Here is a 144,179-nt window from a genome sequence, read left to right as displayed (position 1 = left end):
CAAAACCTAAAGGGAGAACAGTTAAGTCCCAGCTTGAGTGAAAACAGTTTATACCTGATGGCATCTCAAAGGTCTTTGTCAGGAACAAATGGGATTGGCCTCTCACAGCTTTTCAAAATTTAAATATGGACTCTGATCCTTTACTTATGACAAAGGCATTCAATCCAGTGGGCACAAACTCTTGTATCCTTGACTCACGGTGGCTGAGGGCTAGGATTTCATTCCTTTTATTAAGCTAAGAAGTACCAATTTCCACCAAAAGAGTTGTGCTAAAAGAAAAAAATCAACCAGCCTTTCTTTTTTTTAGTAGAATTAGATTAAATAAAAGGGTACCTAACAGTTGTGCTAAATGAAAACAACCAGTCAGCTTGTTTTTAAAAGTAGAATTCGATTTTTAAAAAATGACACAATGATATTAAAGTGAGATATCTGCAGTTTATCCTACCTATTGTTTAGTCAGAAAATTTGTTGCTTTTCTGCTTTGTTATTCCATTTAGCCCATTTACAGAAATTAAGGTAAAGCCTCTGCCTGTGTCCTGTGACTTTGATCTATTTAGTTATGAGGGACTGGTGTAAACACAATAATATCAGACTGAGTTAACCAAACCTCCCTAGAGTCAGTGGTTTGCTCAGTGACTGGTGTGTGGTGTCTAGAATGATGAATTTAGAGAGTCTACAAATTATTCTTCATAAATTAGAATAAAGACTATAAATAGTTTGGCTGAGGAGAATTATAAGAAGAACCAAAATTGAGATTCCACATCTTATTAAATTTGTGATTTCTATATGCTTAAAAGACTTTATAATGGCTCAAGAAGGCATTCTTTGCATGAGGAAGGGAAAGATAATTTTCTTCTCTTTAGTAAGTATTATAGGGTGCTGCTCCAGTGTGAATGGGAATTCCCCACCGTATTTTAGGATGGAGGTAGATAAGGTAATATTCATACTAAAATACAGCCTTATTATTTTTTCCCCTATTGAAGTGTTATAGTTAAAGCTTCGTCCCAGTGTTTCATGAACTGACTTCAAGACCACTCACGTATAATCGAATCAAGCCTTTATTGAACACACGGGTGGCGGCTGACCAGAACATAAAGCTGTTCCCCTGATCAGCCCTGAACAATTACAAGGGCACTCCTTATAAGCCTGAAAACCACAAAAGGGATGTTGGGGGGGGGGGGGTCTAGTCAATGCAAGCAAGCCAGGTTACAGAAGTGGGACAGTGCAGTCAAGTGGAGGGAAGCCTAACCAATCACAGTTAGCCCAGTCACCCCTGTTACAGAAACAGAGCCCGGTTACCCTAGTTACAGAAATAATACCCCATTAGGTAGTTTTGTGTTCTTAAAGGTTTCTATAGCAAAAGGAAAAGAACTTCTTGCCCCAGTCATGACTCTTCTACTTGGCATGGTTGTTTTACAGGATGAAGTCATAAAACAAAATGGAGTCACATTTGCTCCTACTATCACAGAAGGATTTTAAATTTATTAGATTTTTTTTTCACTTGGAAATGAAGAAGGTATATCACACTGAAGTCAAATATGTAAATAACAGAATTGATCAAAATAACAGGCAGGAATAAAATAAAATCTTAAGACAAAAAAAAATTGTTTCCAAGAGTACCAACTAAAATAAGGGAGATTTTAGTGTTGTTCAAGTGATAGTCATCTGATTTTACTGAGAGTAAGATTCCATAAATTCTTCCTTTTTATAATACTCCATTTTATGAAATTAGTGAGCACTACACAGCCATCTATGATTTTTAAATTTTTTATTATATCCAAGAACTTATGTAATAAAAATTTATCAAAACCGATTATAGCTGATGATTCTATGCTCACAGCTACCTCTGAAGTAGCTGAAAAATATGAGAGGGACTAGGAAGTAAAGAAAAAAATTTTGTTGGAAGACTCCAGGATTAAGAGTATTTAGTTGGGGGTGCAGAGTCATCTGCCAGATCTCCATAGAGCAGAGAATTTTTCAGAGGTGACCCTTCCCTTCACAGTGGCAGAAAAAGGCTCTCTGAGCTCAATCTCTGGACATTAATGAGCTTTGTGTCTTCTCTAATATGAAATCTATTATGTACTCTAATGACAATGTAATTTTAATGGTTTAGTGCCAAAAGAATGACATTCGTGTTTACAAACCAAGTAAATGAGCTCATTTAATTACAAGAAGGAATTTTATAATTATGGAAGCAACAAAGAAAAAAATACTGCAGACAATGTCACACTATAAATTGAAGTTGGCAATAATTAAATCACTTGTACAGTGTTTACCTTAAATGAAAGAATGCATAATCCCCTCTCCCAACTCATGTAACCCTGCATGGAACACTTAAGCCAGGTACAGATTGATGGTAACACCAATCCCTTATTGTGAGGAATTAATTAAACTTTAGTAAATCACTCTAAAATCTTATAAAAGCAAACACCAAAAGAACAAACACTGTAAAAGAAGGGCAGGGTTCTTCTTGGGGTTGGTTTAAAAACTGTCATAATTTAATTAGAAGACAGAATGGAAATTTTAGCTACTTTCCTATTCGGTATTAGAAAAATCTCCTGGGACCTGTCCCTCCTGTCTAAGGAAGTAAAAAATACACAATGAGATGATGTAAGGTAGTATATTCAATGGATCTGCCTTATTATTAAATTAAGAACTGTTTGCTTGTTAATAGGTTTTAAAGAATATTAAATAAATTAATGTAATTTTAAAATATGAATTTATAGATTTAAAATATTCACTGTTTGAGTAAACTGATGCTAGAGACTGCTAAATGCTTAGAATTCATCAAGCAAAGTAGAGATGGGGCACTGGAATAAAATAGTGAAGTCAAATAAGAAAAAGACATGTTGCCATTACATTGATCCAATTTCTAATCTCTGCTTGAGAAAACTTCTAGCCGTGGCCATAACCTCACAGTATATTATCCAGCCTCACACTCACACTCCATATTTACTCCCATTTCATTCCTGTATTGAAGAAATATTATTATGCAGTAGAAGATTTGAGTTTTATGACGGAAAACATAACCTATATTGTTGAAGAAAATAACATTAGTGTTGTGGAGGAAAAACTTAAGGGAATTTAGAATTAAAAACAAAGGAGATACATGGAATTAAAATAAAAATGATAAGAAAGAAAATAATAAATATGTCTGGTGTGACAACCACAAGAAAGAGAAGTATGTATAACGACACAATGGAAGAAAAAACATCAAAAGACAAACCAGACTAAGACAAAAGGGCTCAGAAGGAGACTTTTGCCTCAGTAGTAAATGAGACTTTTGCCTCACTTCACAGAAAGCAGCTTAAAAGTCAATGCAATGCAAACACCATGTGCATAGAACGACTGGAGAGCTGATGAAGCAAGGAGAACTAGTAGGACTGATTCCAGAAGGAGGTGACCTTTTCCATTGGCCTTCTCTCCATGTACCTTCTGATTCTGGGGACAGGCAAAAGCTGAAAATGTGAGGTTGAATGAGCAGAAGGCAGAAACAAAAATTTCTCTTATGTAGATAGTCTTGCAAAGCAAAACTTGGAGACTTCAGGGGCCTCATACCCATGGCTTTTTCCTTTTCAATTCACCTTTTAAATGCTGAAATTATATACGTGGGAGCCCAAAGACACACATGGCAATCTTCTGTATTAGTTTCCTATTGCTGCTATAAAAAATACTACCACCAACTTTGTGACTTAAAATCACACAAATTTATTATTTTACACTTACAGAGATAAAATCCTGCAATGGGTGTCACTCAGCTAAAATCAGGATGCCAGAGGGCCCTGTAACTTTCTTAAAGTTTTAAAGGAGAATCTTCTTCCTCCTTTTCTTCCCCTCCCCCCTCCTCCTCTTCTTTCTTCTACTTCCAGCTTCTAGAAGTTGTCTACATTTCTCAACTCATATATTTCTGTCTTCAATTCCACCAATGGCTGGCTGAGGCTTTCTCTCAATGCTGTTACTCTGATTCTTATTCTTCTGCCTTCCTTTTTTCCAAATATGGACTCCTTTGATTATACTGTGCCCATCTGGATAATCCAGAATAAACTCCTTAGCTTAAACTCCATTTATCAGCAATCTCAATTACATCTTCAAATTTAATTCCTTGCCATATATTATAACACATTAATGGATTCTGGTGTGTAGGATGTGACCATATTTGGGGGTCTGCTACTCTATTATAGACTCCAAAAATCAGAGCAAAGTTTTCTCTTGAGAAAACAAATATTAAATTCAGCACCTTCCATGAGAACAGGTCATGTGGAATACTCCAAGCTTACCATTGAAAACCTGAAAAAGTAGAGTGTATCTTAAAAACAGAGGCCAACCGGAGGTTGACTGATTCTAAAACTCAACCAATACCAATCAGCCTTAGGTTTGAGGTACTCAGCTTCCACTCTGTTTAGGAGAGAAAATGGAGAAACTTCTCTAGAAGAAAGTAACATTTTCTTGATCATCTGTAATCTTTAGACACTTCTTGCATTCATTCAAAAATTACTAAACATGTTTAAACAAGAGTGTCATATGTCCAAAAATCAAAAAGGAAAAAAAAATGGAATCACAGATGATCTAGAAATTAGCATTAGCAGACAAAAACTTTAAAACGACTATGAAAAATTGCCTGATTAAATAGTTACAAGGGTAAGACTATCAGCACAGGATTATTATTTTTTAAATTAAATAGAATTCTAAAAAGAAGTAAAAATACAATGTCTCACACTGAGGATTTGTAGATGAGGTAGTATAGAAGACAAGACTCTAACTCATCTATAGGTTGATAGAAAAATATCTAAATTGTCTAAGCATGTAGAAGAGACAATATCCTCTAAAATAAAGACTTATATAGACATATAAAAACTGAATGATTTCTTTATCATCAGACCTATACTGGAAGAAATATTAGAAGGAGCTGTTATGGCAGGTTAAAAAGGCAGAATACAGGAAGGAGTTAAAAGAGAAAAAGAAGTGTATGAAAAACATAAATCATGTTATAATATATTATAAAATAGAAATAAACATTTTAATAAAATAGTGAAATAAAAAGAATAAGACAAAGAAACACAAAGAATATTAATAAAGATCATTTTAAACATTGCAACCATTAGACAAATGAAAACAAAGCTATCTTTGAGGAAAATATTTAACATCATTTATTATTATAAAATGACCATTTTCATTTAATCAGCAAAAAATTGAAGAAAAATTAACGTTAAAACATGAAAATACTTATTATTTGCAAGTTCCAGCCATAATTAAGCTAAATGAACATTAATCATACACATCAAGCCAAAATTGTAAAAAACTCATATGTTCTTAAAATATAATAGCATTAAACACATTTTAGCATAACAAATTTAATCTAGAAAATAGATAATAAAAGTAAAATGCTTATGCTGTCTTTTTACTGAAACAACTGTGCTAAAACATAGGGTATCAATAATAATGAATGTTATGTTCAAAGCTTTTTTTGGAAAGCTTATCAATACTAGAAATATTATAATGTTTTTCACAATATAGATTATTCAGAGCATAAAGTCCTATAGTAATAAAAGTGGGGAAAATAGAGCTGTAACTAAAGTGAAATAAAAAGCAAGGTACAGACAATATTTGTACTATTCAATATGCTTATGTTCACTTTCTGGAAGGATATACAGGAACTATTGAAAGTATTTGTCTTTTAGTGAGATGAACTGAGAAGAAGAAATTTTACCCTTTCTATAAATGTAAAATTTAAACCCAACTTTTCTACTCCTTGATATTTATTTAAAAGAACCGTATTATAGAAACACATACATTCCAATGTATACAGGTATTATTCAATAGGCAAATGGATGAAGAAAATGTAGTATGTATACCCCAAAGAATTCTACTCACCTATAAAGAAGAATGAAATTATGTCATTTTGCTGGTAAAAGGATGGAGCTGGAGATCATCTTGTTGAGTGAAAAAAGCCAGACTCAGAAAGATAAGGGTCAAATGTTTTCTCTCCTATTCAAAAGCCAGAGAGAAAAAAGGAATTTTTAAAAAATCTTATGAAAATAAAAAGGAGACCAACAGAGTAGAGGTAAGAAATCAATGGGGAGGGAGGAACAAAGGAAATGGGGAACTGGAGAATAAAATTGACCAAATTATGCTATACACGTGTATGACTATATCACAATGAATCCTACTTTTATGTATAATTCTAATGCACCAATGGAAATATATATACATATATATATGTAAATAGTCTATTTACATATATGTAAATAGACAAAATAGACAAAAAACCTAGAAGAGGGGAAAGAGATAATGGGAGGAAGAGAGGGAAAGGGGAATGAAGTAGAGCAAATAATGTTATATGTATATATAAGTATGTCCCAAAGAACCCCACCATTATGTTTAATTTATTTACTAATAAAATAATTTATTCACTAATGTAGAATTTAAATTTTATTCATCTTAATGCTTTTGTATACTTGTTTGTTTGTTTGGGGTACTGAGGAATAAACTGAGAGACACTTCACAACTGATTGACATCCCAGTCCTTTTATTCTTACTTGAGACAGAGTTCTCAAGTTACTGAGAGTCTCACCAAGTTGCTGAGGCAGGCCTTCAAAGTGCAACTCCTCCTGAGTTGCTGGTATCATAGGCATGCACCCAGCTTTTGGATACTTTTAAAACATATTACTTCAGAAATACCAATTTCAATAAAAACAAATATAAGTGAAAAATTGCAAAGTGTAGATTAAATTTTATGTCATGTTTGAGATTTTAGCTGGACAATTTGATAAGGAATATTACAAGATATTCTCAGTGGTTATGCAGTATGAAGTGGATGCAGCTAAAATGGCATTTCACCTGTCAGTGTGGTTTATGCCAGAGAAATGGGATGGATCATAGTGAGCTGGTCTGAAATTTAGTAATTTAGAAATTTAGTAAATTTAGAAATAATTTAGTAAATTTAGAAATTTAGTAGCCCATGAAGTTAGGTCAGTTTTTTGGGACAAAATTGGTGGTGGTCAAGAAGATGTTAAATAGGATTTTCTTTTATTTGATCCATGGTTTTAGTGTTACACAGAGGGGAAAAAAAAAGATGTCAGGGGACAATTTGTCATATATCTATGACAATGTACTTCCTCTTTCACATTTCAGAAATAGAAAGGAAAGAAAAGGTCACTATTGAAAATTTAATAGAAAATTAAATTAAAACTACTTTCAAGCCAGTTTCAAAAATTTTGGAATCTTTTTGGGACTATTTTTCTTCAGAAATATTGTTAACTTTAAAAAAATTAAAAATAAAAAGAAACAGTATGCCATCAAATTTTTTCAATATGAATGAAAACAAAACAAAACAAAACAAACCCAAAATCTTTGTGTTCTATGGCTTGAAGAGAATTACCACCCGGAGAACTACAAACATAACAAAATATGATACTTTTGAGCTCCAAACTACTGAGTATTTAAATGCCAATGGGAAAGGTCAGAAGAAAATGGGATGCCATTCTACTTTGTTGATGTAGAAACTTGGATGCCTTCTGCTCCTCTTCATTAGAAGCTATCATTTTTAGATTAGTGATAAGACCCTGACCAAGAAGAAAAATGTAAGCAAAAATTTAAATAAAATTATTGATAATCAAAAGCACATAATTTGGGGGATATTTTGTGATGAGCTTTTGAATTTAGATAATTTCTTTCATTTGCCCCATGTTCAAGGACATATCTTTATGTTTCAAGATGAAGAGACATTTTTCATTTTCTTAAAAGTTAGTACTATCCTGTTCACCTAATTGTGAAAGTGATGAAGGTAGAAAAATATAAATGAATTTATATGCATATAAAAAAAATTTTCCCTAGGAATAAATTTCTCCTGCAACCCAAGTCTCTATCCTCCACAAAGAGGCCATTTCTGTTGACAGAATGTAGAGTGAGATATCAAATTCAATAGGTATTCTTAAGAGGCCATCAGTGCTCCCTGATGAAATGACAATGGACCAGCCTTTCCTTTGTTGAGTGGAGAAGGTAATGTGAGGACAAACAGTGATTTTTGTATTGAGAAATGATTTATACTCCATATAAGGAAGGAGGAATGGAAGAGAAGCAGGTGAACTTGGGACAAAGGTACATAATCCTCATATTAAGAGCATAACTATGAACTTTGTAATTTTTGAACAACCAATAAAAAAATAAAAATAAAGAACATAATTATGAACATATTAAGTTTTGCTCTGGGGTACATGGCGAAATCCTGCTATTTATTTTCAATAACAACAAAAAATCTCATGTAAATATTACTCTTTGCTAGGGTATTGTGGTTTTGAATAAATTTTAAGGGTACTGAGTAGAGTATCCAGGTGATTTGGGATAAAGTTGATACATAAGGGAGTGCTGTCTCTTTTTACTAATGCAGGAACAGAAGCTCTGTCCAGTAGAACAGAAAGCAATGCTCTCCATCTTCTCCTCATCTCAGACACAGAGTGGTCTTGCTCCACCCTACCTTCTTGTGAAAGTTCCTCTGAAGAATATATTTGATATGGATCAGAAACAGCATAGTATGAATTAAATATATAGAGCACTATTTAAGGTTGTGTTACTAAAAATGTTACTTGAATAGAATAATAAAAAAAGTATTCCTACCTAGGTTATGTGGTTCTATATATCAATGCAATAATTTTTTTGTATAGAATTACCTATTTAGGATTAGAAACCAGTAAACTTTATCTATTCTAGCTCTTAAAATGTATTTCCATTAGGTTGCTATTAAGGTTATCCAATGTAATCTCAATGATATTAACCAAAATGTATATTAACCAACATCCAACACATAACACCCACCCACACACACACACACACACACACACACACACACACACACACATATATATATATATATATATATATATATATATATATATATATTATATAATTATTATTATATTGGCTAATAGCCAATATAGTCTATCAGGACATTAACAATGAAAAGATGAAAAGGGACACTGTTTGGTAAGATGAATTTTGACTTCCAGAGCAGTCCTCAGTCTGAGAGCCCAATGTGAGCTTCATCAGAATTCACTAGTGAGGCCTTCCCCATAGAATGTGGTAGATTTTCAGTGGGAATGCCAATCATTCTGCAACCTTCAAATGCATTTCAAACCCACAGTGTATCCTTTCCAGAGCAATACACAGTGGATAATGCTAGAATTTTTGAATTCCTAACCCTGTTTCCCTCCCAATATCATTTCTGGATGACTCAAGTCTGTGTGGTATTGACTCTTTTGAAAGGAAGTTTAGTTACTTCTCTTTTTTCCCTTTGAGAAATTCTTTTATTCTTAGGAAAAGGAGAAGGGAAAATGAACAATTCTCCTATACATAGGTATTTATAAATCAAACATCTAAGACACATGTATTCATTGTTAAAAAAATGTTACAACTGCAAAGTTTTTCTTCCTGCCTTTGAAACAGAGAAGATAAAGAGGTATATTACTTAATTTTCATAAACTAAATGTTCATCCTGACTTGACCATCATTGTGCCCTGAGTAATTTTTCCATTTTTTCTCTATAGATTAATTAAAGCCAAAAGGAAAATTGAATTCTTTATTTTGATAAAGCCAAATCTTATTACTAAAGCTGTTATCATCCTCAAGGTGAAACAAATGGCAAAAAGTGAAATTAAGAACAAAATGGCTTTTAGTCAAACAGATGGCAAAATTATTTACAAACACCACTTAAAGCTTGTTATTTATTCTCAAAATGTTGAATTAGATTATTTAGATAATCTATTTTATGCTTTTGTAAATCTTATCAATGTTAATTTTGAGAGGATTTTTAATTATATCTATTATGCAAGTACTCCTAGGCTCTCTTGTATACCTAATTTTATGAATAGCTTAACTGTCTTTAATTTTTTTTAAAGCTGAACATCAAAAAAAAAAAACAGCTAAATTAGCTTTCAAATAGAAACATTTCTAAGACTCTGTAAAGCTTCTTGAGAGAAAGATCCAAAATGAAACTGGGCCAAAGTTTGATGAGTAAAATGAAAGCTCTGTTGGCATTTAGAAATTACTGGAAACTACAGAGAAATATGTTTGAACTGCATAACACAGAATAATATGCCAAAAGCATTAGCAGTTGTACTGATCTTCCACAAATAATTTTGAAAATTTGATGATAAAGGAAATCAAGAAATGTAAAATGTTAAGCCAGCATAAAATAAAATATCTTATATTGATAATTACACCAGAAATGTTTCAATATTTTGGACTTGAGATTAATTTTAACAAGTACCTTCTGGTCTTTTAGGGAATACCTACCAATCAGCAGGAATTACATGTTGTATCATGTGTTTGACAAAAGAGTGTGTTCAATTTTTTCACTAATTTCCTTTGCTAATTTTTTAAAGTTTCTTGAAATAAATTCATAAATTGATTTATTTACAGCACATATTTTTAAAACATATCAAAACATGTGTCTATTTGTGACATATAATTAGTTAACATTATCTGGAAGTTAATTTTATTTCCATGATGTATTTATAAATTGGATTATAATTTTTATGTTAAAACATCTAGTTTCATTAAGTTTGATGATTCCCTCACTTGGCGCAGTGTTATGAAAATCTTTATGGTCCCTATTTCAAAACATTGATATCATTTTGCACTGAACCAATAGTTCTTCCACCTCACAGTACTTTATACTCTTAGATTTGTTTCAGAGTGTAAAAAGGTACCTTTCTTAATTGTCTGAAATATGCCCTTTATAGAGCTACTTAAAAATAGCACTGGATGGGCTGGGGCTGTAGCTCAGTGGCAGAGCACTTGTCTTGCACATGTGAGGCACTGGGTTTGATCCCTTTAATAAACAAATATAATAAAGGCATGCTGTCCATCTACAACTACAAAAAAAGCACTGGATTTATTTTGGCTTCTTTAGCCAGAAAAGAAGTATAAGTAAATGAATACACATATGTATACATTTATACCTGCACTGATTGGTCTATCATTTTATTTAATTATCATACATGTTAAGCACAAATTTTCTTTTGACCTTGGTTTAAATTGAGGTGTTTCAAGGCACACAGATGCTGCAGAAATCTTCAAGTGTTTCCCAGTTGTTGGGAAAAAAAGCTGCATAATATTTAAACTAAAAAGTTTATTGAAATATTGAAACAAAATTAAAGTTTTCCCTTAAATGTAGGTCTTCAAATACTTCCTGTGTGAGATTCAAAAAATACCTATATTTTTCTGATTCCACTCCAAGGATAACTTATTAATGAATTTTACCAAGGCTTTTCTGACCCAAATCACTACTTCTGTTCCTATATCGTTATCATTCCAAAAGAACAAAGAAAAATCTGAAATGTAGTTCTATCTCTTCTTCTTTTATGTACATGAGAACAAGGATTTTGTCTACCTCAATGAATTTGCTGTCAAAGGTTAAAATGTCATAATTTGAGTTTGCATTTTCCCTTAATTGCTTAAGGATTTGTATTGAAATAAATGTCAAATAAATATATACATATTAAATACACACTTTCAAAATAATTTCCAAATTGTTTTCATTATGGAAAATGCTGAAACTTATATAATAAAGTTTACCTTTGCCTTAATATATACTTCAAAGTGTTCAAGAATAAAATAAAATCCATCGTGCATATAATTTCATGTCTCTTTGACAGATTAATTTTAAAACTTGAGAGAGTCATCTTCCATCTTATCAGAAACTCTCACTCTTTTCAAGGACATTACATTGAAACATAACTTTTATTATATCAAGTATATATTGACATCATTAAATGAAAGAGTTCTTCAGATATTTTTAACAGAAATTAGAGATATCAAATATCTGTGAATCACATTGATTGTAAAGTTATTTTGATTAACATCAATGAGATGACTCCTTAAAAAATGTTTCATGAAGTTGAAATTTAAAGTTTCAGGATCAGAGATATTGATGGGGTTCACTGCTTGCTATTCTGAAGCCAAGAGACAGTAAGTAGCTTCTGAAAGGTCAGGGGGGAAAAGAATGGAAGTTCTGAAAATAGAATCAGAGTTGTTCACCTTACAATCAGGTGCCCTTTTTTAACACATGAATTATTTTAATTCATAAATTTTACTAAGTGCAACAACTAATAAGTAATGTGGTCAATTAATACAGACCCATTTATCATTCCTATGCCTTTTATGTTTTTCAACACTGTCTTTGTGTGTGTGTGTGTGTGTTGTGTGTGTGTATTTTAATCATCATGGCCTCAAAGAAAAGGAAAGAGAATTTATCAGTGTTCTTTCCATCTGCTTGCTCATAAAGCTAACTTACATTTTTTAATATACAGATTCCTACATTACTTTCCCAGACCCCTGCCCACCCCCAACTAGACCTACTGAATATGGCTCTCCAGGGAAATACCTTTTTTTCTCTTGTATTTTTCCCCTTTTTACTTTTATCTTTTACTTTATTGCTAGTTCACATTGGCAAAAAAGAGAAAAAGATTGATATTGCCCATCTATTCTGGCCATACTCAAGCCAGGAGACACTTAGTCTTGGAGGGAGGATAATACAGTCATGGCATTAACCCAATAAATTCTTTTAATGAAGAACATTCAAACCAGGATGAAATCCTGTCATTTTTGCTTTTCTTAGACAGCATCCTTCTCCATCTGTTCTGAGTTTAGAGCCAAAGCCTGCTCAAGATAAATTTAGTAACTGTGGAGATGGATGTGGAGGAGTTCAAAGACTGGCCTCCTGGTCGGGTTGTCAAAGACAAAGATACAGAAAATCTTCTTTTGAAATTCACCAAAAAGGAAAACTAAACAAAATAAGAACATCAAAACCTTGTCTGGGAACACCACATGTGGCTTTACAAAGTACACTACCACTCCAGGACCCAATCATCTTGTCTTCCTCATTTCTTGGAGTAAGCTTAAAATACTCAACCTCTTTTTATTCTTCAGAAATGAGATCATCCATTTCCCCCCAAATGCACCTAGGAGAACGGCTGCACTGTCTCCCATCTTGCGCCAGCTCTTTTTATTGTTTCTCCAGAAGACAAAGTCATAGATTACTTTCAGTTTAAGGAACTTTCCTAAAAATCTCTTTAGGGAAATAGAAAATTTAAAAAAAAAAAGTGTAATGGCTCTTGATCTATAGTTGCTTACTTTTTCCAAGACCTTAACAGAAGCCTGAAATGATCTTTTACCCACTACCACTTTTATCCTTCTGAGGCAGATTCTTGACAAATGATTCTTTCCATACATGTTTCTTTTATATTACTCTTTTTCCCATTCTAAAAATGAAATCATAACTTGAAATTTTTTCTTATATTATTTTTATTTTATAATACACAATTATTTTTAAACTTCCAGACTATGTAATAAAGTGGTCATTGTTTTTGCTCTGCTCAAAAAAGTGCATTTTAATACAAAATATTTTCTAATTACAAGTCACTACAAGGAAACATTAAATACAGCACAAAAACTTAAGCCATATTTATGATTAAATAAGAAAGGGAAATTATAAAAAATGAAGAAAAAACAGGCAAAATAAAATTAAGACATTAATAGTAATAATGCAAAATTGTCCATTCATAACTTTATATTTCTTTTAATCTGAGTCTTCTTTGCAAGAGAAAATATACCACTAGAGCTAATTTAAGTAACATACAAATTAACATGAAGATATATATTAACTGGAAAATTGTTAGAAATTGAGATCACCCTAAGCACTGCTACTTTGTACTGGTCATAACATACCTTTCTACTTTCTCATGTCTTTTTTTTTGTTGACACTGTGATTGTTGTTTTACTAAGAAATTCTGTTTTCTCTCCATAATTCCTCTGTTTAGTTATAGTTGTTGCTATCCCATTACTGTTGTTACATAGACTCTCCACCTGAGGTCACTCTGATAAAATTTTTTGGCTTATCCTGCCCCTTCATCTCCCACCATGCTGCTAGTGTAATAGATTCTTTAGAAAGAGGCTTGTGTTGTACAGGCATCACTACTTATATAGCATCATTTACTTCTGTTGGATCCTATTTTACATAGATAAAGATATCTGTACTTTGCAACATTATCCAACAGATGTCCAAATATATAAACTTTTAACTCATCTCCCATAAAGTCTCACAGTCATGTCAAGCTATTTCAGTCTGAGCAATACCATTAAACCATTTTATTTTATTTCTTAATTTTTGAAACGTGAGGTTAATATAAAAGAATATTTGTACCCTTATTTAAAATATAAGTAAAAACCAATGCATAAAAAGTAAATGTCTATTTCCAGTTATTCTTTGACTTTCCACTTTATAGTTCTTTCTGATCAATATCACTTTTACATTTTAACATCAAAAGTTTTGAGTTTGCTCTGTATTTAATGTGAAGTTATGAAACTAATCTTTTCATACTAGAGCTAATAAATGTATAGACACAGGTCACAAAATCTTTCAAAACATTGTTTTTCTGTACATCAAAAATGGAAAATATGAAAAGGAAGTTTATTAAACAAATCATTTTATATAATGAATAAAATACCCAAGAATAAATTTATCTAAGAAGATTAAAGACTTGTTTACTGATAAACACAAAATATTGCTGGAAGAAGTTAAAGACACATATAATTGGCAAAATTCCACATTCATAAATTGGAAGACAGTATCATGCAGATATCAATACTATCCAAACATGAGTATATGCAAAAAAAGAAAAAAAAAAAGATTTTATAATAAAAAGCATGTTTCATGTATAATAAAAACTTTCTGAAAAAATAAATTTAGGTAATAATAAGAAACTTCCCCAATTTCATAAAGATCTTCCACAATAAAACTTAAGGCTGATATCATAGAGTAAAATATTGAACATTTTCTATTCAAAATATCTAAGGAAGTTCTAGTGAATACAGCAATGCAAGAAAACAAAAGAAAAAGTATGTAGACTAAAAATTAATATGCAAAACTATATTTGTAGGTGACATGATTATTTACATAGAGCATCTGAAGGAATTTGTAAAACAATCCTAGAAGTAATAAATGAGTTCAGCAAGGTCACAAGATACATACACACAAATACAAAAATAAATTTTATTTCTATACACTAGCAATTATTCTGTGAAAACCAAAATTTAAAATCCAATATTATCTTCATGAGCAAAAAAGAAAAAGAAAAAACTATTTAGCATTAAGTAACATGGATAGATTATTTTTTAAACTGAAAAACACTGATGAAAGATATCAAAGAATATCCAAATAAACAGAGACATACCATGTTCATGGATTGAAAGACTTGACATAATAAAAAATTTACTTTTCTTAAATTAAAAAAGTTCAACAAAATTGCTATCAAAATTTCACAAGACTTGTAGATAAATTAAAATCAGTTTTTTTTTCCACAAAGGTACAGAAGGAATACAAGCAATTCAGTGGAGAAAAAATCACATTTCCAACACATAGAACTGGGAAAATTGGACATACATAGGCAAAATGAAGGAAGCAAAGATGGAAGAAAAGTGGGGGAAGCTTTTACCTAATATACAACAGTTAATACAAAATAGATCATAAGCTTAAACATAAAATGTACAGTCATACAAATTTTAGTAAAACAAACAAACACAAAAAAATACAGGTGAAAATCTTGGGGATACAGGGACTGTTTAGAGTGTTTAAAACTTTACACCAAAAGCATTATATATAAAAGGAAAAAGAATTATTATTTAGTAGACTTCATCAATGTTTTTAGAAATTAGCTCTGTGAAAGATCCAGTAAAGATGACAAGAAAAAACTACATATAATGAGAAAATATACACAAATAACCTTAAAAAATTCTTAATATCCAGAATATCTAAAAATTAAACTATAAAACAGCAATACAAGGTATCTTATTCAGATATGGACCAATGATATGAAAAAAAATTCCACAGAAACAGAAATAAAGGTGGAAAACAGATGCATGAAAGATGTTGCATATCATTTGACAATAGGAAATGAAAATTAAAAGAGTAGTAATATATCACTACAGAATTTTTAAAAATAGCTACAATAAAAATAATGACAATACAAACTACTAAAGAATATGTGGAGAAAATGTAAACATCATTTATTCCTAGGGGGAGTATAAAATGGAACACTCTGAAAAATATTTTGGCAGTTTCTTATTAAAGCTGAATATTCAGTTATCGTATTACACAAAGAAGTGAAAACTTATGCTTATAAAAGCTTACCCAAGAATGTTTTATCATCTTTATTCATAATAGTCCAAAACTGAAAACAGCTCAGATATCCTTCAATGAGCTAATGATTTATGCCATGCAATGGTATATCCATGCAATGATAAATTACTCAGCAATTAAAAAACACAACAACCTACTGACATATGTAATCATGGGGATGATTTTGTAAAGAGCAAAGCTGAGGGGAAAAAAAGGCTAATCACAAAAGGTTGCATACTATTTGGACCCACTTATATAACACCCTTAAGTGACAAAAGTATAAGCATGCAGAATATATTATTGGTTGCCAGAGGTTAAGGAGTGTTTGGGGATTGAAAAAATAATAGTGAATATGCTTATAAAAGGACACCATAGGGGATCCTTGTAGTGATGAAAATATTCTCTGTCTTGATTGCAACAACATCAATATCCTAGTTATAATGCTGATGTATACTTTTTCAAGATATACAGGGCAATTGGGGAACCTGGGTAAAAGGTACAATGTAAACTCTATGGTTCCTTAAAAAAATATGTCAATGTACAATTATCTTAAAATAAAATGTCTAATTAGAAATATATGCATGCTTTGTTTGATTAGTATCATATTGAATTAAAAAGTCAGTATGGATGTAGTCACATCTTTACAATATTGAGTCTCCCAATAGTCTTTCCACATGGAGGTTTGAAGATGTTTATGTAACAGTTTTTTCTATAGCTTTAAATTTTTCAATATAATTAATCACATTTGCTTGATTCTTATGCCTGATAATCCTTTATAATCTTGATAGAAGTCATGATGAGCCACTTACTTTGTTAAGTAAGAAAATACTTTCATTATTCAAAATTATTATTAAACATGATACTGTGAGATTTTTGTATATTTAAAAAATATAGTAAAAATTGTCACCTATTTGCTTGAAGAAGTCACTTTTCATTCCCAAACTATTAACAACTTTTGTTTTAATCTAAAACTTCATCAAAACTGTTGGGTATTTAATGAAAATGTTGTGTGACTTTTCTTCTTTCATTCTCTAACCTAAATAATTCCATTGTGAATTTCTATTGTAAGGACAAATATATCATTTTGAAACAAACCCAACTTAGTCATATGCATTACCTATTTTTAATCATAGCTAGATTTATTTTCAAATATTTTGTTTGGGATTATTGCATCCAACATTGATAAGTAAAATTGACCTAAAAATGTTCTTTTTGTACAACCTCCCTAACAGGTTCTGAAATTATTCAGCATTCTGTCTTTTTATTCTCAATGAGTTCAGTAGGATTGGGATTTTTTTTCCTAAAGTTTTTGATAGAATTCACTGACTATGATATCTGTGCCTTTCATAAATATTTTCTAGTATAATTTTATAATACATATTTTAAAATTGTTAATACTTTTTCCTACTATCTCTTTTGATTAAGTATAATGTTCTCTAAATTTAGGCATTCCATTTTAGCTTTCAAATTTAATAGAATGAATTTTTTCATTTGTTGTTTAATATCTCCAACATTTGTGGTGTTACAAATGTTTTTATTTCTTTGTTTATTTGTGCATTCTATTTTCTTTTCTAATTTGTTCACAGTTTGTCAACTTAATGAGTCTCTTCAAAAATCTTATTTTTGATTTATTGATATTGCATCTTATGTTTATTTTTGTCTCACCAGTTTGTTATATATATTTAATATTTTGGTCTCTCTCCATAATTGACCTTAATTTTCAGTCATTTTTTTCCTAGATAATTATTTTAACTTTTATTCTTTTTAATACTTAAACCTAAAACTTCTCTCCTAAATTGCTTTTGTTGTATCCCAGAGTTTGATATAGTATTTTCAAAATCATTTAGTTTAAAATATTTTCTGATATACATTAAGAATTTGTGTCCTCCTATCATGCTATTTAAATGTGTTTCTTGGGGGCTGGGGATGTGGCTCAAGTGGTAGCGTGCTCACCTGGCATGTGCATGGCACTGGGTTCGATCCTCAGCACCACATACAAATAAAGATGTTGTGTCCGCCAAAAACTAAAAATAAATATTTAAAAATTCTCTCTCTCTCTCTCTCTCTCTCTCTCTCTCTTTCTTAAAAAATACTATTAAATGTGTTTCTTAATTTCCACACATATGGTATTTTTTTCTGTTTTACTATTTTTATAGCACTTGATTTCTTTGTGGTTTGGGAACGTAAGTTACCTACTACCAACTTTTGAAATTTATTGAGACTTGCTTTATAGCCCAGATGTAAATGCTAAATTTTGTGATTCAAAATAATGTGTATTTATAGATAAAGCGATGTATCCTAAACAAACTTTTTGTTATGCTCCTCAGAGTTTTGTTATCTGTAACCCGCCTTTGTGTAACTTTCTGGGCTATAAATCTGGGATGCAAGATAGCTGCAGTGCTGTCTTGTTGCTGTGGTTTTTGTTGGGAGAGACAGGCCAGCCAGTTGAAATAATAAGCTTGCTTTAATTTGATTTTAATTGGAATCAATGGTCTTTTCTTGCGTCCTGGTCTAACACTTGTACTCTGAGTTTTAACTAGTTATTAATATGAGGACCTTTGGTACTCAACTCCTTGTGTTATCTGTTTTTCTGTAACTCCATTTTCATCTCTATAACATGACTTCAAATGTTAAAGTCACCTAAATCGTGCATCACTTTAACTACATCAGATCCCCCATAAAAATATGCTAGCCCAAGAACAGTTCACAAATAACTATACATAAGAAGAATATGTAAAAATATGAACAACATAATTATAGAATAATAGCATGATGTTAATTCTAGAAAGTATTAGGTTATTTCAATTGCATATGTATTGGTTGGAAGAATACTTACTTTTGTTCTCATTTCATCTTGAGAATGTTTTAACTTCCCTTCTTGCTATATACCAGGTAAGGCCTCTAAGGAGTGAGGCTTAGCTCACTCCAATAGCTACGTAGTTTCTAGGGATAAGTAAATCTCTTTCTTAATGTAGATATAAAATTGAAGACAAGTAATACTTGTAGCAGTGAATTGATGACAGACTATTTTTATACTACTTCATGTTATTCTATTTTCTTCCATTTTACTGTGCAATATTTGATGAAATCAATCAGTTTTGCTTTTTATAGTGAAAAAACTGACAGATCTATCTGACTGCAGAAATGTTTCTGAACTGCTTCCAAAAGAGATATAGAAAAGAAAATGCTTGTCTTATATATATATATATATGTAATTTTTTCATCCCTATATAGGTTTCAGAAAATACATTTCTTGGCATAACTAACTTAAATTTTCAAGTCACGATTTTAAAAAGTAACTTTCATAATTCAAGTGTCTTTTTTCTTAACAACATGGAGAACCATTTTATTTATATACCTTAAATAAAAAGACAGTGAGCATAGATCATGAGTTAAGAAAGCATACTGTATTGTGTTTTGGAAAATGTTCTTATCCAGAGATCCAACATGGCGGCCGGCGAGCAAGCAGCATTTTCTATACCTCCGCAGTAACAGGATCAGAGAGACACATAAATACACTTGCATGGGACCTGCTGAAGATCTTCTAACAATATTCCACTGGAAGGAGACCTGCCGATAACTAGTAAGTCTGTGTGAGGGGTCAGTTTGTCCCAGGCGACTGAATCTCGGCAACGCGGATCAGGGACACAATCCCGCCGGTCACGGCGGCGGCTGATCTGGGCCCTGCAGGGCTGAGTCTGGGATCGGCCTCAGGTGGTTCAGCGCTAGGATCCACACTCCTACCACCCCACCCCCCTCCAGCCGGTTAGGAGCGACGCGGAGCAGGGACACAATCCCGCCGGTCACGGCTGCAGCTGATCTGGGCCCTGCAGGGCTGAGTCTGCGAACTGCCTCTGGTGGTTCAGCGTTAGGATCCACACTCCTACCACCCCACCACCCTCCAGCCGGTCTGGAGCAACGCGGAGCAGGGACACAATCCCGCCAGCCACGGAGGCGGCTGGACTGGGCCCCGCAGGCCTGAGTCTGTGAACGGCCTCTAGCGGTTTGGTGCTAGGACTTTGGCAGCGCTTAGGGCTGAGTTTCAGCTTTGAGACAGAGGAGAGAAGCGGTCCAGTTTGGTTCCAGACACTGGTCGGACCACAGAGGAGGACAGCAGCCGCCATTTCAGAGAGATGATGTAATCATCCCCATGTTCTACTGATCACAGCTCATTCAGTTACGGAAGAGGTGATTTCAGGCTAGTAAATTTCAAAAACACAACAGTTGCACCAAGCAGAAAGAAGCGCGTGCAGTATGAAAAGACAAGGAAAGAAAGGATCACAAGCAATGCAGGTCAACTCAACTTTAGAAGAGGTAATAGGTGCAACAGATGGAATATCAGATAAAGAGTTCAGGATATATATGCTTCAGATGATCTGGAGTCTCAAGGAAGACATGAGACAGCAAAATCAGACAATGAAAGATCACATTGACAAACAAATCCAGGAAGTAAAAGATCAATTTCACATAGAGATAGAGGTAATAAAAAACAAACAAATAGAAATACTAGAAATGCAGGAAACAATAAACCAACTTAAAAACTCAATTGAGAATACTACCAGCAGAGTGGATCACTTAGAAGATAGAACATCAGACAATGAAGACAGAGTATTTCAACTTGAAAAGAACATAGATAGCTCAGCAAGTCTACTAAGAAACCATGAGCAGAACATTCAAGAGCTATGGGATAATATCAAAAGACCAAACTTAAGAGTCATTGGGATACAGGAAGGCACAGAGCTCCAAACCAAAGGATTAAGCAATCTATTCAGTGAAATAATACAAGAAAACTTCCCAGACATGAAGAATGTGACAGAATCCCAAATCCTAGAAGCCTACAGGACGCCGATGGTGCAAAATCATAAGAGATCCACACCTAGACACATTATAATGAAGATGTCCAACATACAGAATAAGGAGAGAATTTTAAAAGCTGCAAGAGAAAGAAAGCAGATTACATTTAGGGGTAAACCAATCAGGATAACAGCTGATCTCTCAACACAGACTCTGAAAGCTAGAAGATCCTGGAATAACATATTTCAAACACTGAAAGAAAATGGGTTCCAACCAAGAATCGTGTATCCCGCGAAATTAAGCTTCAGGATAGAAGATGAATTTAAAACCTTCCATGATAAACAAAAGTTAAAAGAATTCGCAGCTAGAAAACCATCTCTTCAAAAAATCCTTGGCAAAACATTACAGGAAGAAGAAATGGAAAATAACATTGAAAACCAACAATGGGAGGTAGGACAGTAAAGGGGGGAAAGTAGTCAAAGAGGATAACAAATCAGGTTTAGTAACATCAATAAACAAATATGGCTGGAAGAACAAATCATATCTCAATAATAACCCTAAATGTTAATGGCTTAAACTCACCAATTAAGAGACACAGGCTAGTAGAATGGATCACAAAACAAGACCCAACAATATGCTGCCTACAGGAGACGCATCTGATAGGAAAAGATATTCATAGACTGAAGGTGAAAGGGTGGGAAAAATCATACCACTCATATGGACTGCGGAAACAAGCAGGAGTGTCCATACTCATATCTAATAAAATAGATTTCAAGCCAAAGTTAATCAAAAGGGATAAAGAAGGACACTTCATACTGCTCAAGGGAACCATACACCAACAAGACATAACAATCATAAATATATATGCCCCAAACAACGGTGCTGCTATGTTCATCAAGCAAACGCTTCTCAAGTTCAAGAGTCTAATAGACCACCATACAATAATCATGGGAGACTTTAATACACCTCTCTCACCACTGGACAGATCTTCCAAACAAAAGTTAAATAAGGAAACTATAGAACTCAATAACATAATTAATAACCTAGACTTAATTGACATATATAGACTATACCACCCAACATCAAGTAATTACACCTTTTTCTCAGCAGCACATGGAACCTTCTCAAAAATAGACCATATATTATGTCACAGGGCAACTCTTAGACAATATAAAGGGGTAGAGATAATACCATGCATCTTATCTGATCATAATGGAATGAAACTGAAAATCAATGATAAAAGTAGGAAGGAAAAATCAAGCATCACCTGGAGAATGAACAATAGGTTGCTTAATGATCAATGGGTTCTAGATGACATTAAGGAGGAAATTAAAAACTTCCTAGAGTCAAATGAAAACACAGACACAACATATCAGAATCTATGGGACACATTGAAAGCAGTTCTAAGAGGAAAATTCATTGCTTGGAGTTCATTCCTCAAAAAAAGAAAAAACCAACAAATAAATGATCTCATACTTCATCTCAAAATCCTAGAAAAAGAAGAGCAAAACAACAGCAAAAGAAGTAGAAGGCAAGAAATAATTAAAATTAGAGCTGAAATTAATGAAATTGAAACAAAAGAAACAATTGAAAAAATCGACAAAACTAAAAGTTGGTTTTTTGAAAAAATAAATAAAATTGACAGACCCTTAGCCATGCTAACGAAGAGAAGAAGAGAGAGAACCCAAATTACTAGCATACGGGATGAAAAAGGCAATATTACAACAGACACTTCAGAAATACAGATGATAATCAGAAATTATTTTGAATCCTTATACTCCAATAAAATAGAAGATAGTGAAGGCATAGATAAATTCCTTAAGTCTTATGATCTGCCCAGATTGAGTCAGGAGGACATAGACAACCTAAACAGACCAATATCAATTGAGGAAATAGAAGAAACCATCAAAAGACTACCAACTAAGAAAAGCCCAGGACCGGATGGGTATACAGCAGAGTTTTATAAAACCTTTAAAGAGGAACTAACACCAATACTTTTCAAGCTATTTCAGGAAATAGAAAAAGAGGGAGAACTTCCAAATTCGCTCTACGAGGCCAACATCACCCTGATTCCGAAACCAGACAAAGACACTTCAAAGAAAGAAAACTACAGACCAATATCTCTAATGAACCTTGATGCAAAAATCCTCAATAAAATTCTGGCGAATCGGATTCAAATACATATCAAAAAAATTATACACCATGATCAAGTAGGATTCATCCCTGGTATGCAAGGTTGGTTCAATATACGGAAATCAATAAATGTTATCCACCACATCAATAGACTTAAAAATAAGAACCATATGATCATCTCGATAGATGCAGAAAAAGCTTTCGACAAAGTACAGCATCCCTTTATGTTCAAAACTCTAGAAAAATTAGGGATAACTGGATCATACCTCAACATTGTAAAAGCAATCTATGATAAGCCACAGGCCAGCATCATTCTGAATGGAGAAAAATTGAAGGCATTCCCTCTAAGATCTGGTACAAGACAGGGATGCCCTCTCTCACCACTTCTGTTCAACATAGTCCTCGAAACACTGGCCAGAGCAATTAGGCAGACGAAAGAAATTAAAGGCATAAAAATAGGAAAAGAAGAACTTAAATTATCACTATTTGCAGATGATATGATTCTATACCTAGCAGACCCAAAAGGGTCTACAAAGAAGCTATTAGAGCTAATAAATGAATTCAGCAAAGTGGCAGGATATAAGATCAACACGCATAAATCAAAGGCATTCCTGTATATCAGCGACAAATCCTCTGAAACGGAAATGAGGACAACTACTCCATTCACAATATCCCCCCAAAAAATAAAATACTTGGGAATCAACCTAACAAAAGAGGTGAAAGATTTATACAATGAAAATTACAGAACCCTAAAGAAAGACATAGAAGAAGACCTTAGAAGATGGAAAAATATACCCTGCTCATGGATAGGCAGAACTAACATCATCAAAATGGCGATATTACCAAAAGTCCTATATAAGTTCAATGCAATGCCAATCAAAATCCCAACAGCATTTCTTGTAGAAATAGATAAAAGAATCATGAAATTCATATGGAATAATAAAAGACCCAGAATAGCAAAAACAATACTAAGCAGGAAGTGTGAATCAGGCAGTATAGCAATACCAGACTTCAAACTATACTACAGAGCAATAGTAACAAAAACAGCATGGTACTGGTACCAAAACAGGCGGGTGGACCAATGGTACAGAATAGAGGACACAGTAACCAATCCACAAAACTACAACTATCTTATTTTTGATAAAGGGGCTAAAAGCATGCAATGGAGGAAGGATAGCATCTTCAACAAATGGTGCTGGGAAAACTGGAAATCCATTTGCACCAAAATGAATCTGAATCCCTATCTCTCGCCGTGCACAAAAGTTAACTCAAAATGGATCAAGGAGCTTGATATTAAATCAGAGACATGGCATCTGATAGAAGAAAAAGTTGGTTATGATCTACACGCTGTGGGATCGGGCTCCAAATTCCTCAATAGGACACCCATAGCGCTAGAGTTAACAAATAGAATCAACAAATGGGACTTACTCAAACTAAAAAGTTTTTTCTCAGCAAAAGAAACAATAAGAGAGATAAACAGGGAGCCTACATCCTGGGAACAAATCTTTACTCCACACACTTCAGATAGAGCCCTAATAACCAGAATATATAAAGAACTCAAAAAATTAGACAATAAGATAACAAATAACCCAATCAATAAATGGACAAAGGACCTGAACAGACACTTCTCAGAGGAGGACATACAATCAATCAATAAGTACATGAAAAAATGCTCACCATCGCTAGCAGTCAGAGAAATGCAAATCAAAACCACCCTAAGATACAATCTCACTCCAGTAAGATTGGCAGCCATTAGGAAGTCAAACAACAATAAGTGCTGGAGAGGATGCGGGGAAAAGGGCACTCTTGTTCATTGCTGGTGGGACTGCAAATTGGTGCAGCCAATTTGGAAAGCAGTATGGAGATTTCTTGGAAAGCTTGCAATGGAACCACCATTTGACCCAGCTATTCCCCTTCTCAGTCTATTCCCTAAAGCCCTAACAAGAGCATGCTACAGGGACACTGCTACATAGATGTTCATAGCAGCACAATTCACGATAGCAAGACTGTGGAACCAGCCTAGATGCCCTTCAATAGATGAATGGATAAAAAAAATGTGGCATTTATATACTATGGAGTATTACTCTGCATTAAAAAATGACAAAATCATAGAATTTGGAGGGAAATGGATGGCATTAGAGCAGATTATGCTAAGTGAAGCTAGTCAATCTTTAAAAAACAAATACCAAATGACTCCTTTGATATAAGGGGAGTAAACAAGGACAGGGTAGGGATGAAGAGCTTGAGAAGAAGATTTACATTAAATAGGGATGAGAGGTGGGAGGGAAAGGGAGTGAGAAGGGAAATTGCATGGAAATGGAAGGCGATCCTCAGGGTTATACAAAATGTCATATAAGAGGAAAGGAGGGGCAAGACAAGATAATACAAATGGAAGAAATGATTTACAGTAGAAGGGGTAGAGAGAGAAAAGGGGAGGGGAGGGGAGGGGAGGGGAGGGGGGATAGTAGAGAATAGGACAGACAGCAGAATACATCAGACACTAGAAAGGCAATATGTCAATCAATGGAAGGGAAACTGATGTGATACAGCAATTTGTATACGGGGTAAAAGCGGGAGTTCATAATCCACGTGAATCAACCGTGTAATATGATGTATTAAGAACTATGTAATGTTATGAACGACCAATAAAAAAAAATAAATAATTAAAAAAAAAAAAAGAAAATGTTTCTTATCATCATCAACAACAACAAAGGTGTTTCTGGAATCCACCATAAGTAGAGCTAAACATAGGTCTTTTGGTATATGGAAGCATCACATGGAAGATTTTTAAAAATGTGCTGTGCATTTGTTTTGCTGACAATGGAATAGACTATCTAATTTTGAAATAAAATTGATTTATTAAAGGATGTTTGAAAGCTTACAGTAATGCAGGAAGACCTTATATAAGCTTCTTGAAATAGGGATCTACAGAGCACAGAGATCCCAGACTCTGGCTCCACCAACACCTGTAGGAAGAAATGAGATCCCACTGATTTCCCATCAAGCTCCCTTCAATTCAAACTCTTATAGAGATGAGTCTCCGTGTGAGACCTAAGTTACACATGCACACACTGTAATGCAGAAGTATTAGATAACTAGGGGAGAGGTTAAAATATGACCTCATATTTAGAAATGTGAATTTGTTTTAGTTTATCTTGAGATATATAAATGATAATGAGAGAATGTAAGGAACTATCAAAATGGGGAAGCAAAGAATATTTTTAAAGTTTTGGATAGCCACAAATGGTAAGTCAATATTACTACACAGAACCAATATGTATATATTGCATTAGCATTGCCAGATTTCATTCTTCTAAGTATGATCATTATTTATAATATATAAATTTCTGCCTGCAATTTTATGATAATTATTAACTCTGGTTTAAAGAAAATAAAATATAAATAGAGTGCTAGGTAACTGCACTAAAGGGATATCTAGAGAAGGCCTTTTCTGTTGTTAAATATTGAGGCTCATCTACAGTATAGTATTGAAATCTAAGTCTTTTAATTTAGCTACAGTATTTTCTACACTCTCTTGTCAATTAAAATGTATAAGGGGTTTCTAAACAACTTAAACCAAGTAAGATAATAAGTTCACCTAGTGCTTCTTTAAACCAATCACTTTGACAATTTCTGGTCCATCAAGAAAATATCTGTGTAAACATTGCAAGTGTTTGTTTTCTTGTGAAAGAAAAAAAAATGGACTTAACTTTTTATTGATAAATACCAAAATATCTTTACCCACCCTTTTCTCCTCTGACTTGTAATAATATTCGTTTTAAGTGAGTCCATTCAGATACAAATGCTATTTATTTTGACCAGAAGAATAATTTTAAACAATGCTAGAAAGCAAGATCCGCTGAGAAATGAGACCCACTGTTTTCAATTGTCCTCTTTGAACATTCTAGATGTTATACTTTTAGCAGAAGTATTAGATAACTATGGGAGAAGTTAAAATATGACCTCATATGAGGAAACCTGGCAAAGGGTTGCTAGGATATCTAGAGAAGGTGATAAAATGCCCTTTCTGTTGTTAAATATTGAGGCTCATCTACAGTATAGTATTGGAATCTAAGTCTTTTAATTTAGCTACATTATTTTCTACACTCTCTTGTCAAATAAAATGTATAAGGGGGGTTCTAAACAACTTAAACCAAGTAAGACAATAAGAAATGTGGAAACCTTAGTATTTGCACATAGGAAACTGTATTTGCTTCTTCCTTCAACCTTTCCTTATCATCCCTTCCAAGTCAATTCAGAAAATGACCATTGCCTTTGTTCTACTAGTCAGGTGGTGAGTAGCTTTCAATTGCTGCGCTCAAGTCATTGACAGAATTTTGTCTCCCAAACAGGTGACATGAGCCTTGACAGGATATGGAAGTACAGACGTTCACATACTAGAAGAAGAAAGTAATGGACACTATTGCTCTCATGGAGTAGGGGGTGCTTCTGCAATGGCCTGCAAGATCACTAGAAGAACAACAGTCTAAGATCATGTGTCCAATCAGTAAAATAATACCTTCCAATATATTATTCCTTCTAGGCAACAGAAGTTGGAAGACTTGATAAAGCCAGGCAGAAAGTCAACTCTTGGTGTATATGTTCATTGTTTTACATAGATTTGGACACTTCCAGCTCCTTTCTAATTATAGCAATAGGCTAAATAAACTTATTTCAACTATTTTTGAAATAAATCTTACTAGTTCGAGTATTCCATTGTCATGTTCTTGAGAATCTGAGCATCATACAGTACTCTTAAATTAAGTCCATTGGGAAAATAGTTCTGGTTTTATTGCTTAACATAGAAAAGGGGAAAATTGACAAAGAAGATGAAACTACTTAGGAAAGAGTAGTAGCTCTCTTGCCACTCTGAGAGATACCTACACAATAAGTGCTTACTGTATATATGTATCTCTCTATATGTGCCTTTGTGACAATAGATCTTCTATGTTCAAAGAGATTAATCTCTGGGACTGAGAATGGAGCTAGCCTGAAAGGGGCTCAGCCTTGAGGGTACAAGTTGATAAGGATAAGATTGTTTCATGGAAACAGGAAGGAAAAAATGGCATAGAAATCCAGAGATGACAGGAAAAAAATACATATGAAACTACCCACATTGCTTTTCATTAAGGGAAATGGGAAATCAAGCTTTGTTCTGATTACAAAATTGCAAGTAAACTTAATAGATGGGACAAAAAGAAAAGTAAACTTTGGGTGTTTTCTTTTTAGCAGATATTTCTTTCATATGTAAAAATGGCCACTCTAAAATTTACAATACTTGGTGGTCATCCTTTCTATTAAAGTCCAAACTAAAATACTTCATGTACTTATTTAATCCAGTAACCTCATAAATATTTTTGAGGAGATTCTTGAAATGCTTTGCCACCTGTCATGTGGTCAAGAGATTTATGAACAGCACAATTTCAAAGGCACTAGCATCAAAGACTGCATTGGAAATGGTATTGACTCTCCCCTCCCCCAAATTTGCATACCTATACATAGTGGTCTCCAGCTCCCATCTCACACCTCCTCAGCTTCAGTAGCATTTCTCTGAATTGCAATGCATCATCCAAACATCTTAACATCTTCAGGCTTGCTAGATGCACTTCCCATTCCAATGTGGACAGGAAACCTTCCTTTAGTCCTCTAGAACACAAACTTCAGTCTTCAAGACTGTCTGTGGCCTATGACAGCCTATGACAGCCTCATGTGAAGAGCTGGGACACATTCCTATCAAGAGTGCTGGTCATTCAGTCTTCCTTAGACTAGAGACATGCAAGAGGGCGTTGGCTTATTTATTTATGTATGTATTTGTTTGTTTGTTTACTGGGGGAGTCCTAGGGATTGAATTTGGAGCACTTGATCACTGAGCCTCATCCATAACCCTGTTTTCTATTTTATTAGAGACAGGGTCTCACTGAGTTGCTTAGCACCTTGCCATTGCAGAGACTGGCTTTGAACTTGTGATTCTCTTGCTTCAGCCTCCCAAACTACTGGGATTACAGGTGTGCGCCATCATGCCTGGCTGATTTATTTTTTTGATATGTAGTAAAAAATAAAATGTTTCATCTTAGCCATTGTTAGAGGGCAGTCCAGGGACATTAAGTATATCCACACTGTTGTGCAACTACTGCTGTCATTTAAAAAAAAAAATTTTGCTCTGAATTTAGTGGTATCAAGGGGAATACCCCTCCCCCCAGAACACACACACACACACATACACACATACACAAACACACAGAAAATGTAAAATTCCACATCAATAGCGTATCTGTTATTTCTAAAATGTTGGTGGTATTTGTTGGTTGTCTATTTTCTGTGTTGCTCAGCTTCCCGTTACTATAACAATATACCTGATACAATCAACTTAAAAAGTAGAATTTTATTTTGGCCACAGTTTTGGAGCTTTCAATCCAAAAGCACTGTTACTTTTGTGTTTCTAGTGATGCAGTATCATGGTAGGAACACATGACAGAGTAAGCCTATTCATGTGATGGCGATATGTGAAAAACAGAAAGAGGAGGACTGAGGTTTCTTTTCATTATTACCTTCAAGGGCATGCCCCAAATGTCCATAAGCTATCCCAGTAGTCCACATCTCTTCAAGGTGCTACAGTCTATCAATAGCACTACTCTAGGAACAAGCTTTTAACACCTGGACGCTTACGGGGACAATTAAGATCCAAACTATAGAAAACTTTTCAAATAAGGTTACTCCAAACTTTCAGTCCTATAGACCAAAAATAATAAATTAGCTAACAAAAAAAGTTGCAAATATTACCTATAATACAATAAATGATAGGATCGGCTTACTTCCCACAACAGTAACTGGGAAAAGTACAGGTTTTAAATTTTAAGGCTTAAAGTTTTGTGTTATGAGTCCAACATGATTCCCAAAGATATTAATAATATTAATTTATTCATAAGTCTAAGATTATTGTCAAGTCCAAACTGTGGTGTTAGACTTTAAAGTTATTAGATTGAGTTTCTAGGTAAAAACTAGCAATCCTGGTTGGCCTCACTTTACCCTGGAGGAAATTCAACAAAGTAGGTCAAAACAAGAGCATATACATAGGAACAACTTTGCTTATCTGAGTGGTCCCGATGATGAGCTTAGAATTCTGAAGAAATATTACCAGGCAACCTTTGCTAGCTCTTTGCCTTACAGATGGACAAAATAAAATCAAGAATATAGCTGCTGATAAGTTGAAATGGCAAATTTGAAAAGGTTGGGGTAGTATCTTCAATTTGTCTTTGGCTATGCCCAGATTTTAAAGTAGCCTGAATGCCAATGTCTCGGCTTGGCACTGAATCACTAGCCACTCACAGCTTTGTAGATTCAAACAGCAATTCTTTATTCCCAAACTCACACAGACTGTCTACAAACACGTTCTGCCCCAATCTCCAATATGCCGCTGCCCCAAATCACCTACTCCACGAGGCTTTTTTCCAAATCCTATTTGAATCTCATGAGAACTCAAGGGGAACAAGCAGCAGGAACACCCTAATCCCAGCAGCAATAATCTTCAACCTCCAACTTCCCTAAAACCCCTATTGTCTTAAACCGGGAATGCCTTGCATCTTCAAGGGATATTATAGCATTAACTATATACTGACTATCAGAAAATAAATTAGATACGGAATCTTTGAACATCACAAAAGCTTGTAAAACTGCATTAAGCTCTACCTTTTGAGCTGATTGTTTGGGAACTAAAAATGTAAAAGTTTGATCAGGGGTAACTACTGCTGCTGTACCATTATTAGACCCATCAGTGAATATATTTGGAGCATTCATGATAGGTGTTTTTCTTGTCATTTTAGGAAAAACTACAAGATGCTTAGACCAAAAAGACAACAAAGGATTAGAATGGTAAATGATTATCAAATGAAACATTCAATTTACACATGATTATTGCCCAAGTATTTAACTCATTAGCTAACTCATCAATTTGCTCCATAGTATATGGAGTAATAATTTTATTGGGAGAAATTCCAAACACTCCCTTTGCTGCTCTTATACCTTTGAGTATTAATTGTCCTACAGCCTCAGGATACCTAGTAAGAATAGTGTTAGGAGAATAAATAAATAATGTATCCACAATAATGGACCTTCTTGCCAAAATACTCCTGTAGGAATATTTTTTGTTGGTAGTACAATAAATAATAAAGGCAAACTTATATCAATTCTATCTAGATGCATATTTTCCATATATGTTTCAATGATTTTTAATGCCTTTCTAGCTTTAGGAGTTAACATTCGGGGTGAATTTGGATCTGATGGACCTTTTAGAATATCAAATAAAGGTCCCAACTCTCCTGTTGGTATGCTTAGATAAGGCCTTATCCAATTTATATCTCCCAACAACTTTTGAAAGTCGTTAAGTGATTTGAGTTGATCTACTCGTATTTGAATTTTAGGTGGATGGACCATGGTTGAGGATAATAGAACTCCTAAATAATTAATTGGAAAATTTAATTGTACTTTATCTACTCCTATCTCTAGATTATAATTTTTTAACAAGTTCGTAAGTATGGCATAACATTCCAGCAATGTGTTTTTATCTTTATGTGCTAATAATACATCATCCATATAGTGAAATATTTTTAGTTCAGGATTTTGATTTCTAAGTGGCTGGATTGCTTTATTAACATAGATTTGACACATAGTTGGACTGTTAGCCATTCCTTGAGGGAGTACTTTCCATTCATATCTCTCATCAGGACCTTCATGATTTAATGCAGGGATAGTAAATGCAAAACGTGGACTATCCTCGGGATGAATTGGAATCGAAAAAAAAAACAATCTTTGATATCTATAGCTAAAACATGCCACGTTTTTGGTAAAGCAGACAATTGAGGAATTCCTGATTGAGCAGGTCCCATAATAACCATCTCATTATTAATGGCTCTTAAATCTTGCAATAATCTCCATTTACCCGATTTCTTTTTGATGACAAAAATGGGAGTATTATGGGGAGATACGGAAGGTTGTAAATGTCCTTCCGCTAATTGTTGTTTGACCAGATCATGGGCTACTTGTATCTTTTCTTTAGTCAGGGGCCACTGAGGAACCCACACTGGTCTTTCTGATTTCCAAGTAATTTTGATTGTCTCAGTGGCCCTTTCTGAAAATCCAACCCATGTCTGTCTGTTCCTTGATCTATTTGAATTGGTGCTGCTATACCTTGTTCTTGTTTTCCTAATCTTTTTTCTTTCCTAACACCTTGTCTAGCCCTAGTAGTGGGCGCATTAGGATTGATGTTATTTGTTAACATCAAACCTAGTTGATCTAGGACATCTCGTCCCCATAAACTAATAGGAAAGTGATCCAAAACATATGGCTGTATAGTTCCTTCACATCCTTCAGGATCCTTCCAATCTAATACCATAGCACTTCTATGGGGATTAGTCGCCACTCCTAGGCCTCGAAGCGCTTGAGTGGCTTGTTGTAATGGCCAATGTTTTGGCCATTCTTGAAGAGATATGATGCTAAGGTCAGCACCTGTGTCCAGCAGTCCATTAAACTCATGACCCTGAATATTTAGTTTTAGCATTGGGCGAGAATCTAAATTTAAAGACAGCATAGCCCAATCTACACCTGTGGAGCCTAATCCCCTGGAACCTCTTTCTACATTATGACTAGAGAATTTATTATGTAGACTGGGTATTATTAACAACTGTGCTATTCTATCTCCAGGTGAAATTACTGATATACCTCCTGGAGAACTAGCTATAATTTTTATTTCACCTACATAATCGGGATCAATTACCCCAGGACTTATCATAAGTCCTTTTAATGTAGATGAACTACGTCCCAATAATAAGCCTACTGTTCCTTGGGGAAGAGGTCCTTTTATTCCTGTAGGAATGATTTGAACTCCCATCTCTGGAGTTAGTACTGCTCTGGCAGAGGTGCAGATGTCCAACCCTGCGCTCCCTCGGGTTTGTCTGATAAGGGATTTTGTGGACAATGTGTCCTGGGCACCACCCTGATGGTGTTGCTGGGTTCCTCCACTGCCCCGTATATTTGTGGTTGTGGGCCCCGGAGCATTGGGCCCCCCAGTCCGTTTTTTGGCAATGAAGCCTGATGCCTTTATCCACGTTATCATGGGTAAATACCTGATCCTTGTCCGTTTTTTGATAAGGGAGTACCTTCTATGGTGGTTTGAGAACGGCATCCATTAGCCCAATGTCTCCCTCTATGGCATCGTGGGCAAATACCCGGTATTCTATTCCTTTGATTTCTAGTTTTGTTAAACCCTCCTCTTATGGGGCAACTCCTTTTAAAATGTCCTGTTTGTTCACAATTATAGCATGTTTCTGGCCTGGCATCTAAAGCCTGTTGTACTGCAGCTGCCAAGACTTGCCTTTGTTCATTAATATCTCTACATAATTTAATATATGTGTTTAAATCTTCATGTCTCCATGGTCTAATAACCTCCCTGCAGCAAGGATTTGCTTGGTCATAAGCCAGTTGTTTTATTAATGGCATAATATCCCTTGAAGATGCTGGTAGGATTTCCCCTTCCTCTACTGTTTTCTCTTTGTTTTCCACTATACAAAGTCTAATCTGGGACAGAAAAGATCCATTCTTTATAGGACATATCAGGGCACATACAGGATTGCCTGGAGCCCTTAGTTTGGGCAATGATTTAGCAGATAAAAGTACACATGACGTACATATTTTTTCTACACTAGAAGAAGCTACAAATTTTCATAAAAGATTTCATGTTAATGCTAATACTTTACAAAAGCGTTTTAAAATAACTAAGGAACAAGCCAGGTATATAATAAAACAATGTCAAAATTGTGTGACCTTTTTACTGCAAGTTAATCTTGGAGTCAATCCTAGAGGACTGATACCTAACCATATTTGGCAGATGGACGTCACACACTTGCCAGATGGACGTCACACACTTGCCAGAATTTGGAAAATTAAAATATTTACATGTTACAGTTGATACTTCTTCTGGATTTTTGATGGGCTCCCTTCATGCCGGAGAAAAAACTAAAGATGTTATAGCTCATTGCTTACAAAATTTTGCCACTGTGGGTGTTCCTAAACAGTTAAAAACTGATAAGGGTCCTGGTTATACGTCTGCCTCTTTTAAACAATTTTGCTCATCATTTGGTATTACTCATATAACAGGAATCCCATACAATCCACAGGGACAAGGCATAGTTGAAAGAGCTCATCAAACTATTAAAACGTACTTATTAAAGCAAAAAGAGGGAATTGGAAAGGGGTATATATCCCCCAAAGATAAACTTAAAGTAACCCTTTTTACTCTAAACTTTCTAAATTTGGATTCATCAGGACTTAGTGCTGCAGAAAGACATATGTATCTGAAAAATGTACATAAGCCTAAGGTACTTTGGAAAGATATTCTAACAGGAAAATGGAAAGGTCCTGATTCAGTTATTGTCTGGAGTCGGGGTTCCGTTTGTGTTTTTCCACAGGAAGAACAGCAGCCGATTTGGATTCCAGAGAGATTAACTAAAGCAATTTCTAGAAAAAGAAGATGATTTGACTCAAATCCATAACAGCTGATATCCAGAGCTCCAGCTTGGCTATTCTTACATCTGCGACAGTGATTAACCAGGGTGATTTTTTCAATATCTATTTTATTATTGCATTTTTCCCACATCATAAATTTCTATTTTATTTTTTGAGCTCATGCAAACCTAGGTTAATGTTTTTCTGATCAGTTTTGTTTTTTGACTGTGTTTTATTTTTTGACTGTGGAGTTTTTAAACATTGCAATGGAGATTTCACCTAGGTAAAGCTACAAGGCCATTACTATTGTCTTATGTGTTGTATATTATGTGTGCACATTTGTGTTTTGTGTTGTATGTCTGTATGTGTGTATGTCCATATTTCATATATGAGGAGCGCTCATGAAAAAATGGATCCGAATTTTTTTTTATTCAAGTGATTTAAGTGGTTTAATTTAAATTAGGTAAACAGCTGTTAATGATTGTTTTCAAAGGTGGTTAACAGATCTGTTTGCTTACTAATTTAAATTAGGTAAACAGCTGTTAAGGATTGTTCTTAAAGGTGGTTAACAGATCTGTTTGTTTACTTTCACCTTTCCTTTTCATTATATTTAATAATTCTGTTCAGGATAATGTCTCTTTAGCATCTTTGCCAGAATTCCCATCTCCATCCCAGTGCCGGTGAAGACAGAGATAAAACCAAACTACAGCTTCTATGATAGCTATCACAGTAAACTGTATAAACTGATGCATCAATGAATATAACTCAACAAGTAATGCTCAATCAAGGACTTGATTTACTTTGGGAGGAAATGGACATATTGATAGACTCCTCCAATTTGAACTGCTTGCAGAACTTGCCTGGACTATATATCAGTTGCATGCATTGTGAACTATCCTCTGGTGCAGCGAATTGTGGTACTGCTGGCATATCTTTGCTGATGGTGTCACCAGTGATGCAATTTCCTTGCCAGCGCACCCCATGTTAATTGTGGTAATGTTGGCATCTTTGCTGATGGTGTCACCAGTGACGCAATTTTTCCAAAGGAGCTGTCAATTGGCTTGGTGTCGTGGCATTTCTGTATCCTCCTCCCTTCTACTAGTGATGGTCTAAAATTTGGGGGCCAACAGAGGTGAGGCAAGAACCTCACCCCCCCCCCCCACTGGTGCATAGGCCTATCCACAAGCATGGCTGAATGCTGGACCCGTAGTCAGTGACGGGTTGATCTGATTGCAGTGGATTCAACCTAAGACAGGAAGCTGACACCTAAAGGTCAGTTCTCCCATGACGGGTAAGAACCATATGTTGAATTGGACAACCTACCAGGCACGGTCCTTAAGCCACATTGCTTATTGTTTAATTAATCAGAAGGGGGGAGATGCTGAGGGCCATTGCCAAGTAGGAATGACGCATCGATATTTCCCTGCCAGCGTACCCCATGTTAAATGGACTTGCCTTGGACATTGCATGTATGCTTTAGTAAGGTGACCTTGCTCAAAGACCAGGGCGGATCCGGGTTTAGAGCTGATCAGATTTGAGGAAGTTTCCCGCTCCTTGAGTTTAAGGCGTTCCCGGTTTAAGACAATAGGGGTTTTTGGGAAGTTGGAGGTTGAAGATTATTGTTCCTGCTGCTTATTCCCATTGAGTTCTCTTGAGATTCAAATGGGATTTGGAAAAAAGCCTCGTGGAGTAGGTGAAGGGGGCGGGCAGATTTTGGATTTCCCCAGAACGTGTTTGTAGACAGCCGGTGTGAGTTAGGGAATAAAGAATTGCTGTTTGAATCTACAAGGTGTGTGGTGGCTCGTGATTCTGTGCCAAGCCGAGACATTGGCAGCCTGCAAGATATAGCATTATTCTAGACTCCAGATACTGTACAGAGTCTAAAGTATAAATCAATAATGGACTCTGTGTTATGAACTGAACTAGAGTAATACATTTATTTATCAATGGATAAAACATAAAATACTTCTCTTACCTCCAGGTGCTAGCCCTAAAATATTTATTGCTTCCATCAGTTTAGAAGATGATTATAAAAATATGTATACACTGTCACATTCTGATAATTGAAACGAACTCTGTGATACATACAATGAGGATCACTGTTTGCAAATGGGACAACTTTGAAATTAGCTAGGCCCACTCTAAGGAGATCTGCTTGAACATCCAATGCTTGCACTTAATCCCATCATCTAATGACTTAACCAGTGACATGAATCACGTTAATACACAATAAATGGACTTACTACATGAAAATGATAATAAAGTGTCCCTTATACCATGTGCATGACTAAATCTTTCTTGGGACTGCTGGTCATGTGGTCTGACTCCTTGACCACAGCTCATGTTCTAAAACACTCACCCCTATGGAAGAACCTGGGATGATACTCTCATACTTGGAAGGTGCTCTACTGGCCACTGACCAGGGTCATGTGTGCCTACATCTTCCAAGTACTCAAAACACCCATAATCATATATAGAATTTTCAGTATCTCAAAGGGGAGAAATCTTATTTTCTTTTTCTAAATGTCACATCATTTTTTTTCCTATCCCATCCTTTTAGTACTTCTTTTTCTGACAGATAAAACTTCTGTGTCCTGCTGAGGTCTTTCTTCTTTAACCAATTACATGCTTATAGCCTATAATATCTCTTATCAGAATTGAATGTCACAGACTGACTCCTTCTAAATATTAATGTGAATATATTTTAATATATGTATGAATTAATCACACAGATTGGAAGACACTTGAAAGGCATTCTTTTCAAAACAATTGATATAAATCCTCCAGATTAAATTCAAATTTCACATATATGTGATAATACTCTAAAATTTCATGAACATTGTTAGGAAAATGTCACACTTTGAAATTAATGTTAATAAACCCAGTTACTGTGAGGATCTACTCAAGCTTCTGAATAAGTAACATATCATAATTATGGCTGGTGGGTATTTGGATGCTTGCCAATTGTCATCAGGAAATGAGGTATATCCTCAGGAAGATAATTAAAAGAAAATTATAATTTTCTAGGACAGTAATGAACACTCACAGATAATGAATACTAAAGACAAATTGGAGATTTGTAGTTGTTTTTCCAAACAGTTTGTGTATTCAGAAGGAGAAGAAAGTTGTTGTTTTGTTTTGTTTTGTTTTGTTTTTTGGTACTGGGAATTGAACCCAGAGACAGAGGCACTTTACCACTGAGCTACATCAACCCTTTTGATTTTTGATTTTGAAACAGGGTCTTGCTAAGTTGCTTAGGGTTCCCTAAATTGTTGAGGTTCGCCTAGGACTGGTGATCCTCCTGTTCAACCTCCTACTGGGATTACCGATATATACCACTGTACCTAGCAAACTACTTTCAATAAGTAACATTGCCTATTGGTGAACTTCACCTTGACTTTGTAATCGTCACACTGTTACATATCTAACTTCATAGCACCAATATCAGGATCCAAAATAGGCTAGGATTTAACACTAGGAGATCAAAATCCCAAATCCAGAAATATCTAAAATCACTTTCACAGTCTTATGCATGAGAGTTGAAATCTCCCTGTGAGACTTTTCAGCTCTGCTATTTTTGTAACATTATGATAACTGCAAGTCAAAGCCTGATATAAACCAGCAGAGATTATCTGCAGGCTTTATTTTGGCCAATTTGGCAATTAAAATTGATCAATGGAGGCTGATACAAAGAGAATTTTGTTGTTTTCAGTCAGGATACTCAAGGAATATGATTTCCATATCTGGGAAATGTTTAATATTTTTTTTATTTTTTACAAGACTTTTAAAGTTTTAATAACTGGATTAATGGCAATTAGGAATGGTTTAAAAGAAAATGAAGGGCAGTATATATAATTTAAGAAAGTTAATTTGGTAACACTATTATCTAAAAAGTTACATAACTCTTTTCTTTGTCCATTTAAAACTAAATTAAAACTGCTGATAGTTTACATTTCTCACCCAAGTCAAAAAATATCTTTTATACTCAGCTTTATTTAACTGTTCTATCTAAATGAATTAACCTCTTTATAAAAAGGACAGACATGCTATATACATGGTTAATGTAGAAAACCTGTGTCCATAATAATTAATATTAAATGAATGAATTAATAGTAATATTAAATAATATTAAAAGGAAAACTGATTTTTCTACTCTGTGGCTTTTTAAATACAAAATTATGTCTATAATTGCATTTGCCAACTTCTTTAGTAGAGTAATACATTAAACTTGAATGAAAGTTATATATCTTTATATTTCAAAATAAATAGCAATTGAACATTTTGACTAATATAATAATTTCTTCAGAGCACTTCTTGCATTTGCTGCTTCTTTGCTCTACTCTTCACAATTGATTAAATATGGGTTTTAACATGGTGACTCCAGTTAATAATATATTCTTCAAAATTAATAAGGATAGAATTTGATTATTCTGACCATCAAAAATAATTGTTAGGTAATGTGTTAATTACTCAGTGTAGCCATTCAATGTATACATATTTCAAAACATGTTGTTTAATTGATAATACTTTCATCAATTAAAATAATCTATAAATATTTGATGTTTTTTAAAGATACAGAAAATTTGACTTTCAGTCAAATATGACCATTTCTTAACTGTAACTCTCTGGCACATCCCGTAGAAGTCTATTTTGGAAAATCAAGAAATATGAATATATATATATATATATATATATATACACTTACACAGGGAGACACAGATCAGAATATGTATGAAATAAGGGACTGGAGTTTTAGCTTAATGGCAGAGCACTTATCTCGTACACGTGAAGCACTGTGTTTGATTTCCAGCACCACATATAAATAAGCAAATAAAATAAAGGCCCATCAACAACAAAACAAACAAACAAAAAAGAATATACATGAAATAAAATTTAACATTTGAAATGCATGGATGAAATTAGAAGCATAATGTTCAATGAAAAAAGTAATTTGTACAGTAAGATGCTATTTATATTAAGTTAAACAAAAAAAAACATACAAATGCATGCCTTTCTAAGTATATGTATATAGTTGGAACTTAAAAAAATTTTAGAAGTTTACACATGAATTTCAGGATATTAGGTCCTGTAAAGGATTGGCGATAATGAGGCTCTCAACTATATTGGTGAATTACTTCTGTTAGTTCATACTCCCCCAAAATAATCTAAAGCAAAGTATGACAAAATGGTAACATTAAATCTTAGTGATAAACGATTCTTTGCCTTTAAACTCTTTATAGGTTCACAATGTTTCATTATTTTCTAAAGTAATTTAATTTATACTATATGAAAGTGGTACAGTAGGGAAGATGGTAAATTTCACTAAGGATCAAAGGTTTGGCTGCTTTGAGGAAGATTTTCAAAATAGCCTGTATAAAAGAATTGAGCTGATTGAAAAGTTATTGTCAAATGACTTTTTAAGTGTTGAAATATAGGTTAGAGCAAGGTTTCCAGTAGAGTATGCTTACAAACACAAGTTCTATTAGTATGCAAGGAGTATTATCTGAAAAGGATTTAATGGTCAAATAAATTTAGAAAACTTTGGGTAGGCAGATGTAGTACATTTTTTTATTGAAGAGATTTCAGTTGTTGATGTGCTGCAATATTGTAAATTTCCAAGAAGGAAGCAGAGCATGTAGAATTTGCACAAATAATTGATCATGAGACTCCGTTGTACGTTTGTAATCTCTATGGAATAGCTCTCCCACAGAACATATGTTGAGGTTTACAAAGCTAGATGATAACTTGTCAGGGAATAAATAGAACTGAACCAAAAGATAGATAGCTGCACTAGATGTTAGAACAAATTCAAGAAGCTATTATGCATCTATTGTGTTCAACAAACTTCACTAACTTTTAAAGAAATAAAACAAATAAGATCCATATCCTTAAGGATCTTAATGTAATAGAACAAAAGAAATTATCCCTTCCACACTGAAGATTTTCAAACAGCATTTCATCTTTATCTAAATAATTTCTTGTTGGATGAATGACCAGACAAGTGAGCAGTTGAAACAGTCACAATAATTTTTAGTATCTGAAAGACAGTGAATCTATAAAATATAATTTACTTTTAATGTTATATCATGTTTATTTTCTGTGAATTAATAGGTTTCAGAAGAAAAAATTTTCCATTTTTACCTTGCAGTAAGTAACTCAGTGCTAATAGCGACTTATATTGTAGGTAGTTCCAAATATGCCTTGAAATTTTTTAGGTTACCCAAAGACTTCTTCTAATATTATTAGTATTTTCTACGCCTTTTATTTATCCAACAACTTCACAAGTTCTATTTCAAGCTAAGTGTGTTATAAAATCCTTATTGTTATTGCTTCACAATTAATATCTAGCAAAACAGATCTCTATGTGCTAGATACAGTTCCTTCATTGTCCAGGTGATGAATTCACACATCTTCATGGTCAATTTATTTGCCTGAGTGAAAACTTCCTGTTACTATATTAATACACAAAGTAACAGTAACTATTAATGATATTATTTTGGTGAGTTTATATTTATAATAAACATACAAATTATTTTTTATTGAAAATTAAAATTTCTTAAGTTTCACAACAATGTATTTGGTACTGGTCAAAATTAAAAATATTGACTGAGGAGTTTCTGGTGATGCTAATGAAACAAACAATGACTTTTAAATGTAGTGAATAATTATTTATTTTTAATTCTATTTATTTATTTATTTATTTATTTTTGTGGTTGAGGTTCCGTTGGCTGAACTCAGAAGCATTCTATTACTGAACTTCATAACCAATATTTTTTTTGAGAAAGTGTCTGCCTAAATACCAAAAGTGGCCTCACACTTGTGATCCTCCTGTCTCTACCTCCCTACTTGCTGAGATTGCAGGCATGCACACCTATGTCCACCAAAAACAGTAAATAAATTTGAGGAAGCAATTTAAAAACATTGTAGAACACAAAGCACACTAAAATTTAAAATGTTTAAGTAAGATGAATACAATTTAATTACACAGTTTTGCTCAGTTTTCTAATAATATAAAGCTAAGTAGCAGGTAAAGAAATTTTAATTTTTTTTTAAAGAATCCAATAACTCTTAACAATTTAAAGCACAGTTTTTTTAGGTATCTCTCTACTATTTTTATTGGCATGATGAATTATGAAACAATTTAGGCAACAGTTATATTATATCATCAGCATTCCTATCTTGAAAATAAGTTTAAATACCTGTTTCTATAGGGAAATAAATTCATAAATATATAGCTGTCTCAAATAATCAGATTTCTTCTAAGTTTGCTTTGTCTTTATTTACTCTCTTTCTGTTTTTAAGAGAAAGTAGTATAAAATATTGGCAACTTTTTTGTGTGACTTACTAAGTTTAATAGAAATAAAGTCAGCATTGACATGATTAGATTACATTATTTTCTTATTTATTTTTATGACCTGGAAATGTTAGATATTTCTCTAGAAATCATATAAGCCTTGTGAAATACTTGAATTTTTTAAATGGTATCATTTAAAACCTGAATAATTTGAATTGTTTTCATAAATTTGGCAACATATTTTTTCTAGAAAACAGTTTTTAAATAATGCAGCATTCTTTCAATGTACATCTGTTCCTGATTTATATCAAAAGTGGAATTTTAGGGCACAGCAGTGATGCATGCCTGTCATTCCAGCATTTTAGGAGGCTAGAGCAGGAGGATCACAAGTTCAAAGCCAGCCTCAGCAATTTAGTGAGGCCCGAAGCAGCTTAGCAAGACCCTATCTCTAAACAAAATATCTTAAAAAAGGGCTGGGGATGTGGCTCAGTGGCTAAGTGTCCCTGGGTTCAATCCCTGGTATCAAAAACAAAACAAAACAAAAATCTGGTATTTTGGAAAACCAACTAGTATCTCCATACGTTTTCACGTTTCAGAGAAAATGGAACAATGATTCACAAAGCAAAACATGATAAGATATTCAAACTACAACAAAGTAATATATGATCACTGTACATAGATTTTAGTGGACTCTTAACCTAATGCTAACAGCAGGAGTTGACTCTGTTCATTAATTTGGTTATTATTGGTCTAATAACATTGATCATTTGATTGATCTAATGAAACAATATTGTGAACTATTCATTAATTTGTCAGAATTTATGAAGTCTTAAATCATCAAATCATTTAAGCCTTTTAAATAAACATGAGAAACTATAGGCACATATCAGACTTAATTGATGTTTACTGTTCCTTAATTTTTCATTCAATAACAAAAAGTTAATAAAAGCAAAAGTTTTATTAAAGGCAATTTCTAGTTGACCTTTATAAATAAAAATGTATAGGAAAAAAACGATGCTGTGTTTGGAGTTTTCAGTGTTTGAACTAATATGGTTAGTGTCTTGACCTCCTTAGTAGAGTCTGAGCTTCTTGGGTAAAAATCAGGTTTTTACATAAGCCAAAGTTAAGTCAAATTTACTTCTCAAAGGCAATGAAAATCACAGGAGAGCAGCCGAAGTGTCAAAGGAAATAATAAAACATCAGTTCAGTGCTACTAATTTAAGACTATTCAAGAACACAGCCATGAGTCAAGCTTCAAGTAGCTTTGAAGTTCATCTAGTGATTTCAACTGTCTTTTAAGGAATGGAACCAAATCTTAAATGAAATCCCCATATACAAAGTAGTTAAAAGTACTGAAGTTCTTCTGAGTCAGTCTATTTCACTATCTCCTCATCTCCCAACCCCAAAGAACTATTCAAATTCTGGGGCTTTGAATAGTTTTAAAAAAATCTCATCATTTTATGAAGACATTGAAGACACAAATTTAAATAAATAAAGGGTTTAGAATTAGAATTCTATTTGCCAATTTAGTTGCTCCTATGGCTTGAGGAAACAACACAGTAAAAATGCTTGAGTATGAACTTCAGAATTCAACAAATCTGAGTCCAATCCCGGCTTCACTACTAACTGTAAGTAGCAAAGTTCTTTAAACTCTAAGTGCCTTCTTCCTTGTTTGGATGAGGATTGAATGAAATGATTTATATAAAAACATTTATATATGTTCTTATGCTTGCTCTTACACATTACCTCTACATATTAATGACTCAGTAAATATTCACTATTATTATTATCACTTAAAGTTTAATAAACAGTTGTGGAGTGCTAAAATTTCAGAGTTACACAAATGTTAAAACAATGAGCCAGAACTGGGCTGGGGATGTAGCTCAATGGTAGAGTGTTTGTCTAGCATGGGGAGACCCTTCGTTCCATACCAGCACTGAAGAAAAAGAGGGGAGGGTTGAACAATTGACAAGAGACGAATAGAGCAATTAGAGTATTATAAATATTATATAGAATAAATTAAAATGAAACATCAAGTGGGAATCATCAGGGAAAAGGAAGAAAACTAAGATAAAAATCTCTAAGCCAAATCAGGGATCTTGATAATTCAAGTTCAGAATTATTTTCCTGATCAAGTCTCAGGATACTCACCATCTCGTAGTAATGGAAAGTCTTGACCTCTGCTGATTTCATTTCTGACCCTCTTTATGTGTGCTGAAACCCTTTCCCACCCTTACTCCATGTAGTTGCTAATGCTCAGGAGAGAAACATCTGTTGAATTTGGTTCTGTTTCAGGGAACCAGCTGTTTCTTGTGCAGAGCTGTTCTTTATCCATTGCCCCAATGGTGGCCATGGTATAAGACTACCATCACAGAGTGGTGCTGCCAGTTCTTCAAGGTGGTAGCTCACTCTGATGAAAGTGTTCTCTTAAAAAGGAACCAGTCTTGCAGCTGGGGTTGTGGCTCAGCGGTAGAGTGCTTGCCTTGCACATGTGAGGCACTGGGTTGGATCCTCAGCACCACATAAAAATACATAAACAAAATAAAGGTATTTTTAAAAAAGGAACCAGTCTCAGAGCCCTAAATGTCAAGATTGTTTGAGTTCTTTTATCCAGATTCAGCCTGTGATAGCTACATCCTACCCACCAAGGCCCCTGTATCACAGATTTAGCACTTACTGAATCAATAAATCCCTACACAGTTCACGAACACTGATCTTACCCAGGGTAGAAAATAAACTTGGAGGGCTGAAGGAGAACAATGAGAGGTTTCTGAGCTCTCACACGCAAATCCTAAATCACCATTCAATTCGTTTTCTCTTGTCCAATGCCATGGTTAATACATTGACTTTTTTTCCCCTTTGCATCTGTGGTTACTCATTTTTTTAGTGCTCCATGTCTTTTCCTACCACAGAGCTTTGGCTGTGACCACTCAACTCTACCACAGTGAATCACCATCATAAGAAATCGTGGGGAGATGGTGTTGGGAAAGATTGGTTATTTCTTCCCCAGAAGATTCCTAGGCAAATGCATATCTGTCCCTTTTAAATTATTAAATGATGGGTTCCTAGGCAGAGGCGTATCCTGTACATTGCCCATACCTAAGGAGACCTCCCATATTTGCTACATTATGATCCAACTCTCAATGAACATAAAATACTTGGTGATTTTAAATAAAGCACTAAATAAAACATATGGCATATAAAATGGGCAGGTTTAAAATGCATGTAGATATAAAGAAAGAATAATTGGGACGGATGTCATTGATGAGTCCAAGGGAGATGGTGATAATTAATCAGTCTTGATACTTTAGCAGGGTTTCATCAAGTAAATGATGTAATTACCATGAAAATTAAGGAATGACTGCATTTTGTTTATGGGGAACCCAACAAATGTTAATTATTTGAGAAAATCACAATACAAGCTCAAAGTATTTGCATCATTAATACAAAAAACAAAAACAAAATAAGAACCTATGTGAATCTACATGTTTCACTTGTGATTCCATAATCACTCGTGATTCTGTATGTAGGTGCAAACATTTGACTCCTTCACTCTGCCTAGTAACAAAATCTTCCCCAAACATACAGATTTTGAAATAACTATTATTTTATCATAACTTGTTGTATATAGATTTTATTACAATGAAGACATAGTACTGGTTCAGCTATATTATCTATGAATTTCATTTCAGGATAGTAAAAATTGAGAACTTATACTATTCCAAAGGACCCCAGATAAAATTGCTGTTAACAGATGTTTTCTAATTGAGAAAGTAAAGGCTTCGTGTTCATGTCTTGTTGTTCAAAAATATAAATAAATAAGTACCACAAACTGCATGATTTAAAACAATAGAAATTTAATGTCTCAAAGTTCCGAGGGATAGAAAATTCCAAAATCAAGGAGGTGGTGTGATTATGCTCCCTGAGCAGCCTTTAGAGAGAGTATTGTCTTCTGTCTCTCCACCTTCTGGGGACTCAGGTATTCCTTGATAAGTGGCAACATAATGTCAGTCTCTGCCCTGCCTTAACATAATAATCTCCCCTTTGACTCCTTTCTCTCTTCCTATAGGGTAGCCAGTCATTTTGGATTAGGACCACCTTAATGACTACATCATAATCTGTTTACATCCACAAAGACCCTGCTTCCTAGTGAGGTCACATTTACACAGTTGAGGGGTTAGGACTTCAACATATATTTTTGGAGAAACACATTCAACCCCTTATAGACTTGATGTATAAAATACAGAAAGCATAAAATATTTTCAAATGTTTCTAACAGAAAATAAAACTTGCACATGATGTTTTTTGCCAAAGTATTTTGCTATTCTTTAGAAGAGAAATAAAATGCGGGTAAATATGATTTAATGTTTAAAAATTGAATAAGCAAACTTAAGATCTTACTGTATACAGCCAAACTGCCTGGCAGAAAGTCTATGTCATTTAGGCTGATTTTCAATCCTTATGTCAAATTGTGTCCTCCAGCATTGTGTACAGCCATGGCTTGTCTACATAATAGAGTCTGTGGTTTCTACATATTCACTTATTTAGTCACAATAATAATGGAAATAACCACTAGTGCTGTGAATGACATATCATGAAAGAATAAAACAAACCAAGCAACTCCTAATTAGTAAATGGTGGAACTAATGAAATGCTTCATTATCAAAGTTTGAACAAAGCTTTTATTGGCTCCCCATTTGCTATTAAAGTTTCAAACAAGTCTAGAGAATCTTATAGACAAGGTATGCAATATTACACTGGCAAAAAATTGAAAATCATAGGAATATTTATTCATTCAATGTTAAGAATTTGGTAAAGTTATTTTCTAAATTAACATGAAAGATTTCATATCAATATTCTACTTATCTCCCTAAAGATTCCATGAATTTTATACTGATTCATCAAAGTTCTTACTCATAAAGAAGTTCTTTAAACAAACTCTTGTTGTAAGATCTTGAAAAAATCATAACACAAGCTCAAGGTGTTTGCATGGTATGTGGGGGAAAAAGAATAAGTTGAGGAGCTGGGGCTATAGTTCAGTGGTAGAGCACTTGCCTAGCATGCGTAAGGCATTGTGTTCGATTCTCAGCACCAAATACGAATAAAATAAAAGCCCATCAATGTCTAAAAAAAAAATTTAAAAAAAGAGTAAGTCAAAAGTAAACTTGGAATACTACCAATATGATTTCGTAAACACAAGAAATCACAAAAGTAGCCAAGAGAAAATATGGGGAAATAAATGTGAGATATGGCTATGATCATGACTTCATAGAAAACAGAGCTATTTATATATTTATATGAGATGTTTCTGGAGAGATGGTATGGAACCACAACAGGGTGGTTGTGGACAGGCCTTCACAGAGCAAGTGGAGGGAATAAACACTGAGGACTAAATTTCCTATGCCTTATGTAGGTAAACTAAGGAGAAGATGAATTATGTATTTATGCTACATGTTCGAAATCTGCAAAATTCTCATTATGGACAGCAAAAGCAAATAGAGAAGTTAAAGATAGGTCTTAGGTCTTAATAAACGACTCAAAGCTAGAAGTGACTTCTATATGGATCCAAGGTGATGGTTTAGCAAAGAGATAATTGTTTCTTAGGGAACTTTTTGGGTCACTCCTTTCCAAACTTGTCCCCTATGTTTCAGACTTATATGTCTAACAGCCTATTAGGTATCGTCACATGGATGTCAAAAGAATAAAATTTCTCAAATTTTCTAAAACTTAACTATTTTCATTCTCTCAGCAATCAAACTAAAATATGCTCTTTTGCCATACTTCCTGTCTTAATGAATGTTACCATCATTCATTCAGGGTAGTATCCAAGAAACTGAAACATTGTATTTGGTACCTAACTCTACCTTGTGTTTCAAGTCCTTTAACTACCTATTAAGTGATTCTTTTTTTCTTTTTCTGTTTCTTTTTTTTTTTTTTTTTTTTTTTTTGCTACCAGAGATTGAACTCAGGGTACAAGACCATTGAGCCATATTCCCAGTCCTATTTTGTATTTTATTTAGAGACAGGGTCTCACTGAGTGGCTTAGTACCTCACTGTCGCTGAGGCTGGCTTTGAACCTGTGATCCTCCTATCTCAGCCTCCTGAGCTGCTGGGATTACAGGCATGTGCCACCGTGCCTAGCTTTGAGTGACTCTTAAATCCACAATTATCTGGGCTGGGGATGTGGCTCAAGCGGTAGTGTGCTCGCCTGGCATGCATGTGGCCCGGGTTTGATCCTCAGCACCACATACAAAGATGTTGTGTCTGCCAATAACTAAAAAATAAATATTAAAATTCTCTCTCTCTCTCTCTCTTTCTCTCTCTCTCTCTCTCTCTCTCTCTCTGACTCTCTCTCTCTCTTAAAAAAAACACAATTATTTCCATATGTCTACAGCCACCATTCTCAAACAATTTATTATAATTGTTAAGGTATTATAATTTATTTCTAATACTTTCCAACTATCTACTCTTAATTCTCTCACCTCTTATCCTACCTGCACCAAACTGATCTTAGCATGGCTAGTAGAAGGATCAGTTGAACGCATGAACTTTATTAGAAATATGGCTGAGTAGTATTTCAATGTGTATATATCCCACATTTTCTTTATCTACTCATTCACTGATGAACACTTGGATTGATTTCATATCTAGTATATTGTGAGCAGTACCATAATAAAAAACAGTCACAGTAAGGTGACTATTGTTACTAATTTATTGCATATTTCAAAATAACTAGAAGTGAACTTTGAATAGTCTTGGCTCAAAGAAATGATTAAAGGACTGGGGATGTAGTTCAGTGGAAGGGAATTTGCCTAAGAGAAATTGAGTAGATCCCTAGCATTGAAAAAAAAAAGGATTAATGTTTGAGATGATGGATACTCTAATTCCTCTGATTTGATCATGACACGGTCTTGAAATATCACATTGTGCAATTATTATGTCAATTGAAATAAAATTGAAAAAACAAAAAAAATACAACTTAATATGACTATGTAAAGTATTACATAAAACTTTACATTTGCATGAAATGTTACAATGTATATCTATTACCCTTGGGGTAAAATAATAAAATAAAGTAAATGATGATTGTACACAAAACCTAAGTCTATTAGAGAGATAATGTTTTTTACTAAATAAAAAAAAATAACTAGAATATCAGTTGTGAAAAAAATTGGGAAGCAACAAGGAAGATATAATGGTTAGTTTTATGCATCATAACTTCTCATTCTTATGGTTGTACACGATGTAGAATCCCACCAGTCATGTAATTATATATGCCCGTAGGGTAATAATGTGCGATTCATTCTGCTATCCTTTCTATCCCCACCCACCCCTTCACTCCCAACTTTCGAATGTGTGAACTAAGTAAAATAGATTGTCCTTCTCAACATTAGAGGGTCTCATACAATTATTAGAAGGCTGAATAGAAAAATAAGACTGAGTAAGGGAGATTTTATTCTCTGTATGATTGTATTTGACCTGGGACTTTGGTTCACTCCTACCTTTAGTTTCAGACTTTGGCAGGAACTTACACTATCAGTTCTTTTTTTTTTTTATTGTTGGTCATTCAAAACATTACATAGTTCTTAATACATCATATTTCACAGTTTGATTCAAGTGGGTTATGAACTCCCAATTTTACCCCATATACAGATTGCTGTATCACATCAGTTACCCTTCCATTGATTGACATATTGCCTTTCTAGTGTCTGATGTATTCTGCTGTCTGTCCTATTCTCTACTATCCCCCCTCCCCTCCCCTCCCCTCCCCTCCCCTTTTCTCTCTCTACCCCTTCTACTGTAAATCATTTCTTCCATTTGTATTATCTTGTCTTACCCCTCCTTTCCTCTTATATGTCATTTTGTATAACCCTGAGGATCGCCTTCCATTACCATGTGATTTCCCTTCTCACTTCCTTTCCCTCCCACCTCTCAACCCTGTTAATGTAAATCTTCGTCTCAAGCTCTTCATCCCTACCCTGTCCTTGTTTCCTCCCCTTATATCAAAGGAGTCATTTGGTATTTGTTTTTTAAAGATTGACTAGCTTCACTTAGCATAATCTGCTCTAATGCCATCCATTTCCCTCCAAATTCTATGATTTTGTCATTTTTTAATGCAGAGTAATACTCCATTGTGTATAAATGCCACATTTTTTATCCATTCATCTATTGAAGGGCATCTAGGCTGATTCCACAATCTTGCTATCGTGAATTGTGCTGCTATGAACATCGATGTAGCAGTGTCCCTGTAGCATGCTCTTATTAGGTCTTTGGGGAATAGACCGAGAAGGGGAATAGCTGGGTCAAATGGTGGTTCCATTCCCAGCTTTCCAAGAAATCTCCATACTGCTTTCCAAATTGGCTGCACCAATTTGCAGTCCCACCAGCAATGAACAAGAGTGCCCTTTTCCCCGCATCCTCTCCAGCACTTATTGTTGTTTGACTTTCTAATGGCTGCCAATCTTACTGGGGTGAGATGGTATCTTAGGGTAGTTTTGATTTGCATTTCTCTGACTGCTAGCGATGGTGAGCATTTTTTCATGTACTTATTGATTGATTGTATGTCCTCCTCTGAGAAGTGTCTGTTCAGGTCCTTGGCCCATTTATTAATTGGGTTATTTGTTATCTTATTGTCTAATTTTTTGAGTTCTTTTTATATTCTGGTTATTAGGGCTCTATCTGAAGTGTGTGGAGTAAAGATTTGTTCCCAGGATGTAGGCTCCCTGTTTATCTCTCTTATTGTTTCTTTTGCTGAGAAAAAACTTTTTAGTTTGAGTAAGTCCCATTTGTTGATTCTAGTTGTTAACTTTTGCGCTATGGGTGTCCTATTGAGGAATTTGGAGCCCGATCCCACAGTATGTAGATCATACCCTACTTTTTCTTCTATCAGATGCCGTGTCTCTGATTTAATATCAAGCTCCTTGATCCATTTTGAGTTAACTTTTGTGCATGGCGAGAGATAGGGATTCAGATTCATTTTGATGCAGATGGATTTCCGGTTTTCCCAGCACCATTTGTTGAAGATGCTATCCTTCCTCCATTGCATGCTTTTAGCCCTTTTATCAAATATAAGATATTTGTAGTTTTGTGGATTGGTTACTGTGTCCTCTATTCTGTACCATTGGTCCACCCGCCTGTTTTGGTACCAGTACCATGCTGTTTTTGTTACTATTGCTCTGTAGTATAGTTTGAAGTCTGGTATCTCTATACCGCCTGATTCACACTTCCTGCTTAGTATTGTTTTTGCTATTCTGGGTCTTTTATTATTCCATATGAATTTCATGATTCTTTTATCTATTTCTACAAGAAATGCTGTTGGGATTTTGATTGGCATTGCATTGAACTTATATAGGACTTTTGGTAATATAGCCATTTTGATGATGTTAGTTCTGCCTATCCATGAGCAGGGTATATTTTTCCATCTTCTAAGGTCTTCTTCTATATCTTTCTTTAGGGCTCTGTAATTTTCATTGTATAAATCTTTCACCTCTTTTGTTAGGTTGATTCCCAAGTATTTTATTTTTTGGGGGGATATTGTGAATGGAGTAGTTGTCCTCATTTCCGTTTCAGAGGGTTTGTCGCTGATATACAGGAATGCCTTTGATTTATGCGTGTTGATCTTATATCCTGCCACTTTGCTGAATTCATTTATTAGCTCTAATAGCTTCTTTGTAGACCCTTTTGGGTCTGCTAGGTATAGAATCATATCATCTGCAAATAGTGATAATTTAAGTTCTTCTTTTCCTATTTTTATGCCTTTAATTTCTTTCGTCTGTCTAATTGCTCTGGCCAGTGTTTCGAGGACTATGTTGAACAGAAGTGGCGAGAGAGGGCATCCCTGTCTTGTACCAGATCTTAGAGGGAATGCCTTCAATTTTTCTCCATTCAGAATGATGCTGGCCTGTGGCTTATCATAGATTGCTTTTACAATGTTGAGGTATGATCCAGTTATCCCTAATTTTTCTAGAGTTTTGAACATAAAGGGATGCTGTACTTTGTCGAATGCTTTTTCTGCATCTATCGAGATGATCAGATGGTTCTTATTTTTAAGTCTATTGATGTGGTGAATAACATTTATTGATTTCCGTATATTGAACCAGCCTTGCATACCAGGGATGAATCCTACTTGATCATGGTGTATAATTTTTTTGATATGTATTTGAATTCGATTCGCCAGAATTTTATTGAGGATTTTTGCGTCAAGGTTCATTAGAGATATTGGTCTGTAGTTTTCTTTCTTTGAAGTGTCTTTGTCTGGTTTCGGAATCAGGGTGATGTTGGCTTCGTAGAATGAATTTGAAGTTCTCCCTCTTTTTCTATTTCCTGAAATAGCTTGAAAAGTATTGGTGTTAGTTCCTCTTTAAAGGTTTTGTAAAACTCTGCTGTATACCCATCCGGTCCTGGGCTTTTCTTAGTTGGTAATCTTTTGATGGTTTCTTCTATTTCCTCAATTGATATTGGTCTGTTTAGGTTGTCTATATCCTCCTGACTCAATCTGGGCAGATCATAAGACTTAAGGAATTTATCTATGCCTTCACTATCTTCTATTTTATTGGAGTATAAGTATTCAAAAAATTTCTGATTATCTTCTGTATTTCTGAAGTGTCTGTTGTGATATTGCCTTTTTCATCCCGTATGCTAGTAATTTGGGTTCTCTCTCTTCTTCTCTTCGTTAGCATGGCTAAGGGTCTGTCAATTTTATTTATTTTTTCAAAGAACCAACTTTTAGTTTTGTCAATTTTTTCAATTGTTTCTTTTGTTTCAATTTCATTAATTTCAGCTCTAATTTTAATTATTTCTTGCCTTCTACCTCTTTTGCTATTGTTTTGCTCTTCTTTTTCTAGGATTTTGAGATGAAGTATGAGATCATTTATTTGTTGTTTTTTTCTTTTTTTGAGGAATGAACTCCAAGCAATGAATTTTCCTCTTAGAACTGCTTTCAATGTGTCCCATAGATTCCGATATGTTGTGTCTGTGTTTTCATTTGACTCTAGGAAGTTTTTAATTTCCTCCTTGATGTCTTCTAAAACCCATTGATCATTCAGCAACCTATTGTTCATTCTCCAAGTGATTCTTGATTTTTCCTTCCTTCTTTTATCATTGATTTTCAGTTTCATTCCATTATGATCAGATAAGATGCATGGTATTATCTCTTCCCCTTTATATTGTCTAAGAGTTGCCCTGTGACATAATATATGGTCTATTGTTGAGAAGGTTCCATGTGCTGCTGAGAAAAAAGGGTAACTACTTGATGTTGGGTGGTATAGTCTATATATGTCAATTAAGTCTAGGTTGTTGATTGTGTTATTGAGTTCTATAGTTTCCTTATTTAACTTTTGTTTGGTAGATCTGTCGAGTGGTGAGAGAGGTGAGTTGAAGTCTCCCATGATTATTGTATGGTGGTCTATTAGACTCTTGAATTTGAGAAGAGTTTGCTTGATGAACACAGCTGCACCATTATTTGGGGGCATATATATTTATGATTGTTATGTCTTGTTGGTGTATGGTTCCCTTGAGCAGTATGAAGTGTCCTTCTTTATCCCTTTTGATTAACTTTGGCTTGAAATCTATTTTATTGGATATGAGTATGGACACTCTTGCTTGTTTCCGCAGTCCATATGAGTGGTATGATTTTTCCCAACCTTTCACCTTCAGTCTATGAATATCTTTTCCTATCAGATGCGTCTCCTGTAGGCAGCATATTGTTGGGTCTTGTTTTGTGATCCATTCTACTAGCCTGTGTCTCTTAATTGGTGAGTTTAAGCCATTAACATTTAGGGTTATTATTGAGATATGGTTTGTTCTTCTATCCATATTTGTTTATTGATGTTACTAAACCTGATTTGTTATCCTCTTTGACTACTTTCCCCCTTTTACTGTCCTACCTCCCATTGTTGGTTTTCAATGTTATTTTCCATTTCCTCTTCCTGTAATGTTTTGCCAAGGATTTTTTGAAGAGATGGTTTTCTAGCTGCGAATTCTTTTAACTTTTGTTTATCGTGGAAGGTTTTAATTTCATCTTCTATCCTGAAGCTTAATTTCGCCGGATACACGATTCTTGGTTGGAACCCATTTTCTTTCAGTGTTTGAAATGTGTTATTCCAGGATCTTCTAGCTTTCAGAGACTGTGTTGAGAGATCAGCTGTTATCCTGATTGGTTTACCCCTAAATGTAATCTGCTTTCTTTCTCTTGCAGCTTTTAAAATTCTCTCCTTATTCTGGATGTTGGACATTTTCATTATAATGTGTCTAGGTGTGGATCTCTTATGATTTTGCACATTCGGCGTCCTGTAGGCTTCTAGGATTTGGGATTCTGTCTCATTCTTCAAGTCTGGGAAGTTTTCTCCTATTATTTCATTGAATAGACTGTTTATTCCTTTGGTATGGAGCTCTGTGCCTTCCTGTATCCCAATGACTCTTAAATTTGGTCTTTTGATATTGTCCCATAATTCTTGGATGTTCTGCTCATGGTTTCTTAGCAGACTTGCTGAGCTGTCTATGTTCTTTTTCAGTTGAAATACTTTGTCTTCATTGTCTGATGTTCTCTCTTCTAGGTGATCTACTCTGCTGGTAGTATTCTCAATTGAGTTTTTAAGTTGGTTTATTGTTTCCTGCATTTCTAGTATTTCTATTTGTTTGTTTTTTATTACCTCTATCTCCCTGTGAAATTGATCTTTTACTTCCTGGATTTGTTTGTCAATGTGATCTTTCATTATCTGATTTTGCTGTCTCATGTCTTCCTTGAGACTCCAGATCATCTGAAGCATGTATATCCTGACCTCTCTATCTGACATTCCATCTGTTGCACCTATTACCTCTTCAAAAGTTGAGTTGACCTGCATTGCCTGTGGTCCTTTCTTTCCTTGTCTTTTCATACTGCTGGCGTTTCTTTCTGCTTGGTGAAACTGTTGTGTTTTTGAAATTTTCCCTCTATTTATTTATATTGCTCTTGTATGGTTGAAAGATCACCTTGCAGGGCAGGTAGTGGCTGTGATCCTCCTCCAATTTGTGTGATCCGTCTGTTAAGCTGGCAGGCCCTAGGTCTGCTCTGCTGGTCGGTCAAAGGTCCACCTACCCAGCAGGCACGAGGGGCACCTCTGTCACTCCGCAGGTTGCTGGGCCTAACCTCCCGATGGGTTGAAGGTTCGCTTAGCTTGCAGGCACTGGGGGAGGGGCCGGTTCCACCCCTCAGTAGGCCGCTCAGCCCGATCTGCCAGTGGTCACAGCCCCGCCTACCTTGCAGACACTGGGGGAGGGGACGGGCCTGCCCCTCAGCAAGCCGCCGGCCCTGTCCTACTTGTGGGTCCTGTCTGCATTCCCTGCAAGCTCGCGTAGCTGTTCTCTCACTCGGCAGGTTGCTGGACCTGACCCGCCCGTGGGTTGCAGGTTCGCCTAGCTTGCAGGCACTTGGGGAGGGGCCGGTTCCACCCCTCAGCAGGCCGCTGGGGCCATCTGCCGGTGGTCAGGGTCCCGCCTACCTTGCAGACACTGGGGGAGGGGATGGGCCTGCCCTTCAGCAAGCCGCCGGCCCTGTCCTACTTGTGGGTCCTGACCGCGTTCCCTGCAGATGCGTGTAGCTGTTCTCTCACTCGGCAGGTTGCTGGACCTGACCCGCCCGTGGGTTGCAGGTTCGCCTAGCTTACACTATCAGTTCTGACTGCAGCCTATTCTCTCCTGGGTGTCATCTTGACACCTTAAAATCTTGGATCTTCTCCGTCTCCATAACTATATGTGCCAATTATATAGATAACAAGATATATACTCTGTTATATATCTATCTTCACACATAATCAATTACTAATGGTTTTGAGGTTGAGAAATCTATAATGCTATGTATATGTGTGCATATAATATAACATGCATCATACATACATACAATTACATGTATATAATTGATTATGTTTCTCTACAGAACTCTGGCTAACACAGAAGGCTAGGCAGCAGAGAAGTTGGCTAAGCACAATGGTTAAGGTATCTCTGCAGCCATCCATCTCCCTGGACGCATGCTTCCAAAGCCCACTGCTAGTATCACCACCAGCATGACAGGTGCCACCATCATTCCTGCCTTTGTGACTTTTCTGTAACCACAGTGCATATGTTTAGCTGTTACAAAATTTTAATGCATTCACTTCAAATGCAAAATTTTGTGTGGAGATACACTACCTGTGCCAGAAAGTGGGGAGAGAAAATGCCCAGCCCCCTTTGTTTTCTGTAGAGGAAGGATAGACCCAACATTTCACCAAAGACTATATAGGATAAACCTTGAATTATGGAGGGAATTCTCAGGTAAGTCAGTAAAATAAATACTGCATAAATTTCTGTGAAAACCCGAGCACCTAGTAAGGTGTCATCTTCATTCCCCCAAGTTTCTCATGATACTTCTTCTCAGCTAAGTGTCTTTATATATTTTTATTCCTTTTTTTGTCTTCCTTTTATTAATGATTCATATCTCAGCTCGTTATCACTTTCTTGGGAAAGCCCCATGTACCAGGCAGGGTAAAAGATTCTCTCATTTGCTCATTTTACCATATATTCTTTTTACCTTTGGTAATGTTCATTTCAAACATATTTTGGCAATATTTGACTAACATTCATCATCCTCTTAGATATTTATATATGTTAAGTAAAGTAGTATTATAAATATATTAGTAGTGTTGTGTATATATATATATATATATATATATATATATATGCAAAGTATTTAAAATACTTGATATAAGGAAGTGTTGTAAATATATAGAAAATAAAAGTAGCAGTAAAGAAGAACATAGATTTTGAATGTGTAAAACATGGAGCTGGAATTCCAGGAAGAACAGGAAGAATTTAGTCAATTTAGAGTAAGCCCTGTCACCAGGTGTCCTATCTAAGAGAGCTGTCTCTTGGGATGTAGATTCTACTGGTCAAGCTGAAGAGAAATCTTTTCCCAATTTTTTTTTCTTAATTCCAAACCTCGAAAGGATTTGTTGTTATAATAAATACAAAGGGAAGTGAATTTTCCCTGGTCTGGTAATACACTTTTCACAACCTAGCATCAGAAAGAATTCTCTACTAGCTTTGCCAAATATACAAATTTCAGAATTAAAATTTTTCTGTCTCTGTTTCCCTATCCTATTTTAAATAATTATATTCTACTACAAGACCATATATATTCTAAGAATAAAATCATGGGTTTTATCTTCTATAAAGTGAACTGTATTGTGACTCTTTCATAAACTCTTCTCTCTATTCTTTTGGAAAACACTTTCACAGATACTATCACAATATAAAAATCAAGCATTCTTCTAATATTCAAGAAAATCAATTCCAAACAAGGTAAAAAAGAGAAAAGCAAATAACCAAAATTTGAACAAAATAAACTGATGTCTCCAGTAGATAATATCCAAAGACAGTCCTTACAGGAAATTTGAATATCATAACAAAAATGTGACACTGAGAAAATTCCAAGATTGAAAATAGAATTTTTTTTCAGTAAATGTCATAATAGACAAGTCAGAGAAGGTCCGAAGCTATTCATTTTCACACTGTTTTCAGATTGCTCAGAGAAAAGTGATCTTCTCCATTGCTAAATTCAGGATGCTCTCTATCTAAAATTTTGTCAAAAATGTTAAGAATGAAAAGCAGATTTTATAGAACAAATAATACTTAGACACTTTAAATTGTATATTTTACCCAATCAGTTAACAATATATTATTCAGTTACCTCTTGGTATCTTCAAAAGGTAAAAATGGGGAGGAGTTTTCTTTTCAAACAATTTTTCTGTTCATTCACAATCATTGTGAGCACTCTTTATGTCCTGGGACCAGTGTGAGGCTTCTGTACCTGTGCTACATCATGGAACCTGCAAAGCCTGAAGACTGCACAGAGAGCAGCTGATTGAGCCTCTTTCAGTCTGGTGGCATATCTACCATGTCCTTTCTCTTCCAATTAATTTCTCTGTTGAAGAAACAGAGAATATGTCCTTTGAAACTCTTTCTACTATTTGGATTTTGTAGAATATATAAAATTCATCCTTCACTGTAATTTTGTTTTCTTCATTTTTTTTTCCAGTGCTAGAGATAGAACTCAGGGCCCTTCATGTGCTAGGCAAGCACTTTACCACTGAGCTACACCCCAGTGTTTATTTTCTTTATTTTTTAAAGGAATCACTTCATAGGTGGTGTTAACTTCTTCTATCTGGAGATACATACCTGTTGGTTTTTCTGTTTATGATAGTATCAGTCATATGTGTGTGCATATATATGTACACCTAATGGTCTTTGTTTTTAGTTTTCACATTAGTGTATTAGTTCTCTAACATGGCCTAACAGTGACCTATTAGTTTATATTTTACTTTCTTTATGAAGTCACAAATTTAAACATACTTTGGGCAGTGCAATATATTCTTATTATCATCTTTATTGATTATCTAATTTTCCATTTGTAGTCAATGAAAGCCTCTTTGTAAGAAGTGCTTTGGTCATAACCGCTTATTCTCTGCTATGACATGCCACAATCTCTCCTTCAGATTTTCTGCCCTTGCCTTGAAATCAGCACTTTCTCCTAAGAATCCTTATTTTCTTTTATCTGAAAAATATTAGGCACATTTTGGCACTCAATGGCACTGCATTTTTAATTATAACTATTAGTGCATATTAATTTTCAAAATAATGGGTTTCATTTTGAGAATTTCATGAATGCATATACTTTGATTGTATTCATCCTACTTCCTTTTCATGACTCCATCCCAATCTCCTACCCCTTCTTTTATAGTTCCCTGTCTATAAGGGAAATATATGTTGTCCTTCTGCCCTGTTAGATTCCACATATGAGAGAAAATATGTAATATCTGTCTTCCTGAATCTTTGTTTACTTTTTTGTTGTTAAATTTTTGAAGTCTTAATATATTCTAGATATTAATCGTCTGCCAGATGAATAACTGACAAAGATTTCCTTTCCCCAACTGTGTAGGCTCAGTATTCACTGTATCGATTGCTTTTTTTGCTGTACTGAAAATTTCTGATTTGACATAATCCCATTTGTCAATTCTTTGTTATTTCCTGAGCCATTAGAGTTCTGTTCAGGAAATCATTGCCTATACCTATATCTTGAAGTGCTTCCCTTGTTTTCCTGTAGTAGTTTCAGTATTTCATGTATTACATTAAGTTATTGAATCCATTTTTAAAATTGATTTTTGTACAGGGTCAGAGAGAGGATTCTAGTTTTAATCTTCTACAGGTGGAAGTCCAATTCTCCCAGCACCATTGTTTTTAATAAATTGCAAGATGGGTGCAAATACTTTGTCAAAAATTTAAGCCAATGGAAAATTTTGACTTTACATGAAATCTCTTAGATCAGCAGCCAAGTTATTTTCAAACAAATTTCCTTGTTAGGTGCTCAGATATTACAGGAGCAAGGAACACATATAACAAAAATCATAAAAGCATTGTCAACCAAGAAATTGACTAACTCTCACAGATTTGTTTCCTTTCTGTTTTAGGTTTAGCTCTGAGAAACTGATGTGACTCCATTTTAAAAAATAAATAAAAACAGCAGCTTCTAACTCAAGGTCTGTCCTAAGGAAGGGGGCATGACCTTTGTCCTTGGAAAAACCCGCAGAGCACTCCTAGGCACATACCCACCCTACTGAGTTGTTTGTCTGTAAATAACAGGAGAGGTCTGCTGTGCCAGGTGTCCCTGACTCAGTTAGGCTAGGTGAGGACCCATAGCAACCCCCCTAGCAACCACCAATCAGCATGAGACAGGGAAAATACCTGGGATGCCAGAGGACACCTCAGTAGTTTATGGTGGTTGATAACTGTATTCAGCATGTATACCCCCCCGTGGCCTAAACCAATCAGTTCAAAGGAATCTCCCTCTTGTACTAACCAATCACCCCTACCCAACTTGTTCCCACCAGTGAATGTGCTAATCAATGTTAAGAGTTGCTGTTTGATTTTCCCGCTGAATGGAATGATTTGCTGTGTGATGTTGTGATGCATACAGTATTCCCCCAAAACCTATAAAATCTCACAGGACAAAGGACCCGGACTCACTCCCTGGGACCGCTGCATCTGAAACAGTGGTGAATCCAAGCTCAAGCTTGCAATAAAGACTCTTTTGTGATTGCATCGGATTCGGCTCCTGGAGGTCTATTGGGGTCCCACGAATCTGGCACAACAGCTCCCAAACTTATAAAAAATGATATTTAAAATTCTGGATTTTCTATATACCTTTTCAGGTACCACCATCTGCCATATCACATAGTGCTTCACTGGCCTTGGCCTCTTAGTCAAGGGCCTCTGCTTTTGTGACATACTGGATTGTATCTTGAGCAAAGAAGTGCTCCCAGTATTCCTCACCTGGAGCTGAGGAGTCTGTGAGTCATATAGTTATGCAGAAAACAGTCAGATATCTTCTCAAAAATTTTAACTTTTATGTTGAATTTTCTATTTTCAGTTCTTATAAATGACATTACTTCATAGTCCTTGATAAGTCAGGTACTCTGGGGGAGAAATTTCCACATATAGCATTCTATTACTAACCTTGACTACATTTCTAAAATCCTCATCTAACTAAAATACCTTAGATTTTGTAAAATAATAATAATAATAATAATAATAATCTTACACATGAGTTTAACTATTAGAAAATTGTGATTTAAAAAAGATTTTAATGAAAATAAAACAAAGAATATATTAAATAAATATATAATCAACATAGCATAAGTTAGCTACTTTCATTCCTTTGAGAAATATATGTATTACAAATAAATAATTAATAGCAGCTTTAATTTGTAATATGGAATTCTTACTTAAAAGAAACCTAAGAGTTTTTACTTTCCACTGTACTTCCTTCCCATGAGAACATTTTAAAAATCATTGCTTTGTTGAAGATACATAAACACCAATAATTATGTAATTGATTATATTTGTGAGATAGAGTGAAGGAGAGAGAGGGGAGAGAGAGATAAGTAAATACATTTTCAATGATTTCCTAACAGAATGAGCCAGGAGTTTTGCCTAGTTTAGCATCCAACCATCATTTTTGCATGCATGAAATCACTTGGAGCTTCAGAGAGCAAAAACCTTTGGATGACCTTGGAATGCATCAGTTAGACATGACTTCATAGGTACTCTGAAATCTATAATTTTATTCAGTGTTCCACCTACAATGACTTCATACCCCTATATACAAAACTGTGTTTGAGAACTTTGCTCTGACTTTGCCAATCTCGCTCCCACATATTATTTACTGCCCTTCTACTAGGTATACGGTATAGTACTAAGGCCTATGTTCATATTTTTCTTCAGAATCCTTAATTTAAAAAAAATATTGGTGCATATGAGTTATACTGAGTAGTGGGTTTCACTGTGGAATATTTGTACCTATCCAATGACATAATTACATCAATTTCACTCCTTCTAGATCTCCTTTTGCATTTCCCCCTGCCTCCCCCAATCCTCTTCTTCAATATTCTTCAAAATGGTTTCCCTTTTATTTTCAAGAGATCCTTTTTTTCCCTCCTTAACTTCTTCCAAGATTGTTCCACTGTTCATTCTAATTCTTCACACATTGTTTAGCTCTAGAGTGTTCTTTTAATCTAAACTTATTTTCTTCTTTTTGATTGCAACTAATGAATTATGTCTGTGAACACATTTATTATATTTGTATTTATTTAAATTGAAAAATTATATATCCTTATCACATATAAATGTTGTTTTGAAATATGTATACACTGTGGAATAGCTAAGTCAAACTCATTAATGTATGTATTACCTCATGTATATATATATTTTTTTTATGTTGAGAACACTTAAACCTACTCCTTTTCAGCAATTTTCAAGAATACAATATATTGTTATTAGCTGTAGTCACCATGTGATACAATAGATGTCTTAAGCTTATTCCTCCTGTCTAACTGAAATTTTGTATCCTTTGATCTCACCAAACACCTTGGTCTCCCTCTAGCCCCTGGGACCCAGCATTCTACTCTCTACTCTGAATTTAACTTTTTAGATTTCACAAATAAGTGAAATCATTCCACATTTGTCTTTCCGGCCCTGTCATCTTCCACTTAGCATAAGTCCTCCTAATTCATCCATGTTGTCATAAATGACAGGATTTCTTTCTTTTTAAAGTTAAATAGTATTTCATCATATTTATATACAATTTTCTGTATCCATCAGTCCACTAATTGACACTTTGGTTGATTCCATACCATGGCTACTGTGAACAATGCTGCAGTGAACACAGAAGTGAAGGTAAATCTTTGACGTGGTGATTTTTTTAATTTGGTTTTTTAATTTTAACTTTTGCAGTGATCTAAATCGAACCCTTGGTCTCACACCTGCTAGGCAAGTGCTCCATCCCTGAGAGCTACATCCCTAGGCCTGCATTTTATTTTATTTTGAAATAGCTCTCACTACATTGCCGAGGCTTGTCCTCAAACTTGCAACCCTTCTGTCCTAGCCTCTGGAGAAGATGGATTACAGACATGAACCACTGTACCTGGTTCCTTTAAAAATACCCAGTAGTAGAATTGTTACATCATATGGTAGTTGTATATTTAATTTTATTAGGAAATCCATACTGTTTTCCATATTGGCTATCACCATTTACATCCTCACCAATAGCATGCAAGGCTTCCCTTTTCTCCACATCATGTCCAACACTTATTTACTGTCTTTTTGATGATAGCCATTCTAATACTTATTACTATATAACATAATATATCATATTCTTGAAAATTGCTAAAAGGAATATGTCTTAGGTGTTCTCAATAATTGAAAAACATGTATATGGGTAATATATTAACTCTACCTCATTGTTGTTTTAATTTTCATTCCCTTGATGATTAGTAATGTTGAGTGTATTTTGGTAGGTCTTCTGGCTATTTTGTATATCTTCCTTTGAGAAATGTCTATTATGATGCTTTGCCCATTTTAAACAATTATTTTTCTTACTGTTGAATACCTTCTATATTCTGGATATTAATTCTTTATCAGATATGGGCTTGCCATTATGTTGGTTATCTCTTTACTCCATTTGTTTACTTCTCTGTGAATTTTTTTTTAGTTTTATGTGATCCTAATTATATATTTATGTTTTTGTTGCCTACACTTTGGGGTTCATATCCAAAAAGTCACTATCCAGACCAAAGTCATAGAGCTTTTCCCATTTCTTCTTTTGGTAGTTTTATAGTTTCAGATGTTAAGTCTTAAATCCATTTTGAGTTAATTTTTTAAATGTGAGGTAAAAGTCTAATTATTTTCTTTTGCAAATAGATATACCTAGTGTTTTAGTGAGCTTATTGTCTTTGTGACCAAAATACCTAGGAAGAACAACTTGGAGATGAAAAAGTTCATTTTGACTCACAGTATCAGAGTTCTCAGTTCACAGACAGTTGACTGCATTGCCCTGGGCCCAAGTGAGATAGCACATCGTGGTGGAAGGGTATAGTGAAGGAGGCTGCTCCCCTCATGGCATACAGGAAGCAGAGAGAGAGAGTTGGAGGAGAATGGGCCACAGGGAAGGTGCACTCTTCTACTGCACGCCCCCAGTGATGCAACCCCTCCAGTCATACTCCACCCATTTATTTATTATTTTAGTATTTTTTATTTGTTTTAATTAGTTATGCATGAAAATAAATGCATTTTGATACACCATATATAAATGGAGTATAACTTCTCATTTGTCTATTTATATATAATATAGAATTACACAGGTCATGTACTCATACATGCTCAAGTATAATAGTCTGATTCATTCTATTTTCATTTCTATCCCCATTCCCCCTCCTCACTCTTCACTCCCCTCTGTGTAGTCCAAAATACCCTTATTCTTCCCCACACCCTTATTGTGAGTTAGTGTCTGTATATCAGAGAAAACATTCAGTTTTTCTTTGATACCCCAACCAATTATAGTTTACACCCAGTTAGTTCATTCATATTATAATGTATGGATTAGGCTACAGTTCTCACTATCTAATCATTTCACTTCTGAATATTTCTACATTAGTAAGAGCTTGGAGAAACACCTCACTTTCAAAACATAACACCTGGTAATTCTGCATTAGGATTACCTAGTAATACCTTCTGAAGAGACTGGCCTTTCTCTATTGTGTGTTTTTGGAAACTTTGTTGAAAACCAATTTACTATGTGCATATGTGGATTTATTTCCAGGCTCTCTATCCTGTTCCATTGATCTCTCTCTGTTTTCATTTCAAGATGATGCTCTTTTTATTTCTATAGCTTTGTAGTATATTTTGAAATCAAAGAAGGTGATGTCTCCATCTGTGTTCATTTTACCCAAGATTGCTTTCCCTGTTACAGGTCTTTTATAGTTCCATACTCATTTTAATATTTCTTTCCTATTTGGACTTTAACTTGGGATTGTATTGAATAATATTAATTTTTCTAATACATGAACATAATGTATATTTCCATTTATTTGTATCTTTTCCAATATTTTTCATTGATATTTATAGTTTTAGCCATAAAGTTATTTTACTTCCTGAGTTAAACTAGTACCTTAGTATTTTATTCATTTTGATGCTATTGTAGATAATATTCTGTTCTATTTTTCAAAAGTTCATTGTTAGTATATAGAAATGATGTTTTTGTGGGGGAAGAGGGTGGATACCAGGGATTGAACTCAGGGTCACTTGACCACTGAGCCACATACCCAGCCCTATTTTGCATTTTTTTTTTTAAAGACAGGGTCTCACTGAGTTGCTTAGTGCTTTGCTTTCACTGAGGCTGGCTTTGAACTCTCAATCCTCCTGTCTCAGCCAAAATGAGTTTGAAAGTATGTCCTTCTCTTTAGTTTTTAAAAGATTTTATAAAAGATTGATGTTTAGGCATTCTTCGAATGATTGAAAGAATTCAGCAGGGATTTTGTTTTATAGGAAATATTTTATTACTGATTCAATCTCTTGTTATTAATCTGTTTGGATTTTCTCCTTTGTGATTGTACTTCTGTAGATTGTACACATTTAAAGAGTGATCTGTTTTTTCTAGGTTATCAAATTTTTTAATATACAATTGTTATCTCTTATGGTCCTTTGTATTTCTGTGGTATCTATTTAATTTCTCCTCTTTCATTTTTGATTTTCTTTTTCTTTTCTGAGATTTCTTTTCTTCTTAGTCTAGCTCAAGGTTTTAAAAGTCATTTATTTTAAAAAATCAAGTCTTGGTTTGGTTGATCTTTACAATATTTTCCATCTCTATTTCATTTATTTCTACTTTGATTTTCATTTTTTATTCACAAATTTTGGACTTAGTTTGCTCTTGTTTTTCTGTTTACTTGAAATGTAACAATAGGTTATTTATTTGGAATCTTTCTTCTTTTTGATGCAGGTATTTATAGAAATCAACTTCCCTTTAGAACTGCATCCCATAAGTTTTGGTACATTGTGTTTCCATTTTCATTCATCTCATTTTACATTTTGATTTCCTCATTGAACTCATTGGTTATTAAATTTTCATGTATTTTGAAGCTTTCTTTCTTTCTTTCTTTCTTTTGTTCTTTCTTTTTAATTATGTTTCTCTGGGTTGTTTACACTGGCCTGAATCTCCTGATATTTCTGCTTAAATCTCCCATGTAGCTCGGATTATAGTTAAGTGCCACTATGACCACCTTGTGAATGTTCCAAAAATTCTCCTGTTACTGATTTCTAGTTTTATGTCATTGTAGTTTATATATATATATATATATATATATATATATATATATATATATATATATATATTAGGTGGGGGGGATTGAACCAGGAGTACATTATCTCTGAGGCACACCCCAGTCCTTTTTAGAGATGGGATCTTGCTAAATTGCTGAGGTTCTCACTAAATTGCTGAGCATGGCTTTGAACCTGTGATCTTCTTGTCTAGCCTTTTGAGTAGCTGGGATTACAGGCATGCACCACTGATCCTAGCTTACTTGATATGATTTGAATCTTCTTATATTTTTTAAGATTTGTTTTGTCATCTAACATATATTCTATCTTGAATCTTAAACCACTATAAATATGTGATAGTTGAGGAAGAATATACAGAAGGAAATTTAATGCAGTAAGAGAAACCTGAATGCATCAATAAAATTCACTATTTGGAAGTATTATTATAATTAAAGACTGGTAAGAGGAAAGAAAAGGGACTGTGGTTGTAGCTCAGTGGTAGAGTGCTTATCTAGAACTTGTGAAGCACTGGATTTGATCCTCAGGAATACATAAAAAATAAAATAATTGTGTCTATGTACAACTAAAAGAATATATAATACAAAAGGAAAAACATTTTCTTTGCTTTACTCTGTTTTCAGGTCATATTTTCCCCCTTGGATTTAATTTCACATAATTAGGTAGCACTATAATGTAGTGTTTGAGTTTGAATTTTTTCAATCCAACTTAATATTTGGTTGCTCTTCAAATTCTGTAGTTATGTTCCAGAAGCAAATGGAATGATCTTAATAGATATTGAACCAGAAAAATAATTATTTTTAAGCTGGTAAATTCTTGTTATATATAGATTCTTTTAAAAATGGAAATTTATTTCATGACCAAATCAAGAATGGGCTATTTCAGTCTGAAATGCAGTACTTTAGTAAATCACTTGGAAATTGATATTTGTTTTAAAGTTCTAGGAATCAAATTTGAATTAGAACAACCTATCAATTTTTATGAAATTGCTATTCTCAATTTAATCTCTGCTCTACCAAGCTTTGTTTTACAGAGGCCTATGAGTTCCACTATTAATACAGATGCAAGAAGAGTAGGGAGAAGTGTGTGAACTTTCTTAGTTGATTTCATAAATTCATTGTACTGCATAAGCACCTCCCAGACAATGTCCACTAATTATTCAATGTAATAACCATTCAGTTTTATAAGTGAAGCTTTTAAAGGAATCAATTGACCTTGCAGATGTTCTTAATGGAGAATCAAATTAGGATTTATTTTTACTTGAATCATCTGAATCTAAATATGTTAATTAGGCTTGAGAAGACAAAGGAAATTGTTAACAAAAGGGATAGGATCCAAGAGATTTAGCCAAGAACCAAACATTAGTATGTTGAGGTGCTGGTTGAGACTGAAGGGAGGTCAGTAGAGAGGAAAAGATAACTAGAAGTGAATTCTTTTTTTTCATAAAGATGAGGGAGAACGATAACTCAAAATACATCAGCTCAGGATCTTGAAGGCAACTAATGGAGCAATAAGTGGGCTAGACAGATCCTAATGTTAGCAGCAGAGAGAGTCTTGTGGGAAGGGACCTATATTGTTATCTGACAGAAAAAAGAGCATTGCTTGTGGACAGCTTTTATAGTGTTTCACTTTGCTGCTTTAATTGAGTATTTCACTGATTCTTTGGAAAGATATTTTAAATCATAGTTTTAAATGTTATCAGTATATAAGTTCTAAAAATTTTTAAAAGTGACCATTTGTGAAGAATGTGATCCAGGGAAGCTATACATACTTGCCCTCATCCTATATGGCCCAGCTAATTTTTTTCTGCCAACTATTAAAATAGTATATCAAATATGAATGGGTTTCCCAAAACTGGGCTAAAGTCTAGTCTTCCCCACAAATCCCTACTCTTCCAGTGTTGAGAGGAATAAGAATGATACCTGTTCATTCCTGTACTCTGGTTTTACCTTGAGAGCATTTTGTTAGTCTCAGCATGGAATTAGCTTTTTTTATTCTTTTTATTCATTGATAGGTATAATTATGGAGGGTATTTGCAATATTTTGAAAGTAAAGAGTTAGTTTCCCTGTTCAGTAAAAGGTGAGATAACAAATCTATCGCTGCATTGTGATTTTTAAATTTTTTGACAGAGTTTTGACTCTAGGTTTGGTTTCACATTTCACAAAATATATCAAGAGAGAAAGGACTAATTTTTGTTTTTTGATATTTTTTTCCCCTTTCACAGGCTTTCAAGGCTTCATTTTTAAAATATACAATGCCATCACCCTAGTTCTGATGTGAGAGGACAAAGCGTTGTTGTTATCATCAATGATAAATCTGGCAAGATAATTTTTAGTTGTTTTCGTATTGAGGACTTTTTTATACATGTCACATGAATAAATTTTTATTTTTATCAAAATGCCATAAACATTTTTGTTTCCTGCTAAAAATATTTTGTAGAGAACACTATAATTGTACATCACCATCATGTACATCACTCTCTAATACAAAATGAAAGAAACTATTGACTTGAAATGAAACATAATTTATCTTTCATAAAATAGTCCAATTTAACAAGTGTAATTGTTAGTACAACTGTTGATAAACTTGGTTTAAAAAATAGTTAAATTTACAGTTGAATTCTACAGAAACACTAATATTTCGTCAAACATAGTTATCCAAGTTTGTCATTTTATTACCTGCCATTTTTTACTTCATAGTTTTAGCAAATTCTCACAATCCACTTTAAAATATTGAAAGTTCTAAAAGTCTTTTTGTGAACATCTGATAAAGAAGGAAGCTGTTAAGTCATGTTTTGAGAACTTTCTCTATAAAACACACCTGTGTTTTAGAGTGGACCATGTCATCATAAGAGAGAAAAAGACAAATGACTAAGACAAAGTCATAGAAATGGGTCAGTGGTCTAGAAGCAGGTGGAAACAACCCAGAACCCTCTTCTTATTGACACTGTTCAAAGAGTTGTTCATATATCATTTGAATTAGTCTTCATAACAACCTCATAAAGTAATTACTCTTACTAACTGTCATGTCCTGCAAGACAATTCATTCATGACTACATGGACCAGGCTGTGAGAAGGATTAAGAAAAGACAGAAGTAGAGAAAAAGATGGGACAAGGTGGTTCAGCCTGCCTCTAATGAAGTAAGACTAAGAACAAGCTCTGTACATTTATCATATAGATTTAAATGTCAGAAGGATTTATTGTGAGAAAGTTTCTTCAAGACAAACAAAACCAAATCTAAGAGTGAAAGCAGCCCAATTAGAACTTATCAGCTTGTGCCCATAATTCTCTACCTCTGGGCAGCTAGCATTTGAACCCAAGGTTATGAACTGATAAAATTCCTTGTCTAACAAGGATTTTCCCTTTGAACAGGGTATCACCATACAACTGGGTGGTCTCAACAGGTTCTTTCACACAGAGAGTTCTCAGAGGGACTTTGCCTCTGTCTCTGACAATCCTTCATTTTCTGCTCCTGATAACTAATCATTTTTTTTTTTAAAGAGAGAACTGGGATAATAATCACCTTGCCAATCTCAAACATGTAAGCGAGGTGACCAGACTGCACATAGCAATCTGAGGCAGAGCTCAAGTTCTCTGCCACTAGCCTGTTGCCTTCCATTCTAAATATTTCAATGATAAAAAACAAAACAAAACATGCCGCAGGCTGCCCGGCCCCGGGTCGGCTGAGTTCCGCTCCTGCCGCCTCTATCGCCGAGCCCTGCCTGCCGCACCCCTGCTGAGCGATTCCCTGCTGAGCTGTCAGTGCGGGCTTGCAATCTTGCAACCCGGTTGGGCACAAAAACACAAGCCAGTCAAACTGAGACAAAGTTTTATTTAGAGAGAGGCCGTGTGCGTCCCCTAACAAGTGGGTCCGCCACGTGTGTGTTCTACCTGAGCGGGGGGGGGGGGGGGGGGGGGGGGGGGTGTTTCCACTTCCCCCGGAACACCCTCCTACCATCCTTTTCCAACCAATGGGAACTCTCCCATTACAAGAGTGACATGAGTAACCTGAGTCTTGAAATGGGCCCAGCTGAACAGCATGAGTCCAATTACCATATGAATGTGAATTGCTGGCTGGCAGTCATTAAATCCAAAGGTGCCTATATCAATATTTTTGCTGTGGCTCCTAACAAAAACAAAACAAAACAAACAAACAAACAAACAAAACGAAATTGCAAAGCATTTGGAATTAAGTGGCAATGAAAGTAACAACAAAACTTGGGTGATGGTCCCAAAGTTATGCATAGGACCACATGTTATCCAGACTTTTACAAACATAAGAAATATATGAAATAAGAGTAAACATGCAAGTTAACATATAAAAATAATGGAAACTACTTAAAGGAAATACAACATTGGGGTTAAAAGATAGTTAAAAATAAATTAAAGCCTGGTGCTGTGGCACATGCCTGTAATCCCAGCAGCTCAGGAGGCTGAGGCAGGAGGATCAGACAAGTTCAAAGCCAGCCTCAGCAATTTAATGAGGACCTAAGCAACTTAATGAGACCCTGTATCTGACTAAAAAGTATTTTAAAAGAATGGGATGGGGATGTGGCTCAGTGGTTAAGTGCCTGAGTTCAACTCCAGTACAAAAAAGAAAAAAGAAAATTAAGTAGATACTGAGAAATTTTATAAAGATAATATAAATTTATTATTTGTTTTAGTTGGCTCTTGCATTACTGTGGTCAAAATACCTGACAAGAAAAATGTAGAGAAGAAAAAGTTTATTTTGGCTCATAATTTCAGAGGTTCAGTCCCTGGTCAGCCATTGCTCTGGGCCCAGGTGAGGCAGACATCAGGGCAAAAGGCATGGTGGAGGAAAGCTGCTCTGGATACAACTGCTAGGAAGCAGAGAGAGAGCTCCGCTCGCCAGGGGCAAAATATAAACCCAAAGGCATACTTCCAGTGACCTACTTCCTTCTGTCACACCTTACCTGCTTGCAGTTACCACCCTGTTAATCTATATCAGTGGATTAATTCACTGGTTAGGCTATAGTTCTCATAGTCTGATTGTTTCACCCCTGAGAATTCTTTCATTGTCTCACACACGAACTTTCGGGAGACACTTTATATCTAAACCATAGGAGTATTAAAACATTTAAATAATTAGTTTTGATGAACAATTTTTAGAAAAATTGCTAACATTAACTCAACAAAAGAAAAAATGATGAAAAGATAACAAATTTGAGAAATTTAATTGTTAAATAAAAGTAGCCTCCTTTCAAGTCATTTTTTCAATTTGAAAAGGTTCTAGTTAGCAAAAACTTATAGCATACACAGGAAACTTTAGCCATATCGTCATTAAAATCACTATCATTCTGAGAATACTTGTTATCATCTCTTGTGTTAGTCACCTCTTCATCACTGACCAAAATACCTGACAAGAATATCTTAGGGTGGTGGTGGTGGGGGGGAAGCTCTAATGTCTCAGAAAGGCTCACTGTTTCCAAAGTTCAGTCCAATGTCAGCTGGCTCTGTTTCTCTGAGCCTAAGGTGAGGCATAACTCATGGCAGAGGATATAGCAGAAGAAAGCTTCTCAGCTCTTGGCAGTCAGGAAACAGAAAAAGAGATCCAGGAACAAAATATAATGCTTAAGGAGACACCCCATGCAGTGATCTACTTCCCCTGTCACACCTCACTTACCTTCAGCCACCACCTTGTAATCTATTCAAATTATTAATCTGTCAAATGCACTAACCCACAGATTAGGTTACAACTCTTATAATCCTTTCACTTCTGAACATTCCTTCACTGCCTAACATGAGCTTCTCAGGGAAAATCTCATATCTAAGCCATCACATCTCTATTATTTATAATTCTGCTGGAGATCCCAATCAAATTTTAAAAGTAAAAATATAAGGAAGAAATTTGGGGAGCTCTCAAATTTGCCAGAAAGACCATTTGCCAAATATCAAATACAATAGAAGTGCTGTACTTACAAGTGAAGAATTATAATTAATAGAATTTAGGAAGGCTCCTAGAAAGGACATGAACATGGAAAAATAGAATTAATATTAAAATAAAATTTTCTGAGAACTAAGTCATGAATTGAACACAATTCCTATAAAAATGATGAGGCTACTTTTTAAAAACAATAATTATAACCATCCCAAAACTTAAATTGGGGGGGGTAACAGATTTGAGAAGAACAAAATGATTTTAAAGATAAACAATTGAGAGGACTTACATGACCATATACTGATATTTTCTTTTTTTTTTTAAGAGAGAGAGAATTTTAATATTTATTTTTTAGTTATTGGCGGACACAACATCTTTGTTTGTATGTGGTGCTGAGGATCGAACCTGGGCCGCACGCATGCCAGGCCAGCGCGCTACCACTTGAGCCACATCCCCAGCCCTACTGATATTTTCTTTAGAGGTAAAATATTCAAACTGACATTAGCTACAGGGCAGAAAATAAACTGCACAAATAATTTGGTACAGATCCATATATACTTGTCATACAGAAAAATAACATTTCAAATGAGTGAAAATCTAGACAGATGGCAAATGTTGAATTGGGAAGTTTTGGTGACCATATTTGAAGAAATTATGAATGTTTCTGTTAAAATATTGCTCAAGAGTGAAAGTGAGATTGTTTCTAAAGTTTTGTTATCCATATAAGAAAAAAAATCATTTAATAATTTAATATTACACAAAATAAATTAATGATGGATTAAATGGAAAATGCAAATTATATGATATACAAAAGAATATATCAAGATAGGGAAGGATATCTTAACAAAATACAAAAATCAAGATTCACAAGAGGAAAAATGGATACATTGACTAACTATATTAAAGTTTAAATTATTCATATGACAGAAGACACCATAAATAAATTATAAAACCCATACTAAGAGAAAATATTTGCAGGGGTAGTACTAATATAATGCTTTTTGAAAATACAAATTTGTTTCAATGCAATAAAGATATATTTTGAGTATAATGAGAAATTCATGTTTGCTTATACACAATTTCATGTGAGCAAAACAAAGGTAGAGGGAAATAAACTTTACCCTGCTGAACCAAATTGTGGTTCAGTAAACAAAACTCCCTCCTCAAACTCCACCAACTGCTTCAATCTACAGCATGTGTTATAAGCCACATAGCCATTCACATCAGGAGTTATAACTTTCTCTAAAGTTTCAGATAACTCTTCTTCCATCATTTCGCCAAAAATAACAGACCCACATCTCACTTTTACATGGGTCATTGCCCAAAGTAAACATCAGCTCAGCTGTTTTTCAAGATGACGTGTCATATTTATTTTGCTTTTATGTATTTCTTAATATCATTTTTATGTGTTAGTGATGAAATTTTTGAGTGTATGCCTGAAACTTATTTTCCTCAAAATCCTGTAATAATTGCAAGATTTAATACAGCGTGGTGATTCCTAATAAGTTTTCTACACACAAGAAGAAATAAACATAACAGAAAAATGGATATGGTAGATCAAAAATGTCTCCAAATAATTTGAGCATCCCTTAACAAAAAATGGAGTTAATTTTCCCGCCCTTGGAATCTGGGTTGGCCTTGTGATCTGTCTAATCAATAAAATCAGCATCTTCCGAGTTGGCAACTTAGCACTTAGGTTGGTAAATAAAGGCAGCAAATGTGGGGGCTCCATCTCCTGCCAGCTCTTCCAGTGCCATCTTTCTTTTCTGATAGTGTTATATGTGGTTAGTAAATTTTCCAATGCACTCCATGTAAAGTCATTAAACAAATCCACCATTATTATGAGAGCCCCAGTTTGGCTAATTCAAAACATGCAGCCTTCAAAAGTAAAAGAGTTATGTTTGAAGAATTTTTAATGTTATTATTTCAACATATATATATTTAACATGTTATTAGACTTTATTTTCACATACCCAAATATATATTCACTTATTTTTATACCCCACATTAGTATATCAGTTTAATCAGTTACATTTACTTCTGTGAACATTCAGTTTAAGTTTTGCCATAACACAATGAATTGGAGAAAATAATGCAGTAGGAATGAGGATGGAATAGAAGCAAATACACATCTTCTTTGTTATTGTATGGTAGTATTACAAAGAAAAGAGTTAGTTTGGTAGAGAGAGAAAGAGAGCTACAACTTGATGAATCAAGTCATAAAACTATAGTTGATTTTCTGCAGTGGGAAATTAAAAAAAGGAAAAAGAAATCGAAACAAATCAACCATAAGGAAATGAGATACTTAAAATGATAAAATTATATTTGTAATTTAGACATACTGAGTCTGAGATGATGACTGAACTTTGAATACCCAACTTGCTTAGAAAAGAGATAGATACTTGAACTCAGAAGAGGAACATGTTAAAAATAGAGTCTTTTCAGGTATATCATTTTATCTATATAAAAGCAGATGAGCTGCATATGGAGTGGAGTTTAGAATAGCAGAGATTCAATGCTTTATTAGAAGAATGTACATTAACCACTTGTAATACCTGAACTTTCCAAAAACTTTTTCAGAAATACTGAAATAATCACACCCCACATACATACATTCAGTCATTTCTATGGTTTCTCCTTACTAAATCAGGCATTTGTTTAAAGCAATGGTTAATGGAACCAGCTGAAATTCTGATAAAATACATTTCAGTCTCAAAGTTTTCATCTGTCCATCATGTTAATCCAGCTCAATAGAGAGCACTCAGGGTTTAGAATGTTTTTCCTTGGATTGGTAGGAAAGAATTCCTTAGGAGATTCTTTCACTGGCATTTGATTTTAATGGTAAAAAAAAAAAATTAAAATAAAGTTTTTTAGGAAGTAGTAACCATTTAAATGTGAAAGCAGGATTTTATTCAGCCAGAATCTTGACAATATAGCCACTTTGATTTACTCTGTACTTTCTTTCTCCTAGTCTCCTGTAACAGGGTTACCTCCAAAAGGAAACACAGTTTTAAACTGTATCACAGCCTCTGATTTATTTATAGTCATTCATTCACTCAAAAATTTTAAAATCAGTAAATGAATTTAGATTAATTACAAAAGGTTTAATTTTATATTTTACATTAATAATTTTAAAATAAAAATTTCTCATGATGCTTGGGGAATGATACAAACATGAGACTTGCATCCATACTTTCTCATTAGAGCAGGACTCTCACAGTTGACCATGACAGTTACTAGAAAGTCACTAAGACACCATAGACACAATGCAACAATAGCTGCAGGCACGGACTTCTTGAAGTTACCTGAAATTAAGTGTGCTATTTCATGCCTAATTTCCTTTCCTTGTGCTTTCACCACCATTTCGAGAGAGCCCATCCTAAATTTTTTTTTTAAGTTTCTTTGTTTTAAGCACTGTAACTGTAAAGCTGAGACCTTATAGCACATTTCCTAATTATCTCATCCATATCAGTTTGTGTCATATCCATCAACTAGGAAACCTGGTTTACACAGCCACATAAAAGAAGCCAAGAAGAATGTTCACAGCTTTCTTCATGGAATCCTTTTTATCCTCACTTTCAGACAGCAAGATTCTGTTCCATATTATATTTTAATTGTTCAATTCTCCTGATAATCATACTTAGTCCCTCCATTCTTTTCAAGTTAGGCAAAAATTATTAAAAATTATTCTAGAGTCACAGTTATTACATTCTGTTTTCCAATCCGTTTTAAAAATTCATTGTTTAATTCATTTCAGGGAAACTGTGCTGAGTGTAAGTCAGTCCATGAATTGTTCTACATGCATAGTTGTGTGATGAATATGTGATTGAGATCTGAAATAGGTGTATCACTCCCAAATATCTTCTCATAGCCTCTATTAGCTTCTAAGGTTACCATAACAAATTAAGCCACAAATCTATTGACTTAACACAAAAAAATTATTTTCTCACCATTTCAGAAGACAGAAGTGCTAATCAAGATTTCTTCAGGATTGTATCCTTCTGGAGGTTTCGAGGAGGGTTCTGTTTCATAAGTCCCTCCTAACCTATAGTAGTTGCTGCCAATCCTTGGTGTTCTTTAGCTTATAGATGTATAGCTTCTGTTTTTCCCTCTATCTTCACATGGTGGCTTGATTAGGAGCTTGAACTCATGGTTGCTGTCCAGCATGGTGAGAGTATCCCACTGAATATCATTTGTCTGGGAAAAGTGCTTGTGTGTGTGTGTGTGTATGTGTGTGTGCAGACACTATAAAAGGTGTGCCTGTCTTTACCAGAGTGAAGCAATATCTTAAAGCATAGCTTGAATTGTTATTATGGTAATCTAAGGATGAGAATGCAGAAAAAATAAAGGTTTAAAAGAAGCAGAAGATTCTGGGCCAACCACAGAATAAGATCATAAGATAAATGAAATATAACTGATTGAAAAAAATGATAAAAATAATTTTCTTCAAAAACACTGTTTTTTCTAAAGTAATGAAGTATAGCATTGCTTGATAACTTTTATTCTAATTTTTAAAACCAAAATTTGTAGTTTTAAATATTGTTTTATTGTGTTACATTATATATGTGTATATATATATGCATAAATTGATGCTTGGGAAAAAAAATACCTCATACATTGCCTTTAACTACTGAAGGTAACAAAGGTTATCAGAAATTAAAGTTTCTGTAAAGATCAGTTATACTGTTTGACTTTTATTTATTTATTTATTTATTATTTGTTCTTTCTTTGTTTACTTTTACCAGAACATAGTATGATAAAGATCAACACAAAGGATGAAAAACAACAGTATCTCTAGAACTAAGACAGACATTTGGTTTGGAGAGTAATTATCATTTTCTTTTCAAATCTACCCAATCATATTATAGGAAAAAAAAATTGAATAATTTTGTTCAGACTATCTTTTTACTGGAAATATAAAGAGCTAGGTAATAGTAAAACAATAGTTACTATGACTAATATTTTCTAATTAAGTAAAATGTTAATACATATAAGAGAATCTAACATTCAAACCAAGCAAACTGAACAAAGAATACAAAGCAACTATTTCCTACTCTGCATCCATGCCTTGGAAATTGAGTTAATGGCCTGGTATCCAGAGAGCCTCACACAGAACTTCTTGTTCCTTCCACTATGTTATTCAGTGGGGTTCAAATTGCGGTGTGCTTCAGGATCATCAGAAGAGCTTGTTAAAATGCAAATATCTGGCCTGTCATAGACCTACTGAAATAGAATCTTAGCAGATGGGCTCCTGTCATCTGTACATTAACAACTTTTCCCCAAGTGATTCTGATGCATCCCAGGTCTGACTCTGGACTAGGTGATTATTTTAGGACATCTCTGAAAATTTGCCATCTTCTTCTCTTTTCCCTATACTGTGAAGAATTTAGATCTTGGTATCTATAACATTGGGTTACTTAGAATCTTCAAAACAACAGCAAAATGTTATCTTGATTTCTAAACATACGATATGATTAAAAAACATACATAGGTGCTTTTTACTACAGGTGTTAATAAACATAAGATGTGTAAAACTGATTAGAACAAATAAATTAAAAATATATATATATAAGATGCCCAAGTCCTCACATCCTGTTGGACACTAATAAGAAAGAATTTTGTGGGCTAAATAAGTATAGGTCAATTTTTGTAATGACTTTGAGAATTCAGAAATTTTTTTCTCCTAAAAAGGTACTTGTTCTCATGGAAATATTTCTATGAACAAGATTTATGTTTGTGTTTTCTTTTTTCTCAACTCTCCCAGAGTGCACTTCTGCTAAGATTAATGACCTTAGAATACTAAAAGAAATAGGTTTGTGTGTTTGTCTGTAATAGGGTCCTTATGCTAGCTTAGAAGATCTGAGAACACATTTCTTTTTCCCTTTATTTCTCAGCTCATAAGCAAAATTTTCCTTCAAAATGTGGAAACTATCTTTGTCTGATTTAGATAAAGTGGAACTTATTCTGTATTCTATGTGATTATTATTGCACTCTAAGAGCACATTCATTTCTTTTGATTGTCAAGAAAATTATTTTCCCACTGAATTTGTGATGAAATAATATTATGAGAAATTTTTAAAAATAGGAACTGCTTTCAGGCTTTGTCCCTAGTTGATATTAGTTTAGTTTAAGGAATTCTGTTAAGTTTAATGTTATCATTTTGGCTAAGTCATAATATTCTAAGATATAAGACAATTTTGATTCTCAGTATTCTTATCAGTCACATTAATTATTATAGTACTGTATCATTTGAAGATTTCATAAGTCTGCCTTCTACAGTTTTATCCAAATTTATTTAAAAATGTGAATAGCACAGGATGAAGGTTATAGATTTAAAAGACTAAAACCATTCCCATTTCTCTAGTAATCACTTCAAGTATAGGCATAAGACCATCCCCATACCTCCTGACATTATCATCCAACACCCAGTTTACTATCTCCCACAAATAATATTTAACTGTATTTTGCATATGTGAGAATAAATCCAAGTGAAAGTAAAAGAGGAAAAATCATTGGTCTTGCAGTCCATGTGAGTCAGGAAGAGGTTAAATTTAGAATTGGCTATCTTCATAAAAAAATCATGAATGTAGTCCAAAAATTAATATCATCTGATAATAGTCTTCTGTGATAGGCAATTATATCAACACCACAAGTACAAAACAGTTATTTATAAATATATGCATAACTTGATATCTCTGAAAAAAATTCAAAATGATTAGGTTGTACCTAAAATAATTACAGAATTAAGAATATTTTAGAAATTGTTGTAGTCCCTGTTAATAAATACAAGTAAAAATAAACATTATGATCTAATGAATTCAGTACTTTATTATGTTTATTTCATATGCTAATTCATTTAATTAGCATAGTCATTGTCATTTTATAGAGACAAAATCACTAACATTTATGTAATGTACCCCAAGTTAAATAGAAGATAGAAAGTAGTTTTTGTATCCAAAGTAGTCAAACAAAAATATGTTATGAATGTTGATGTTACTTTAAAGATTATCATGCAAGGGCAAAATGTAATCACCTTTAAACTGAAACCTAGGGGAGCTTCAAGTATTTTTGGAAAGAAATTGTCTTTTGTGGGGAGAGTGAAATAAACTGATGAGCTACTTGGGCTAATGGGTGATACCCTGAGGTTTTGAAATGGGAAAATCCAAAAGAAAAGAGTGGCTGGGATCTATGGTATAATAACATGAGAGAAATAATTATGTAGAGTTTTATTTGCTCTTTATTTTTTCTTTTAACCTTAGAAGGAATTGTTGAGGGAAAAGGAAAAAAAATAATTAAAGAACAAGATAAGAACAATAAAAATAAAATTCAGATTCTTCTTAGGGTGATGATCTAATAAGAAATCCAGGTGGCAAATAGCTTAAGAGGCTTTTAAAAGAATAGAAATTAGATATGCTATATTAAGTTTATATGTTCTCACAGAGGCCTCTAAATCTTTAGTAAATATTATTAACTTATGAAAGTTTTGAGTGTTTTTTTTTTCTTTTAAGTGACAAAATGATTGTGTAACAGACAGGATGGTGTTATTTATCTGAATCAGAACAAAGTTTCCAGGGACAGCCCTGACTCAGAAAGAACTGACTGTGGCCACTGGCAAGTGAACATGTTCTTCCTGTGTTTCTGTCTTCTCACATGGACATAACTTACAGATCAAATTTGACCCGTTCATATACAAAGAAGACTAACTTTTTAAAAAGTCTGTGTATTTTTGGATTCTTGTAAGATATATTTTGGATTCTTTATCAGATACATGTTTACAAATATTTTGTTCCAGCCCATAATTTGTCTTTCTATTCTCTGAATAGTTTTTGGTAGACCAGAATACTTTAATTTTAATGAAATCCAACTTTTAACTTTTTTTCTTTTAAGAACAATCCTACTGTGTATCTAAATACTCATTGCCAAACCCAAGGTAACCTAGACTTAATTTTATATTATCTTCTGGAAGCCTATGTTTTACATTTAAGTCTATGATCCTTTTTAAGTTAACTTTTGTGAAAAGTGTGAAGTATGTTTCTAATTTAAAAAAAATATTTGCACAGGAGTATCTACTTGTTCTAATAACATTTATTGAAATGACTATCCTCTCTCCATGGACTTGCCTTTGTGCCTTTGTCAAAGATCACACTGTGTGTGAGCCCATGCTTGTAATCTCTGTTCTGTTCCATTTGACTATTTCTCTAATCTGCTCAGTGCCATACTGTCCTGATGACTGTAGTTCATAGGAGGTCTTGGTGCTAACTGGGGGTTTCTGTCCATTTGTTCCATGTTGTATCAATGAAACTCTATTCTATATACTTAAATACTGTAAGTTCCATCTCCCTATTTAATAATTTTCTTATTTCTATTGTAGAATATTCTGCTATTATAGGAAATCCAAGAACTGCCAGGGCTTTGATTGTCTAAAGCAAGAGTCACCATTAATTCCAATCACTTCATAGAAAAGATATGGAAAAGTCCTGGCAATTGCAGCATTGTCTGTTCTGGTGTGGTGTCCCTTGCTTCATGTAACTGCATTCCCACAGTCTGCATTGTCCACAGTGGAGGTTTTCCTTAAATCTAGCCCAGGTCCAACTGATGAATTGGGCAGGGAGGAAGTGTACCTCTCTGTAGTATGTTCAATCACTGCCAAGTAATGATGTCACAGGTCTGAGTCGCAAATATCACTGGCCAACTTTTTATACACATAGGTATCTATATAGTCTTTGCTGCTATTGAAATCCCAAACCCATGGAGCAGGCCAGGAAAAGCTCCCTGGATCAGAGCATCAGGCTATTTTGATCAAGTTCTATTTTCTAGATCACTCAGACCTGTGGACTGAGCCCTGTGCCAGGTGACTTTCCTCTTATGGAGATAGATGGATGGGAGTTGTGTTGAATCAAGGCTGACAGAGCATCACATATGTTCTCGTTTCAGTTGATTGCAATGGAAAAAGAATGAAGAGTTTATTTTTGCCCCACTTGCCTTCTAAAAGAAGTCCTTACATGTGAAAATTTGCTTTCAATTTTTTTTCTCAACAACAATTAAAACACAAAACAAGGAGACAGATGAAGAGAAGCTTTTGTGGAGCCAAAGGTGTCCTGTTATTCATAATTTTTCTCACAACAAGGAGTAGGTAATTGCCAGAAGCCAACAATTTTTACTTTGCCTAATGTTCAGCTAACCTCTGTCCTAAAATTGCCCTCATAAACTTGCTAAAGGGAGTACATATTTGAATCTTTTATAGCAATTAATTTAATCTCACTGGCATAAAAATAAATGAAAACTTAAACTCAGAGCAGCTAAAATGACCCAATGGAAAATTTGATATATATTTAAAAAGAAACCTGATTGAAAAAAAATCATATTCTTTTTATAGCATTAGAAATGTGACCATTGATCAAATAAAAATTACACCATGATGGTTTTGTAATATTGTGAAATAATTTTCCTCCTTCTTTCATCGTCCTCCTTTTCCTTTTTCTTCTCCTTATCCTTCTTCTTCATGTATATCTCAAGCACTTATATTAGTGCTTCAGGGGAAATTTGTAGGAGGATAGAACATAGAAGAAGGCTATAGTTTTATTGTTTTATATGTCCTAAACCCTTAAAAGAATTTAGAAGCAAAAAAAATAAGGGCAAGAAGTTTATCCTTGGTTAGAGGTTATGCTCCCTTGAAGCAGCAAAGCAAGTAGCAATCCAAGACCTAAAGATTAAAAAGCATGCTCCAAGCAGTACAGCAGAGAGATGTCCTCATGCCGTGCCTTAAGAGCAAAAGGAACCTGTACCCTACTGACTACCAGCCTTCTAGGACAATGAAGAGGTCCCTGAGAGAAAAGTTCACATTGTGCACAAACAGATGGAACTCAGGTAGGAGGCCATGCTGGTGATTTCTATGACAGCAAGAGATCAGAAGAAATGTGCTAGTACTGAAGGGGCATGCAGAAAGAAACCCCACATCTACATGAACTTGAGCAGACCCAAACACTTAAGAGTGAAATCAGCCTCTCCCAGCGCACTGGCATTGTATACCCTGAGGAGAAAGAATTTTACAGAAGAGGTCAGAGACCTCCAGGGAGAGCTGAGACGAAGGTTTCTAGAACTAGAATAATAAGTACTTGAGTTAGAATTTAATTTGACGTATAGAAAAGAAAGTGATACTTGATATTTAACATTTTTATATTTTAGATATCATAGAGCTAACCAATGAAATATGAACTCGGTTATGTAAAGTTGCACAGGCAAATCCGAAAATGCCTAAACATTAAAAAATACCTAATATTTTGACATAGTTTACTTTTTTTCAGGTTGACCCCAAAATGTTGGATTTGTGGATGAATTGTGTGCACAAAAAGAGTTCCCACTGTCAGAAAAAATAAACAATAAAATTTTATAGAGGAAAAAAAATCGGTAGGTATCAAGTGTTTTTTAGAACAAGTGCACATAACAATTTATTTTATGAAAATAATTGCAGTAAATACAAAAAATGAAAAATAGTTTAAATTTGCTAAATAGAAAATGAGGTAGGCAACTGAATTTGCTTAATATAGCCTATTTTATTGATGAAAATGCACCAAAGTTGGCATAATTCTGAGATGAACACATACATTTATTAACTCAGAATAAACTATTCTTAGGCTCTAAATTCATGCAAGTGTGACTTAAGGATTCTTCATTCTGATATATGCCTAAAATACCCTTCAAATGATTGCTTCTAGAAAGAAAATATAGTTCAGGATCATTTTCTCTTTCTACTTAGAATGCAAAGTTCATCAAATATTAACAGTTAGTTTTAGTCGCAATAAACAGGGGTAAAAGTGACAGGACGACATCAAAGAAAAGACGTAAAAGAAGAAAAGTGAAAAGATAAACCAAGTGGCAGAGTGACTGGGTCATCTGAGAGTAATTTTAGTGATATTATTTCAGTTAGAGTCAGACTGAGATTACCTGGGAAAAACAGAAATTCAGAAATAAAAATAAAGCTATAACCTTAGAAAGCAGTTATTAAACTCATAGCTCAATTTTATATGTTAGTTTTAGTGAATCTTTTTTAAACTATATATTCACCCTCGGATTCCTCTTCCTGACATGGTCTGATATTTCTTCCAAGGTTATCAGTTAATCAATTAGTCTTTTAGAAGGGTATTTTTTTCCTCTGAAATTATGAGGTTGATCCAAATAAACTATCCTGTACTGACTTGGATTTAGAAGTTTCTGAATAAGTACATGCGAACTCTTTTAGATTTGAGTGGACTATCCGAAAACATTGATAATAACAAACTGTTTTACAACCTTCAATTTTATTAGTTTTAGTCTTTCTGTACTGACTAGACTCTCAAATAGACCATTAAATAGAGGAACTATTCTTACAGATACCCTCATTCCAATTTTAATTAAAAGACCTTCAAAATTTAAGAATAAGTTTTACTGTAGGTGTTCAAGTGCTTTCCTTTTAAGATTTTCAAGATTTTATGTCATGAATGGTTGGTGAATTTAGTCTAATATTACATTTATTTGGGTTCCTATATAGTTTCTCCTTTACAGTGTCACTGCAGTTAAATTTAAAGAGTTTCTGATAAGGAACTTTCATGCTCTTGTGGGTCACACCTAACTTGTTTATGATGCATTTTTAATACATTACCAGATTTAGTATCTCTCTTTCTTTGTGATTTTTGTATCTGTGTTTATGAGACCAGCATCATGATGTTTATTTGTTTTATTTTATTCATTGGTTTGGGTATCTAGTTTATGGTAACTCTCATAGAGTAAACTGAAAAGTATTTTTTTATTGTTCCTACCATCTAGAAGGTTCCTTCAATAATGTTTGGTAGAACTCATTGGTGAGGCTATCTGGAACAGGAATTTTCTGGGGGAGGGAGATTTTTAACATCTGTAAGAGTATAGGAGACAGCAAACTCAGTTTCTCCTAATAAGCTCATAATACAATCAACACTGAGTACTTTCATGACCTTAGATGTGGTGAGATTTTGCACCAAAGAAGCCATCAACTCTATAGCAAACATCAGCTGCTAAGCGTCCTCTCATTTAATTCAGCTCAATGTGACCTAGAAGTACCATTCGATCACAAGAACTGTGATTTCAGTCTTGCCCTCCATTACAGACACCAGTCACAAGTGATACATTGTCATTTGTACTTCTCATCCACTAGCTATAAATTGGAGGTACCCATGACTCAATGCTTGGGACTAGTTTATTTTCTAGAATGACTCATATAGAGTTCACGTAAACACTGGAGTGTCCTGGTTGATAACCTTACCTGGTGTCACAAGTCCCACCTAGAAGGAAGAGGCTAGCCTACAATGTTGGCTCCTTCCTCCAGAAATATTCGGAGAAAATTAGTAGGAAAATAGATTTTATTCAATATGAACTTTGAAGAAACATGGAACTTTTGAGACAACAAGTTTCTTTTATCTTTCTGGTTTGGTAAAAAATGCATAAAATTCCTTTTTCATCTTTTGCCTATGCCTTATACAACAGGTGGTGGAATGCAGCCAGCCAGGATCCAAGCATGATCCTTGGGCTTGGCTGCTAATAACAAAAAACAAGCCTGTTAACAAAGGATACAGAAGAATGGCCAGATGGAGGAGCTGCATAGGGTGAGGTATCAGAGAAAAGGCAGGAGATGCCATGCTCTCCCCACTTGCACCACCCTCCCGGAAGCTGCATGTGTTCAGTTATCCAGAGCTCCTTGGACCCAGTCCTCTTGGATTTCATCGAGACTTCATAGGATGATTAATTATATCATTGACCAAGGTTAAAGTTGACTAACTTGAACCTTTAGCCCCTCACCTCTCCCCCAGAGGTTGAGCTGTGGCTGAAGATATTACCCCTTTATTCATGTTTTGGCCTCTCCAGTGACCAGACCCCATTGGCAGCTATCTAAGGACTACAGCCTTCATATCATTAAGATATGAAGGACACTCATATAGATTTTAAGATTCTAGAATTTTAGAAGCTGTATTTCAGAAAACTGGAGAAAGACCAAATACATATATTCCTCAATATCAATTGAATTCTTTTAATGGTTTTAGAACATAAAAATATTCTATTTCCTCTTAGACAGTTTTGTATTTTCATATTTTATATATTTTTTATTTGTCTCTAATTTCTTAGTTCATTTGTCTAAAAAAAGATTGAAAAGCTTGTTTTTGAAAAGAACCAGATAGTGAATATTTCAGACTTTGCAGGTCCCTATCACATATTTTTGCTCTTTGTTTTTTCTTTTAGCTTTGTCTTTATTTTCACAGTCCTTTAATATGTAAAAAAACAATCTTAGATTTATGGTTGTACAAAAATGGCTTTAGGTCAACCATAGCCTAAAGTTTTTTGTAATATGTTTATAATTTAAAAACCTATAATATCTAATAATTATAGCCATTTGTCATTATCGATATTGGTTATGTTTGACTTTTCCATCTGGATTCATCTCACCACATTATTATCAGTTTCATTAGTCTTTTAACAAAGCACAGTCCAAATAGCAAGATCATAGCTTAAATCCAACTACATTGAAAATTATATTAAATATATATCATCTATTCACTCCAATTAAGGGATTGTTGAACTGGATTAAAAAAAAAACACAACAGAACACCCAATTATTTGTTGTCTACAAGAAATAAGATAAAAACAAAAAGATGGATTAAAATAAGATACTAATCAAAGGAAGCTGGAGTAGTTTTATTACTACCAGATAAAGAAGGCTGAAGGACAAGAAGTATTGTCAGGGTCAAAAAAGACAGTTCATAATGGGGAAGAAATAAGTAATCTATAAACTGTAAAAGTCCTTAATGACTCCATACCCAATGACAGAGCTTCATTACAAATGAAGCAAGAGCTGACATAACTGATAAAAGAAATTGATAAATCTGCAATTAAATTTGAAGATGTTAAGCCTCTTGTCTCAGTAATTACTAGAACAACCAAACAGTAAATTAGGGAGGATATAGAATTCTTGAGCAACACTGTCAGGCAACTGAGCTTAATTGACACATATAAAACACTGCACACAGTCTTTCCAAACGCACATGGAACAATCACTGAAATAGACCCTTAACTTGGCTGAATAACAGGCCTCAGTAAATTTGTTTTCTCTTTGTTTTGTTGGTCATGTTCTGCTCAATAACAAAGCAACTTAATTCAGAGTCATCTTTGTCCAGGCAGGTGGTTCAATGTATTTCTGATTCTTCATTACCATGATTGTGTAGCCCTTTCTACTTTCAGTTTTATGGGAAGAGGATTAACTGTTAGGTTTCCACATTTTAGCAAATTTAAGCTTTGGAATTTTTTTGCTCTAGTTCCACCTGGGCTTTCACAAAGCAGGCAGAATTGGTGTGTACTTAATTTGGTAAATGCATCAGGGAAAACATAGGTTTTGTACCCTATCTAAATGTTATTTCTTATTTTCACTTTGTTTTAACCTGCTAGTTTGTTTGAGTTTGATACTTTTAAATGTTCATATTTCAAAATTTTATCCAGAATTTCTGTGGTTTTCAATAGGTATGAAAGAATGAATACTCTGGCCTGCTGTAATTCTAGAATCCTAACCCCAGTAAACTGCTTAGCTGCACTCAATAATTAAATAATGAGATCTGAGTGACCTTGGGTTTCTATGTTACTAGTGGCTGAATGGTATTTCCTGATTAGCAATAACTTCTCTGTTTTTTTTTCAATAAGTAGCTCACTTATGATTTTTCATATATATATATATATTTTCTGTGCCTTTCTATTTTACCAAAATAATTTTCGAGCATTTAGCTAAGATAAATTAAAATTTCAACTATGCTAATTCTTAGTAAAAAGGATAAATCAAGTATTGACTACTTAATATAATTCTGGAAAATTTTGTAATGTCATGATTTAACAATTTTCACTTTACATTTGACTTTTGTAGCATGAATTTAAAGAGGAAAGAGTTTGCAGAAATTATCCATTCCTTTATCTGTTTTTTCCTTTCAAAATAATTTTATACTCAAGTAAATCTTTTAAAGATTTATCATGTCATTCTTGATAATTTTATCTTTTTTTATTTTTATTATTGATTGTTCAAAACATTACATAGTTCTTGACATATCATATTTCATACATTTGATTCAAGTGGGTTATGAACTCCCATTTTTACCCCGTATACATACAGATTGCAGAATCACATCGGTTACACATCCACTGTTTTATATATTGCCATACTAGTGTCTGATGTGTTCTGCTGCCTTTCCTATCCTCTACTATTCCCCCTCCCCTGAAAATTTTATCTTTTTCAATTTGTGGAAGCATCAGTTATGGTATATTATGATGGACTTTAATATGATGGAATTTTGTATAAAATGTAAATTATATTTACTAAGAGGCATGATGGACATTGAGAACATGGAGAATTTAAATGCTACATAAAATTACTTTTTTAAGATATTAAGGAAAAAAATATTTGCAATCTTTTATCAATAATGGGGCTAGAGGCCAACAACACTGTTGGAGGTTAGCCAGTTGAGTTCAGTGTCTCAGAGAAGACTAGAGATATGTGTGCTTCTCTACTGCTGTTTATCAAGTTTACATATACTCTCTTCTTTTTACTCAGAGTGAATGAGAAGAAGCAAGAATATAAATGTTTGCCTACAAAATATTATGCATGCATTTTTTAATCACAATCTTGTGTCAACTTAATCATGTGGGTTGTAAAGCATATTTATTACCCAAAGTTGAATTTTAAGCTGTGAGGAGCAGACATTCACCAGATTTGTTTAGTCTTTAATCTACCAATATTGTTTAATATTTTCTCAAGAAAATTTTACCCAGATCTTTCCTTGGCCTATAGAGATGAATGTTAGCTCCAAAAGATCTGATCCCAACACGATATGAAGTTTAATTTCTCTCACAAAACATTCATTTCTTCTACTCATGTATCCATGACTTTGTATTTGACTTCATCAAATTTATTGTCCTTCACAAGATTCTCAATTTCACTTTGCTCTCATTTCACATTGTGTTTGAACTTTATATCTGTGAGAACCCGCATTTTAAAAATATTCAGTGATCTGAAAATGTATTAAGAGCAGGCTTAACACCATTTTTAAGTGAGAAGAAAAGGTTACAAATTATCAGTGGTAATGAGTTTTAGTCTCCTAAGCAGATGCATGCATTACTTCAGGGCTTCGTATTATGAATATTCAAATAAAACAGTTTATCCTGAGTCTGTTTTTTTCTCTTTAATCTTTCCCATTAGTTTGTATATTGTAGTTGACATGTACTGTTTCTGTTAACTTGTGTTTTTAATCCAGAATTGCACATCTCACCCTGTTTTGAAAACCATCTTGCTATTAGCTTCTAAAACTTTTAGGTGGAATTCTCAATTTCTTAATAAAATGTTGTTTGATGTATCATTGGAGTTCTAGTTTACTTTGAGAAGAACTGGCATTTTTACAAATTTGAGTCTTCACATCAAGAGCAGTTCAATTGCCAGGAAAAGATGGGAAGGCAACCAAAAATAATTTGTTTTTAGGTTTTATTTTGTTTTCCTGAAAACAAATAAGGAGTCATAATGTAATGGGAGTTGGTAGAGTATAATTGCTAAGAGCACAGTGGACTCTGAGCTGGACTTACTTCAAAACCCAGACTCAATAATAACTAGCTATGTGATTTGGGACAAGTACATAATATCTTTCAGCCTCAGTTTACCCATCTACAAAATGGAGTTAACAACAGTAACCATTTAATACCTTATCTGTAAGAATTAATCTGAGTATATTTAATAATGCTTAGAATGGAATTGGCCTATAAGCATTGTATAAGCGAAAGTTTGTATTATTATTTTCCTTCTCAGATTGAACTAACATTTACACTTTGGTGAAATCAAGAAAAAAAGACTGTGTTTTGCTGTTTGGGGTTTGTCTTGCTGAAACATACACATGTAGCATGATGCTGAAGATGAGGTTTACTGCTTTCATGTAGATCTCTAAAAAACCCAAAACAGTATACAATGTGACAAAGATTCAAATATCTTAAAATCTACCACATGCTAGAAATTGTGAAGGCAGTTTTGCAAACTCATCCCCACTTGACATAAGTGAAGAAAACAAATTCACTGAAAATCTTGGTTTGAAGAGATTGATGGAATTCTTCCAGATGAAGGTGTTGAAGAACTGTGAAATTTTGACTTCTCATGTCAGGTTAAATGGTAGTAACAAGCCAGGGATTAGAGTAGGATTGTTGAAGGAATAAGTCTAAAGTTAAAAAATTGGTATCTGGGAACAAAGGTAGTGCTGTTTGGGAAGTGACCTACATTTTCATATGCATCTGGAGACTGGCACAAACTCATGGACACAGCCCCAGTCCATCCAAGATAACCACTTGGAAAAGCCAAGGGTCTTCCTAGAGGGTTGAGTGAAGAATTTTAGAGGCAGGCAAAGACGGGAATTAAAAGCAACAGCACAAAGAAATGAGGGCCTCACCTAGGGAGCCAAACTCAGAGAGGTTCTTCAACAGGAGATTTCCAGGGAAACCCAAGAAATATCTTATCACTGGAAGAGCTAGCAATTTGTATTATCTTACTTAGACACTCTAAGCACAGATTCAAATTGCACCATTGAAATAAGACTGTGTTGTTCCTCTGTCTCTTGCCTCTAGTATGACTCTGCAATAACCAGATACATTTAGAGAGCAAGAAAAGTAAGGAAAAAACAAGGTGAGAAGCATTCCAGTCTGGAGCAGATCCTATCTGCAGAATGGATAAAATTTGAAAATTAATGATGTTTGAAGATCTGTGGTTATTAGAATATTTTTGCATATAGTTTAAGGAAATGGAAATAGAAATGACTCTAAAAAGTAGGATAAGAAGCTCAGCTTCATTCAGATTTAAATAATGAACCAGATGCAAATTAAGACCCGAGCATGATTTTACTTTTCAGTTATTAAATTGGTAATGATAAAACGTTTGTGACACCATGCTGAAGAGGACACCATGCTGAAGAGGACACCTGAAACAAGGCACAGTTGCATGAATGGTTGGTGGGTGGTGAATGGGAACATATCTATGGAATGCTGTGACTGTGAAAATTTTAGATGTACATGTATCTATTTACCAGGAAAAATACTTCCAGGAGTATTTCCTATATATAAACTGACACATGTGTAAAGTGAATTCAAGTAGAAACCTTTTCATTGCAACATGGTTTGTTATGCAAAATATGGAGAATCACTTTAAAGTCCAAATGAGAAGAATTGGTAAAAATATTTAATAAACCTTTATACAAGGGAACACTATGCCATCATCAAAAATATTGAAAAAACTCTATATAAGTATTAAAAATAACTGAAGACACATCATTAAATGAAATAAGGCAAGGTGCAACAACACATATTCTATGGAATCACTGGTGAAAAATATATCTATGTATACATCTTATATACATAAATTTATTCATGTTTAAATGCTTGTAACATCTCTGAAGATACAGAAAAAAAACAGCAGTCTTTGTTGAGATTTGACTGGCTCAGAAATAGGGAAAGCCAGAGACTGTTTCTTCCTCATACGTACTTTTAAAGGCTGTATCCTGTGCATTTAGTACCTATTCATATAATAATAAAACAAAACAACAACAGAATATAGTCTCTAAATGTAAAAACAATGAAATTTGGAAAATTCCTAAGTAACAGATTATCAGCTGCAGTACAAATCAGATGTATGCTGTTCTTAATAATTCAACAGATATAAATAACGACAAAGACAATTTTTTTTATTTGAAAGAAGAATACACCCACAGTAATAACTGGCAGTGACTCAAAACTTCAATACTTCATTTTATGGGGGAAAGAAGCATAGATATTTGAAAGTGGCAAAAAAAAATTTTAAAAAGAGAGAGAGAGAGAGATTGCAGTCAGTTAATCCAAAGGTATATTTGGGGACAGCATCTGGAGTTGCCAACTGTTTACCTTTAGAAGCTCTAGAACTAAGCATATGTGATTAGAGCTCTGATTTTTTTTTTTTTTTAGTGACATTGTACCAAAAATAAAACTGTGAAATTCTTTTATTTTCTGCTTTTTATAGAAATTTTTTTAGTCCATTGACAGCCTAATAGACCAGCTCTTCATGATAACTCGAGACTGGATAAAGAATAAATTCACCCACTTTTTGAAGAAACATCTAATTGCAGGCAAAAAACCACTGCCTTCACACTTCAAAGCAGCCTCATAAAAATCTGATCTGGAGTCAGTCATGGATGGGTTCAGGAATCACCAAGCAGAGAACTTTAAATGAAGCAAAACCCCGAAAGCTTCAAGGGGAATAAACAAAGGTTTTCTTTAAAAAAAAAAAAAAAAGAAAGAAAACATTAGGGAGAAAAATACATAAAACAAATTCTAAACACAGAATTGGGTCATTAAAAAATAATTGATGCAAAAAAATCAACATTTGCAAATTTGAAATAATCTGTGCATTTTGAATGTGGTAGAATTTACAAAGTCCTTCGGTGTCAGTTGTTTTATTTGTCTGTAATGAACCAGCCTTCAGGTATGGAATTTCTTCAGGCTATATCTCTTTATGTAGGAATCTTTGAACCATTATCTGTAGAATCTGCATTTTTTGTCATATTTCAAAAAGTTCTACCTCTCTCAAGATTAATTTAAAATGTGTATCTAATTTACATTGTCCTCCATAATGAAGTCTATGTTAAAGTGAAGTTTGACAAAAATTCCTTTGAAAATATGTCCCATGCTTTTCAAGATTAAAATATATATATATATATACTAATTGCAGAAAATTGACAGCAGTGTTCTAAAGGTTAAATGGTGGTAAGCAAGATAGAAATTCTCTGTACCTAAACAGGACAACAATAAAATTATCAATGAGGCACAAGCGTCCTAACTTGATAATGATAATCTTCAATGAGGCAAGCCTCCATATGTCTCCTTCACGAAGGAGTCATTGCAGTCCCCTGTTCCAGCAAACAACTGTTTACCTGCCACCCACCTGAGGTGCTTTCTCAAGCACCATAGGTACATCCTTACCTGTATCAGATTTGAGATACCTTATTTTCACTGTCACTCTTTACTTTTTCTTTTCACTCCACAGATCATTGTTAGTGTTCTATTTTTACTACTTAGTATCAGGGAAATTTTGCAAATTCAGCAACTTTTTTCAAATAATTATAAAAGAAAAGTCACTTCCTTACTGACATTTTTGAAGGACTCTGTTTCAATTCAAGTAACTGGAATATTTCATGTTGATATTTACAATAATTTGTTACACAAAATAGACTTTTTTAAATACTTACTTTGAGGATTAAAAATGTCAGACAAATTATTACAAAAACTAATGTTAAAATATAATAATAATAAAGGGATGATCTGATTTCAGAAATTATATATATTTTCAAAGGGCCAAAAATCACCAGAATTTTTGAAGAACAAAATTGGAGACTCTATTCTACAAGATGTCAAGGCGTCCTATAAAACTAAACAAAACAAAGACAAACAACTGAAACTGAATTGAGAGTCCAGAGAGATCCATAGAATTTTTTTTTCACCTGATTGACAACAAATGTGCTGGAATACTAAAAAGAGAAAAGGATGATCTCAATAAATTCTTTTTGGACCATCAGGTAACCATATGGAGGAAAATGAATCTTAATGCCTAAATAATACAGAAAGCAACTCCAAATGGATTATAGGTGGTATGCACAGATGCATACACACACACTATACATGTGCATCTTATTTCTGTATGTGCAAATGAAAAACAACAAAGCTTTTGGAATATAACATAGAAGGACATTTCTTAACTTTGGATTGAACAGATATTTTAAACATATAACAAAAAAGCACTAAATATACAAAGAAGAATGACAAATTGAACTTTATTTTCATCAGAAAATATCTAGTAAAAATAGTAAAAAAAAATAGTAAAAAAAAAGACACATAAGGACTTTCATTCCATATGTTTAATGAAGGATTCATATCAGTAATATGTAAGGAATTTCTACAAGCCAGTAAAGAAGAAATAATGTAATTAAACACAAAATTGAAGTACATCAAAAGAGAAAATTCCTACCAGATGACACGCCACCATCTGTAATCCTAGTGTTTGGAAAGGTTGAGGCAGGAGAACCTTGAATTCAAAGCCAGCCTCAGCAACTTAGAGAGGCCCTAACAACTCAGTGAGAACTTGTTTTAAAAATAAATAAATAAATAAACAAACAAACAAATAAATAAATAAATAAAAAGGGTTGGGGATATGGTCAGTGATTAAGTGTCCCTGGATTCAATTCTTGATACAAAAAAAAAGAAAAGAAAAGAAAAAGAAAAACACCTGAAGAACTGAACAGAGAAATCCTAATCTTTTCAATAAATGGTGTTAAAATAAATAAATGTCTATAGGTAAAAAAAAAAAAGAAAAAGGAAAAATAGAGCCTCAACTTTTATGAGTATGATATAAAGAAAGTGGGCTCCAAATAGATAACAGATGTAATTAAAATTTAAACAAAAATGCTTCTGGAAGAAAACATAGGGGGAAAAATATGGTAATCTTGGATTAGGCAGGAAAAAAAAAAAGAAGAAGAAAGAAAAGAAAACTTAGAGATATCTCTAAAACCATGAGTCATAAAAGATAAAATTCATAAGTTGAACTATAAAAACTTAAAAGTCTCTCCTCAAAAGACAAAGAGTAATAAAAGGGTACTCTACTGGTTGTACTCCAATTCATGTGAGTGTAAGGAGGTCAAATGTTAGGACTCAGCACTGTTTCAAAAATGAAACCACAAACCAAACATATGAGAAAATCTAAAACGAAAACAAGTAACTATATATCCAGGATATATAGGAACTTATGTATAATGGTGTAGGATACATAGGTACTCAAAATATAAAAAGAACTTTATATGCCAATGATAAGAAGACAGAAACCCAAATTAGTAATATGTTCAAAAAGTTTAACAAAAGAAGACATGTGGATGACAAGCATACAGAAAGTTTTTAGCATCATAGTCATTCAGACAATGCAATTTAAACAAGATCTGAGACCTCCTAGAATGATCAGAATTTAAACACAGCTGGCAGCATTTTAGTCTGGGAAACTCCAATTAGAAAACATCCATAAAAGCTGAATTTACATCATTATATAACCTAGCAATACCAATTCTAGGAGAAACTTAGACATATATGGGAATTTTCTCAGAAGCATAGTTTAATTTAATTTATGTTTTGGTACAGGGATCCAACAAAGGGGTGCTTAAACAATGAGCCACATCCCTAGCCTATTTTATTTTTTACTTTGAAACAGGGTCTCACTATGTTGCTTAAGACCTCACTGAGTTGCTGAGACTTAAACTTGCCATCCTCCTGCCTTAGCCTCCCCAGTTGCTGGTATTTTAGGGGTGCTCCATTGCACTCAGCTAGTAGCACAATTTTAATAGCCAAACTCTTAAACTAAAAATCTTAAAAGTCCATCAGTAATACTAAGAATAAATATGTTATATTTATATGTGAAACATCTTTCAGTAATTAAGAGTAAAAGCTATAAGATATATTCAACAATGTAGATTTACCTTGGAGATATAATATTGAGAAAATCCATCAAAATAGCACCCACGTTCAAGTCCATTTGTTCAAACTTTAAGACAAGCAAAAAAGAGTACAATGATAGAAGTAAGAATAGTGCTAACTTTGGAAGTATGGAAAATAAACTAGAAGACTTCTGTTGTGGTAATTATACAATTGTTTTAATCTGGTGTCTATGTAATTGTGTTCAATTTTCAAAAATGTATTCATCTGCACACTTATTGACCTTTGAACTATGCTCTTGAACATTATTTTAAAATTATTAATTAACAAAATCTAGTATAACAGTGTGTCATTATATATTTTTTCTTTTTTCCTTTTTTGGAGACTAATAATTTTTTTATTTTAAGTTACATACCAATAGATATAAATACAAGTACATAACAGAGTTAAATTTCATCTGGAAACATGTCAAAACATGTATCTATTTTTTATTCTAGTAAAGTTTTTATTTTTTTCCAGTGTCATATGCCTTTCAGCGAAGTGTATTTTAATAAGACATAAAATTCTCATTTAACAAATCACTTGTATACTTTTCAAATGAACTCTAGATGGTGATAGTTTCTGTGCTCTAAATGGTGATAGTTTTTCATGGGTAAGCTCTTTTACTATAAAAGGCATTTATAAACTAAACTATCATAAATTATGTTTTTTTTAAATGACTATATATTTTTGATCAGCCAGCAATCTAGAGAATCAGGCCTTAACTTTAAACCAGTTGAAAAAAAAAGCTTGCAATAATCAAATTACTTTTTTATGTAGGTATTTGTATTTTTTTATTTTTTCCCAAACTGTCACATACTGTTATTTGCTTTAACTTAACAGAAAAAAGAAAAACCTAGCAAATAAAACCCTAATGTATTCTGAGTTAGGAGATTTGAGTTCTAGTCTGATTTTTGACATGGGTGAACTTGAATGAGCCCTTTAAATCTCCACATGTTATTTTAATAATTTTTAAAAATGAGAGTTGCAGGTTTTATGGAAGGTATTCCCTAGCTTCAGTATTAGCTGATACAGATGGTTCTAGTTAGTTAATATAGGAAAATCGATTTAAACATAACTCTGCTGCCTTATACAATTCTTATTCATGAAATACTTACTTTTATGATGAAAAGATAAATTGCCACACACACACACACACACACACACACACACACACACAGCCTCAAAGCAAGACACGAAACAGGCTTGATGCCAGGCAGTAAAACTGTTCAACTGTTTGTATCCATCAATTTTGAATCTGAAACAAAACAGTTTATTTTAGAAACAAGCATGATTATTTCCTTTCTGAACTGTAGTTGCACACCTAAAAAGCCATTCTGAAATATTTTCAAATAAAATCAAGCAACCCTTTTAATTTTATTTCAAAGCAGTACAAAAATTATATTATATGAATTACATCCATAAAATAAACAGAAAGATGACTGCCTAAGTAATTATAAAAGGCAGCAATTGCTCAGGATACAAGAGATTATGGAGTTAATTAATTAATATGAAAGCAGTTGTGTCCAACTTTCTGAGATATGACAAGTGAGGCAAAAACAAAGACAAAAACCACTGCAATTTGCTAAAGATGTAATAGATAATTAACAAAAGGAAGACAAAAACTCCAGCGATCTGTGACTTAAACTCTTGAAATTCCCACCATATGGCATTGCCTAATTCACTCTCCAAAGAAAGTCTTCAGTTTTTGCTTTCATGAGAGTCAATTCCAACCATGTCAGTGTTGACGCTAGTTAGCACATTCAGAAGGCCACTTAAAGGTTAGTATTCTCTGATAAACAAAATCCTGCTTTACAGTGTCAGAATGATATAAATACTAGCTCAAATGTAAAAGTTAAGCTATTTGATTGAATCCATCTTTTATCAAGTGATAAATGAAAATCATAAAACTATCTCTAGGAAGCAAAATTCAAGCTTTAGTTTTCATCTCAAAAAACAACTCTTGTATAAATTACCTCTGCATGCATCATTTACTGATCGTTCCAATCACTTATTCTCTCTTGTCTCAAACCCCATTGTTTCTTTGGCCATTTAATGGAACTTGCCATTATCATACTATAGTGGTACTTCTTCATATCTGACCTAATCTTATCTCTAGACCTGTTATTTGAAACTTCAGGACAGGAATCATTATTTTCCTTCTTATATCTTTAACAGTGCTGCATAGTAATTACTAGACAGTCAATAAACTTTCTTGCTTATATGGATGGGTAAATAAAGACTTTAGCTTAAGAAATATAAATCAGGATAAAAACATAGAAATCAATACTATAATAACACACCTGTTAATAAATAAGTGATTAGACTAGAAGTAGTCTAATCCATTATACCATAAGGTGCAATTTCTTTAAAAAGCTACAACTATTATGAAAAATTGGCAAAATGGATACAGCTGAGTGGTGATAACTGTGTAATAATGTTGTACCTTCTACTTCTCTATACACTTGAAATTTGTCACACTTTCAAAATCCATGGGACACAAGGCAATGCTAATATTTCAATATGTGCACAATAACATATTACCTAGATTTGTGTTACTTACCTTAATAACTATTTTTCAAAAACAATAGTAATATGCCAGCAATATACAGATAATATAATGTATAAACTACAAGGAAATAAATGAGTAACTAACAAAAAATAAAAAATTAAAGATTTCTGAGCCAAATAAGGAACATTTATAAAATAGGAACTGCAAGTTTACATGTTACATGTTTAACAAACCTAGTTTCTTAACACATTTTACTGTTTAGCCACATAGTTGTCATAGTTAGTTAAAATTCAAAGGATCAAATGCAAGAATGGAGTTGTAGCTCATGATAGAGCACTTGCCTAGCATGTGTAAGACCCTGGGTACAATCTGCCACACTGCAAAAATGAAGCTAGGAATTGAGACCATTTGGTAGGACAAATCATTTAGGATCATTACACAGAGTGAAATGGTGATACCCTGCTTGGAGGCAGGGGTAAGGAGTGAGGTCATCAATTCTATTCAGTGCAATCATTAAGAACTCAAAAAATTAATAATTATAAAGATTATGTTCTAAAAGGAATTTTACTATTTGTATAGTATTGAAAATTTTTAAATTAAAAAAATTGGTTCAACTTACTTGAAATACCCTATTTCTTGATTTGTCTAAGGTCAATTAAACTGAAGAAAACATTTTTAAACCCCTACTACATGCCATAAATTGCTTATGAGGTACAAGAATGATATGAAATTTAATAAATTCAAAAAGATATTGAATGAAGGAAAACTTCAATAAAGCCCATTTCTGAGAAATTATCTTAACAAGGTGCATTACTTAAATATACAAGTCAATTGAGATATGAAATGAAAACTCATTGAATATAGTCAGAGGAAATGAAAAGACTGGAGAGCTATAAAGGGACTGTTCTTCAAAGGAATAGTGTTATAGCAAGTTTTCTGCAAGACTAGCATTCTATTCAAAAGTAATATAATGCCTCTGCCAAGAAGGACCTGAAACAAAGACCCTAATATATGGCCCATCATCAGCTTTTAATCAAATGAGCATGACATAATCTGGCAAGAGGTATTTCTTCCTCATTTGAAAAGGAAAAAATAAAATCCCTGTTTCAAAACAAGAGCTGCAACAACAAGGAGAGTCAAAAATGATTAAAAGGCTACAGAAAACTATACATAAAATGACTGCATCTGCTTTTAAAGCTTTAAGGGTCTTTGAGCTTCATTTAATCCAGCCTCCTATTTCACAATTGAGTCAATGAGATTTGCTGATGATTGTTCAGCTTCAGATCTCCTGACTGCCGGTCTACTTCGCAGGATGCCTTTCAAAACCTAAACTACAACAAATAAATAAAACAAATAAAAACATTTGGTTTTGCCTCAATGATCTGATGTTTATCTATTTTCATAGGTATCAGTAAAAAACATTCAAATAACATATGCCTTCGTTTTGGTGTATCCAAGCTTAAAAATAGCAGTAAATTTTCTAATCTAGAATTGCTTCCACACACCAGCTGAGCATTCGGGCAAGACAAAGCAATTTTGTAAAATAACAGGAAGAAATTACCTCTGCATGCATCATTATTCTTTCAAAGGTACTGGAGAGTATTCCTAAAACCATGGATCTTCAAACATTCACAGAAAACTGAGGAATTAGCCTGATGTCTGCAACATATTTCACTGACAAGCAAAATGGAATAAATATCTGAAATCTATCACTTTAGAAATATTGAAGAAATTTTCAAAAAATATTTGTATAGTAAGATGCTAGGGCAATAGTAGACTAATTGTACTTTAACAGGTTTTAGAACATATTAAATCTATACAAGGGTCTTATTTGAAGAATAAAGCTACATTCTATATTTAAATATTTAATATACTGACATTAATTTTAGTTAAATCCTTGCAATTATTATATTCTACCTTGAAAATAATTAAACTCATGCTTTAAATGTATGCTATTGTTTATAGAAAGATATATGATAAGGTTTGGGCCTCAGGGCTTTGTTTCTAGCCAGAAAAGCTGAGTCTAAACCACAAATATGTCATTAAATTTCTAGGAACTTTAGTAACTTAAATCGTGGTAAAATCTGTTTTCTTCATTTCTTCTTCTGCCAAAAGAAAATAGTATCTTTAGGATCATTGATAATTTTAAGTAAAGTATGCACATAAAACTTTGTTGAAAAACTATATGCACATTTAAATCCCCACAATTTTGCATATATTATTAGTTTATATTTATATTGTGTATAAAGAGATTTGTTTTAATAAATGTAGTTCTTAAAACATTAGCAAAACAGTCCAGTTTGGCATATATATAAGGGAAAGAGTCATAAATTATTTTAATATCATATTATTGAAAAATTGCCATATGTTTTACATATTCAGCAATTATAATTACAAATACAAAAAGAAAAAAGAACACCATTAAAATATGGTGGTATACTTGAAGTAAATTTATTTGTGTTTTTATCTAAAAAGATTTGATTTGTATTCATTCACCATATTTTACTTTTATTCAAGCCCCATCTATTTGGCAGTTTGAAACCAAATGTCTGGACTACTTGGGCAGCTCTATAAACATTCTGGTATGAACCAGCTTTAGCTCTTATATGTTGTTCAAGGAAATGCAAACAAGTTTCTATCTTCTAAAACTAAACATATGTCTTACCTTATGACCCAGCAATTCTACTCCTAAGTGTATATCCAAAAAAAAGAAAGAAAGAAAGAAAAGAAAGCACAAATCCAGTAAAAGACAATTTTTTAAAAAAAGTATTCTTAAAGACAATATTTATAATTGCTCAAAACTAGAAATGCACCAAATATTCCTCCTAACAAAAACAATTGAGATTCTACAATGGAATATTATACTTCAATGAAAGAACAAAACATTAATAACATGTAAAAATGTCAATGAATCTCACAGATGTTATGTTGAAAAAAGAAGCCAGTCACAAAAGCACCCATATTGTGTAATTCCAATTAGAAAAAGTTTTTTTTAAAATAGGTAAAACTTTCTTTATTGATTGAAGTAGGATGCTGATGTAGTAAGAAAACTAAAGCACATGTCACCAATGTTGGTACTGAGCAGCAACAGAAGTGAACAGTGTTGAAGAGATTGTTGGTGCAGGATGGAAAGAGGAAAAAAATTAACATTTACTGGGAACTGGACAAAAGGCAATTCAATTTACATACTGGTAGAGAAATTGTGAAAACTCTGGTCTAAAGTAACATCTGATGCAGAAAGTAATTTCCTTACAAAGATTAGGGAGCTAGACTCAGTGACTCATGACTACAATCCCATCTACTAGAGAGGCCAGGACTGAAGATCACTTCAACTGAGGAGTTTAATGTCAGTCTGGGCAAAATAGCAAGACTCTGTCTTAGAAGGAAAGGAAAAAAAAAATGGAAAAAAGTAGGGGTGGAATGGGGAATGTGGGGAACGAGGAAGGGATTCATTGTAAGGGACATTAAAAGAAATAGCCTATATCCTCATAGAAGTAGGATTATTCCTGTGAAGTGTTTGTTAAAACTGCTTACTTATGTTCAGAAAATTGTACCTCAATTTTTAAAAATTGCAAAAGATAACAAACATTTTTAAAGTCGTTAAAAGACGTTCAGAGTTATTTCCTGATGCAAAGTACTGATCCATGTTAGTCTAAAAGTTGTGAAAAATACAAAGCACTTAGGATTTTTACCATATGCTACAATTTTCAAGTAGCACAAGGCTTGCAACACCTCTAGTTTATAATTGCACTGAGATTTTTCATTTATCTCAGGCTGTGCCACAAATCTCCCTGAATTATCCTTGAAACTTCATAGTTTTTAATACTAAAATGTTAAGAAATCTTATGTGTCTGTAACAAACACATGTGACTCATGTTAATAAAAATGATAACTTCATAGTTCAAATTACTTGTTTTAACTTGGAGCTATTTATATAAACCTGTTGAAGCTTTCCATAGAAAGAAAGAGTTTAATAAAGTTAGAAACATAGAAAAAAAATCCCTTTAAGTGTTAGAGTACAGTGAATAGACAGATAATTATCTAATGTAGGTAGGGAAGCTAAGATAATTAGAAAATATCACATTGGACATTGAAACATATATTTTGATACATATTTACATTGACATTGTTTTTCATGCAGAAAGAACACATTTGTCCTACAATTAATAATATCTATAAATGTGAATGATTTATTTTTTGTGATCATTCTGTCATCAAAACATACATCCTAGATGCAGTAAACAGCAGCTTTTCACCTACATAATTTTGTTTTGTTTTGTGGTGCTGGCGGACTTGGCACATGCTAGGCATGGCATTCACCACTGAACTACATCCCTGGCCCCTTTATATATTTTCAAACAGACATTTAAGCATGCCCAAATAGCGTTCTTTCCACCAGTTGGGCCTGAATTGTACCATCCACTCACAATTCATATGTTAAGGTCTGAACCCCTGGTACCTCAAAATATGACTGTATTCGGAAACAGGGATTTTAAAGAGGTAATAAAGTTAAAACGTGGTCCTTTGCATGGCCTTATGAGAGGAGGAAATACAGACACAGACATAGGCATAGACAAAGGAGGAAATGGCTATCCATAAGCCAAGGAGAGAGGCCTCCTATGAAACTACCCCTGACCACACCTTAACCTCAGACTTCCAGACTCCAGGATAGTGAAGTAACATGTGCTGTATAAGCCTCCTGTCCTGTGGAACTTTGTCATGACAACCCTTGAAAATTGATGTGCTATCTTAATACAAAGAATACAGCTGGAAGTAGCGCACTCTCTTTTCTTTTTAGTTTTTATAATCTATCTTTTCACACACCCATTGAGTAATTTGGGATGACCCACATCCAGGTGATTGAAATTTGAGAAGATGACCAAATCAGCTAAGGACTCTCCACACTGCCAGGTGAGGATCAAGGTCTCTGAGCCACCCTCTTCCAATGCATAACCTCACAATTTCACTTAATCATCAAACATTTCAATCAACCCCACATATCTTTCTAGGGAGTTTGTTGGAAGTGTGGGATTGTTTTTGGTCAGAATTCTATGAAATGTTCTACTCTAATAATTTAAAAATGAATGTCAGACATTTTAGAATTTGGGTAGAATTTATAAACTATGTGAGACAAGACAGTGGGGAGGGAAGTACACTGACCTAGAAATGAGACTGACTTAATGGCCCTGCTTAAAGGCATCTAATTACATGAACTTGGACAAGGCTTCCTTGTTTGGGACAGCCATTGTTTATCCCCATCAGGGAGTCACTAGCCTGCACTTAATTAGAATACCCTGGAGAGCATTTTAAACAGACTAGTATCTGGGACCTACACCTTGTTTTTAAAGTTGCCTAGACATTAGATTCACCTTTCATATTTAAAAAATAATATCTAGCATAATAATCTTCATTATCAAATTATCATCTACTATGTCCATTAAACTTATATAATTTTTTATGTCTCAATAAAACAAAAGGAAAAAAGTATTAATATGTAGATCCATCCTGCCGCAGCTGGGCACAAAATCACGAGCCACTCACAGCCTTGTAGATTCAAACAGCAATTCTTTATTCCCGAAATCTCACCAGCACTCTACACGCACGTTCTGGGGAAAATCCACACCTCCACCAGGCTCTGCATCCCAAATACTCTCTGAATCCCGTGAGAACTCAACGGGAACTCGAGGAGCAGGAGCCTGAGGCAGCAGGATACGCCCTATTCCCAGCAGGATCCACCTTAAACCTGGAACTGCCCTATTCCCAGCAGGATCCACACCCTAAACCTGGAACCGCCCTAAACCGGGATCCGCCCTGGTCCTTGAGCAGGGTCACCTTTTTCGAACATTCATGCAATGTCACTGCAAATAACCTGGGTCCAAGGCAAGCCCACTTCCACAATGGAGAGTCCTTCCTCTAAGCAACATTGGGTAGGCTGACAAGGAAATTGCCATGTGTCATACCTACTTGGCTATGGCTCTCAGCACCATCCTCTAGAAATTTTGATTTAATTTGTTTAGTTGATTTGAAATATAGCCTTAACATTGGGCTTTTTGAATGCTCTCTCCATTCAAGGATGACATCCATTGCCCTGGACATTATTTTTGAATTGGTCTATGGAAGCATCTAGGCATTAATATTATTTAATTACTCAGGAGAATTCAATGCACATTAATTCTCCAGATTTGACTCATGCACAACTATATAATGTAAAGATTAAATAAAACTATTCTAAGCTATAATATTTAGTATTTTTTCTTTTTTACTTTCTGTGACATACTTGGTACTGATAAGACATTTCAAATCACACACACACACTCACACACACACACACACACACACATACTACAAGTTCATTAACTCATTAGAGTGCGTGAACTTTTAATTATGTGAGTCAAATGTCTTTGACTGTTTCTGAGGATGCCCAAGGCGAGAAAGAGAGAGAGAGAGAGAGAGAGAGAGAGAGAGAGAGAGAGAGAGAGAGAGAGGCTCTGTATGAAATTGGGTTATCAGCTGTGTGATGGGTGCAATTATTTCAGGGAGAAACACATGCACCAAAGATGAAGGCACAGAACAGAATTGCTTCTATGATAGTAATTTAGTTTCCAAGGGGAAAGATTCAAACCAGCATCTCCCATTTATCTAACAACAATTACACAGTTTTCCTTTTCATCCATTTCTTTCAGCCTTTTCTTATATTTGAAGCTTTCTAAAGGGTATTTGAGTGATCTAACATTAACCACCCACGTACCGTATTTATCACTATTATTAGCACAGTGGATGATCTTTACAACTTAGTGAAGCTCCAAGAAGCATTATTAGTGATTTTCCTTAAAAGTGCCTCTAAATCATTTGCCATTTGTTCTGATTTATGTACCAGGAAAAAATATTTTCAAGTGACCTTGTAGTTACTTCTCTTACCTTAAGTTTAAAAATGACTGCAATTAGTGATATGATGTAAGTGTGCCTTGAACTATGAAGTTTTACATTTTAGTCCACATAAACTCAGAAAGATTATAAGACATAAGGAGACAAGGTGAAAAATAATAGAGGAATGTGGTCCTACATTTACGTCCCCCAAATAACTACATAATTATCAGAAGTAAATTAGGTGAAGGAAGGAGAGGGGGGCTGGTGTATAACCACTCATAAGAAAAATTGTTACTTTTTGGTAGAATGAAAGACATGTAAAGGTCTATATTTAACCTTTAGGAAAGTGAATTCAGTTTTAGTCTCTATATATAGAATGTCCGGAATTGCTCATCATCCATTGCTTACAAAATCAAACTTGTAGTATTATGTTAAGCTTTGAAAAATATTTCATTGTGTTAGTAAACACACTTCATTGTATTAAACAACAGGACAAATCCAGTAGGAAGTAACCAATCCTACTACATGTGGAAAAGCTGGAAGAAAAATGGAAAGAAAATTTCACAATGTGATCAAAGTGGTTTTTTTAAAAAAGCTTCATATGTAACTATCAGAAGCCATACTGTGAACTAAAGTACAGAGAATTTTCTAAGCTTCTACATTTGTGAAATTGATAAGACTCTAGATACTGCAAGCTATTTATGCTAAGGCTGAAAAATATTTGATAAGGAAACTATGGAAAGGATTTATGTGTGCAAAGCGTAAGACTAGTGAGAAGGTACAAAAAATATTATCAGACTTCAGTGATTGCATGATACAATGAAACAGCAATTGTGTTTGACATTAATAAGATAAAAATACATTCAGTCTTGAGGTCTCAGACCACCAAATACTAAGAGTATAAAAGCTTAATTTTTCTTTATGTATTAATACATCTGTCCTCAATTATTTTGACTAAGGCTTTCAAAATTGTTATTGATTAAGTGATCATTTAAAAAAGATATCATTTTCATTACTAACTTTTCTGTGAGTAGCATACACAGAGTGGTACTAAAACAACTGGATCTTAACTGCAAAAATGAATAAATAAATAAACTAATTAATTACCTCATTTCAAAGGTAATGCAGTTCTCCTAAATTTCAGAGACTCAACATCGAGAAAGTGAAATGCTGTTCAATGTACTGTAACACATTTCATAACACATTTCACATTTCATATTGGGAGCTGCTGAGTTTTGAATGACTACCCATTAAATATTTTTCAGTATTTGTAAGTTTCTAAACTGCAAAAAAAAAATAGAATTTCTTCCTATTTTCTCCAAACATCTGGACCCAGAGAAAAAAATTAAAACAATACAGATTAATAAAGAAAAAATTAATTCTAAGTTTTAATCCTGTCTTTTATTTTGGAAAAATCGTGGCGGCCTTGCTAATAGTTTCTGCTCTCCCAAGTACCAAGAGCAGTTGCTGTATGTCATTTTCACTGCATGGGGAGATGTTTCACTGACATCCTCTCTCAGGAAGAACTGGTCAATCTTCTGTGTCATTCTAGGTGTCTGCAGAAAAATATCAGAAGAAACTAAAACAGCCTGACCTCATCTTGCCTTCCTCACATAACCAATTTTTCTCTGGAGTTCCTTGACAAGTTTAGACACATTGAATGAAAATAAGAAGTTGTTGGGACAAATCTCCCTTTAAAAGCAAAGCCTAGATAGATTAGGGGGAAGATATAGGCACACAAAGAAAAAAAAATAAGTAAAATAGTACCTCCTTCTTTCATTCATTGTAACTACAATGGTTAATACAGTCCAATGACATTTGAAAGATTTTAATTGAAAATATTGTTAACATGCTGCAATATGTCACATTTCCAATCCTACATACCAAATTTTAAATAAGTGAATCAATAAAAATATTGAGAAGATGGTTTTATTAAATTTGAGGATCATATAGCATTATAGAATCTCAAGGTAGAAGAGAATCAACCCAATGTTTTACATATCTATAGTATAGATATAGATATAGATGCTATATTTTAGAATGAATAAGTGATACAGTAATACAGACTCCTTAGGTATAGAGCTGATATTGAGCTTCACAACCCAGCCCCAAGGGCAAGAGCATCTGAGGGTCTCTAACATTTGAAAGTTCAGATACTCCATGACTAAACCTTTTAGGGTGTGATAGAACTTCTCTTGACTATTTCCAAGAATGTTATCAATTTAGACAATTTTACATGTTTACCTGTTTGGATTTTCAATGACCAGACTACCTGAACCCTCGCAGCATTCTTCTTGCACCCCAAGTCTGTGCAGTACTCCCACTGCCTTCTCTTGCCCACGCACAGAACCACACTGCCATGGGAATTTTCCTGAAAACCTTTCATGTTGTTGCCATGGGGTGAAGGAAAAGGTCTTGGAAGGAACAGGTTTGTACAAAATCAAGCTAGATACCATTATCCCCAAACCTGTTCCTCTTCTCCACTCTCACATTTCTATTCTGACTTGCACTCTTGTCAAACAAGTTGTTATTCTTTGACTATGTATTGATCTCTCTGCTCAAAGTAAGTTTCTCCTCCTTATCTTTTCCTACGGAGTCTTCCTTTGAGGTCTATGATAGCTTAAATATCCCTAATTTCCCTCACTCCTTTTCCTCAGGGCATAGAAGGTCCATTCCTACCTTAGATTCTTTCAGCACATTTTAGTCTCTAATAACTCTTACTATACTGCATCATATAATAACTCTTCTTATACTGCACTGCATGTTAATTGCAAGTTACAGAGTTAATATTTTGTAGTCTTTCATTATTCTTCCTTAACTTCACCAAACCTCATCCCCTCAACAGTATTTTGTCCAGGACACTTTTTTTCCAATGGCTCAGTGGCGCATCTGTTATGTGTCAAGGTAAATTCCTGAGTTAATTTGATACTAATAAAGTCAGAAAGAGTTGATAGAATTTCTATATTTTTATTAAAACCAATTGTCATAAAATTTTAGAACTGGAAAGTCTTAGAAAAATATGTATCTAAATTTTATCCCTCTTATAAAAAGGACCAGAATTTTCAATTGATTTATTCAACAAATATTTTATTCCATGTGAGCTGTGTGTTAAGCCCTATTCTATGTGCCACAGGTAGATGGTTTCATATAAAAATATTTCAATGAGTTTTATTTTTGCAGCTTATATCCTGGGAGCAAAGCAGGCAACAAGTAAACAATCAAGTAAGCAGGATATTAAATAGCTATAAGCATCATGAGGAAAATAAGCTAAATAATTAGTTCAAGTTCACCAAGTGTCTCAGCTGAACTTGAGCTGAGGTATCCTCTGTTTAGGTCCTGGTCTCATGTATCTCAGTTTTCAGTTTTACTTTTAAAAACAAGCATTATAGATCCAAACTGAAGTCATCATTCAAGGTGGCAATTGTGGAATGGTCTGTATAGGTAAAGGTAAGTTTTAGGTTACTTTAACAAACATGTTCATAAAATGCCATGACTTAATTAAGATAGACTTTGTTATTTTTCACAAATAGCCCTAAATTCAAGTGTTCAGGCTTTGGGGAATGTCTGCCTATATTCTTTCTTTCAAAAACTTAGGATACTTCCATCTTATCACACCATCATGTAGGTTTTTAAGTTACTGGAGGCCTGGAGGTGCCATATTTTATTCCAGCCTGCAGAAAACAGAGAGAAAAGTTGAAGCACCCATGCCCAATTATTTAAGATGAAGGACTGGAAGTGGCCACATGACTTTGCTGATATTCTATTAGCTCACCCCCTAAAGCATATCTGGACCCAAGGGGGGCTAAACATGTAGCTAGAAGTCTCTAAGGCCAGCTTAACTCTGGCCAGTTCTGGGTTTTTCTATCAGTTTAGAAAAAATGGGAATTATGATACAAGGAGGGAGGCAATTAGTCACCTCGACCTCCATGGACCACCATGGACCACCATCATTTACTTTTGCTTGGAGCCTGGAACAAAATTAAAGAATGAGATGAACTGTTATTGAAAACTCAGTTATGAAAAACAATTTCTACTGCCTGAGAGACTGAATTCTAAGTTTTAAGAATACTTTTGTTTAATTCTCCAAGAAAAAGTGTTAAAAGAAAAAAAAAGTAGAGTGAAAAGAAAATGTATACATTATACATGGCGTCTGTTTGTGCAAATTGATTTAGATGAGTAATAGAGTCCACTTTAATGAACCATAACTGTAATTTAATGTGGCTCCTCTAGGCAATATACTAACTCACTTTATAGACATAGAATATTATTTGCAATAACTGTGGTTACACATTACCTTGCTGTGAAGTCAATAGGGAGGGCAGTGCCTAAAGCTGGTAATTTAGCACTCCCTTGGCAATTCACACAAAATGGCTGAATCACAGAGATGAGAATTGTAATTGTCTAGGATCCTGGGGTCAATTGTTTCTGCTTTCCCGGTTTGTAAGAAGGCAATGCATTTAGCAATCAGGGCAGACACTTAGTGTTACAAAGAACTTCCTGACCAGCTCTTCATCTTTCAGTCCCATGGAAGAATTCACTGTGATGGTATGCTTTAACTAGGCAATGATGTTAATGACATCATATTTCTTCACTTCTCATTTTCTAGTAAATTCACTCTTGGATGGATGAAGGGAAGGAATTAGTCAAGTCCTGTCTCCTCTAACAAAGGAAATATATTTTTATAAAGCAAAAAGATCTGATGACAATTCAGCAGAGACTAGAAATCTAAACAACTCACCATCTCAAGGAAAAAAAAGGAGAGAGAGAAAAAGGGAAAAAAAAAGAAAGAAAGGAATGCTGAAAGTTAAGAAAAATACTTTAAAGCCTAAAAAGAAAACATAAATAGTAAACTGTTGAATATTTTAGAATAGAATTAGTTAATAGAGGAGGTACTTAGATTTAATAAAAGGGTCATAAAAAGTCAATAAATATAGTACTATAATGAGATATTTGGAAGCAAGAAGAGGAACTGGAAGAATCTACAGTATGAAACAGGATTAGTTAAATGTTATGAATAACAATGAATTTTGAACTTAAGGAGACCTTCCAGTATGTATTTACTGAGCAATTTTTATGTACCTACTATATACCAGAAACTGCTGTCAACACTGTATCAAGCCAATTATGACACAGTATTTGCACCCCACAATGAAAGAGTTTATTCCCATGCATGTATTTTCTTCTATAATACAATAAAAACTATGGATACAATATTTTTATTTGTGGGATTCTGTTGGTTGTTATTGAAGCAGCACATCTCTGTTTGTGAAAGTTAATATATCATAACTATGAGAAAGAGAAACAGCAAGAATGTCTAAGTACACTGGCTAATGATAGAAATACAGAAGATGGGAAGGTCAGGTCACTTATCTTGAATATTTGCAAATATAGTCAAACAAATGAGTTCTCATGAGCTTTGATTTGAGGGTATATTCATCTATAGCTCTACATGTATATCTAATATTAGGCTTCTCATATAGAAATGCCTGCAGACAGACAAAATGGCACAATACATTACAATACAGAATGTTGTTCCTGTGAGTCTATAATTCTAGATCCTGGTTCCCTACTTATTCAACCCTTGTAACAACTTTCTGAGTTGGTTCCATTAATATTTACAGTAGGAGTTAAGGAAAATAGGTCACAGAGCTTTTAAGTGATTTTCAGAATGTCCAAAGAAAGTCACTGAAAATTCCAGGAATCTCTCTTATACATTCAGGTAAAAATCAAACTTTAAAAATCCACAGAACAATTTTCATTTTTTCTTTGGCTTCTTACTAATGATTACAACATTTAGTTTTACTAGTTTTCACTTTTTTAAGGAAATAAACCAAATCTATCCTGAAGTAAAGCAAACTCTTCCTTGAAAATACTCTTTTTTCTGTTCACTCCATATCAGTCATTTTAAAATCAGAGAGAAGATAAATCGGTTCACACAATCAGTTATGTACTTTATAGTCAGTAACTTTATGTAAACAAATATTTAGAAAAGAATTGTTTTTCCTTTTTATGATTGTATGACTGAATCCTTGCGTGAACTGGGGAATACAGCCTTGTTCCTAGAGTTGGCTTATATTTCTTGTATCTTTCATGTGTCTATACCTTCATAGGCGATGAGTTGAGTATCTCTCATACCTCAGACTCTCTGACTTCTATCACATGTCTGACTTCAGCAGAGAAAGTTCTCCACTTTTCAGGGCCATGTGATTAGACTGGACTCAGACAAACCAGAATCACTTTCAGTTTTAAAGTCTGCAATTTACTGACATCTGCAGATTCCCTTTTGTCTGATAAAATAATATATTCACTTATACCAAGCTTAGGGTGGAGCATCTGGGGAGTAAATAGCATTCTGCCTACCATATCAGTAACCATATTTTCACTGGATGCCAAAGGAATATAGTACATTTTAGTTTCTGCCTTTATATTAACTGTTTTTTTTTTAACCTAGGAGATTTTCCTATTATTCTCTTATTTTTTTATTTATTTCTTTTAGTGGGAAAACTGGCTATTTTTTTATAATTATTACATTTATAATCATTACCACATCAAAAAGTGACAGATTTTAAAAAATCTTCTGAAATTCAACATCATTATGAGAGTTATATTTCTACCTTACATTCAGAATTTTTCACTATGCTTTAAACAAGTTTTTAATTCATTTTAGGCAAATAATTAAAGCAAGCATTTCCTGAGCATGGTGGATCTGTCAAAAACATCATTCATTGTCTTCATTTTTTTTAGGAAGAGACAGGGATACTGTGCAGAATATCAATAAATGGAAATGCATTTTCGCTAGGAAACCATTTGAAGTGTGAAGAGAGAAAACATCACACTAAACATTAGAGATGGCTTCTAGAATGCAAAATTTTTGTGTTATAACATTAACTTCACAGTAACCTGTTTTGTTCCTTCTTGCTTTATTTTGTAGTTTGGGGTTGGTTTTCCACTGTTTACTCTTTATCTCCTTCATTCATAGCCTATAGTTCTAGTTAGTCAAGAAAAGAAGCAGAAGTTTATCCTTAGTTTGCTTAGACAGACTTCTGAGTTCATTATCATTTCTCTCTTGCTCACAACTTTCATCCCATTCATCCTTCTGCATCTAACTGAAAAATTTATTCCAGATCCAATAATTTTCTCATACTCTCAAGACAAATTCTAGTTCAGATCAGTCTTATTCTCCACGGTGACTACGTTATTAACTTTCTGTTTGCTCTGCCTACTTTAACTCTTTCTCTTTACACCCGTAGAATTCACTATCCCACAGAGTAGCCAAAAGTATCTGTCTAAAATGTTAACAGGGCTATGTAATCTCCCTGTCAGTGATTTCCCATTGCAAAAATCAACAAGTTCCAAATTCCTTACTGTAGTCTCCTAAATTCTCTGTATTTTTGCCAAACTGTCACTACCTCACGAGTCTCCCACTTTCCACCTATTTCTATGCAGGTAACTTTCCGACTGGTGAAGATGGCAAGCTCATTAGTATCTCACTTGGCACTCTAGTTCCTTCTCCTGTCATCTTCAACTCAAAGTTACTTTTAAGATAAACTTCACCACTCAGTCCCTTTCTGCTTCTTTACTGAGTTGTGTGCTTTCCATGATAGAAATTACTGTATTGTGTTTACTTGTCTGTTGTTTCTTTTCCCATACCCAACATCTTCACCTCCATTAATACATAAACTCCTTACAGAGATAAGGGCTGGCTGGCTTGTTACCTTCTGCAAGCGCTAGTACAAAAATTGGGCCCACAATGTGAGTATTTACAGACTCTTAGAGAAATTTTGTATCTTTATGATGATTATTTGTGTGTGTATTGTTTGTGTTTAGGATTAGTACTAATAATAGTTAACTAAATTCTTGCTAGGTGTCACACATTGTGTTAAATGACTTTCATGCATTGCCTCATTTAAACATAACAAATGCCCTTAGGTATATATAGATATCATTCCCAAGTGAAATATGAGAAAACTGAGGGTTAGAAAGGTTGAGTGAAGGTTGCAAAACAAGCAAGTGGGAGAGATTGGATTACTTCTCACTTCAAAGAATTATGTGTTTTTCCATCTCAGACAACATCTAAAATTTCTAAATTTAATAGTAAATGCGTTCTAGTAGTCTGTAATGGAATTTGGAATTAAACATGACTATGTGCTTTTAAATTTTAATATTTCAAACAATTCTTTTTATTTCTTCAATTCTTTAGGCATATATAACTTCCTATCTCATTACTTCCCCAGTGGTTTGTCATTTATTCTAGGTAATCTAGTTCATCTTCTGCATAAACATACAAATCATTCAGGATTCACATTGAAGCTCTTAGCCTCCAAGATCCTATTCTCAGTAACCACTCCTGTTATTAGTAGCTCTTAGAAACCACAAGATCTGAATTGACCAAATTAGTATGTGAATACACAAATATGTAACAATAAAGCTCACTATAATGTACAATTATAATGCATCACTAAGAATGATCTTGAAATATTATAAAACAAAAAAGAACTAAAGGGTCTGATAGTCTGAGTACCTCTCAGTGACATCAATACATATAATGTTATATAATGGTAACACTTATGTTTAGTGCCTCTGGTTGCTATTTTAGACAATATAAACTCAGAAGCCTCAAATAAAATTATTTTCTAAACAACAAAGCAGCATCTCAATGGCTTCAAACTATTTCTGTAGGTGCTTTTTCATTTGTTAAACAGTTCACCCAAGAAAGGAAGGCATCTCTCATTCTCTCTGAGTTTATCATGTTTCTGTCTTGTTTTGTCCTTGTTCCTCTTTCTCTCAAAGATGAAACCAAAACCATATTAGTGGTTTGGGTCCTGAAATGGCTGTGTGACTCTCACCTGCTGTAGAAAAGCATTTATTAAAGAATTGCTTCTGTTCTACAACATTGCAGCTTATTGAATATAAAGAAAAACAGCATGAAAAAAAATGAGATGCAGGTCTCATTGTTAAACCAGAATCAAAAGCATTTAATATTCAAAAGCAAATGGTACTTATTTATATACTTGCTTTTTGATAGAATTATGACAAAAAGTGTGTTTAGTTGATAGCATAGGGAAGAAAGAAAAAAATAAAATTTATAAAATATATCAGCAAGGAACAACTCAATAGGATAGCACAGGAGAGTACACAAAATTATGAAAAGGAATGTTCAGAACACCTAGGTATTTTTTCCTAAGAATAGGTAGTTTAATTTTGGAATATATATTTTTTAAAAAAATCTGATTGAGTTTATATGCATTACAAGAAAATCTTCCCTAAAAGTTGTATTTATAAAACACGCTATTAGTAATTTTTAATATTAATATATATAGCGTCCTGAATTTCATCATGAAGTTCCTAGGTCAAGGAAGACTTTTCTGTGGTCTACTTATAACATTGATAATAATTCTGACGTTCCAGTTCTTCCCTTTTCTGGACCAGCAATGAGACTGTAGGCCAAATGGACCATGAACATGCACAAAAGCAAATTTCTTGTACTGAAACTATGAATTCAGGAGTTTATATGCTGTCCTTCTCCCCTCCTGAAATAGGGAAAGAAAACCTTGGTTCCCTTATTGGAATAGACATTGCCTCCATGGCTCAGGGCATCTTATCCTGTGGAAATATAAATACAATAGAGATAATTCTATTGGTCTTCTGAGTATTTAATCATCCTTTAACTTCCAAAGCTAGTCCTTTTTCTAGTCTCTAGTTCTCTGTGCTTAGGTATCCCTAGATGTATGGAAATATGAAAATATTCACTCCCCAGAAACAATTTATCAAAAATATTTAAAAATGAACTTTTCTGGATTTAACAATAGGGATTTAAATTTTATAAATCAAAACCAATTAAATATTTGAGAAGTCACAAATAAAATTTAATCAATTATAAAATAATAAGTATTCATACTATATTTGTTAATCAAAAAACAATAACAAAAGCATAAAATATATTTCCCAGTGGAAATTTAAAAAAAAAATTTTAAACAACCTGTGGTTTATAATTGTTATGAGTGGAATTGTTCCCCCTCTCTCCAAAATCATATTCTGAAGTCCTAACCCTCAATTCATCAAAATGTGTCCTTACTTAGAAAGTCTTTGCAGATGTCATTAGTGAAGCTAAAATGAGATAATATTGGAATAGTGGAGGACTTTACACCAATATGGCTGAAGTCTTTGTTAAAAAGGAAAATTTGGACTCAGACATATACAAAAGGAAAATTAAGTAAGGATACAGAAGAATTATTCAAAGCCAAGGAGAGAGGCCTAGAACAGATTCTTCCTTCACAGCAGCCTCCAGAAGGAATCAACATTACCACAGCCAACACCTTTATTTCAAACTTCCAGCCTCCAGAACTGTGGCATCATAATTCCCCCCCTTTTTTTAATGCTGTCCAGTTTGGGGTAATTTGTCATGGCAGCCTTAGCAAAAGAATACAACTGTTATCTACAATTCAGAGGTAATGAGAAAACTTTAGGTTAAATCCTCAAGGAATGCTGCCAACACATGTCTAAAAGGAGAATAACAAACCTGTATTTACATAAAGACTTTATAATTAATTCATGTATTTTAAAGATTGAGGGTAAAGAGACTTTCATTACCTGTATAGAAAAAAATAATAATATTTAAAAAGAAATATGAGAGAATTAAAGAACATGTTATTATGGTAGCAATTTTAAAGATTCATTAAAGAAACTGGATCTATGAAAAGATGAATAATATGTGCACAATCTTTGCAAAGACTGACCAATTAAAAGCATTAGAAAGGCAAAATAATACTTAAGTACAGAGAGGTAAATACTATGCAATAAAGTTCGAAATAAATTATGTTAATTAATGAAAATTTAAATAAATACTGAAAGATGAATTTTCTTTTGAAAGAAAAATTTACAAAAATTGTTTCAAACAGTGAGGAAAAAATCTGAGGAACTCAATAAATATGAAATAAATGGAACAATCAAAAAACAAGCACATACAGTTTATCAATAAATTTATTCAAACCTCTGATTAATAGAAATTTTGATGTTTTCTGAATACTTTTCAGAGGAGTGTAAAGAGTTAGAAACTTTCCTGTTTACCTGACAAAGGTATTGCAACTTTGACTCCCAAATGGCATGGGAAAAGTTAGAAGGCTTCCCAATGAATTCAATAATCATTATTACAATACTGACTCAATTAAAATGGAAAAAGAATGAACCAAAAAGGGGTAATAGTTCAGTCCTCCTTTTGCACACAAGTGTGATTTGAATATATTACATACAAAAGAGGCTAGACACTAAATTTCTGATAGCTGGTTTAGTCTGGCCAAAGTTAAGGTTTTGAGGGTGTATTAACCAATGTTATCCAGAAAAACAGAGCTAATTGGAATTGGGTCATGTGGATATGGAGGCACGGAAGTCAACTGATCTGTTATCTGCAAGTTGTGGAGCCAGGAACCACAGTAGTATGACTCAATCCAAATCTCAAGTCTGAGTGTGAAGGTTTGAGAACCAAGCGTGATGATACATAAGGGCAGAAGAAGGTAGACATTTAAGCAAAGAGAAAATTCACTTTTCTTCTGCCTTTATTATTCTAGTCAGGCCCTCAATGGATTGTGCTGTGGATTGGATATGTGGTCATGTGTGCAAGAATGTTTCATGCAAGAATATTCAGATGTAACATGATAAGACTATAAGAGTTGTAACATAATCAGTGCTTTAATCCACTAATGTGGATTAATTGGATGGTAACTGAAGGATGGTAGGGTATGACTGAAGGAGGTATATCACTAGGGACATGACTTTGAGTTTTATATTTTGTTTCTATTAAGCAAGAATCCCTCTGTTTCCTGGGTGCCATGTCCCAAACTGCTTTCCTATGCCATGCTCTCCTGCCATGATATTCTACCTCACCTTGGGCCCAGAGCTACAGGGTTAACCAAACATGGACTGAACTCATGAAATAGTGAGTCAAAATTAACTTTCCATCTTCTATTGTTCTTGTCAGTTCTTTTGATCACAGCTACACAAAAATTAACTAAAACATATTGGATGATCCCACTCCCACTTATGAGGGCACATCCTCTTCTCTCATTTCAAAAGCTAATCTTTCCCTGAAACACACAAACACACCTAGAAATATCATCTTACCAATTCTCTGAGCTTCCCATAGCGCAAATTGATTCACAAAATTAACCATCACAGTAGGATAAGCAACATTCTCTTGATGTTTTGGGGACAGTAGGCATATAAAAGTGATAAGCAGTGGTCACCCTCCAGGAGAATTAAGGAGGCTGATTGAGAAGGTGTAACTGGCAATTGAGCAGAGTTACCGTATGAGCAGCAGACAAAAATAAAAATACATATTCCAAATCACATTCAGATTTAGTTACCCTATAGTTATTAATGCTCAAATCCATCATGTCTATAAGCATGACACTTTCATGAAGTCCAAACCATGGGCCAAATTCCATTTTAATCTCTGTATTATATATCTGATAAGCCCTTCAAATTCAATATGCCCAATAGTGAACCTAATATATATATATATATATATATATATATATATATATATATTACATTTTTGTGCGTACATACAAATATGTGTAAAAGGTAGATGCATGTTTCTGTGGAATAATTTATGTAAAAATGTCCCCTTAATTTAGAACTTCAAAAAGAAACCATCTGTATTAAAAGAGTAAACAAAGATAGTGAATATAAATTTTTTATTTGACAGTTTCTTTAGAGAAAATAAATTTATATTTTAATATATTATATTAATTTATATTATGAGGTTATCTCATAATGTAGTTTCATTGTATCTATACAGGTATAGGAAATCACCAAGGAGTCCCACACATTGGTGTTTGAGGGGTGATAGTAATTAAACTTAGCATCTACCCTGAGCTTGGCATCAAGAGAAACAAAGAATTAAAGATCAAAATACTATCACTATATTGAAGGTCTGCTAGCTAAGGCCCATATAAAGGCAAATTTTGACTCTCCTGAACAAAGTATTTACTGTAGATTACTACATTATACTGGTTCTAGGGCAACAGAGGAAAAATGTAGTGAATTCCATGCTCATAGATTTGAATAGGTTATATTCACTGACTACCAACCATAGATGATTAGCAGCTACCACCCTCCAAGTACCACATTCCACCTCTGTAGAAATACTACAAAAGAGACATTTAGTAAAATGCTTTCTTTTGTAAACAGAGAGGTAAAATTGTATATTGCCAGGAGCCCCTGGCTTGAGGAATTGTCCTTCTGCTGATGTACTCATAATATGAGCACTTTGCTATTTAATAGGTGCCTGGCCAGGGAAGAGCATTCTTGTTTAAATCCACTTTTATCCTTAAAGGTTTTTAAAAGCCTATGGGCAAATTATGATAAGTGGTGCTTTCTTAAGACTAAATTCAACTTTTCAAAGGAACATTAGAAAAATATGAGAGTATAAACCAGTACTGTATTCTCATGCTTAAAATTCAATGATTTTTAAAAATTATTTATTCTTAAAGTCCCAGAAGGAAATTTATTAAATGGAAAATAAAGCAAATAGCAACTGAACTTTGTAGAAAACTGAAAATAAAGGACGAAAAGGTCTTACTAATGAATTCTCTATTTTTCTTACTTGGGATCTTCAATACAACAGGCATCACCTATAATATTCTCTCTTCGTACCTTGGATGAGTAAATTGCAAGTTTCTATGAGGATACTTACCCAGAGCATAATTGTTATATGTTTTGAACACTCATATGGTATTGTAATTTTCCCATTCTGCATTGCAACATGGAATCATGCATATTTCATGGTCCTGGTGGTACTTACTAAGCATGAGTCACTAGGAGACAGCTGTCAAAACTCAAAGACTATGACAACACCATAATTTTGCATTTAATTCTAATATGGAAGAGAATATAAAAGTTGTGTGTATGTGCAAACACACGCACAGGAGCATGCATACTCACATTCTCACACACACACAAACACACACACACACACGGAATCTGATTCAAAATTGTCAAGGGCAGGATAGGTCAGGGACAACAGAATATTAACTAAGGTAATCAGGAATTATAAAATCTTACTGGGAAGCTCTTGTGTGAGCAAAGAAAGAAGAAACAGAATCTAACAAATTTTCTAAAGTTAATAACAGTGAAAAATAGGAAAAATTGAAAGTAAGCTAGGATTCTGAATTCTTGTGAAATTTTAAAATGTGGGTAAGTGAGCAGATTGGCTTTCCCAATAAAAGGTTTCTCATAGCACTGTATGTGCTAAAATATAGCTCTCTATATGTTTGATGTAAATTATTAAATAAAATTTTTGGATGGAAAATACAGAAATGAAAAGATTGCATAAAATTTGGCATGATTATGTCATGTAATTTTATAGATGGCTTGTGTACTTGAATTTCTCAAATGGTGAGAGAAATCAAAAGCAAAACTAGAACAGTAAAGCATCATTTTCTATATTTTATCATGTCCCAAGACCTGAAAGATCAGGAGTGGGTATGATGGTGAAATAGGTTCTTGTCACTACCAATTAGAGAACAATGAATTCTGGGATTAAAGCTACAACTTACAAATGGAGAAGAATTTAAGTTGAGACTTAACATTGTGATATATTTAATTAAGTTCTCCTCAATTAAATCCTTCAGGTGAGCATATTGGACAACATTTAGTTTATAACACAAGCATTTGTCTGATACAACCACATGTTTATTATTAATTTAAGTCATCCTACAAGCCTCTTTCCTACACAGCTCAGCTGGCCACTGTTTATATTGATTTTTTTTTACTTATTCTGGGATAAGGAGGATACATAAAAATGTTTCAACCAAGCTGTTCTATTCTCTCAAAAGAGGGAAGGAGAGAGAAATACCCAATAATGAGTATACAAGAAGACCTTTAGCTAGGAAGAGCTTCTGTATTTTTAGGACCAAGAGCATGAGGACCATCTTGGAGTTTATTAGAAATCTAGATTCTAGACTCCAGTATGGAAGTACTGAATACAAATCTACATTTTAATAAGCTCTCCAGGTGATTCCTAAGCCCATTAAAGAAGCCTTATTGTAAACATTATGAGAAAAAATTTTCTTGATTATTCACTGTTTTTTATCCTAGGTCCTAGCATCCAGAAGAAACTTGATATCATTTTCTAGAAGAATGAATTAATAATAAATTGTGGACTTTTTTCAACTAACAAATTAATACCCTAAGATGCTAATTTTTATCTTGAAAATGTTTGATTGCAACAATTGTTCAGGGTTACCAAAACATATCTTGACTACTTAAAATGAGTAATGTGTTATGCTGAGATTAACACATCAGGGCTATAAGGCCTCACTATTCTTTTAAGTGTATTAAGATAATTCAAGAAATATATTCAAATTAGGTATTAAGAACTAAATATTTAATTATATGACTGATATATTTAAATTTAGATAGAAGTAACTATTTTAACAATAGGTTAGGCAACAATAACAAGAAGAGATTCTAAGAAGACAATAAAATACAAAGAAGATAAATTGTTGGATTTCAGAAGAAAAATCATTTATTGTTATTTGAACAGATAATAATGGGAGTATATAATATTCAGCAGAAATTTTCTGATAGAAGAGCACAGAAACCAAGATTCAGTTTTTGTTGTTGAAAATAGCTGATATTACTATGAGTACATAGTATATATTAAGTGCTATTATAAAGTATTTTTATCTATTAAGTCAATTCTTATCACATTCTTAGCATAGGAAAATTATCATTGACGATTTTCACTTTAAAAATTGGAGTCATGAAACAGTTCTTTAATGGGTCTATGTTAGTCAGTTCTTCAAAAATACCTGACAAGAACAAATTAGAGGAGGGAAAGTTTATCTGGGCTCATGGTTTCAGAGGCCTCACCCTATAGTCACCCAATTCCACTGCTCTGGGCTTGAGATGAGGCAGAACAACTTGGTGGAAATGAATGGCAGAAGAAAGCTGCTCAGATCATGGGTAGCCCAGCCTGTAAGCAAACAGAGGAAGGGACAAAGGAAAAAATAAACCCTTCTGGGCCACACCCCACCCTCTGGACCCTGATTTCTCCAACTAGGTTCCATCTCCCAGTAGTAGATTCAGTTATAAATGATCCATTCAGCTCTCATGATCCAATCATTGCCTAAAATCTCCACCTCTGAACTTTGCTTCATTATTTCTTTCTTTACTTTCCTTTTTTTTTAAACAAGAACAAGACAGAGATGCTCACTTTCACCACTTCTATTCAACATAGTCCTTGAAACTCTAGCCAGACTAATTAGGCAAAATTAAAAAAAATAAAGTGATACAAATAGGAAAAGAAGAGCTCAAACTATGTCTGTTTGCTAATGACATGGTTCTATATTTAGAAGACTCAGAAAACTCCACCAGAAAACTTCTAGAACTCATAAACAATTTCAGCTAAGTAGCAGGATACAAAATTAACACCCAGAAATCAATTATGTTCCTATACTCCAGTGACAGACTAGCTGAAATAGAAATTAAGAAAATTATCCCACTCACAGTAACCTCACTGAAATGAAATAAAATACTTGGGAACCAATCTAACAAAAGAGATGAAAGACCTCCATAATGAAAACTACAGAACTCTAAAGAAAGAAACTAGGGAAGACCTTAGAAGATGGAAAGACCTCCCATGCTTTTGGATAGGCAGAATTAATTTTGTCAAAATGGCCATACTACCAAAAGCACTATGTAGATTCAATGCAATTCCCATCAAAAAACCAATGTCATTATTCATATAAATAGAAAAAGCAGCCAAGAAATTCATTTTAAAAATTAAGAGGACCAGAATAGCCAAAGCAATTATTAGTATTAAAAGCAAAGCAGCAAGCATCATAACCTGACTGCAAATTATACTACAGCGCTGTAATAACAAAAACAACATGCTGTTGGCACCAAAGCATGTATGAAGACCAATGGAACAGAATAAAAGACACAGAGACAAACACACATAAATAAATTACTCATACTAGACAAAGATGCCAAAAACACACATCGGGGAAAGATAGCCTCTTCAACAAATGTTGCTTAGAAAACTAGAAATCCATACGTAGCAGAATGAAATGTAACCCCTCTCACTCTGGACAAAACTCAACTCGAACTGGATCATAGACCTAGAAGTTAGATCAGAACCCTGAACATGCAAGAAGAAGATTTAAGTCAGACATTCCAACATATCATCTCAGGATGTACTTCCTTAACAAGACACCTGAAGCACAAGAAATAAAATGAACAATCAATAAATAGGATGGCATCAAACTAAAAAGCTTCTTTATATCAAAAGGAGACCGTTATTTCAACACATGAGCTTTTTAAATATATATATATAAATTTTTTAGTTATAGATAGACACAATGTCTTTATTTTGTTTATTTATTTTTATGTGGTGATGAGGATCAAACCCAGTGCCTCACATGTGCAAGGAAAGTGCTCTGCCATGGAGGCACAACCTCAGCCCCATCAACACATGAGCTTTTGGGGGAACATTCCAGCTCAGTGCCCAAAGCCCCACATCTACAAAGTAGGAGGTCATTTATCTCTGATTCCACAGTTCATTCAGACTAATGAAGCTTTCAAAGTGGAGAATGTCATGGGCAGGAAGATGAGGAGTAGATTTGAAGGGACTGGAAGATAAAAAGAACTGTGTGGTCAGATTCAGGGTGCTGACATTAATGTAGTGGTTGTGAACATCAGAGGTAACAAATCAGGATTCTGATTTGGCAAAATCTGAGAAAATCAGGTAGTGAAACAACAGGAAGTGCCAGGTTCTCACCCTTACTACATTGGACTTGAATCATAGCCTTGTAACTGACTATTTGTGGGTTCTGGAACTTCTGGCCTCTCTGACCCTCTTTTCCTTCAAACATCTGACAGGCATATATAAGAACATACAGAATAAGGTAGAGCATTATTTTTTATAGTCACAACTTCAGGTTAATAACCATACCATAAAATTATAAAACTAATTTTAGATTAATCAACAAAATCACAAAATTAGAAAAAATTTAATGGCTTTCCTGTGTCTCACCTTTGACAAAAGTGACTCAATTTACAAAACTGAGCGCATTGTTCTAATTTGTACAGCCAATTTTCTACATGGGTCCTTTTTCTCCCCTTATATAAAAGACTAGGCTTCTGCCTTTCAGTTGTCTAAGTATCTGAACCAACCTTAGTAAAAAGCAATGCTTTTTTTTTTAATTTTTATTGTTGGTTGTTCAAAACATTACATAGTTCTTGACATATCATATTTCACACTTTGAGTCAAGTGGGTTATGAACTCCCATTTTTACCCCATATACAGATTGCAGAATCACATCGGTTACACATCCACTGATTTACATATTGCCATACTAGTGTCTGTTGTATTCTGCTGCCTTTCCTATCCTCTATTATCCTCCCTCCCCACTTCTCCCCTCCCATCTTCTCTCTCTACCCCATCTACTGTAATTCATTTCACCCCCTTGTTTTTTTCCCTTTCCCCTCACTTCCTCTTGTATGTAATTTTATATAACCATGAGGGTCTCCTTCCATTTCCATGCAATTTCCCTTCTCTCTCCCTTTCCCACCCACCTCTTGTCCCTGTTTAATGTTAATCTTCTTCTCATGCTCTTCCTCCCTACTCTGTTCTTAGTTACTCTCCTTATATCAAAGAAGACATTTGGCATCTGTTTTTTTAGGGCTTGGCTAGCTTCACTTAGCAGAATCTGCTCTAATGCCATCCATTTCCCTGCAAATTCTATGATTTTGTCATTTTTTAATGCAGAGTAATACTCCATTGTGTATAAATGCCACATTTTTTTTATCCATTCGTCTATTGAAGGGCATCTAGGTTGGTTCCACAGTCTTGCTATTGTGAATTGTGCTGCTATGAACATCGATGTAGCAGTGTCCCTGTAGCATGCTCTTTTTAGGTCTTTAGGGAATAGACTGAGAAGGGGAATAGCTGGGTCAAATGGTGGTTCCATTCCCAGCTTTCCAAGAAATCTCCATACTGCTTTCCAAATTGGCTGTACCAACTTGCAGTCCCACCAACAATATACAAGTGAACACTTTTCCCCACTTCCTCACCAGCACTTGTTGTTGTTTGACTTCATAATGGCTGCCAATCTTACTGGAGTGAGATGGTATCTTAGGGTGGTTTTGATTTGCATTTCTCTGACTGCTAGAGATGGTGAGCATTTTTTCATGTACTTATTGATTGATTGTATGTCCTTGTCTGTGAAGTGTCTGTTCAGGTCCTTGGCCCATTTGTTGATTGGGTTATTTGTTATCTTATTGTTTAATTTTTTGAGTTCTTTGTATATTCTGGATATTAGGGCTCTATCTGAAGTGTGAGGAGTAAAGATTTGTTCACAGGATGTAGTCTCCCTATTTACCTCTCTTATTGTTTCTTTTGCTGAGAAAAAACTTTTTAGTTTGAGTAAGTCCCATTTGTTGATTCTAGTTATTAACTCTTGTGCTATGGGTGTCCTATTGAGGAATTTGGAGCCCGACCCTACAGTATGTAGATCGGAGCCAACTTTTTCTTCTATCAGATGCCGTGTCTCTGATTTGATATCAAGCTCCTTGATCCATTTTGAGTTAACTTTTGTGCATGGCTAGAGAAAGGGATTCAGTTTCATTTTGTTGCATATGGATTTCCAGTTTTCCCAGCACCATTTGTTGAAGATGCTATCCTTCCTCCATTGCATGCTTTTAGCCCATTTATCAAATATAAGATAGTTGTAATTTTGTGGATTGGTTTCTGTGTCCTCTATTCTGTACCATTGGTCCACCCGCCTGTTTTGGTACCAGTACCATGCTGTTTTTGTTACTATTGCTCTGTAGTATAGTTTGAAGTCTGGTATGGCTATACCACCTGATTCACACTTCCTACTTAGAGTTGTTTTTGCTATTCTGGGTCTTTTATTTTTCCATAAGAATTTCATGATTGTTTTATCCATTTCTACAAGAAATGCTGTTGGGATTTTGATTGGCATTGCATTAAACCTATAGAGAACTTTTGGTAATATCGCCATTTTGATGATGTTAGTTCTGCCTATCCATGAACAGGCTATATTTTTCCATCTTCTAAGATCTTCTTATATTTCTCTCTTTAGGGTTCTGTAGTTTTCATTGTATAAGTCTTTCACCTCTTTTGTTAGGTTGATTCCCAAGTATTTTATTTTTTTTTGAGGATATTGTGAATGGAGTGGTTGTCCTCATTTCCATGTCAGAGGATTTGTTGTTGATATACAGGAATGCCTTTGATTTATGCAAGTTGATTTTATATCCTGCCACTTTGCTGAATTCATTTATTAGCTCTAATAGTTTCTTTGTAGACACTTTTGGGTCTGCTAGGTATGGAATCATGTCATCTGCAAATAGTGATAATTTAAGTTCTTCTGTTCCTGTTTCTTCATCAAACAAACTCTTCTCAAGTTCAAGAGTCTAATAGACCACCATACAATAATAATGGGAGACTTCAACACACCTCTCTCACCACTGGACAGATCTTCCAAACAAAAGTTGAATAAAGAAACTATAGAACTCAATAATACAATTAATAACCTAGACTTCATTGACATATATGGAATATACCACCCAATATCAAGCAGTTACACTTTTTTCTCAGCAGCACATGGATCCCTCTCAAAAATAGACCATATATTATGTCACAGAGCAACTCTTAGACATTATAAAGGAGTAGAGATAATACCATGCATCTTATCTGATCCTAATGGAATGAAACTGGAAATCAATGATAAAAGAAGGAAGGAAAAATTATGCATCACTTGGAGAATGAACAATAGGTTACTGAATGATCAATGGGTTATAGAAGACATCAAGGAGGAAATTAAAAAATTCTTAGAGATAAATGAAAACACAGACACAACATATCGGAATCTATGGGACACAATGAAAGCAGTTCTAAGAGGAAAATTCATTGCTTGGAGTTCATTCCTTAATAAAAGAAAAAAAAAACAACAAATAAATCATCTCACACTTCATCTCAAAATCCTAGAAAAAGAAGAGCAAAACAACAGCAAAAGAAGTAGAAGGCAAGAAATAATTAAAATCAGAGCTGAAATTAATGAAATAGAAACAAAAGAAACAAATGAAAAAAGCAATGCTTTTACAGAAGCTTTCATAACATTAAAAGCCTCCTGGCTTTCACACGATTCTCTGCAGCATTATATATGTAGAGGTACAATACGCGTGGGATAATTGTAACACATGCAAATAATATCAAAAGACTATTATTGTGACACTGTGAAGACTGTTTCCAAAGCATTTTCCTACAAAGTCAATGCAAGTTAAATATAGTACTCCAGCTTGGTTCCGCATAAATTATGGAGTTGGTCAGTCATGAGAGATAAAATTACACTTAGAGTTCTCTCTGGCATTATAAGAAGTGAAAATGAAAAGGGCATTCTCACACTGAATAACAGGTGCCTGAGATACTTAATGTTGTTTTCTGAATTGAAACCACCTCAGGAGTTTAAAAATGAGCCCTTGGAAGCCTGAGAACATTATTGCAGTTGGCTAATTAGTTTTCTATTTTCTAATAGGAAACACCATGATTTGACAGAATCTGGCTTATTACAGTATAATTATATTTTTTGTGATATAATTTAATTCTAAACTCATGGCTGCATTTAGTTTTAATATTTTGTTGACCTTCATTTAATAAATCTTCTACTCATGGTGGCTGTGAAGTGAAACTTACCTCACAGCTTGGCATTTCCTTTCATTTCCTCCTAAGATATAAATACTTTCAACCTGAAATTATGCACATACTAGAAATAATATGTTTTAACAATATTTTAAATTTATTCTAGCTAGGTTCAGACCTTATTCATGTACTATTATTTAAGAAAATTAATGGATTTTTCAATTACGGGAAATATTAACTCAGTCCTTGACTTCTAGTGGTCAGGTCAGACTTTTTTAATGATTGAACCAAATTACAATGTAATTACAGTGTAACCTTTATCCACACCTTCCAAGAGTCAAAAAAAGTAATCGACTTGGAACCAAGAGTCAAGTAGAATCATGATGTCAGAGTCTTCAGCTTGTCTTGATAAAGGGCAATTTTGTACCACTTCTATTTGCATTATATCATCTAATTAAAGAAAAATGAATAAAAATAGGAAATTAAAATGTATACAAAAACATATGAATTTATAACTTTTCCACAGCAAGTAGCAAATCAAATCCATGCAATATTTGAATTATTAAAAAAGAATAACAAAAACTAGAAAAGGAATAGTTGATTCAAAACAAGTTTGTAAAAAATCAATCATTTTTTCCCAAAGTTTATTATCTATTTCAGCAAACAATCACTCCAAAAATGGTGATTAAGATAGAAAGGAAGAAGAGAGTTTAGAAACTATAGGGAAGAGTGCAGAGTACATAAAATATCTTAATGACTAATGCAGAAACTGGTTAATTGAATTCAAAAACGATGATGATCAGAATGTTTTAAAATCATAATCTTATTAAAAAAAGCAGAATAAACTTATTCATTTTCCTGAGAAAGTGCATTTAAAAATCAGTGAATCTGTTGTGTGTATACATTTTATTGATCGTATTTATTCATTTAACACAATGAAGTAAGATTTAATAAATATACACTAGGAGTAGAAATGATATTTAAATAAGAAGTATTGCTCATTAACAGCCCCAAAATCAAACAGGGAAAATATGATTCTTCCCATGGAATTAAAGCATTACTAATTAGGAGTTGGAAGCAGCAGTGAGAGTTGCATAAATTGTTCAACTTCCCCAATATCTATTCCCTGGGAAACAAGTGCAGTTAGAGTCTATCTTCTTCCTGTATGGTTTGCAGAATCTGTGAATTATTTTTAATTAAGCCTGGACAAAAGCTTTATATATTACAAAGTTATTATTGCACATTCTAATGCATATGCCATTGGTACAGTGGCAAAAATTATTTTGATTTATTTCATAGATCCTTTGGAGTTACTAGAAATTTTATTCTCTATCTCCTATTTTTTTGTTATTACTGTTGTTTTCTGTTTTGCTTTTATTATTGTTCCAAAAGTATTACACCTGGTTCTTTCCTGCCCTGTCCTGCCCTGCTCCTTGTCTTCTCTTCTTTTCTCTTCCAAGCATACTTATTGGCAGGTGTCAATCTAAATTATTTCATGCAGATCTGGAAGATCTGATTATCCCATTTTTGTGTAGTTGTCTGGAGATCTACAAAAACTTTTTTTTTTTAAATAAGGGATTGAACCCAGGGTTACTTAATCATTTAGCCATATTCCCACCCCTTTTGTATGTTTTATTGTGAAACAGAGTCTTGCTAAGTTGCCTAGGGTCTCCCTAAATTGCTGAGGCTGACTTTCAACTTGCAATCCTCCTGCTTCAGCTTCCTGAGCCACTAGGATTACAGGCATGCACCGCAACACCTGGTTCTCAAAAACAGCTCTTATGATGCAAGAAGTTTAACACGATGAAGTAAAATTATACTACTGTTACAAAATGTTCACATCCTTCCCTGCCTTTGCATATATTTCCCTACCCACTGTCAGGCTTGGCCACGTAAATTGCTTTGATCACATAAATGTAAGTAAATATACATGCGGCATGCTTCCAAAAAGAAGCTTTAAATATAACTTCAGGATTCAGTTTGACCTTTTTCACATCTCTCCCTTTTTGTGTCCGGACAGCTTAACCTAAATAGGAACTCCTGCTTCCAGCTTGGGTTCTTGAATGAGAATTAATGTAGAGCTGACTACAGTCAGCAAGATATAAATAATGCATAAAACAGCAAGAAACAAATATTTGTTCTTGTAAGCCATTGAGATTTTTGGAGTTATTTTTTTGCCAGAGCAAAAACAATAGAATAGATCTGGCACCTAACACTGTAACTTTGATGTTAACAACAAAAAAGAACAAACTAAGAGTGGTCTGCAAGTTATACTCAGAGACTGAAAAAAAATCACAAAAATTAGTATGTAGAACAGTACAACCCAAGATGATCTGGAAAACAGAAAATGCACATAAAATACTTATAACTGGACCAAAATGCTTGAAGCAGAATATAACTAACATGGATTGTTTGTCTTTTGCATTTGGTTAATAAACTCAGAAAAATGTCTCTATTTGTAAGTAAATATGAAAGAAAAACTAATCCCAGACATTTTGAGACTAGTAAAGTTCGAAAAATGAGACTTCTTCTCAGTTACTATCAGAAAATGTATATATATTAAAAAAAAAAACAGAAAAGCTTTGGACCATTAAAGCTGGTTAGGACTTATTGGTAGGAAGACTTCAGCTCAGCAAAAAGATCTACCAAAACCTCTAATTATTTCAGGTACATTTTTACATGTATTTAGACATGTGGATATAGGTATGGTTATTTGCACACAAACCTTGTTGGAATCCAAGAGAGTTCTAAAGTTGTTTGTTTGTTTGTTTTAGTTTTTTTCTGATTTGCATTGTTGAAAGTGGCATCAAACTGGGTTAAAAGAGACAGATTGTTAGAACAATAAAATGGCCTTTGGGTTGCCAGCCTTCCAGGACAGAAAGAAGGCTGGGAAAGCTGATGATGCTTCCCAAAATCCATGTCAACTGTAACCAAGAAAGAAATTAAAACAAAACAAAACAACAACAACAACAAGAAGAACAAAAACCCTTCTCTTTAGAGTAGATATCATAGCTACAGAAACTAGTAAAAGGTTAATAATAAAAATAATGAAGACTTAATCTCAGGGACAAGACTCTGGCCTAATTGAAGAACACCTGCCAACATCAAGGTAACAAGACCTCACATTATCCTGTGGAACTGCAATTCTTACCCTTTCTGAATCTAAGGGTTTGTTGTAGTAATTCAATTAGAGCTGGCAACATTCAATAATGACATGAAAGGTTTGTTATGCTTTTTGGTTATGTGGACCATGATAATTTGTCTTCATAGGAAACTTGGGAAGTTATATTCAGATCTAAGACATACCTCAAGATCTTGAAGGATTCAAAATATAACAAAATTGTACACATATGGGTTTTTTTAGTTTAGTCAGAATCAGATGTTAGCAAATTTAGATCATGTGGAAAGGTGTCCTGGGCTGGAGATGTGGCTCAGCGGTAGCACGCTCGCCTGGCATGCGTGCGGCCCGGGTTCGATCCTCAGCACCACATACCAACAAAGATGTTGTGTCCGCCGAGAACTAAAAAATAAATATTAAAAATTCTCTCTCTCTCTCTCTCTCTCTCTCTCTCTCTCAAAAAAAAAAAAATTAAAAAAAAAAAAAGAAAGGTGTCCTGAGACTTCCAAACTAGGATCCAAAGGGGAAGAATAAAAAGAACAGTGGGGACATAAAGTTAAATAAGAAATTACTCTTATCCATAAATCTCAGAGCTCAGTGTGGAAAAGACAGCAAAAATTTTGTCCAATTTGATAAGTGCAATGAGTCCAAATCAAGATACATTAAGATAAAAGAAGAAAGGTCTCCAATCCCATGAGTGTATATTCAGGGGAAGGAAGGATGGATAACATCTATTGTGGTAAATTATGTCTATCTTAAGCTACACACAACACTGTACATGATGAGGTTTGTTTTTTTATTGTTGTTTTTATCTTTTGTTTACAACTTTATTTCAAGTCTCCATAACTGTCTAATATAGAAAATATGTAAAAAGAAAATTCCCTGTAATGCTACCCAAATTTTCATTTATATGATTTAATCTGCATGCAAGTGTTACAAAATATGGATTGATATAGTTGTTCACTGAAATGGGTAAAGCTATAAATATCTACACTAAACTAAACAATGAATGACTCTTACAAATATTACTTCATGAAACAGAAAATGTTCTTGGGCCATTATAACCTTAGTCCCATACATAAATGCAGTGATAAATTATAAATAATAAACCAGACCATGCACAGTTTCACTGGGTTTGTAGGTAAAAGATTGACTAGAATTTGTACAAAAAAACAGCTATGAGCCCTCCTTTCATTCCAGAGAGCTGGACTGATATCAGAGAGTCTTTAGAATAAAAGAAAAGCCAAAGGCATTGCCACTTAATTTGTTATTATTTACATTTATTTCATTGTTTTTCCTCTGCTTGTTGATAATAAAAATTAGAATGGAAGACATGAATTTGAAAATATACAGAAAATTTCCCCTTAAATTTCAAGAGAATAAGTAATTTCTAGACACTCTCCTGGTCTTTACTGAAATGAAGAGATTCTTTCACAGAAATACTTAAGCCTCAATCAAGGGGGCCTTTCAAAAATATACAGAAAATATCACTGGGAAGCAGAAAAGATGCATCAGGGTCTGAAAGCCTTTCTTTAATGACTTCCTTCCATTTGGTTTTATTGAGAAATATATAGCTAAGATGCCATTTCTGCTTGACTTGGGTAATCAAGGCCTCATAAAACCTACTTTTCTTACTTTTTAAATTAAAAATTTCAGGAGTTCTCCCTATCTACAGTTCACCTATCTTTGCCCCTCTTAATCCTATCTTTATATATGATGCATATTCATTTTAGAAAGAAACAGGCAAAACTCTCAATAGTTGCCTTTTAGATAACATTTTCTAATTAAATCTTGAAATATAATTTAAGGTGAAAGACATTAATCCAACAAGAAGAGATATTTAGTATGCTCTTGGCACTTTTGAAACTGAAACTAGAATAATTACAATGCCTTACGATTGGTAACACAGTATTGTGCTAATTCAAATGAGTGTTATAAATCTCTTTTACTGGTGTATATATGGCTCTTCATTTAGAGGAAAAAAACTTTCATATTCTCATTTGACCACTGATGTATTCATTACAAGACATCCTAAGGGTTTGTAAAAGGCATGATCAGTGAAATTTGATTTTGTATTTATTACATCAAAATCCAGCTTTGCTCGTTGCAAAGATGCTGTCAATTATCAAGTTTTAACTGAAAATTCTTGAGCACAGAAAATGTAGGTACTTTATCCAAACAAAAGCAAATTACACCACAAATGCTATGACCTTAGTTAACTTGTAATTCTGTCCTAAAAATTCTTCAATGACTCATTTAAATTCTTTTGCTCAGATTCCACTTTACCATCTAATTAGGGCAGTCTTAACTATAGGTCATCCTACCAGAGACAATAAAAACAGCTTTCAGCCATCTGTTGTTAGCAAAGTCATTTTTTTCTAGTCCTTGAGTAAACCACTTTTCTAAGCAAGCAAACAATTTATGTTGATTCTTTGGTCAGTGATGAGTTTCCGTTTGTATTAGAGTCATAAATGTACATGATGAGAAATTTCTCTTGGTGCATGCAATTCTCTCAGACAACAAGAATATGGCTGGTCTTGACCTCATTCAAACCACACAGAAAAATCTCAGTTGTGGTTTTTGGTTCGGCCATGCAGACTTGAAAGGAGCAAGGAGGTGCCATCAAGAGATTGAACCGGAGGCTTACATTTTTATTTGCTTCTCTGTCCAATCACTAAGCAAAGCAAACATATATCCAGTGAGTTGGGAGTTATAATCAATCAAAGTCTTCATTGTCAGCAGCCTCCAACATCCCATTTCTTCTACTTTTCTCTGACTGATTTGGGCCAAGGTTTTCCTGATTAAAACGCCTGTCATTCTGATTTCAACTCTTGAGTAAACCTCAGTCTTTATCTATGACCATTGTCTTCTAGCATGCCTTTATCATTCAGTAATTTTATCTCAGTTAATAAAGCATTTTAACATATTAAATGCACAAAAATATGAATTGGGTCAACAGATTGTATGTCCTTTTTTATAGGTAAAAAAATAACAAAATTGTAACATAAAGGCAAAATTAGACATTTCAAAGACTTATCAAATTTAATAATCCTTTCCAATTATCACTGAAAAACCAAAAGAAAAAGGAAATTATTCCTGAAATGCACAGAATTTTTTAGTAGTCATATTTCTTTTTCAAGTAAAATGGTATTTTGAGTGAAAGCATCCTAGCTTGAAGTCATATATTGAAAACCATGTGCGATAATATGCATCAACACTTAGTAAACTAGAACCTCAATTTCTGGCAATGCTGTTATATAAAATCCAACCTGTAAGGATTACATTGGAATTTTATTTAAGAGATTAAAATAGAGCAAATTCAAGGGAACCATTACCCATCTATGGGTCTGACTCTAGAAGGAATTAAAAACTGATTCTATTTTACTATTTTATTTATTATGTTTTTGATACTAGGGATTGAACCCAGGGGCACTCAACTACTAGCAAAATTCCCAACCCTTTTTTATATTTTATTTTGAGACAGAGTCTCACTAAGTTGTATAAGGTCTTACTAGATTGCTGAGGCTAACTTTGAACTTGCAATCCTCCAGCCTCAGCCTTCCAAGGTTCTGGGATTACAGGGGTAAACAATCATACCTGGAAATTCTATTATCTTTATAAGTGTAAAAAATAGAGTTTACACTGCTCCTCTTACATTCTATGTGTGTGTATGTAAAAGTGTCATAGTGCTTGTTGAATTGACTTGAATTTTTACTCATTGATTAATTATGTGAAGACAACCTTCCTGTGTCTTAGCACTGCCCCATTTCTGTTTGTCAAATGTCAATCTCAGTGTCTTGATTTTGTATTTCACTACTGCTGTTCTTCATTTGTTTATGGACTACTTTCAACTTTATTATTGTGAAGAAACTAAATCGGAGAAAATTTAGAACTTCTTTAAAAAATGCTTTCTAAAAAGTAAATTCATTAAATTTTAAAAATGGACTTGTTTATAGATCTCAGCTAAACCAACTCTTATATTTTACAAAATAATTAAAATTCAGAGACACTGTTACCTGCCTAAGGACGCATGGCTAGTTAAAAATAAGGAAAGAAATCAGGTTTCTCACATCTGGTTAGAAAAACTTTCTATTGTTCATATGTTATTAATCAATTTTATTTTATTGTTTTGTTATGTTTCATTTAGTTAAAAAAATAAAATTAAAACTACATAATAGAAATGATATAAAGCAATTTCAACAATGTAGAAAATCTTAGATTTTCATTTCCTTTACCATGTTTATCATGAAAAACCTCTTCCAATATTTATTCCTGTCTTATCATTGCTGTATTATGCATAATTACCTTCAAAATTTGACTTTTAAAAGATATTCTATAAATACAGAATTGACATGAAAGTTGTTACAGAATAATTTGTTATAACACGTGAAATATTTCTCACTTTGATTAATCAAATTTGAGATAGCAAAATATCAATAAATGGCATTAGTTTATTTTTCTGAGAAAATTTATACTAACTGGAACTTTAAGATATAAAAGAATTTATGTACTTAAAAATTGAAATTATGTGAATTCAGATATATGTTCTTCAATTGAATTGAAAATGTGCTAAGCATTTAATTATATTTTATCTGAAAGCATATAATGGATACTGTTTATTAATGCCTTCCTTTTAATCATGAACAAGTATATTTTTAGTACATTGGGAAATGTACTAAATGAATAATAAAGGATGTGTTGCATTCACAGCCCAAGTCAATGTTTAGATATGTTTTATGCTATTATAAATCATTGAAAACTTACTTTTTGAATATTTGTTGGAAGGAAGAAATTATTTTCTTAATGCATATAAATTCTTCCTTTTTAAATTTTCACTCATGTACACTTAAAATAAAAATCCTCTTTGGGGGAAGTAGACAGGCAGAATAAAAGACAAAAAAAAAACCTGTCAAAGAAAATATGCAGTGGTGACAACTTGTTGATTTATTTTTCTCACTCAACTAGGATAAAGAAGCCCATGGCCTGGTTCATTTGCAGAAACTACACTGAGTATTTTTCTCCTTCCAGGTCTATTTCTTCAGAGTATGTAAAATTTATAATGGCACATATATTATGGCTCTAAAATATTTTTCATTCTGAACTTAAAATGTTTGCTTGTCACTAAACTAGCTCTATAGACTAAAATAATGATTTTAGAAAACTAGAACTATAGACTGCATTATATCACATTCTCTCTCTCTTTTTTTTTTTTTTTTTGCAATTTCAAGGGTTCATTACATATTCTCCAATCTAATTCTGCTGTTTCCTTATTCCAGAACAAAACAAAACAAAACAAAAACACGATAGCAATCAGTTTAGTACCAAATGCAAAGATGAATTTTATGTCATCTCTTTCCTTAATGACTTTATTCTACTAGGAAGCTTTCCTTGTGTGATTATTTAAACAAAAATAAGAATCTACAAAATTTAAGGAAAAAATGGAGGTTCTAGATTTGAATTTTCCATAACTCGGATTTTTTTTTCTTTGCTCTTAGTTATACTACTTGCCTCTCATATCTTTATTACAAAATCAAATAGGAAATATCAGGTAAAGACAGTAGTGTTTTGCTACCATGACTGTGGTATTCAAAATGGTATGCCACATGATAGCACAGTGCCCAGAAATTGTTTGTTGAATTATTTGTTGAATTCAGTCATTTATCAGATTTGGCACAAATATTTCTTCAGAGCTATATAATAGTCATACCCTAATTTCAAACTTTCCCCTTACTTGCCCATTTTGTCATGCTATATTTAAAAAGTGCTATTATCTCTGAGAATATAGTAATGTGAAATCTGATGAGAAAGATCTTAAGAAGTTAAAGAAATGACATGTATAGAAGCATGTTTTTCAGCAAGAACGGACATAAAAGTAAAAGTGTTGAGATTTTATTTTAGAAAATAAACATAATTGTTTCAACAGTAAGGCAGACCTTTAGGAAAGATCAGAACATTTTGTTCAGGGTGAACATTTGGAGGTTAATCTCTGATGTTTGTGGACGGGAGCATGCTGTGAGCACTATTGAATAAAGTGGAAGAGGCCTAAGAGAGCTGGCTCTTAACTGCTTAGTTTTTCATCCAATCTTATTTAAACCTCAAAAGCAGTAATATTGTATCTGAGAAGCAAAAGCTGAAATGGAACAACTTATCATAAAGGTTTTCAAACTTAAAACTTATATTTCAGATTTTTCATGGCTCTATGAGCAATACAAGGCCCAATCCCCTGGTGTTATGTGAATTTAAAAGCTAAAATTCAAATTTATCAGATTGGTAGACTGAGACAGACAATTGCATGTTCCAAGATGGCCTCAACAACTTTCAAGACCCTGTCTCCAAGTAAAAGATAAAAATGGCTTGGGTACATGACTCAGTGGTTAAGCACCCCTGAGTTCAACCCCTGGTACCAAAAATTAAAATACAACATTACATAATATAATATAGTAAAATTCAAATTTATTTAGCAAATAGAAAGGAGACTTTATATAAGTACACAGATTTTCAGTTAAAATGTTGACTTAGCCTCAAAATCTGAAGTACTGAAATGGCTTTCACAAGAAATTCTTCAATAAAAAACATTTCCCTTTGTCTTTTTCTAAAAGAACATTCATTTGCTCTTTGTTCCTTTTTAGACTTTTTCTACTCAGAATTACTGCACATTCTTATATCTTCAATAGTCAAAAATACATGGAAAAATGTTCAATATTGTTAGCAATCAGGGTAAAATAAATCAAAACTACACTGAGATTTTGTCATACATATATGCTGATACACACACACACACACACACATAAATATATATATCATCCAGTAGAGTTCTACTTAGCCATAAAGAATGAAATCTTGCCATTTGTGATAAATAAATAGAAGTGAAGTAAGCCAGACTCAGAAAGTCAAGTATTAAATGTTTTCTCTCATATGTGAAAACTAGAGAGAAAAAAAAACAAATAAAAATTAAAGGGATCTCACCAAAATAAAAGGGATATTGGAGAAAAACTGGGGAATAAAATCCACCAAATTATGCTACATACATATGTGAATATACTGCAATATATCCCACTTGTATGTGTAATTATGATGCAGCAATGAAAAAAATCAAAGACAGAGGAAGGATAACAAGGGGAGGGAAAAGAGAAGTACTAAGAAATGAATCAGAGTAAAATATGTTATGTGCATAAATGAATGTCACAATGAACCCCACTAGTATGTAGAATCATAATGCGCTAATTATAACAAAACTAGTTACTTCCTCTCAATCTTCTCTAAACTGCAGTTCTATAAATTTAAATGCTAAATATTCTGTTCAGTGTTTTCCATTTTCAGCCTCATTAATACTTAATGCAATATGCCTAAAAGTGTCATCTACCCCCTCTTCTAATGCCTCTATCTGCAAAAGTCTTAAATGCTTTAATGAAGCCAAAATTTTAAACTTTAGGGTGAGCTATAACTCAATGTGTTTCCCAGTATCTAGTTAATAAACCATTTCTGGTGATTTCTCTTTCAAAATGTTTATCAGTCAAATTTTCATAGTAGCTACTTTTTTCCAGTGCTGAGAAAATCAAACTCTGAACTTGTTCAAGCATGCTACCACCAAGCCACGTCCCCCTCAAGTAGTTATCTTAGGTTGATTTCAGTAGAAGCAGAATATGGGACAAGAATGGGGCACATGTGATTTATGGTGGCTGTATTGTCAAGAGGAAGAGGGGGAGGGAGGCCAAAAGGAAGGGATGGAACTAAAAAGGATGAGTTTTCTTCATGGGTCTCCTTCTATTTTGATCTCATGAGGCGTCTCATGTATGAATAATGACACAGAGTTGACCCCACTATTGGGCAAGGAGTCTGCCTTCTGTATCTCCATATTGGTCATTGATTCTATAAATCAATAGTCAAGGAAGATCCCATTCTGTCAAGAAGGCAGCAGCGGTTCTGAGTGATTAGAAGCCAAATTCAAAGCCAGGGTTGGGTGCTCCAGTCCTTCAGTCTGGATCAGGATGGAACATAAGAGTGTCCACCACCATACCTCAAGAAATATTTATGCTTACAACATAATATATTGCACACAAAACTTTGCCTTTAATTGGCATTGAATAAAATCTAAGATTAGTAATGACTTATAAACCATTTCTCCTAAGTAATTCTTCTATCGTATATTCACAGTTGATTTCAAGACATATTTATAAAGTCTATTTTTTCACTGTACTATAACATGTATAGAAATGTCATCCACAACCATAAATAACTTTTTAATGATACTTTAGATGTTATAGGGAAAAATTACTCTCTGGATTCTGATTTTCAGCAGATAAAAGTTATTTACATGTGCTGAAATGAAAACACATATGCATGCCTATAAACACATTTAAATAAGCACACGAGCACACAATCTGTTTTGGACTCAAGTCCTTTGGAGCATACTTTGTGACTATCAAAAGATTGGATGAAACAAGATGTAAAGGCAGAGGAATTCACTCCCTGTGGGGTAAACTTTGATTAATGCTGGATGGGGACAATCTGAGAGAATCAGTTCTTTCATTCTCACTCTAGTGGGGTACTCCAAAGGGCAGTACATCCTGTAACACTTCTGGGGAAGTTCTATGGACCATGTGAGCCTGCCTTCTAAGTGACAGAATGTGTTTCCCAGTATCTAGTTAATAAACCATTTCTGGTGATTTCTCTTTCAAAATGTTTATCAATCAAATTTTCATAGTAGCTATTTTTTTCCAGTGCTGAGAAAATCAAACTCTAAACTTGTGGAAGCTTGCTACCACCAAGCCACGTCCCTCTCAAGTGGTTATTTTAGGTTGATTTCACTAGAAGGCTCTTTAGGGATCTTTCGGTATAGAGTCAAATGTAGTCATTCATCTCATCACATTGCTTCTTGTCTTTCTTTGTCTTACTTCCTTTTTATTCTTTACCTTACTGCTCTGGGTGTGTTCTTTCCAAATAAAGTAAAATTGTATCCTTGCCAAAAGTTCTGCTTTCTTTCCTGCTATTTCAAATGTTGTCTCACCATTAATATCAGAATGAACCTTCCTTCACTGAAAAATTCTTATGATATAAAAAATAACTATACTAAAACACTCTTCAGTGCCATGGTTGATTTACCTTCTGGTACAAGTTCCCTATCTCATTGTGGACCGATAAATCAACCAACTAACAGTCTATAAGTTATTCTTGAGGAACTCTGTTTTAGAGGACAAATACTGAGACACGCAGCATAGGAAGATGACTCTAATTATGTCATATCTTGCCAGACTAAAAATGAAGCAGAAGTAGTTTAGTTGGGTAACTTCCATATCTATATACCTTTCACACAGAACAGAGAGGAGTTGAATAATCCTTTCACACTTCTAGTAAGTGAAGAATCGCAATGTACTATTTGGCATCTACTTCTTAGTATTTCCCATAGACTTTGTAAATTCTTCTGACATATTTTTCTTATCTTTGTTTACCATGAGACTCCAGGGATACATTTATTGTTGGTAAGTATCCTGTAGCTTTTAGAATTGTGAAGCATAGTATTTTTACTATAAATTTCACATAAATTCTTCCTTAGACAGTAAATTAAGAAAACAAAGCAAGACTAGTTTATCCCTTTTCAATTTCTCATTAAAATTGTCATAAGATACTTATATAAAATCAACAATACCTTAATCAATAGAAATGAAATTGAACACACACCAACTGCAAAGTCTTCTAAGTGTTAATCACAAAATGATAGATTTTTAAGGTATTACCAATGATTGATACATAATTTTTCTCCTAAGCTAATGACATTTTAACTTTTAATACAGAAAAATATAATAGATGATATAAAAAGTAGTGATGTGCTTGACTTACAAAATAAAAATTACTGTTTTGTCATGCTTTAATAACATTGTTTTCCAAACTATAAATATAAATGTAAGCCAAATTTTCCTCTAGAGTCTATTTCCTCTCTCTCTTTCCCACAGTGACAATTAATATTATTTAGATTTATGTACATTCAACAAGAATACTATGCTATATCAATCAAATGCTTTGCTGAGCTGAAAATTCAGGTAACCTTTCTTGGGGCTGTGCCTCAGTAGAGCAGCTGAGGCTAGAGAAGATATGAATGTTTCAATAGTAACATATAATGTCATGTATAGTGAAAATTTGCATAAATTATTCTATTGTAAATATTTTTCTTGAAGTCATTTTTATTTAATTTTATATTTTGATACTTCAAGGTTATATACATAGAGCAAATGTATTTATTTTAAACCTGAATAATATCTCATCAAATTAGTATATTCAATTATACCAATAATTAATCCATGTAGACATTGTACTGTTTCAATTCTTTCTTCATTAAAATAACGATGCTGTGAGCATCCTTAAATAGGTCTTTGCAAGAATTACTGAAGATGTCACATTAAACTTGAATTCCCAGGGCATGCAGTACATGCAACTTCAACTTAACCAAATATTGCAAATTGTTTTCCAAAGTCAACCTACAGTTAAAGATTCACCCAGTCAAAAGTCAGGTTGTTAAGTTTTTATTTATGTGATATAGTAGCAAAAAGTAATTTAAAAATCATTAATCTATTTATTTAAATAATTTTTACATTTAGGATATAAATTTTATAGGCTGTGCCATTTAATTTTTAATGATCTCATATGTCAAAGACCTAATCATTAACAGAATAAATATTGAGATGTAATTTGAGTATCCTTTATTTACATAGTGTCTATGAATTTTATGTGAAATTGACTAGGACAAGTTTTTCAGTGGTAAAAATGTTCCATATTTCACTTTTGAAATTACTTGGTGAAAATACGAAGCCATTCCAAAAATGTTAGTGTTTACATATTTTTTAATTATTGTAAAAGCAATAATATTTCTTTAAGAAATGCAGAAATAATAGAAAATTTTATTTAAGTAATATGAAGTCTATCACTTCTATCAATTCATTGAATTTTTCATCAAGTGAAAAGATACATCTATAATGTGAATTTCTCTTCTTAAATCTTATTGTTTTTATCTGAATATTTTGGTTATAACAGTCGACATAAAGCAAATTAAAAAGCTGAAGTTGTGTTGTGGAAAAGATCTGCAGACGAGAGCCCAGGCAAGACAGCCATGGATGTTACTGCTCTAGATTCTTGTACTTGATTCTCTTGCTTGAGAGGATTCCAGAAAAGACACAAAACTCAGTAAAAGTCTAACAAAATTTGATAGAAGGGATATGAAAAGGGGATACTGTATAGGAAGAGAGTGGGTACTCTCAGAGGAAACAGATGTTGTAGCCTCCTGCCCTCCTAATTCATTGGGGGTTCCAGGGAAGTTTTCATTGTCCTGTCCACTTAACTTTTGAGTGACATCAGGATGGATCAGACTTTTCAATTCCTTCTGTGCATGGCCAAAGTCCAAGCCTAGGTCACTTTGGCTCATGCTGACCAGTTCTCATTGAAACCTCTCCTTACAGATTTTATGATTAGGCAGAATTATCTGTTTTTCTTGAGTTCTAAAACCTAGTCATGTAGGATTCCCAAAAGTTTCTACCTTCAGATAACAGTTTTTTTTTTGCTGAGGAATATAATATATCCTATTGACTTATGCTGCAGGTAAACTGCTTTTTTAAAAGAAAGCACATGGGGGTCAGCCCAGTGAGCCCAATTTAAAGAATTATCCCCTTAACCTCATATTTCCACTACTCATGTCTCTCTGTAACCTATTTAGTAAATTTTATAATTTTATTATCTTTTAATACTAACAATGTATAATATTAAGTGCTTCTTACATACCAGCCACAATTCTAAATATTCTACATTCTGTACCAGATTGTATTTTGCCAAGAATGTAACATTATCTCCCTTCCCACATGTCCTTCTATAATACAACATTGTAATTCCCCTATAATATGTTAGTGTCTAATTCCCCTCCTTTCAAATATGGAAAGATTTTTGACAATTAGATTTGGGTAGAAGTGACACTGTGTGACTTCCAAGGCTGGCTCCTATTGGTTTTTGCATTGCACGGAAGTCATGTGCTACAAGAAAATCAGGGTGTGCAGAATCTAAGTCATAGGGAAATGGTAGGTGCTCTAGTCAGTGGTGCTGGACCTCTGGTAGGCCCAGGTGCCAGGCATGTCAGCAAACAAGCACTAGAAAATCCCATCCTTGACTCTAGATTGTCCTTTCCTAGACGTAGAGTCCCCTCAGTTCCAACAATGAGGAGCAAAGACTAATATTCCCAGTTGTTTCCCATTTCAATTCCTGACCACTAACTCTGTAATCTTGTTTTAAGCAAATAATTTTGAAGGCAAGTGATAAATTCTTAAAGTCCTGTAATTATTTTTCTTAGATGGATTATTAATTAATGAGTAAACATGTTTCTTAATGGTCTCTATTAACTACTAAAAACTACAAAAGTTAATGACCTCCATCTACTACACGTTGTCACTATCAATGCTTCCATTGGATTCATGAAAGCATTCCTTCTACTGGAATTGGGAAGGAGGGTTTTTGTTTTTCAAAAATATTCATTAAAATGTCCTACATCTAATTTTATATTCTACTCAGAAACCCATAATTCTGTCAGTTTCTATGAGATAATAAAAGATAAGAAACACAGCCACAGAAAAGACATTTAGGAGAGGTCAACATTTTCTAATTAACACCTTTACCTTTTAAACAGTTTGTTCACTATCTACTGGGGCTACATCTTGAATTAGATGATTCTTATTCAAATTTATACTGGGAAGATAAAAATCATTAAGACTGCCTTTAGGATAAATTACACATTTTATTTAAGGTTTTTTTTCCTATCTAGAAAAATAAGTCCAATTTACTTTTAATAAACCTATCTTAAATATTTAGTAAGTAACATTTAAATATCATACATTGAAATACAAATAATCAATTCCAACATTAGGTGCACTTTATCCTTTTAATAAGTTAAGCAAAGCCTGTAATTGGTGTCCCTGAAATATTTACTTTTAAACATAATTAAGTTTATAGACTTAATTATGGGAAACAGATTTGCTTTCACCCTCCTGGATTTGAGTTCTTTCCCCAGAGTTTTCATTACATTAATATGAACAAATATTCCTATTGTAATCACCCTATTCACATTCCTGAATTTAAGAAAAACCTTGGAACTAATCTTTACACATTCATTATTTCCTCTTCAATGCTATCCCTAGGATTTTAAAGCATACTTCTTAGATGTTAAGAAGTAAATTAACAACATTGTAAAGGCTATCTATGCTAAGCCCCAGGCCAAAATCATTCTAAATGGAGAAAAATTGAAAGCATTCTCTCCAAAAACTGGAATGAGACAGGGATGCCCTTTGTCACCACTTCTATTTAACATAGTTCTTGAAACTCTAGCTAGAGCAATCAGACAGACAAAAAAAATTAAAGGGATACAGATAGGAAAAGAAGAACTTAAATTATCATTATTTGCAGATGATATGATTCTATACTTTGAAGATCCAAAACATTACACCAGAAATCTCCTAGAACTAATAAATAAATTCAGCAAAGTAGAAGGATATAAAATCAACACCCATAAATCAAAGAAATTTCTGTGCATCAGTGACAAATCCCATTTACAATAGCCTCAATAAATAAATAAATAAATAAATAAAATACTTGGGAATAAATTTAACAAAAGAGGTGAAAGACCTCTACAAGGAAAACTACAGAATGCTAAAGAAAGAAATTAAAGAAAACCTTAGAAGACGGAAAGATCTACCTTGTTCTTGGATAGGCAGAATTAACATTGTTGAAATGACTATACTACCAAAAGCAATATACAGATTCTATGCAATCCCAATCAAATCCCAATGGCATTTCTCATAGAAATAATAAAAGCAATCATGAAATTCATCTGGAAAAATAAGAGACCCAGTTTGAATCCATCCCATCTATTGATTCTTGGTTTTAATTCTTGCACTATAGGAGTCTTATTAAGGAAGTTGGGGCCTAATCCCCCATGATGAAGATTAGGGCCTACTTTTTCTTCTATTAGACACAGAATCTCTGGTTTAATTCCGAGGTCCTTGATCCACTTTAAGTTGAGTTTTGTGCATGGTGAGAGATACGGGTTTAATTTCATTTTGTTGCATATGGATTTCCAGTTTTCCCAGAACCACTTCTTGAGGAGGCTATCTTTTCTCCAATGCATGTTTTTGGCACCTTTGTCTAATATAAGATAAGTGTAATTTTGTGGGTTAGTCTCTGTGTTCTCTATTCTGTACCATTGGTCTGCTAGTCTGTTTGGTTCCAATACCATGCCATTATTGTTACTATTGCTTTGTTACTATTACTTTTTACTTTAACTTCTAATATACTGATGCTACCCACTTCACTAAAGAAACAAATAACCAATCAATAAATGGGTCAAGGACCTGAACAGACAATTCTCAGAAGAGGATATATAATCAATCAACAAATATATGAAAAAAAAATGTTCACATCTCTAGCAATTAGAGAAATGCAAATCAAAACTAAGATTTCATCTCACTCCAGTCAGAATGGCAGCTATTAAGAATACAAACAACAATAAGTGTTGGCAAGGATGTGGGGAAAAAGGCACACTCATACATTGCTGGTGGGACTGCATATTTGTGCAGTCAATCTGCAAAAATAGTATGGAGAATCATTGGAAAACTGGAAATGGAACCACCATTTGACCCAGCTATCTCACTCCTCTGTTTATGCCCAAAGAACTTTTAAAAAACATGCTACAGGGACAGAGCCATATCAATGTTTGTAGCAGCACAATTCACAATAGCTAAATTATGGAACCCACCTAGATGCCCTTAAGTAGATGAATAAATAGAGAAACTTTGGTGTATATACATAATAGAACATTACTCAGCATTAAAAGAGAATAAAATCATGGCATTTGCAGGAAAGTGGATGAAGTTAGAGAGTATAATGCTAAGTGAAGCAAGCCAATCCCAAAAAAACCAAAGGCCAAATATTTTCTTTGATATGAGGATGCTGACTCATAATGGCAATGGGGAGAAATGGAGGAACCTTAGATAGGGCAAAGGGGAGGGAGGGGGAAAGAAGGGGGTAAGCGGGTAGGAATGATGGTGGAATGATTAGACATCATTACCCTAAGTACATGTATAAGACATGGATGGTGTGACAATACTTTTGTGTACAACCAGTGTCTTTAAAAAAATTCTCTATATGTGTAATTTGAAATTAATTACATTCTGCCATCATGTATAACAAATCAGAATAAAAAAAGAAGTAAATTAAGCAATGTTCTTCCCTCTGCTTTAAACTTTCCAATGAAATCCCATAGAAAATAGAAGAAAAGTTCCCAACTTTTATCACTGTCCTAAAGACATTTATTTATATCTGACTTCACTATGGAACTCTCTCCCTGTCACTCACAGAATCCCAGGCACACTTGCCATCTTTCTATCCCATATACTCTAAAGCTCATTCTACCCTTAGAGCTTTTACACAGCTGGTTGCTGTCCAAAAGCTCTGCCCTCAAACATTTAAATCTCTGGCTCCTTTTGTCTGTCATTCATTTTTCAACTAAAATATCAATTTCCAATTCAGAGCAATATTTTCAAATATCACAATCTAACACAGCACTGTTCTTACTTCAGTTCCTGCATATCAATCACCTCTTACTATTTTTACTTAGGTCTTAATTGCTATGTGAAACTATACTATTGTTCATTTTCTAGATACTGTTTAATTGTAGAGAACATAAACTTCTTGAGAACAAGACCTTTATCTGCCTTTCTTTTTCCAGTAACAAATAATCATTTGTTCAATGAGTAAATTATCCAAAGTATTTTAAAAAAATGATTTTGAATAGCAGCTGTATGAATGGAAGCAGGTATGAAGAAGATGACTGGATTCATACAAACTCCAGGGAGATCTACAATAATGACACTGCCCTAAGCAAATAAATATTCTCTTCCCATAGGAAGAACAAAAACTTAACTGCAGATAGGCCAAAACCTATTAAGACATTTAATGTATCTGTCTTATCTAAATACAGGACTGAAAC

This window comes from Urocitellus parryii, chromosome 2 (genome assembly GCF_045843805.1).
Source record: "Urocitellus parryii isolate mUroPar1 chromosome 2, mUroPar1.hap1, whole genome shotgun sequence".
In the NCBI taxonomy this organism is placed as follows: Eukaryota; Metazoa; Chordata; class Mammalia; order Rodentia; family Sciuridae; genus Urocitellus; species Urocitellus parryii.
This window is presented reverse-complemented; position numbering follows the sequence as displayed.